At 44.8% G+C, this 144,179-nt stretch overlaps 2 protein-coding genes across 10 annotated transcripts; one reads left to right on the top strand and one right to left on the bottom strand.

The window, feature by feature from the left end:
* Nucleotides 1-28,148: 28,148 nt before the first annotated feature.
* On the bottom strand, nucleotides 28,149-84,883 carry SURF6 (surfeit 6). Of its 3 annotated transcripts, none has more exons than XM_069241814.1 (5): nucleotides 84,767-84,883; nucleotides 76,311-76,419; nucleotides 65,319-65,480; nucleotides 39,862-39,947; nucleotides 28,149-29,242 (listed from the first exon to the last, which is right to left on the bottom strand). In XM_069241814.1, the coding sequence occupies exons 2-5, from the start codon at nucleotides 76,402-76,404 to the stop codon at nucleotides 28,544-28,546; spliced, it is 1,041 nt and encodes a 346-aa protein (XP_069097915.1). In that variant the 5' UTR covers nucleotides 76,405-76,419; nucleotides 84,767-84,883; the 3' UTR covers nucleotides 28,149-28,543. The 3 variants fall into 3 exon arrangements, with proteins under 3 accessions (XP_069097915.1, XP_069097917.1, XP_069097914.1); XM_069241816.1 differs by having other exon boundaries at nucleotides 84,738-84,850; XM_069241813.1 differs by lacking the exon at nucleotides 84,767-84,883 and adding an exon at nucleotides 84,330-84,475.
* A 99-nt stretch (nucleotides 84,884-84,982) lies between these two features.
* Nucleotides 84,983-138,109, top strand: MED22 (mediator complex subunit 22). Of its 7 annotated transcripts, none has more exons than XM_069241809.1 (6): nucleotides 85,052-85,105; nucleotides 90,551-90,630; nucleotides 115,834-115,977; nucleotides 118,662-118,742; nucleotides 118,928-119,136; nucleotides 135,824-138,109. In XM_069241809.1, exons 3-6 carry the CDS (start codon nucleotides 115,855-115,857, stop codon nucleotides 136,008-136,010), a joined length of 600 nt encoding a protein of 199 aa, XP_069097910.1. In that variant the 5' UTR covers nucleotides 85,052-85,105; nucleotides 90,551-90,630; nucleotides 115,834-115,854; the 3' UTR covers nucleotides 136,011-138,109. The 7 variants fall into 7 exon arrangements, with proteins under 7 accessions (XP_069097909.1, XP_069097913.1, XP_069097907.1 ...); XM_069241807.1 differs by having other exon boundaries at nucleotides 85,052-85,145; XM_069241808.1 differs by lacking the exon at nucleotides 90,551-90,630 and having other exon boundaries at nucleotides 84,983-85,105.
* The last annotated feature ends 6,070 nt before the right edge of the window (nucleotides 138,110-144,179 follow it).

Genomic DNA, 144,179 nt, shown 5'->3' with positions numbered 1-144,179 from the left:
GTGCAGAGTTCAAAGTGGTGCCCAAAACACATAGGCTAGAATGGAGAGAAGGGGGTGCCCCGGTTCCGGTCTGCTTGCAGGTAAGTACCCGCGTCTTCGGAGGGCAGACCAGAGGGGTTTTGTAGGGCACCGGGGGGGACACAAGCCCACACAGAAATTTCACCTTCAGCAGCGCGGGGGCGGCCGGGTGCAGTGTAGAAACAAGCGTCGGGTTCGCAATGTTAGTCTATGAGAGATCTCGGGATCTCTTCAGCGCTGCAGGCAGGCAATGGGGGGGGTCCTCGGGGAAACCTCCACTTGGGCAAGGGAGAGGGACTCCTGGGGGTAACTTCTCCAGTGAAAGTCCGGTCCTTCAGGTCCTAGGGGCTGCGGGTGCAGGGTCTCTCCCAGGCGTCGGGACTTTGGATTCAAAAGAGTCGCGGTCAGGGGAAGCCTCGGGATTCCCTCTGCAGGCGGCGCTGTGGGGGCTCAGGGGGGACAGGTTTTGGTACTCACAGTATCAGAGTAGTCCTGGGGTCCCTCCTGAGGTGTTGGGTCTCCACCAGCCGAGTCGGGGTCGCCGGGTGCAGTGTTGCAAGTCTCACGCTTCTTGCGGGGAGCTTGCAGGGTTCTTTCAAAGCTGCTGGAAACAAAGTTGCAGCCTTTCTTGGAGCAGGTCCGCTGTCCTCGGGAGTTTCTTGTCTTTTCGAAGCAGGGGCAGTCCTCAGAGGATGTCGAGGTCGCTGGTCCCTTTGGAAGGCGTCGCTGGAGCAGGATCTTTGGAAGGCAGGAGACAGGCCGGTGAGTTTCTGGAGCCAAGGCAGTTGTCGTCTTCTGGTCTTCCTCTGCAGGGGTTTTTCAGCTAGGCAGTCCTTCTTCTTGTAGTTGCAGGAATCTAATTTTCTAGGGTTCAGGGTAGCCCTTAAATACTAAATTTAAGGGCGTGTTTAGGTCTGGGGGGTTAGTAGCCAATGGCTACTAGCCCTGAGGGTGGGTACACCCTCTTTGTGCCTCCTCCCAAGGGGAGGGGGTCACAATCCTAACCCTATTGGGGGAATCCTCCATCTGCAAGATGGAGGATTTCTAAAAGTCAGAGTCACCTCAGCTCAGGACACCTTAGGGGCTGTCCTGACTGGCCAGTGACTCCTCCTTGTTGCTTTCTTTGTTCCCTCCAGCCTTGCCGCCAAAAGTGGGGGCCGTGGCCGGAGGGGGCGGGCAACTCCACTAAGCTGGAGTGCCCTGCTGGGCTGTGACAAAGGGGTGAGCCTTTGAGGCTCACCGCCAGGTGTTACAGCTCCTGCCTGGGGGAGGTGTTAGCATCTCCACCCAGTGCAGGCTTTGTTACTGGCCTCAGAGTGACAAAGGCACTCTCCCCATGGGGCCAGCAACATGTCTCTGGTGTGGCAGGCTGCTGGAACTAGTCAGCCTACACAGACAGTCGGTTAAGTTTCAGGGGGCACCTCTAAGGTGCCCTCTGTGGTGTATTTTACAATAAAATGTACACTGGCATCAGTGTGCATTTATTGTGCTGAGAAGTTTGATACCAAACTTCCCAGTTTTCAGTGTAGCCATTATGGTGTTGTGGAGTTCGTGTTTGACAGACTCCCAGACCATATACTCTTAAGGCTACCCTGCACTTACAATGTCTAAGGTTTTGTTTAGACACTGTAGGGGTACCATGCTCATGCACTGGTACCCTCACCTATGGTATAGTGCACCCTGCCTTAGGGCTGTAAGGCCTGCTAGAGGGGTGTCTTACCTATACTGCATAGGCAGTGAGAGGCTGGCATGGCACCCTGAGGGGAGTGCCATGTCGACTTACTCGTTTTGTCCTCACTAGCACACACAAGCTGGCAAGCAGTGTGTCTGTGCTGAGTGAGAGGTCTCCAGGGTGGCATAAGACATGCTGCAGCCCTTAGAGACCTTCCTTGGCATCAGGGCCCTTGGTACTAGAAGTACCAGTTACAAGGGACTTATCTGGATGCCAGGGTCTGCCAATTGTGGATACAAAAGTACAGGTTAGGGAAAGAACACTGGTGCTGGGGCCTGGTTAGCAGGCCTCAGCACACTTTCAATTGTAAACATAGCATCAGCAAAGGCAAAAAGTCAGGGGGCAACCATGCTAAGGAGGCATTTCCTTACACAACCCCCCCCCCCCAAACGAAAGAGGATGAGACTAACCTTTCCCAAGAGAGTCTTCATTTTCTAAGTGGAAGAACCTGGAAAGGCCATCTGCATTGGCATGGGCAGTCCCAGGTCTGTGTTCCACTATAAAGTCCATTCCCTGTAGGGAGATGGACCACCTCAACAGTTTAGGATTTTCACCTTTCATTTGCATCAGCCATTTGAGAGGTCTGTGGTCAGTTTGAACTAGGAAGTGAGTCCCAAAGAGGTATGGTCTCAGCTTCTTCAGGGACCAAACCACAGCAAAGGCCTCCCTCTCAATGGCACTCCAACGCTGCTCCCTGGGGAGTAACCTCCTGCTAATGAAAGCAACAGGCTGGTCAAGGCCATCATCATTTGTTTGGGACAAAACTGCCCCTATCCCATGTTCAGAGGCATCAGTCTGCACAATGAACTGCTTAGAATAATCTGGAGCTTTTAGAACTGGTGCTGAGCACATTGCTTGTTTCAGGGTGTCAAAGGCCTGTTGGCATTCCACAGTCCAGTTCACTTTCTTGGGCATTTTCTTGGAGGTGAGTCCAGTGAGGGCTGTCACAATGGATCCATATCCCTTCACAAACCTCCTGTAATACCCAGTCAAGCCAAGGAATGCCCTGACTTGAGTCTGGGTTTTTGGAGCTACCCAGTCCAGAATAGTCTGGATCTTGGGTTGGAGTGGCTGAACTTGGCCTCCACCTACAAGGTGGCCCAAGTAAACCACAGTTCCCTGCCCTATCTGGCATTTGGATGCCTTGATAGAGAGGCCTGCAGATTGCAGAGCCTTCAAAACCTTCTTCAGGTGGACCAGGTGATCCTGCCAGGTGGAGCTAAAGACAGCAATATCATCAAGATAAGCTGTGCTAAAGGACTCCAAGCCAGCAAGGACTTGATTCACCAACCTTTGGAAGGTGGCAGGGGCATTCTTTAAACCAAAGGGCATAACAGTAAACTGATAATGCCCATCAGGTGTGGAGAATGCTGTTTTCTCTTTTGCTCCAGGTGCCATTTTTATTTGCCAGTACCCTGCTGTCAAGTCAAAGGTACTTAAGAATTTGGCAGCACCTAATTTATCTATGAGCTCATCAGCTCTTGGAATTGGATGAGCATCTGTCTTGGTGACAGAATTGAGCCCTCTGTAGTCCACACAAAACCTCATCTCTTTCTTTCCATCTTTGGTGTGAGGTTTGGGGACTAAGACCACTGGGCTAGCCCAGGGGCTGTCAGAGCGCTCAATTACTCCCAATTCCAGCATCTTGTGGACTTCCACCTTGATGCTTTCCTTAACATGGTCAGATTGTCTAAAGATTTTGTTCTTGACAGGCATGCTGTCTCCTGTGTCCACATCATGGGTACACAGGTGTGTCTGACCAGGGGTTAAGGAGAAGAGTTCAGGAAACTGTTGTAGGACTCTCCTACAATCAGCTTGCTGTTGGCCAGAGAGGGTGTCTGAGTAGATCACTCCATCTACTGTGCCATCTTTTGGGTCTGATGACAGAAGATCAGGGAGAGGTTCACTCTCTGCCTCCTGATCCTCATCTGTTACCATCAACAGATTCACATCAGCCCTGTCATGGAAGAGCTTAAGGCGGTTCACATGGATCACCCTCTTGGGGCTCCTGCTTGTGCCCAGGTCTACCAGGTAGGTGACCTGACTCTTCCTTTCTAGTACTGGGTAAGGGCCACTCCATTTGTCCTGGAGTGCCCTGGGAGCCACAGGCTCCAGAACCCAGACTTTCTGCCCTGGTTGGAACTCAACCAGTGCAGCCTTTTGGTCATACCAAAACTTCTGGAGCTGTTGGCTGGCCTCAAGGTTTTTGGTTGCCTTTTCCATGTACTCTGCCATTCTAGAGCGAAGGCCAAGTACATAGTCCACTATGTCTTGTTTAGGCTCATGGAGAGGTCTCTCCCAGCCTTCTTTAACAAGAGCAAGTGGTCCCCTTACAGGATGACCGAACAGAAGTTCAAAGGGTGAGAATCCCACTCCCTTCTGTGGCACCTCTCTGTAAGCGAAAAGCAGACATGGCAAGAGGACATCCCATCTCTTTTTGAGTTTTTCTGGGAGCCCCATGATCATGCCCTTTAATGTCTTGTTGAATCTCTCAACTAAGCCATTAGTTTGTGGATGGTAAGGTGTAGTGAATTTATAAGTCACTCCACACTCATTCCACATATGTTTCAGGTATGCTGACATGAAGTTGGTACCTCTGTCAGATACCACCTCCTTAGGGAAACCCACTCTGGTAAAGATACCAATGAGGGCCTTGGCTACTGCAGGGGCAGTAGTCGACCTAAGGGGAATAGCTTCAGGATACCTGGTAGCATGATCCACTACTACCAGGATATACATATTTCCTGAGGCTGTGGGAGGTTCCAGTGGACCAACTATGTCCACACCCACTCTTTCAAAGGGGACCCCCACCACTGGAAGTGGAATGAGGGGGGCCTTTGGGTGCCCACCTGTCTCACCACTGGCTTGACAGGTGGGGCAGGAGAGGCAAAACTCCTTAACCATGTTGGACATATTGGGCCAGTAGAAGTGGTTGACTAACCTCTCCCACGTCTTGGTTTGTCCCAAATGTCCAGCAAGGGGAATGTCATGGGCCAATGTTAGGATGAACTCTCTGAACAGCTGAGGCACTACCACTCTCCTAGTGGCACCAGGTTTGGGGTCTCTGGCCTCAGTGTACAGGAGTCCATCTTCCCAATAGACCCTATGTGTTCCACTTTTCTTGCCCTTGGACTCTTCAGCAGCTTGCTGCCTAAGGCCTTCAAGAGAGGGACAGGTTTCTTGTCCCTTACACAGCTCCTCCCTTGAGGGTCCCCCTGGGCCTAAGAGCTCAACCTGATAAGGTTCAAGCTCCAAAGGCTCAGTTCCCTCAGAGGGCAGAACTTCTTCCTGAGAAGAGAGGTTCCCTTTCTTTTGCTGTGTTGCAGTTGGTTTCCCAACTGACTTTCCTGTTCTCTTGGTAGGCTGGGCCATTCTTCCAGACTCCAGCTCTACTTGTTCACCCTGTGCCTTGCATTGTGCTCTTGTTTTCACACACACCAGTTCAGGGATACCCAGCATTGCTGCATGGGTTTTTAGTTCTACCTCAGCCCATGCGGAGGACTCCAGGTCATTTCCAAGCAGACAGTCCACTGGGATATTTGAGGAGACCACCACCTGTTTCAGGCCATTGACCCCTCCCCATTCTAAAGTAACCATTGCCATGGGATGTACTTTTCTCTGATTGTCAGCGTTGGTGACTGTGTAAGTTTTTCCAGTCAGGTATTGGCCAGGGGAAACCAGTTTCTCTGTCACCATGGTGACACTGGCACCTGTATCCCTCAGGCCCTCTATTCTAGTCCCATTAATTAAGAGTTGCTGTCTGTATTTTTGCATGTTAGGCGGCCAGACAGCTAGTGTGGCTAAATCCACCCCACCCTCAGAAACTAGAGTAGCTTCAGTGTGGACCCTGATTTGCTCTGGGCACACTGTTGATCCCACTTGGAGACTAGCCATACCAGTGTTACCTGGATGGGAGTTTGGAGTGGAACCTTTCTTGGGACAGGCCTTGTCTCCAGTTTGGTGTCCATGCTGTTTACAGCTATGACACCAGGCCTTTTTGGGATCAAAGTTTTTACCCTTGTACCCATTGTTTTGTGAAGAGGCTCTGGGCCCACCCTCCTGTGCAGGTTTTTGGGGGCCTGTAGAAGACTCTTTACTATTTTTAGTTTTGGTTGTCTCATCACCCTTCCCCTGGGGAGTCTTTGTGACCCCTTTCTTTTGGTCACCCCCTGTTGAAGTCTTGGACACCCTTGTCTTGACCCAATGGTCCGCCTTCTTTCCCAATTCTTGGGGAGAAATTGGTCCTAGGTCTACCAGATGCTGATGCAGTTTATCATTGAAACAATTACTTAACAGGTGTTCTTTCACAAATAAATTGTACAGCCCATCATAATTACTTACACCACTGCCTTGAATCCAACCATCTAGTGTTTTCACTGAGTAGTCTACAAAGTCAACCCAGGTCTGGCTCGAGGATTTTTGAGCCCCCCTGAATCTAATCCTATACTCCTCAGTGGAGAATCCAAAGCCCTCAATCAGGGTACCCTTCATGAGGTCATAAGATTCTGCATCTTGTCCAGAGAGTGTGAGGAGTCTATCCCTACACTTTCCTGTGAACATTTCCCAAAGGAGAGCACCCCAGTGAGATCTGTTCACTTTTCTGGTTACACAAGCCCTCTCAAAAGCTGTGAACCATTTGGTGATGTCATCACCATCTTCATATTTAGTTACAATCCCTTTAGGGATTTTCAACATGTCAGGAGAATCTCTGACCCTATTTATGTTGCTGCCACCATTGATGGGTCCTAGGCCCATCTCTTGTCTTTCCCTCTCTATGGCTAGGATCTGTCTTTCCAAAGCCAATCTTTTGGCCATCCTGGCTAACTGGATGTCCTCTTCACTGGGGCTATCCTCAGTGATTTCAGAGGTGTTGGTCTCTCCTGTGAGGGAACCAGCATCTCTGACTATTATTTTTGGAGTCAGGGTTTGAGGGACCCTGTTCTCCCTAGATAGGACTGGTAGGGGGGAATTTTCCTCCAAGTCACTATCCTCTTCCTCTGAGTTGCCACCCTCAGAGGGGTTGGCCTTTTCAAACTCTGCCAAAAGTTCCTGGAGCTGTATTTTGGTAGGTTTGGGGCCCATTGTTATTTTCTTTATTTTACAGAGTGACCTTAGCTCCCTCATCTTAAGATGGAGGTAAGGTGTGGTGTCGAGTTCCACCACAGTCACATCTGTGCTAGACATTTTGCTTCTAAAAGTTGGAATACTTTTTAAGAATCTACAACTAGTTCTAGGTTCTAATTCAAACTTTTACAAACTTTTAAACTCTAAAAGAAATGCTAAACAGGATCTAACACAAGGCCCTAGCAGGTCTTTTAAGAATTTAGAAAACTTTTCAAATTGCAAAAATCTATTTCTAATGACAATTTTGGAATTTGTCGTGTGATCAGGTATTGGCTGAGTAGTCCAGCAAATGCAAAGTCTTGTACCCCACCGCTGATCCACCAATGTAGGAAGTTGGCTCTGTATGTGCTATTTCAAAGTAAGGAATAGCATGCACAGAGTCCAAGGGTTCCCCTTAGAGGTAAAATAGTGGTAAAAATAGATAATACTAATGCTCTATTTTGTGGTAGTGTGGTCGAGCAGTAGGCTTATCCAAGGAGTAGTGTTAAGCATTTGTTGTACATACACATAGACAATAAATGAGGTACACACACTCAGAGACAAATCCAGCCAATAGGTTTTGTATAGAAAAATATCTTTTCTTAGTTTATTTTAAGAACCACAGGTTCAAATTCTACATGTAATATCTCATTCGAAAGGTATTGCAGGTAAGTACTTTAGGAACTTCAAATCATAAAAATTGCATGTATACTTTTCAAGTTATTGACAAATAGCTGTTTTAAAAGTGGACACTTAGTGCAATTTTCACAGTTCCTGGGGGAGGTAAGTTTTTGTTAGTTTTACCAGGTAAGTACGACACTTACAGGGTTCAGTTCTTGGTCCAAGGTAGCCCACCGTTGGGGGTTCAGAGCAACCCCAAAGTCACCACACCAGCAGCTCAGGGCCGGTCAGGTGCAGAGTTCAAAGTGGTGCCCAAAACACATAGGCTAGAATGGAGAGAAGGGGGTGCCCCGGGTCCGGTCTGCTTGCAGGTAAGTACCCGCGTCTTCGGAGGGCAGACCAGAGGGGTTTTGTAGGGCACCGGGGGGGACACAAGCCCACACAGAAATTTCACCTTCAGCAGCGCGGGGGCGGCCGGGTGCAGTGTAGAAACAAGTGTCGGGTTCGCAATGTTAGTCTATGAGAGATCTCGGGATCTCTTCAGCGCTGCAGGCAGGCAAGGGGGGGGTTCCTCGGGGAAACCTCCACTTGGGCAAGGGAGAGGGACTCCTGGGGGTCACTTCTCCAGTGAAAGTCCGGTCCTTCAGGTCCTAGGGGCTGCGGGTGCAGGGTCTCTCCCAGGCGTCGGGACTTTGGATTCAAAAGAGTCGCGGTCAGGGGAAGCCTCGGGATTCCCTCTGCAGGCGGCGCTGTGGGGGATCAGGGGGGACAGGTTTTGGTACTCACAGTATCAGAGTAGTCCTGGGGTCCCTCCTGAGGTGTTGGGTCTCCACCAGCCGAGTCGGGGTCGCCGGGTGCAGTGTTGCAAGTCTCACGCTTCTTGCGGGGAGCTTGCAGGGTTCTTTGAAAGCTGCTGGAAACAAAGTTGCAGCCTTTCTTGGAGCAGGTCCGCTGTCCTCGGGAGTTTCTTGTCTTTTCGAAGCAGGGGCAGTCCTCAGAGGATGTCGAGGTCGCTGGTCCCTTTGGAAGGCGTCGCTGGAGCAGGATCTTTGGAAGGCAGGAGACAGGCCGGTGAGTTTCTGGAGCCAAGGCAGTTGTCGTCTTCTGGTCTTCCTCTGCAGGGGTTTTTCAGCTAGGCAGTCCTTCTTCTTGTAGTTGCAGGAATCTAATTTTCTAGGGTTCAGGGTAGCCCTTAAATACTAAATTTAAGGGCGTGTTTAGGTCTGGGGGGTTAGTAGCCAATGGCTACTAGCCCTGAGGGTGGGTACACCCTCTTTGTGCCTCCTCCCAAGGGGAGGGGGTCACAATCCTAACCCTATTGGGGGAATCCTCCATCTGCAAGATGGAGGATTTCTAAAAGTCAGAGTCACCTCAGCTCAGGACACCTTAGGGGCTGTCCTGACTGGCCAGTGACTCCTCCTTGTTGCTTTCTTTGTTCCCTCCAGCCTTGCCGCCAAAAGTGGGGGCCGTGGCCGGAGGGGGCGGGCAACTCCACTAAGCTGGAGTGCCCTGCTGGGCTGTGACAAAGGGGTAAGCCTTTGAGGCTCACCGCCAGGTGTTACAGCTCCTGCCTGGGGGAGGTGTTAGCATCTCCACCCAGTGCAGGCTTTGTTACTGGCCTCAGAGTGACAAAGGCACTCTCCCCATGGGGCCAGCAACATGTCTCTGGTGTGGCAGGCTGCTGGAACTAGTCAGCCTACACAGACAGTCGGTTAAGTTTCAGGGGGCACCTCTAAGGTGCCCTCTGTGGTGTATTTTACAATAAAATGTACACTGGCATCAGTGTGCATTTATTGTGCTGAGAAGTTTGATACCAAACTTCCCAGTTTTCAGTGTAGCCATTATGGTGTTGTGGAGTTCGTGTTTGACAGACTCCCAGACCATATACTCTTATGGCTACCCTGCACTTACAATGTCTAAGGTTTTGTTTAGACACTGTAGGGGTACCATGCTCATGCACTGGTACCCTCACCTATGGTATAGTGCACCCTGCCTTAGGGCTGTAAGGCCTGCTAGAGGGGTGTCTTACCTATACTGCATAGGCAGTGAGAGGCTGGCATGGCACCCTGAGGGGAGTGCCATGTCGACTTACTCGTTTTGTCCTCACTAGCACACACAAGCTGGCAAGCAGTGTGTCTGTGCTGAGTGAGAGGTCTCCAGGGTGGCATAAGACATGCTGCAGCCCTTAGAGACCTTCCTTGGCATCAGGGCCCTTGGTACTAGAAGTACCAGTTACAAGGGACTTATCTGGATGCCAGGGTCTGCCAATTGTGGATACAAAAGTACAGGTTAGGGAAAGAACACTGGTGCTGGGGCCTGGTTAGCAGGCCTCAGCACACTTTCAATTGTAAACATAGCATCAGCAAAGGCAAAAAGTCAGGGGGCAACCATGCTAAGGAGGCATTTCCTTACACCTAGTGATTATAAACTAGAGGCTACCAAGGTGCCAGTTCTGATGTGTAAATTAGGCCTGGGTGAAACTGTAATCGTGCCAGAGTAATAGGAGTAATTTTGCATTACTCTTTTGACACAGAATTGCTGAAACGTATGCTTTTATACCTGTGCACATAATTATGAGAAATTTAGCACAAAATTCCTACTGCAGGAGCACACGATACACAAATTTAGTGCAAGTGAGCGACTGCTGCTGTTCGTGTTCTGTTGCATTGTCTTAGCACAAAATGCATCCTTTGGTCCATTTTGAACACAAGGTTGCAATGTACATTAAGAAAAAAGGCGCTAAATGCTGGGTTACGCTCCATGCATAATTTTCTGAAAGTTTGCGTAATAAGGCGAGTTACGTCCACCCCAGTGCAAATCTATAAAGGTGCACAGTGATATACAAAACAGTGCTGCTACCTGATGATTGGGGCCTAAGACGCACTCGTCCAAGGGTAGAATTTGTGAATTTGCTGGGTCAATGGTGGCAGTAGTCAAGTCCGTCAGATATCATAATTACGTTCCATATCTGAGGACAAACAAGTCAAGCCTGAGGACATGTTCTAAGTAACTTTGTTACCAACCACGATTTGATTGGAATCAATACACAGGTCTCGTGGATGGAGACAACCCAAGCCAGCTTGGTATTGGTAAGGTGCACCTATAACTAATTGTACTCTTTAATATAGAGTACAAGAATATCGTGGCACAAAAAGTTTGTGGACAAAATGTTGAGAGACACTGACGTACACTACCATAAGAGACCACATCGACCAAGTATAAGGAGGTAACAAAAGCGCTGCCTGAACATGAGGGTCAAAAGTTGCAGAAGACCTGATGAGGGGGGGAGCTCCCCTGCTGAGGATTGTCTCCCTGTATATGTCTTTTTATCTTTACTCTACTAATGAGCCGTGATCCAGCTCCACTGGTCATGAAGTGTAGATACGTGGTCATCCTTCTTGACTAGAAATGGCTTTGTCTATAAGATATGGGTTTTAGATGATTACACATGAGTAAAGGTAAACATATGGTTGGAAATTTTCAGATGTAGATTTACAGCTAACTATGGCCATAGCTATCGACAGAGAAGAAAGAGCAGAGGCACCAGGTCCCAAAGATATAAAGAGGCCATTGTAACTCAAATATGGTTGTTGGTCTCCTCCCAAACCAGGGGCTAGCAGGGGGGGTCACTTGGATTGACTGAATTAGAGCCCATGGTATCCTTACTATGCCACAATCTGTCCCGCCTGAAGCCTGAATCTCTTCCTAAATGCAATTCAGCAGCTCCAGGAAGAGATTCAAGTCTAGTACCAGGAGCAAGTGTTCCTACCTCTTCACATGAGGGGCTGGGGAAATGTAAAACTCATAAGACCATGATGGCAGAAAATAGGCATACATTTGCTAAAAGTAGTTTTATATAGTCTAGGAGCACATCAATATGAATTGAAAAGGGCAGGCATCATTGAGGTATCTAATACAGGCTTAACAAACACTGCTCCTGGAAGCACATTAATAGGCCCATAACCTGGGCTCTGCCCTTTTCTCATTGTGCTGCAAGATGTTGGACTTGCCAGACACCAGCTACAATTCTTTGGTAGGGCATTGTTTGTGCAGGTGTGCATGCTTGGGAAATGCTTTTTTTAATGCCATGTCTTTCGCTGTATGTACAGAGTAGCGCAAGATGAGCTGTTTTTTTAAATAATCAACAACATACATATTTATAATTTTCCAAGTATGTGCATCTGTTAAGTTTTCATGTCATTTGAATAGTTGTCTGCAGTGTATGGAGCTATTTGAATATGTTCACATTCATTTTAATATTTTTTCACATTTTATAGCTCTGGCCTTAACAAGGCCTTTTGATTTTATTATAATTAACTATATGATATACTTACTTATAGAGGTGTTCAGCCAGTCCTCTTCTTTCACCAGGCTGTTGTTGTGTCATTCAGGTTTTTGTTCCGCCTTCTACAGTACGCAGCATGGGGCAATGCGTCAGCCCACTTCAGCCATTGGCTAATGTCACTGTGAGTGACGGCATTCTGCACTTTCACAAAGAGCACATCCACCCTCAAAGTACTTCCCTTCAGTGCCAAAGACTATTATGACAATATGTGCTTTTTACATATTTTCACTTTTAACCATTTGTTAAATTACATTTTATATTGGGGAGGGACCAGCAGCTCCCTCCAAAAACATGGCAACACTGAACAAGCATTGACAAAGCCAAACAGCCGGCAGCCAACGCATACCTATTAGCTTTGCCACTGCTCGTTGTAATGTGATGGGTATGGGTATCTGTAACAACTTATCCTTTTCCATTTTTTTTTTAATGTTTTTATTTTTTTTGTGTTGGGATTTGTTCTGGTAGTGTTACCCCATGCTTCCAGTGATCTCAATGTGATTCCCCTGCAGTGCATTTACTGAACTGTAACTGACTTACTCTTTGGTAGGTGTATTTTTGAATTTGCATGTCCTGATTGACTGTCTCTATCCTTCTCCCACTCTGCAGTAGAAATTCCACATTTTTCAGCCACTCCCTCATTGACATAAAAAAAAGAATCCACCTATGTGTGCTCAGTTGTCCGCACTCTTGGCAGAGAACTTCACAAATGCTGGATAGGACAGATGTAGTTAAATACGTGAAATAGCACTGCAGGAGTATGGTTTCAAATACTCAAGAATGCCTTTTATGAACTGGCCTCATTTTTTTGTTTATTTTATTAGCCAGTTTTGATGTGCTCAGAGTCATTCTGGCTGGTAGAATATCACCTAAAGAGCTCCTCCTCTCATCTACCAAAAGCAAAGCTCATGGTGAAATTAGGAAGACTCCCTGAACGCTGAAACATGGTTTGGTTGTGATAACACACTTAAGTACACTATAGAAATGAGAACAGACCTTGAGATACTTCAAACACTTCTCTATCACCAACCTAAGCTTGAACTCATCCGTTGCCATGCCATCTCAATGTCCAACATGAAGACCCATCTAAATTTCAATGTACTTCTGGAAGACCATGTGAACACTCAAGTTCCACAAACAAATGGGACAGCAAAGAGGAGAAGCCAAACCCCTAATGACCTAACGCTAATAAAGAACAAGGTGCAACATGGTGACCGCTCACCACATATGCCAATGCTAATACCATAACACGCATCGCCTGGGCAGTCGATCGTAGCTCACGCAGACTGACACTCTTACATTCATAGAAGGCAAAACTGCTAGAGGTCATGTCCATCACCCAGTACCGTACCAGGCACAACAATGAACTACCCATCACTACCTAAATAGGCAGGGAGTAACTACAGAGATCTGTCACATGCACTGGCCAACGGAGGACATTGATTTAGTCCACTAGTGCAGGTCTGAACAAGCTAGATGCTATGACCAATTCTTGACACCTCACAATGACAATTAGATATGGGATAATATTAACAAAGTCCAACCCAGCAGATCTCTCCACCATTTCCCTCTCCAACCAATACCTGCTCAGGACGATACACTTTGAATAAAACTACCAATGGACAACCAAATGGAGTAATCGGCTAAGTGGACAATTACCATAATAAGGACCTAAAATGCACGTGCAAAACTCCTCCAAGCTGCTAGCTTACTGAAAACCATAAAATTGCGTGCCTCTCTCTCACACTTCTTCATTCATCACACAGCTAAGTGCTGAGCTCCATAACCCTATAAACACACACTTGTGTACATCAGGCATGGCATAAGTACACTTCCCACCCAGGATCAAAAACAAAGACAGCCCCATCCAACCGCACACCATACATATTGTAGCACGCTGTCCATGTAAGCAGGCACTCCGGCGACCACCATACAGATATGTAAGCAATAGGTAAATATTGAAATACAATAGCAACAACATCAATAAAAGTTGAATACTTTTGAAGCATTCAACGTTCAGCATATCTGACCCTGTTATGCTACACTCCACATGCCCTGCCAACAACCTCCTCTTTGATAAAATATATAAATTAAAAAAATAAAGACAACCTAAAAGCACATCATCAGCATTAAGCCTGATTCCGTGCACCTCATATAGAAGTGGAAGTCCAGCAACTACTTGAAACTCAATCCACCTAAGCAAAATTACTCATCTAGTTCAACCCTGCCTCAGCAACATGAACCTGGAAGGATTCAGACACTTACTTTGACCCATCTCGCTTAGATTAACCCTGGACATTAACCTCACCGTCATGGAACACATTGCTCAGAAAACTAGGGCAGTCTGGTACTAGCACTCTCAACTAGCAAGAGAGAAAAGAATCCTTCCAGACAATGACTGCAAAACTGCCATTCAAGCTCTTGTGTTCTTGCATCTGGATGGTGGCAACATCCAGTCTCACATCCTCCCAGATCCCACATTGGTACCCAAAGGGCACCATACATGCCACAGCATGCCTCACCAAAGACCTAAAGGTCTATCACCCCGCTGTAATAGGCCTCTTCTGGTTCCCCGTGCCAGCTCACATGATCTTCCAACCACACTGCATCATTTACAAAATAATCATGAACAGCCCTGGCCTGTATCATCTTCCCAGTGACTCTTCACTTGGGATCATTGAACAGTATGGCACTCTTGCAGTAGCACACATGAAGCCTTGCGTGAGGTACAGTTGTGATACAAAAGGCCATCAGCACTAGAAGAATTACTGTTCCTTCTGACATGATGCGATGATTGGGCTGAAAAAGAGGTAGCAGCTACTGAAAGGCTGCCATTCTATGCTGGCAGGGATAAGCGTTCCCTGTAATTGTATCTTACAAGAAGCCCAAAAAGGGTTGGATCTCCTGAGGCTCTAGGTGAGACATGATGGCATTTATGGTAAACCCCAGGCCGTGGAACAGGGAAACTACTGTGTGTATGGGCCAGACACTGTAGCCTCTGCTACTTTGATCAGTCAATTGTCAAGGTAGGGGAAGATGTGAATGCCCCTCCCCCTTTACAAATGCGCAGCCACCATTGCCAGGCACTTCGTGAACACCCTTAGATCCATGGTGACCCCAGTAGAAAGTACTTTGAATTGGTAGCAAGTACTATGAATTGGTAGTGTTGTCCACTTATCACAAAGTGAAGGTACTGGCAATAAGAAGGGTAGATAGGTATGTGGAAGTAGGCGTCCTTGGGCTCAAGCACTGTCATGTAATCACCCTGTTGGAGGAGGATGACATTCTGCCAGGTTGTCATGTGAAAATATTCTGCTAGAAGGAAGGTGGTTAGGAGGCTTGAAGTAGCGATTCATTTGTGGGATGAAAACACAGACCCAGTCAACATCGCTTCTTTAAAGTTGCATGGGCACTTTCACTATTGCGCCAATTTGGTGGAGAGCCTGCGTTTTTCCTGAAGGAGGGTAAGGGTTTCCGTACTGAGAGCATGTGTACAAGTTGATATGTCTGGAGGGGTTGTGTGCAGTTCAGTTATAGCTGTGTTGGACCACCTGTCGAACCCACCGGTCAGATGCTGTATCCTCACTCCAAACAGGTGACGTGTGATCAGGGGGAGTCAGTGTCTGGAGGTCGCAGGTACTTTATTGGAACCACCTTTGGCTGATCCTTGTTGTCACTTTACTCCCTCTCAGCTTGTTGATGGTAGTAGTGCTGCTGCCTCCGACAGGAATGCAGCTCTTCAGGTGAGGTTGCTTTTGCTCCCCCAGGGGCTGCTGTGTATGAAAGGAGCCTGTGTGCCGTGGTTTGCAGCACCTGCATAGATTTTGCTGTTCCCATATCTTTACTTTTTTTCCAGCTTCTCATTGACCTGTTGCTCAAAGGAGTGATTCCCCATCAAACGGGAGATAGAAGAGATGCTTGAATATGGAAATACAGAGCCTGGAGGTGGCACCTGAGGATGATGCTTGCGTCGATGCCTCAAGAAGCTGTGTTAGCAGCATCAAAAACACAGCAAATACTGGTGTTATAGAAGCTATATCTTTCACCCACCCTCCCCTTTTTATATACTTCAGGGAGATGTTTAAATAATTCCTGCATTTCTCCCCACTGAGCCCTGTCATACCTGGAAAGGAGTGCCAATGAATCTGCAATGACCAGTGTGTTGCTGTCCTAACTGCTACCCCCCCACCCCTTGCCCACCGCATCAATCTTGTGGTTATCCTTGTTGGGCCGAGGAGCATCGTCAGTGGCAATGGCGCGCTTGTGGGCATGGGGTGACCACTAAAGAGAAGGGATCACATCGATTACAATCATCCCACGGGTCATCGCTTGGGCCTGCACTCCTGTACCGGAGCGCTGGTCACAGGAGTCCAAGGGCCCACAAAGATGATGGTCCTGGGTAAGAATGTGGGTAACCCTCTAGCGACTGTGTTGGGGAACAGAGGAGTATTGCCATGGTGGAAGGGGTGAGGTGGTAGTGGTGGAGGCAGTATAGGGCTTTGTGGAGGACTAGTGGCATTGATTTTTCCCTTCTTTGGTGCTGGCTATGGGGAGGGAGACTTCAAAGAAGGTTTTGCCGTAAAGAACTGTCTCCTCTTTTTAGGGAAGGGGTTCTTGAAGTACAGGTAGAGACTTCTTTGCCAAGATCTTGCCCATAACAAGATGAATGAGCAGGCGCTTCTGCCTGGCATCAAGTTCTTGCTGCACTCTTTCGGGGTTTGAAGCCTCCACATCTTCTAATCCGATTGTCTACAAAGGCCTCAAAAGTACAGGGTTGAGGAAAGGTTCCGCGACTATGGAGACTGGTGCCCAGGAGGAGTATTTGTTGCTTGCTTTTAGTGAGACCCACGACGCTCAGCAGCCCGGGTGTAGCTTGGGCTCAGCAGCCTACAGGGTTCACGCCCTTGGGTGTTGGCTTGCTCAGCTTCTAAGCCTTTTGCCACTGCTGAGCTGAGCCTAAAGGCAACGGGGACCCTTGGGCTGACTTATGTTTGCGTCCTTGCTCTGGGCTCGACCTCCACAGGAGTGCTGCTCTGTTTGGGCATGGGACTTCTTTTGAGGCCCTAGCTTGGTGGTATGGCCTTGTGGCCTGATTTCATACTCACTCCTCTGGGCGTGGTCTTGGAGCGAGGGCCGCTTGTCTTTGGAGTCTTACATCTCCTCGTGCTCCGATGCACTGGAACATACTGTTTCCGGGCTCAGTACAGTCTGTGCAGCCAGGAGACCAGATGGGCCAGCATCTTGCTGTTCATAGGCGCTGAGAGGATCTTCGTTGGTATATCATTCAATATACCCAGTGCCGTTCCCTTTGGTATCTAAGTGTTTTTTTTTTTTTTGTTTTTTTTTTTTGGCTCGGAAGGCAAATTCACAATGAACAGGAGCTATCGTAAAAATAAAATACATTTTAAAAGATTGACAAGTCGCACATTGTTCACCAACATTTATTTGCAATTGATGCAAAGGCAATTTTGAAAAGGTGTCCATTGCACAACCCATGTGTGATCAGCATAATCTAGCAATGGAAGACTGGAGACCATTCTCAGCCCCGGATGCACTGATCAACCGTTTTCGGTGCTGCGGAAGGTAGTCACACATCCGTACCCAAGAACGGTGTCCATGTGCAATGTACAGCAGGAGGAGGAGGAGTCACGCCAAATCTCGTGACTCAAAAATGTCCACAAAGCAAAACAACTGACAAATGGTCAATCCCACCACTAGATGACAGGAGTATGCTAAGCATGCGTTTCTAAAGCCACACGTCTTCCTTCTCTAGTCTTGGATCTGCCCAGGTTTACACTCTGCTTCACTCCTGCATCTTAAATTCCATTGGTTCACGAAAAGAAAGTTTCTATTTCAGGAAAGATACTGACTGTAATATATCGAACTATCACAATTCTCTACACTTTCTGCCTGACTCTCCGACATACTTACAGGGCAACCTCATCCCATTATTTCAAAGAAAGCAGCTCTTGAGTACATATCAATCAACCAGGGCATCTTGCCAGATTCCTTCTGGACAAGGCAGATGGCCCACTTCTAAAGAAAGGCACCATTTTCCTGAAAAACCTCAAACGCGGGGCGGAGCTAGCCTGCGGCAAGATGGTCGTCACCGAGTGAGGCTCTGCCGGACTTAGGGCTATTTTTTACAATTATCCTGGCGGAACGGCGTTAGGAGCGCTCCCCACGGCCGGGAGACTTGAAGGTTGGGGCGGTGCCTTCGCCCGCCCCGTATATCCGGCTAGCTGCGGTTCAGTGGGCCGGTGACGTGGAGGAGGGCCTGGCCGGCGTCTGGCCTGCAGGTGAAGCGGCACGCTCGGCTCGGGCGGACGGCCGCGCTACCACAGGCGCGCTGGGGAGGGGCCCTGTGCCCCCGCTGGCGCGAGATGTGAAGGGGCGCTGCTGGGGGGCCGATCGGCTGTCTAATCTGGCCGCGGCCCCACGACCTTGTAGCCCCGGGCCTCTGGTGCTCTGTGGCCTCGTGGCTGCTTGGTAGCGTGGCCTGGGGGAGTGAGGCCTGTCCTGCCTTGGAGTCGGCGGGAGTGACTGTGCCAGCTTGACGGCGACCGGCGGGGGCCCTCTTGGCGGCGGTGCCTTTCGAGTGTAGGGGCCCCCAGGATTTGGTAGCTGAGAGGCCCTCCTGTGTGGCGGGGGAGGGCCCAGCCTTGGGTCCTGGGGCCGGGTGGCCTTGCCTTGGGCCTTCTGGCAGTGGGCCCCTCCTGTGGGGGCCCAACAGAATGTTTCACCAGCCGGGTCGGGCCGGGGGGGGGAGCCTTTTGGTGATTGGGGGGCCCTTTCGGACCACTTTTACAGCTTGCTGATCCGTTGGCTGTGGCAGGAGACTTCTCGACGTTTGTTTTTGGATCTCAAGAGTAGTTTGTCTGGAAAGATGCCAAGTTGGACCACTTGACGGAGCAGATGGACCGCATAAGGGCCCGGGTGGATGAGCACGATGCTCGCTTTAAGCAGCTTGAATCGCGTACCTCAGAGATGGAGGATCAGCGGCATGGTGAAAGAGAACGCTTGTTGCAGATGGAGCGGGTGCTGGAGGTCATAAGGAATAAAAATGAAGTTTTGGAGGTGCGGTCCCAGCGCAACATCATCAGGATGATTGGCCTTTCAGAGTCCATGGACATAGGCAGGATGGAAGACTTCATGGAGAAAATGCTTGCTGACTTGTTTCTTGGTAAGATTTCTCAAATGCTGGTGGTGGAGAGGGCTCATAGATCGTTGGGCCCCAGGCCTTCTCCCGGGACTCCGCGACCTGTCATTTTTCGCCTCCTGATTTATCGCGACAGAGACACTGTGCTGCAGCTGGCTAGAGAAAGACGCCCAGTGATCTACAGAAATACAGAGCTGCACTTTTTTACAGATTGCACTCTGAGTGTGCAGGCCGCACGTATGGTGTTCCTGCCAATCAAGCGTTCTTTAAGCTTGACTGCAGCTCGTTTTTCTCTTATCTATCCAGCTAAGCTCCGGCTCCAGCACAGCTGCACACTTCATTTCTTTACGGATCCAAAACTGGCAGCCAAGTTTGTTAAGACGCTTCCTTGGCGGTCTTTGGCTGAGGAATCGGGAGATCCTGGCTCAGAGCAGGCGAACCTTAGTGTAGGAAGTTGGCTCTGTATGTACTATTTCAAAGTAAGAAATAGCATACACAGAGTCCAAGGGTTCCCCTTAGAGGTAAGATAGTGGCAAAAATGCTCTATTTTGTGGTAGTGTGGTCAAGCAGTAGGCTTATCAGAGGGTAGTGTTAAGCATTTGTTGTACACACACAGGCAATAAATGAGGAACACACACTCAGACAATTCCAGGCCAATAGGTTTTTATATAGAAAAATATATTTTCTTAGTTTATTTTAAGAACCACAGGTTCAAGATTTACAGACAATACTTTAAATGAAATGTACTTCACTTAGGAACTTTGAATTAGCAAAATATCATATACAGTTTTCACACAAATGGCAATAAGCTATTTTAAAACTAGACAGTGCAATTTTCAACAGTTCCTGGGGGAGGTAAGTATTTGTTAGTTTTGCAGGTAAGTAAACCACCTACAGGGTTCAAAGTTGAGTCCAAGGTAGCCCACCGTTGGGGGTTCAGAGCAACCCCAAAGTTACCACTCCAGCTGCTCAGGGCTGGTCAGGTGCAGAGGTCAAAGTGGTGCCCAAACCGCATAGGCTTCAATGGAGAAGGGGGTGCCCCGGTTCCAGTCTGCCAGCAGGTAAGTACCCACTTCTTCGGAGGGCAGACCAGGGGGGGTTTTGTAGGGCACCAGGGGGGACACAAGTCAGCACAAAAAGTACACCCTCAGCGGCACGGGGGGCGGCCGGGTGCAGTGTGCAAACAGGCATCAGGTTTGCAATGTAGTCCAATGGGAGACCTAGGGGTCTCTTCATCGATGCAGGCAGGCATGGGGGTCTCCTCGGGGTAGCCACCACCTGAGCAAGGGAGAGGGCCACCTGGGGGTCGCTCCTGCACTGGAGATTGGATCCTTCAGGTCCTGGGGGCTGCGGCTGCAGTGTCCTCACCAGGCGTCGGGTTCTTAGAGACAGGCAGTCGCAGTCAAGGGGAGCCTCTGGATACCCTCTGCAGGCGTCGCTGTGGGCGCTCAACTCTGGCTAGTCACGGGCTCGCAGTCGCCGGGGAGTCCTCCCTATAGTGTTGGTTCTCCACAAGTCGAGCCGGGGGCGTCGGGTGCAGAGTGCCAAGTCTCACGCTTCCGGCGGGAAACGTGGGGTTTTCAAAAGTTGCTTCTTTGTTGCAAAGTTGCAGTCTTTGTGGAACAGAGCCGCTGTCCTCGGGAGTTCTTGGTCCCTTTAGATGCAGGGTAGTCCTCTGAGGCTTCAGAGGTCAGTGGACCCTGTGGAACGCGCCGCTGCAGCAGTTCTCTTGAAGTGGGGAGACAGGCCGGTAGAGCTGGGGGCCAAAGCAGTTGGTGTCTCTGTCTTCTCTGCAGGTTTTTCAGCTCAGCAGTCCTTCATCTTAGGTTGCAGGAATCTCGTTTCCTAGGTTCTGGGGAGCCCCTAAATACTGAATTTAGGGGTGTGTTTAGATCTGGGAGGGCAGTAGCCAATGGCTACTGTCCTTAAGGGTGGCAACACCCTCTGTGTGCCTCCTCCCTGTGGGGAGGGGGGCACATCCCTAATCCTATTGGGGGAATCTTCCAAAATCAAGATGGAGGATTTCTAAAGGCAGGGGTCACCTCAGCTCAGGACACCTTAGGGGCTGTCCTGACTGGTGGGTGAGTTCTCCTTGTTTTTCTCATTATCTCCTCTGGACTTGCCACCAAAAGTGGGGGCTGTGTCCAGGGGGCGGGCATCTCCACTAGCTGGAGTGCCCTGGGGCATTGTAATACGAAGTCTGAGCCTTTGAGGCTCACTGCTAGGTGTTACAGTTCCTGCAGGGGGGAGGTGTGAAGCACCTCCACCCAGAGCAGGCTTTTGTTTCTGTCCTCAGAGAGCACAAAGGCCCTCACCACATGGGGTCAGAAACTCGTCTCTCAGCAGCAGGCTGGCACAGACCAGTCAGTCCTGCACTGAACAATTGGGTAAAATACAGGGGGCATCTCTAAGATGCCCTCTGTGTGCATTTTTTAATAAATCCAACACTGGCATCAGTGTGGGTTTATTATTCTGAGAGGTTTGATACCAAACTTCCCAGTATTCAGTGTAGCCATTATGGAGCTGTGGAGTTCGTTTTTGACAGACTCCCAGACCATATACTCTTATGGCTATCCTGCACTTACAATGTCTAAGGTTTTGCTTAGACACTGTAGGGGCATAGTGATCATGCACCTATGCCCTCACCTGTGGTATAGTGCACCCTGCCTTAGGGCTGTAAGGCCTGCTAGAGGAGTGACTTACCTATGCCACAGGCAGTGTGAGGTTGGCATGGCACCCTGAGGGGAGTGCCATGTCGACAGTCATTTTCTCCCCACCAGCACACACAAGCTGGCAAGCAGTGTGTCTGTGCTGAGTGAGGGGTCCCTAGGGTGGCATAAGACATGCTGCAGCCCTTAGAGACCTTCCCTGGCATCAGGGCCCTTGGTACCAGGGGTACCAGTTACAAGGGACTTACCTGGGTGCCAGGGTTGTGCCAAATGTGGAGACAATGGTACATTTTAGGTGAAAGAACACTGGTGCTGGGGCCTGGTTAGCAGGGTCCCAGCACACTTCTCAGTCAAGTCAGTATCAGGCAAAAAGCGGGCGGTAATTGCAACAGGGAGCCATTTCCTTACACTTAGTGACACTGATTGACTCCCTTTGGAGCCAAGACGCTGTTTGGCCCTGATTCCTGTCAGGCGCTATTGTTGTGGTGGATGTGGTTCCCTTTTTAAGTGCTGCTGTGTCGGTATACCTGTTTCTTTAGCCCTTTGTCCTTTCCAGCCCGTCTGTACTTCTGATGGGCTGGGTGGCTAGGCTTACGACCCCTGGATGAGTCCTGTTGTTATGCTGTGGGTTTCTGATTTCCTCTGTTGGGGGGAGGAGGAGGGGTTTCTGCTCTTACCCATTTGGGGTGTCTGCATGTGTGGGTCTGTATTCCAGTTTGTTGTTTCTGTGATGTTTGGACTTCTTATTACTGTTCTTATGTGACGAAAAAGACTGGTTGGCGGCGGCGGCGGGTGGCTCTGTGGCGGGACGAATGGAAGTGCTGTAGTGACGAGGCTGGGGACAATGACGGCGGTTAGCTGCCTTACCTGGAATGTGCGTGGCTTGAATGACCAGCGTAAGGTGCGGCTCATGTCCGCTTATATTCAGCGTCATCACATAGATGTGTGTATGCTTCAGGAGACCCATTTGGAGGCGTCCACGTTGAATCGGCTGAAGGCTGGGTGGATTGGTGAGTGTCATGGAGCGGTGTACTCGAGGTACGCTAGAGGGGTGGTGATCTTGTTGCCTAACGGGCTGCAATGGCAAAAGCATTGTGCGATTGTGGATCCGAATGGGCGTTACGTGTTGTTGAGTGGGACACTGCTGGACAGGCCCTGTCGGCTGGTGTCGGTATATGGCCCTAATGTCGATGCCCCTGGATTCTTCTGCGAGATGTGGCGCCTGGTTGACTTGATCGGGAGTGGGGCTGTGATATGGGGGGGGGGGGAAGAAGACTTCAATGTGGTTCTAGATCCTGAGAGAGACCAGGAGTTTGTCTAGACCTCGACATTCTGCTGCTGCCACCTTAATGACTGTAATGAGCGATGGTGCTTTAGTTGACCTATGGAGGGCAAAGCATGGTGATCAGAGAGAGGGCACATGTGTCAACTATGTGCATAATAGCTGGTCTCATATAGATTGCTGGCTGGGAACTAGGGATGTGGATGCAATCGGTGGAGAATCTGGCCCAGACCCTCTCGGACCACTCCCCAGTTGCGCTGCGGTTGTCGATACCTGGGACCCCGGGTGCTGCGTTTGCTTGGCGTCTGCCGCAGGGAGCTCTTCGGGATGCGGTGTTCAGCGAGGAGATTCGTGAGGCCATCCTACATTTTTTCACTGACAATCACGGGTTCGTTATCTCGGCCGGAACGCTCTGGGAGGCTTTCAAGGTGGTTATTCGACAAGTGTGCCTCTCTAAGCAGCATGGTGTGCTTCATGCTTTGCGTCGAGAATTAACCGAGCTAGAATCGCAGATTGTGGAGCTGGAAGCGAAACTGGCGGCGGACTGGGTTGGTGAGACGCTGGTGGCTTTACAAGATGCTGTCTCTCGATATGAGGAGGCCTCCCAGCGGGAGGTGTGTTTCTTGGGGAAATATGCTAAAGCCCGGTGTTACGGGGAGGGAGGGAGAGCAGGTCGAACACTGGCGAATATGCTACGCAAACCCTGGGCAAGTGGATATGTCACCGAAATAGACGGGCAGGGGGGTGAGCGGGTGGCTGGAACGGAAGGTGTCATGAAGGTCTTTCCGAGATATTTTGAGGACCTGTATTCGGCCCCCGCCGAGCTGAATCTCAATGCGGCGCAAGCTTATTTTTCAGAGATTAGCCTGTTTTGGTTCGATGATGCACACCGAGCTTACTTTGATGAGCCCTTCTCGGTTAAGGCGGTAATCAGCGGATTGCCCGGGGACAAGTCTCCGGGATTATGCGGCTTGACCCCTGCTTTTTATAAAGAGTATTCTGATATTTTGGCCCCCTATCTACTGGAGGTCTTTGCCGAGGCGCTGGAGGCTGGATCTCTACCTGCTTCCCCGCGGGAGGCGTTGATCGTTACGCTCTTTAGGCCGGGAAAGGATCCCTGTAGCTTCGATTCGTACCGCCCGCTCTCCATGATCAACGTAGATAATACAATTTTGGCTAAGTTAATTGCGCTATGTCTGCAGCCATTGAGGTCGCGACTGGTGCTCCCAGATCAGTCTGGTTTTGTGCCGGAACAGTCGACGACACATAATTTGCGTACATTCTTTGCGGTGCTGGGTGGCCTCACGGCGGAAGATGAGGCTGCTGCAGTGTTTTTAGACGCAACAAAAGTGTTTGACTCTTTGGCCTGGTCATATCTATTTGCATTGCTGGGCAGGGTGGGCATGAGTGCCCGATTTATAAGGCTGATTCGCTTGTTGTACACAAATCCGGTTGCAAGGCTGCGGCTGAATGGCTGTGTCTCTGGCCCCTTCCCGGTGGCCTCGTCAGGGGTGCCCTCTATTCCCGCTGCTTTTTCCTATTGCGATGGAACCGCTGGCGGCTTTCTTGCGGCAGCATCATAATCACAGAGGGCTGCAGTTCAGGCAGCATCCGTTCTTAATTTCGATGTATGCTGACGATATCGCGTTGTATGTGCGGGAGCCGAGTAGGAACCTTGATGTTTTGCTTACTGAGGTTGTCCGCTTCGGTGCCTTCTCTGGCATAATGATGAACTGGTCTAAATCGGTCGTGCTTCCCCTCACTGGTGGCACTGCGCAATCCAGTCACTTTATCCCATTGTATGGGCGGATGGCCCGGTCCGCTATCTGGGAGTTTGGCTGCGATGCAGAAACCCTTTGGCTTGCCAATTATGGCAAGTTAGTAGCCTGGTTGGAGGACAGGCTTGAGGTGTGGCGCAAGCTGGCGCTTTTGCTTATTGGGAGCATTGGTATTGCTAAAATGGTCATGCTGCCAAAATTTCTGTATCTTTTTTGTTAATCTCCCGTTGGTGCTTACCATGAGCTTCTTGCGGAGGCTTAGATCAGCTTTGGTTCGGCTGGTGTGGGTGGGCGTTTGGGCAGCCCAGGATTGCCTGGAAGAAGTGGATACTGTTGCGTGTACTTCTGGGGAGTGGGTGGCTTTGCTACGCCGGTCGGGATGAGTGAACCCTTTGCCTCTGCGTTGCCGGTGCTGGATGTTGCGGATGAGAGGATGTCTTGTGACGCACGATTGCAAGGTTTTCTTGTTGCCTCTGAGTTGTCACTGCTGGGGGAGGCGCTGAGTGCTGGAGCTGATAATGCGTTGCATCGGCTATATGTGTTGTATGTGCATGCGATGCTCCGTGCGCGATTTGCTGGCCTCCCGATAATGCCTAAGACCGGTCAGGCGCTTGAGCTGCTGTGGGGCGCGCAGTCACTGCGTAGGCTTATTGCCAGACTGTATGGGTGCTTGCAGGTGCAGCGGAGGGCGGTGGTTGAGGCAGCTAAGGCTAAACGGGAGATGGATGTTGGGGAGGAGATCTCTGAGGCTATGTGGAGAAGCTGTTGCGCACATATGAGAACACTGTTGCCTAACTATAGACTGCGGCTCATACACTTTAAATTCTTACATCATTTATATTACACCCCTCGCGGTTTGTGTGCTATGGGGCTGCGTAATGATGCATGCTGCAAATGTTGCCATGCGCCGGACGCTGATTTTTTGCACCTGGCGTGCTGCTTTTGCTGGCAAAGAGAAGAGTGGCGATGTGCTGGGGATGGGGTAGGGCCCTATGTGGGTCTGATTGGTTGCATGATGCTGCGTTCTGCCAGGAGCAGCTGTCAACTTTCAGGGAGCTGGCCCCTGCGTGCTCTCGCCCTAGACATATCTGGGCACCTTTTCATTCCTTTTTGGAGTCTCATAGCTGAATTGAGAGGGCCTCGGCTACATATGAGTGGCTATGCACATGGTCAGTTAGATTGGTTGTTGTCCCCCTGCAAGCGCTGTGTGTGCTGTCTGATTGAGGTTCCTGCTACATTAGTCTGCTCTGCCGCCTCCATTATTACATTGTTGCGGCTGTTGTTGAGTTTTTATACCATGGAAAGCTCCAGCATTCAGATTTCTTCTAGAGGTGTGCTACATAAGCTGGGCTGAGTGCGGTCTGACGAAAAGCATTTATGACCCTGTAACCAGCAATGGGAGATGTTGAGGATACCCATAGATCCAGAAATTCAGGTCTACAAAAGCATCAACATGGTCTGTTTTAAGCATAAACATTATTAATCCTAGATTAGAAACACACAAACGAAATGAAACCCAACAGGAAGGATAATAGCTTTGGATAGCCGGGAACCTCCTGAGTTGGAAATAAAGTTTGGGACCTATAGAAGGTAAGCCAAAGACTACCCTTTTATAACTATTTCCGTCTTGGAATAAAATCTCTCTATAATACCATCAGATGGTTCCACTGCAGACCCGAGTCCCACCCCTCCCCCAAAACAGGCTTGTGAATGACCATCAAGCTCTGGTCTTATGGTGTTGGCATGAAGACCTTGCTCTGCATACGAGACAACGCCGGCATATCTGCAAAGCATTGATCTGGCGGCTGCAAGAGACTGAGGAAATACACCTGGATCATCCCTCCAAAGCCTCAGGAACCATCTCCTACATCACTTTCAAGATGAGCTGCATCGCCTTCAAGGCTACACCAACTCCTTGTGCACCAAATAAGCACCTTCTATCCTTGGAACAGTATTTCAATGATTCAATAATCTGTTGTGCTGTTCCATATCCTCTCTTGAATCGCACCCCAGATAATACACCCATCTTAGATAGAACCTGCAGCTGACCGAGCCACTGTTCCGACAGGATGAAACCGATCTGGAGATCTGATGCTGCATTTGTGCCACCACAGGGACAAACTCAGGTCAGGCTGCCATCAAAGAGGGGTCCGCATAATTGTAAATGACTGTAACCTATAAACATCCTCAAAGACGAATGAACAATGACTCCACCTGTATACTCAGGGTGCTGTGGGCCCTTCCAGTGCACCCACTATGGCTACAAATGGATGTACTGTAAGACTATTTTATACAGAGGAAATACTGACAGACTGATCAAGCATCAATGCTGCAGGCGATGGCGGTGGTAATGGTGGAATTACGCAGAGGATTTCAATAGAGCATCAGGAGTTGGGACACAAGTTCCCATTAATGAACTAGATTGTCAGACACTGAATCCCTCATACTGTGTACATTGACCACTGGGTACATGGTCTAATCATCTCATCTAGCATCTAATAAAGAACACGAAGAAGGCGCTTGCATAGTGCTTTTCCACCATGTGTCAACGAACAGCAGACAACAAGCCTTTCACCAGTTGATCTAATGGACAAACATAGGACAACTTATACCTCTGTTCAATCATGTCTTCATTTGCTAAGCCAACAAAGCGCAAAACAGGTACCTACATATGGCATTATTACTACACGGCTACAATGAAATGCGGTGCATGTTTCAGACATGCACAATAATGTAAAATGTGGTTAAAACACTGCGATAAAGAAACTCACAAGCCCACTGCACTGTGGAAAAGTCATCTCATGCATAGTGACATTCAGTTAGCGTTTTGTTTTGCTATTCCTTTGGTTGCCTTTCAGTTTATTTTTTTTGTTTTTCTGATTCCTCAGGTTTAGTTTTCAATGTGAGTACATCTTTTATTCACAAAGGACAGTCTTGGTTTTTACTACAGTTCTATCACTGATGCCAAGGTTTGCAACATAGTGCTTCTAAGTCCAGACTGGCTCCAAGCAGCCTCTCAAAATCAGAAATTATTTTATAGCGGTCTGAGCTCTGCCTGTGCAAACTATACAGGGAAGTGAATCATTTAAAACATTTTTTAACAAGGTGTTCCCCCAAAAAATTAAAACATTTTATTCCCTCCACCTTCCCATTCCATCTCCATCTCCATCTCCATCTCCATCATCTTCTTCTTCTTCTTCTTCTTCTTCTTCTTCTTCCCCTACACTCCTTCTGCTCCTTCCTTTCTTCTCACTACTTTCTTCCAATTCTCTGCTTTCCTGTTTCTCTCCCTAAACACTAAGTTCATTTACATAAAAAGAAACATATTAGTTGAACACAACCTGCCAGGCCTACAATGGGTACACAAGGACCTGGAACGCAAAAAGTTACACATCTTTGAACATGAAGAGTAAATGTGCACTGAATAAATAGACAAACTGCAAGTTTGAAGTGGAAACTATTTTTACAAAATTAATCACTCTTTGTTCATGAAGGAACATCAACAATATCAGGGCGATAGGCTTAAAAAAACTCATGCGGTTGGAAGATCCTTAAGGCATTTGATGGTTTAGAACTAAAAAGAAGCACCTCAACTCCTGTTCAATTTAGATTTTGTAGCTTTGCTCATTCAAAGGCCTTCCTCGCCAACAGAGGAGACCTGGTCCAACAAGAGCAGGTGCAAGTGTTAACAGAGGAGAACTTGTCCAACAAGAGCAGGTCTTAACTCACGCAAAGGTGGTACGAGTGTTAACAGAGGTTGCGCTCACAAGACTTTAGTCTTCATGCAGATGCCAGACCCCTGATGAGCATACTGTGTGCTGCAGGCAGACGCCTCTGGTTCATTTGACAGACGCCTTCTTGAGGTCTTCGGGCAGAACTCGACCCTTCTTGCGAGCCCGCTCCTTCTTCTTCTCCACCTTCGCTTTGTTCCTTTTCTGAATGTTCCGGCGCCTCTTGTCCTGCCGCTGTTGCATCTTGGACGTTGTGTACTCAGTCCTTTTCTCCCACTGTTTCTTACGCTGAAGCTTGTGCTTCTCCTTTCGCTTTAAGGCCGCCTTCAGCAAAACCTCGTTGTCCTTAATCTTGATCCCTTCTGCCTTGTACAGGACATTGGTCCATTTCATTTTGGTTTCCAGTACCTGGGCTTTCTTCTCATCCTTCTCCTTCAGCTCTTCCAGTTTGTTTTTGCGGGCCTCTAATCGGTCGAGGAGCTGCTTGTAGTTCCTGCCAGTCAACGGAGTAAGGTTTCCCTTCAGGTTCTGTTTCTTCTTCTCCCTCTTCTGCTCGGGGCCTTTGCTCAGCTCATCTTCAGGGATTTCCACCTTGTTGAAGACCATGGTGGACGTATCTGTAGTTTGAGCAGTGGCCTTCTGAGCTGGCAACACAGGGTTGGCCAGCGCACCTTGGGCCTGCTCGTCTTCTACTTCTTTCTCCTTTTTCTTGAGCTCCTTTCTCTTTCTTTTCTTCCGTTCTCGCTCTTGCTTCCTGCGTTGACGCTTCTTTTCCCGCTCTTCTTGAGATCTTCCTTTTGAGGAGCCCTAGATGGAACGGAGAGAAAAAAAAAAAAGAGCACGTTTTAAAGTATTCTAGAATTATAAAGAAACCATACCAGGGGAAAAAAAATGCAGCCAGGAAGCATTGCTCTCAAGCGTGGCCGGATATCACCCCAATTCCAGTGGTATTGGCTATTACCTTTGTCCCAGGGATTACTTGTTGTGCCTAAACAACAAGTATTTGGACCCTCCCAATAATCCTTCATCTCCTCCTAACCCAAAGCCCCTCCCTTGCTCCTAGAAATAAAGTTCTAGTAGTGATAAACAAACGACCATTACTCCACCCTTGACTACAGAGGATCCCGTCTTGAAAAGGTAGCCACATCAGATAAATACTTCTTTGCTCCACAATCTTTTTACAGAAACAATTACATCATCTCAAAAAGTTAACAGATTGTGAAGTGACCAAATGGATCGCTCATCATGGTAATTGCAAACCGGAATCATATTTTAATAAGCCATGCTGTGTTCATGACATCATGAACACAGCATCACTCAGGCGCATGCACTCTATTTTCAGATTATTAATTCAGGAGGTGGTCTGTTTCCTTTCGCTTCAGAGTACTACGGAAACCAAGAAGCAGACATGAAAAAAGTCCACTTTTTAGGGTTCCCTTGGCATGAATAGTGAACAGTTGCAGTTGTATAGAGGTGTTGGAAGAGGAATGTAAAAATTAGGGTCTGAAAACCTGGCATCAGCCACATGAGGAAAGATATCACTTTAAGAGTATTAAAAAGCATTTGGCCACTGCGGCGCAGACGTTCTGGACCACAGCACTTGCAACTGAGGATCAGAAAAGAACTAGAGCACATACTGCACTTGCCTCAATGACAGAAAGAGCGTAAACTGTGAAACCCTCAAAGAATAGAAGAAATAGATATTTTTGCAGTGTGCGCAAAAGTAAACTAGGGGAAGATCAGCTAAGATCAACTCCAGACTGATTAGGAAATTATGGGGGTCAGTCCGCCGCCGTGCCAAAGTAACCCCGTCGAAAGACCTCTCCGCGGTCAAAAGACCGCGGGGGTCATTTTGACTTTCCCGCTGGGCCGGCGGGCGACCGCCAAAAGATCGCCCGCCGGCCCAGCGGGAAAGGCCCTGCAACAATGAAGCCGGCTCCGAATGGAGCCGGCGGAGTTGCAGGGGTGCGACGGGTGCAGTTGCACCCGTCGCGATTTTCACTGTCTGCAATGCAGACAGTGAAAATCTTAATGGGGCCCTGTTAGGGGGCCCCTGCACTGCCCATGCCACTGGCATGGGCAGTGCAGGGGCCCCACGACACCCGTTCCCGCCATCCTCACCGCCAGAAACAGGATGGCAGGAAGGGGGTCGGAATCCTCATGGCTTCCCCCAGCCGGGGGAAAATCCGGCGGAAAAGCGCCGGACCCGGCTGAAGCCGCGGTCGGAATACAAGATGAAGCACCGCCAGCCTGTTGGCGGTGCTTCACCGCCCTCCACCCTGGAGGTCATAGACCGCCAGGGTCAGAATGAGGCCCTCTATGTCCAAAGCAAAGATGTAACTTTCTTTTCAGTCTCCATCTTCCAGTTTAAACTAACAGTTCTATCACAGACTCACATGCTATGCTACAAAAGGGACATTTGTATGTTTCATTTGAAAGTCTTAAAGGCAAACATTTTCCAGTTCTTATTCAGCTAAAAGCTGTCTGTTCTTGAAAGACCTTTATTGGGCTATATCAAAAACTTATTATGTGCTGAGTGCAAGCCCAATGTTTGCTAATGGTTGGCTGTCATGTCACTCATTTGTCTGCTTCTCATTCAATGGCCTTGTCCGGGCTGGCATCTGAGGCAGGAGTACTTAGCATGACAGAAACAGCGATGTCTCCTCTCCTGGAAGCGCATAAATCTACTCCTTGGACTGCTGCTGAATGGCATTTGTTTCAGTTCCGACTCCTGTGTAAAGTAAATTAGGGTTGGTTGGTGATTTCCTGTAAATTCTGACCATTCCTTAAGTCATTTAAATTATTTTCAGAGTTTCCTCCTGAAGGGAGAGGGTGCAGCAGCATAATGGCCTGAGCTGCAGACTTCAGAGCTGGGGGAACCAGGTTCAATTCTCGGCGTCGACTCATTATCCTGTGATTCTGGGCAATGTAGGGAAAAAAGGGAAAATATTGCACGGTCTTTAGGCATCTGTCCGTAGCTTGTGGTGCTGCTGATCCACGTGCTCTGCGTACTCTTGCCATCTAATGCTGGCTTTGGACTTTACAGCTTCTTTTATCTTTGAGGAGAAGAAGTTTTGAGACATGGCATCTCCTTAGTCCACAATATGCAGGGGCACTCACTCCACTCTACATTGTTTTCCGTTCAGAGGGTGAAAGGATAAGGCGAAGCATACAGTAAGATGTCCTGCGTGCATTATAAGAAGTCAAAGTAGTAAAATGTGAGCAAGTAAAACATGCCATCACTGTCGGCTTTCGTGGAGGACGGTGGATGCACGTGGCTCTACAGCACTACACGCTATGAACAGAAGACACATGCTCAACCTCAACAGTAGAGCTTCCTCCTAAGCAGTGGCTAAAGGGCAGACGATGCATATGTTCAGAATAATGTTCTTAGCACTGTTTGGCCAATCACAGCCTGTTGAAGGACTACAATGTCCACACAGTATTGATTGGTAAATGTGTGATGTTTACCAGGTAGCTGCCTTGCCGATGTTTACTAATTGAATGTTACCTAGGTCACTCCTGTATTGTGTGTACAGTGTGCCGTGGGAGGTACAGTGAGTACATGTTTAGTTTTGGCATAGCAAGTTTGGATACATTTGATTATCCATCTTGCAAAGCCCTCCTTCAACATGGTGTTACGTTTGTGGGGTTTACCCAAAGCTACAAAGAGCAAGTTATGTTTGCGGACTTAGTTCTATCAATATAATACAAGTGCTTGTGTGATATCTAAGGTGCCCTTTGCGCTCCGAATAAGAGTATGCAAGGAATAGGGGACACTCAATGGTTAATGGGAAAAGGTGACACTACATTGGGCCAGAACTTTAAATTAATTCCAAAAAGACAACCCTGTCACTGTGTTCATGAATGAAGTGTTACTAAATGACAAGTATTTGTACCCCGCTATTCCCCTGCTTGAGGTTAGGTCCACTACAAAGGCTACTTTCGAGGAAAGAAAATGTAGGATGCAAAAGTAGAGGGGTTTGAAAAGCAGACTCTTAAGCCTTGTGAGAACTTTGCTAAGGTTCCACACCAGTGCTAGGGGTGTTCTTGGGGGTACTACCCCTTAAAGTCCCCTCCCCGCGGCCCATACACACCTTAATCACAGGAATCCTGAAAAGAGGCGAGTGTTCCCCAAGTGGAAACTAACAGAAGTCCTGCTCTGACATCTTAAGATGTGAAAGTCACAGATGATGCCTTTAACCCTGACTTTAAAGGGTCTAGTTTCTCTGTGATGCAGCAGTGGACAAATCTCTTCCACTTTGTTGCATAACGTGTGCGCAGTCACAATATGGTCCTACATTTGTTACAGAGGTGTAGGTAACTAGACTCTTAAGACCTCAGGAGGCAGCTATCTTGGTTGTGCTACATGGAATCTGGGTGCCTGATTTGGCCATGATGTTGTGATCAGGTCTGACCTGATTGACAGCTTCCCACAAAGACTGATGGACATCTCCAGAAGCCCAAAGTACCAGGGTTGTCTGGCCCAAGTAAGGGCAACTAGGATGAGGGTCATGGACACCTGCCTCAACTTCCTCACCACGTACTGGATGAGAAGGAGAGGAGGAATAGCATAAGCAAATATCCCAGACAAGTTAATCTATAGTGCCTTGCCCATGGACTGTGGGTACCTGGTGCTTAAGAGAAGGAATTTTGTGTATAGTATGATCGCAAAAAGGTTGAAAGCTGGAGTTTCCCACTGTCTGAAGTACCAGAGTAGGACTTGGGGATGGAGTGCTAATTGCTGATCCATCATGCTGAAAAGATCTGCAAAGGGGTTGCCCACCTACAGCAAGTGTTCTGCTAAAAGGCATAACTTGTTGTGGATTACCATTTTATTTTGTGATATTGCCTTGTGCGCCCTAAGTGGCTAGGGTATGCCCAGAAGTGAGTCCCTTGCTTGCTGCACCACTGGATTCAAGCTAGCCTGGCTGATGAAGAATGATACTCTGAAACCGGTCCCAGAATGCTTGAATCCTGTCCATGGAAGACCTGGCTTGGCAGTCCAGGTTGGACTGCTCCCATTGGAAGCAGGGTTATGACTGATTTGCATAGAGCTGGGTCCAAACTGGGGTGATGTGGCAAGCAAAATAACAATGGATTAAACCCAGATCTGTGACTGAGGGTGAGCGTTTGAAAAGTTTCAACACTCCGTCCATCATTTTATTTTATTTTGTAATATTGCCGTGTGGATTATCTAGTGCCAGATCTCTCTTGGGTAAAGCAAACAGGTGGGAGGAGTGAATACCCAGTTTCTGTCTGTAATACATGGATGTCATGTTGGCTCTCTTAATCATGACCATTATGCCCTAAATAACTCTGTAGAAGGCTCTGAGGGCTAAGCAGATGGCCAGCAGCCATAAGGAGTTAATGTTGATGAGGAGACACTGATAAAAGGGGTTCAAGTACCTGCAGTGTCATGCTGCCGAGATGCGTGCCAGACCAAGTGATGCGTCGATGGAGATGGTGACCTCTGGAAGTGGGTGCAAGAAAGTCCTTCCAAGCATTCTGCTGTTGCTCTTCCACCTTTGCAAAAAGTGCTGCATATCAGCCTTTATCAACAACAGCTCTTCCCAATGAGAACATAAGACTCTATTGAAGAGGGAGCATGATGAATCTGTAGTGAGACAATTGCTATGCAGGATGCCATCGTACACATGAGCCTCCTTCTAGTGCTTACAGTTAGTTGACTAGTGGACTGGAAATGAGGCAGCAACTGCTGGCATGCCAACACCCTCTAGTGGTTGGGTTATGCTTTCCCTGTGACAGCGTTTAACATAGACCTCATGAAGGGCAAGCCTTGTTGGGGTCAGAGTTGTGAAGCAGCTGTTTGAGTGTGTGATAATCGGGTGGAAGGTTTCCCATTTTACCAATATATGTGAATCAATATTAGTTTATCTGTGTTTGAATTCACACATGTATCATCATGAGTTACTGTAAATTAAACAATCATTATGTGTCTTATTGTGTTTTTCTGGCTTAAGCAAACTAGGCCTCAAATATTCCTTGTCTCCATCTTTGTAAAAACAGCAGACAAACCATGATGCTCATTCTGTGATTATATTTTCTTGCTCAACACCACATTCAGCAAGATGTGCACTGTTTACATTTTGTTTACACTGTTCTCAGAGAACTTGCTGGGGGAAGCATTTTGGTGCTTTCCAAGGCACTTCCTACTCACAGTATACAAATTACTGAATCTGGGGGTGACCCAGAGTGCTTGGGTCACTAGTAGGGATGCTGCCCATTTTTCTACTGAATTGCTGTACATTCGAGATAAGGTCTATATGTCCTGCTCTTGCTTAACATTACGTTATAGACTTCACTGTAAATGACCCATGTATTCTAACGAGATTACTGCTGTGGTTAAATTTTTCCTATTCTGTGTATTCCACTTTACAATTGTAATAAACCTTTATGCTTTCATCTACATTTCTGATCTCCCTTTTTGAGTTAGTCCTCACTTATTGACTGTATTTTAAAATGCTGTTTGAATCTTGTCCCAAGGGACACATTACCTCACAGACTTTGAGGTTAACACGTCCCCGACTCTGCATATTTTGGGGGTGTCACTGTATACAGATTATCTAACTGATAGCAGGCCACAGGGTTTGTTGTCTGCTGCTGCTCCTGGTCAGTCAGTCATTAAGGTATGGGAAGACAGAGACCGCCTCTGTGAAGATGATTGGCCACCACTACTAGGCATTCCATTAAAGACCCCGAAGCCACAGTGAATCCGTAAGGGTAGAATTCTGAATTTGTAGTATCATACACTTACCTCGAACCAAAGGTACTGGTGACCTATGGGGCGAATGACGATATGGAAGAAGGAAGTAGGAATATTTGAGGTCTAATGCTGTCATGTAGTCCCCTTGGCAAAACAGCGGGATGACATTTTGCAAGGCTGCCATGAAAATGCTCTGCCTTTTCCCCAATGGAAGGAAGACACAAGCTGTATTGCACCCTTTAGGAGAAGAACTTCAACTACTTCTTAGAGGAGAGTAAAGTAGTTTTTGATGATTGGTGTGGTGCTATGATGGAGGGGCAGTGCGAAATTCTAAGCAATAACCATGGTGAACTGATGCTAAAATCCATTGGTGTGAGGTGATTTTCTCCTAGCAAGAGTGGTAATCCTTTAGTCTTCATCCTGACAGCTGTTGAGTGATCTGGCAACGGTGAGTTAGTGTTAGGAAGCAGAGGCTACTATGTTAGATAGACTCCTTTACCCTGTCCTATGAAGTCCCAGGGTGGTTGCCAACTAAAGTTAACCCTCGGAGTGGCAGTCTGCAGTGTGCCCGTTGACTTCACAATCTTGGTGTCTGTCTTGTGTGGGTTAAGCCTGCGTGAGCATGCCATAGCGCAATAGCTGCCTGCAAGACTTACTTTCAATAACAGGCTTGGAGCCTGCCCATTGCTTACCATTTGTTGACTTCAGTATCACTCTTTTTTGCTGACTCCTAGTTGGCCAGCGCAGGCAAAACATCACTTCTGTTCCTTTCTATGGAGCATGGACCAGGTTCAGGTTGATTCCACTTACTTAGTGCCGTCCGTCATTTGTCTTCTGATCGAGGCACTACTTCTCTTGCCCCCCCCCCCCCCATTCCCTTTGCAGAATGCTCCACACCTCCCCACCGGCCCCCGTTTTTGTTTTAAATATTTTGCACAGCAGCTATTAAACCGTCAACGCTGGCTGCGTCATAGCACTTTTTTTTCTTGTTTCTTCTGATATCCGAGTAAGAAAAAAAAATAGCCAGTGCCTGGTGAGCTTGGCTTTTTGGTAGCAAAGCTTGCATTTTCCTTCTACCAAACCCAGATTGCAAGTAATAGATTGCAAAAAAGGGGAAACTGAATACTAATCCACAGTTGAAAAAACACCTTGCTAACAATGGTTGTTAGTGCAGAAGACCTGATCTCACAAGTTTCCCTGGTTCATGCATGAGTACATCATCCACTCAATATTTTTCTTTACATTCTGAATCACATCTCTGACTGACTGGAGTGTCCAAAAATTCTTGATCTAGGATAAGTCCGAAACCAGTCTCTGAATATCTAAAGGCTTACAATCTCCTCCAAAAGTAACAAATTGCACCTTAGTGGTCCATAAAACAGATGCAAAATACATAGCATGCTCACATTTGTGTCAATATGTGTGTATATCATCTCTGCAATATGTTTGCATTGCATTTTGGGACTTGTAGGCCTGACCTATAATGCTGTAAATGGGACTATACTCTCTAGAAAGCAAAGCAAAACACCTGGAGTGGGAAAGCTAATCACGCATGTGAACGGAAATGTCTTTTTGCATGTTCACCCCCATATTTTTGGACTGATGCTGCTGGTTTTTCAACTCAGAGTACACTAAGGCCCGCTAACCAGACCTTAGTGCCCGTGTTCTGACCCTTTACATGTCGGACTGGATACACGTAATTGGCAAGGAATTACTTATAAGTCCCTGGTATATGATACGCAAAGCATGTAAGGCAGAGTGTATACTGTGTGACAAAGTAATAAATGGCCTCCAGCCTGCCACCGTCAGTTCGACTTTCCGATGCACACCAATGCCAAAGCCACCATATCCCTTAACACTATATACAAGTGTACCCTAAGGAAGGCCTAGCGCCCTGTGGCAAGCAGCTGCATTTTGTTAGGCAAGACGTATTTTTAGTATGTTTTAACAGCAACACTTCCAAATTGTTGCTTTGCTGTGGATAAAGCTAGTAGCCCCATTGGCTAACAGAGAGCTACCGGTTGGTACCCCAACCTGGCTAACTTCTGAATGGGACTACCTACCTAGGTCATGTAATGTATCAAATAAATTGTGGCATTAAACCTAACTTAATGCCCAGGTCGAATTTATTGTCACTACTAAATGTAAGCAACTTTTAGAAAGTTGCCACTCTGTACTCCACCTAGCCCAGCGACCTCACAAAGGCCCTGGAACACAGACAGCTTTCTGACCACCTGGGGAGATGTGTGAATGACTCCCCAGCACAGGAACAAAAGCAGTTGCCACAGAGTGAGGCGTCACCTCTTCCCCCAGGATAGCCACTCGGGGTAACAGCCAAAAAGGTGGGCTTCAAAGGTGAAGCCGTCTTTGTGAGGGAAGTAGCGGGGTCAAAGAGGGAAAACTTGCCCAAAACCAGTTCTACTGTGGGAATGTAGCCCTCTGGCAGCCACAGTTCTAGGGTGAGCTACCAAGCTCCTACAGACTGAGGAAGGGCCGTGCCATCAAGGAAGGGGCAACAGTGTGGCACTGTGGGATAGCCAGGAGCCACACATCACTGGAACTTCATCACTAGGTAGGAGGGGACCCAGTAGCCCACTGGCTTGTGACGGCATGGTCCCCTCAGGGCTCTTTCCTGGAATAAATTGGGTACCTCTGGCACTCTGACCCTCAGATCAAGCTGGAATCAGAGAGAGGACCAAAGGAGGACTTCCCAGCTGCCCTTGGACCCACACAAACCAAGGCTGCACCGCTAGAAGGACTGCACCGATCGCACTTCGGGTTATCAAAGTTTGGACTGTGTCTGTGTCCCTTGGCTCTGGGAGAAGTTGATTCCCAGCCCCAACCTACAGCAGTACACCACAACCAGAGCATCTTTTGAGCATCTTTTGCTTGCATGCCTCAGCATCAGGACCACTCCATTGACATCTATTGTGGTTCTCCTGTAAAGTTTGGATTTTGCTTTAAAAAAAATTTTTTTTAAAACACTGTGGTGGCCAGGTCATGTCAGATTTGCATATTGCTGGGTCCAAACTGAGACAGCATGGTGGGAGAAAAACAATGGATTGGGATGTGGCCTGAGCAACTGCCAGTGGCTGAGATTAATTCAAGCTTTCCATCCATCCCCTTGTATTTAAAAAAATATATATATTTGCCACTCTAAGTGCACCCGAACGCCCAGAAGTGGGTTCCGGGCTCCCTGTACCACTGGAAAGCTATCCCTGGTTGAAGAGACTAACTAAAACCAGGAGCTGGACTATTCCCACGAGGAGCAGGGTCAAGACTAATTTGCATATGGCTGGATCCAAACTGAGATCGGATGGTGGGCAAAAGAAAATGACAGACTGGCATGTGGCCCTGAACGCTGCCAGTGCCCGAGATTAATTCACGCATTCTATCCATCACCTTGTTGTTTTCTGCATTTGCTGTCCTAAGTGTGCCGGGTATGCCAAGACGTGGGTCCCGGGCTCATTATGTCCCATGGAACCAAGCTATGCCTGGCTGAAGAGCCCTAACTAGGGTGAAAACAGTGCTAGGCTGCTTGTGTTCTGCTTCAGGGAGGACCTGGCCTCGCAGTTTGGACTGGACTGTTCCCATGCACAGCACGGTCAAGACTGATTTGCATGTGGCTGGTGCCAAACTGAGGTGGCATAGTGGGAAAAAAAACAATAGATTGTAGTTGCTAGTGGTTGAGATGAATTTAAACATTCGATCCATCACCTCGCTGTTTTTGATTAAGTAAACGAGCCTCACTGGTCCCAAGATAGTATATGTGAGTGTACTGCACAATAAGACCTCACAGCCAAATCATTTGGTACACCCAAACCCTCACCCATTATAGAATGTCCCTTTGTTGGAGGCCTTCTGCGACAGCTACTTTAAGGTTGAGAAATCAGGGACATGTAATATTTTCATAGTGCCTACCCTGCTTAGAGGGGGCCAGCAGAAATTCAGTTTGTTTGCTAGTGCTGAGTGGACAGTGTGGGGGAGGTCAAGGAGAATGCTGCTTTTGTAACACTAGGCACAGAATGTTCCTAGTTTAGCCAGCCCAGACTCAGAGAATGACAGGTGAGCGGGTACAAGAAATGGAGAAAAAGGTTAAGGGATGCCTGCTTCGGCAAGGCGGAACCAAAACCAGCAATTAATCTTCCCCTCCCACCTCAAGATTTGTTTTAATTTTTAATTATTTTAATTGTAATTATGAAAACATTTACAGTAGGGTCCCATTCTTTCAGCTTCTTTTCTAAACAACAAAGCAAAATAGTACAGCTCAATCAGATGAGATGGGAAAGAGGATATGAAGTCAGCAGGATGGTGTATAACAAATGTGATGGGAGCACATTGTACTGGCATGGCATGCTGCTGTAGGCCAGTTTGCACCGAGTCCATACAAGGTGTTCAAGCAATATCGATGAAGGCCAGGTAGGAAGGAAACTGGGATGATGAGTTTTTATTTGTAGAGAGTTGTAGTCTCCAGTTCTAAAAGCAGTGAATCCTTGTGTAGCCGTAGTTTGGAATCCAAAGTATGTTTGGCTGGCGGTCTCCAGACCTATGTCACATGTTCTCCATGTCTATACTGACATGCATTTGGAACTTCAGTTTCTTCAAAGCCTTCAACCCACAACTGGACATGAAGAGCCATTCATCCTGCTACAATGAGATTTTCAGCATCAGAAGAAATTAAATCCAAGGAAACGCTTACCTGTCCCCGTGATTCCTCTATTTTCTCATGCAGCCTTTTACGTAGGATGTCGACAGCAAAAAATGAACTGGTGTCCATCCTCCTGCCTGGACGAGAAGACAACAGTGGCATGTTACCAGCAGTTCTTTCAGGAGTACAATGGTTTTGAGCATTGAACACAGGGAGGAATATCTGCAAGGACAATTTATAGAGTAAATTTCCAATGAGACCAATGTGTACTTATCAGACAAAATACCACTGTGTTCAAAGACGCAGTGTTACCTGAATTAACTAGATCCTAATCCTTCTAATCTGAATATGTCTGAACTGTCTGGAAAACATATTGTACAACGCTGTTTCCACCTTCCTACCCACCCCTTTTATTTAAAGATAACCACTCAGGCAGATAAGATATGGATTCAGCTCAACTGTCCTGAACAGCTGCCAAGCAAGTCAATGTAGTGACATTTGGTACCAAATGGATATATGCCCTACATGGAATGAAAACAAACATTTAATCGTTAGAAAACTGCCCAGCACAACATAATGTAACTGGAAAGCCAGTAAGTCTAACAGAAATTACTCAATTTTGGATAATAACCATGTGCATTTAAGCAAGTAGAAACATAACAATTTAAATTATTTACATATTGTAGGTAGGTCACAAGCAGTATGCACATATATATGTATGCTTTCGATAGGTAACCAAGAGAATATAACACAAAGCACATTTAGCTGAAGTAGAATGCATTCTGCTGTATCAATCGCGTAAATCACCAGGCTTGATTTTGGGCCTACTCCAATAATCAAACAGCTGCAAACAATATTTTAGATGTTCAATAAATGAATTCTCAATCAATCTGAATTTATAGAGCGCACTACTCACCCATAAGGGTCTCAAGGCACTGTAGGGGGTCGGCCTTTGTGCTTCAGTCGAAGAGCCAGGTCTTCAGGACCTTCCTGAATTGAGGCAACAATGGCGACGAGGCAAGGTGTTCCAGCTCTTTTCCGCGAGGAAGGAGAAGGATCTTCCTCCATTCATTGTATTCCGTATGCGGGGTACGGTGGCTAGTGCCCGTTGAGCAGAGAGGTCAGGCGGGGGAGTGGAAGGTGATGCGGTGGTTGAAGTAGGTGGGTCCTAGATTGTGGGGAGCCTTGTATGCGTGGACAAGAGTTTGAAGTTGATCCTTTTCTCGATGGGAAGCCAGTGGAGGTCTCTTAGGTGTCTGGTGATGTGTTCGTGGCAGGGGACATCCAGGGTGAGTCTGACTGTGGGGTTGTCGATGTGCTGAAATTTCTTCAGGTGCTTCTGGGTGGTGCCGGCATAGAGGGCGTTGCCATAGTAGAGTCTGCTGGTGACCAGGGTGTGGGTTACTGTTTTGCGTAACTAATTCTAGGCGGCTGATGTATTACAGAGGCAGCAACATCACCTGTGTTTATAGTTAGGTCAGTCTCCATTAAAACACATTTTTTAATTTCTTAATAACTTGAAGCTGTTTGATAATCATCATGGTAAGCTCTGTGCCGGTCCACCAGGTGTGGGGCAAAAATAAGGGGGCTGGAGGAGCACTTAGGAGTCCTAAAATTTCCAGTACCTATTTTAGCTCCTACAGGAGTTTCTGCTCCTTGATGCATAAATAATGTCTGAATAGAACACTAAGCATGGCATAAAAGGACAACTTCAACGCATGCAGTGCCTTTGCTTCCTCTGGAGTAAAAGTATTATGTAGTTTAAGAGATTAGTGTTTAAAACGTGTACAGCTAAATTGTAGAGATATCTGGACCGTAAATCCAATAATCCATGGAAGGTTTGAAAATCCAGCTAAAAATTGAAGTCATACCAATAGACAAGGGAGCTTTTCCTCCTGTTGTGCATTCTGAATGTGTGATTTTAGCTGCAGTTTTATAAATCCCATGTGTTCCGAGGGGCTGGACATCAAAGAATAATCTCTATTGTTGCTGTCATTACCCACACTTCGTTTTGTGTTGATTTGCAAACCCCGTGTCTAACTCACAGACTGAGGACCATCTTGAACCTCAGGACTGATGGATCTAGCACAGAAATCATGAATCCTGAAATGAAACAAATACTGAGTGCATTAGAGCAGCAGTTGGCTGAATGCCACAAGTGAGGGTTGGCAACAGACGGCATCTTGGAAGTATGGCCTGGTCGCAACATCTATGTGCATAACGAAGGGGTGTCTAAACTGATACTAATGCTCAGTGAGAAAGTCCAGCCTGAACAGGAGTTTCTTGTGGTGATTAACTGACATCTCTAAGAGCACTGAATACCAGCACTGTCTAGTACAGGTTGGTGCCACAAGAACGAGGGTTATTGAACCGGCCTCATCTTCACTATACACAGGGTGAGATGGAGAGGCAGAAAGGCATAGGAAAACATCTGTGACCTGTTCATCCATAGTGTATTGCCCACTGACTTTGGGGGCAGGTACCTGGAGAAGCAGTTTCAGCATTTTGCATTTTCAGAAGTGGCAAAGAAGTCTATTCTCAGAATTCTCCCCCACTGAAATTACTTGTGATGGGTGGGGTTCCTACTTGTGGACTTGTTGGTGCAATCTGCAAAGTTGTTCTCCAATCCTGGCAAATGATCCAACAACAGGTGAATGTTGCGGAGGTCCTCCTGAGCTAGACCAGACAGCTGAGGGGAGAGGGTCCCCCTGTTTCTTGACACAGAACATGGCTGTCATGTTGTACATCTTAATTAGCAATGTTTTCCCCTGAACACGGGTGAGGAATGCTTTCAAGGCTAGTCTGATGGCTAGATGCTCCAGGTACTTTATGTGGTATCCCTGGTGCTGAGGGGTTCAGATGCCTTAGTCATCTTGCAGAGGTGAGTTTCCCACACCATGAGACATGCATTGGTGTTGAAAGGTGGGGGTGAGGAGGTTGGCAGGCCCTTGCTAAAACAAGAGCCTGTTGTGGTTTTACTAAAGCAAAGAGTGCTGAGCACTGGTTGTTACTAATCCTAAATCCTCACAATGACATCCTGCCTGTGCCCATTACCTTGGGAGACCTAGAATCTGGTGCAATCACTAAGCATTAATCCATCCTCATCAACAGCTGCATCACAGTTCGAGCAGTGATGGAACAGTGTCTGAAAAGGAGGGAGCAGCTCTTTAAATGCCATCATCCTATGTTTGTTGGGGTATGCGTTTCCTGTTACAGCATTTAAAACAGAGCTGAGGAAGGGCTGGAGCTGTTGCAGCTGAGGGTACAACTTTTTTGCACAGATGGCGAAACCAGGGCTGTGAAGTATGGACACTGCTGCTTGAGCTTGGCACTGCTGTTTGCCGCTGCTCTTAATCAGTCAGTAGTCGAAGTATGGAAAGACAGGCATGGCGATTGTGCGCAGGTATGCTGCTACCAGTTAGGCACTTTGTAAACACACTTGGAGCTGTAGTGACTCCGAAAGGTAACACCTTGAACTGGTGGTGTCATCCACTTACCATGTACTGAAAGTAACAGTGATGCACTTGGTGAATTGGGATGTGACAGTATGTGCCTTTCAGATACAAAACTGATATGAAATCGGCTTGGAGTAGTAGCGGGATGTCCTCCCAGGGAACATCCCCTTTCTGGAGCCAGAAGGGCTCTCTTCATAGGGTTTTTGTGGGGAATAAGGTCTGCCAGGCTCGGAGTACATATTCTGTGGGTCAGTGGCAGGATGGAGCGGGGCAGAGGTGTTGGAAGTGTAGGTGGCAATAGTGGGAACAGTATAGGGCGAGACTCTTTTGGTATTTGGTAGCCTGTAAGGGCTCAGACATGGTTCCTCCTAGAAGGCCAGCAAGCTTTTCAGTGTAGTCTGAACAAGTTTTGAAACCGGAGGCTTACCAAGAGTTTTGGCTGTGTCTGGTTGGCTGAGAAACAAATTTTTCTTTGCATCCAGGGCCTCTGATAGCTTCTTGAAGATTGACTCCTCTGTAATGTCTGACTTTGGTGTCAAGGTGCATCTGCACCGGCTTTGATGGCGGTTGTAGAGGAGCTTTCACCAGCTGTTTCAGCTTAGAGTGTGGCTTTTTGGAGCCTCCAGGCCGAGGTGGTGTTGGAGCATTGCACGGATCGATGTCTTTGGTTCAGTCTTTGGAGGCATAAAGCCAGCCCCTCAGTTCTGAGACGTCCCAGTTGGCGGATAGAAACCCACAGATTTGTGTTTGCAGCTTGACTCAGGGCTCATTGCCAGATTACCGTGGGAGTGGAACTCTGCCTCAATCGACAGGCGCATGGAGTCAACCTGGGTTTTGGCCCCAAGGCTGATGTGTTGCACCACTCGCTCAAGATCTCAACCTCTTCTATGATGTCAGTACTCCTGTGGAAGATGGCTTTTGGACCCCCGTCTGCTTGACCTGCCAGAATGCGGGCACATGCCATATCTTTGGCTCAAAAAAGTCAGGCATCTCAGACAAGGCTCGTCTGTGCATCCTTTGGCCCACCTTCTCTCCCCTCCAGTATCTCAGGATTTTCTACTTACAGTGGATGGTGATGTGGGATTCACAGGAAGTTTCGACACGGTCTGGGGAGGCAGACGTTGCAGACCTTGTTTTGGTCGCTTCTGGGGCAGGTGCGAGCTTCAAAATGTGTTGGCGAGGATTCAAGACCAGTTGAGGATGACAGCCTGGGGCTTCGAAATGAACCGATTTGTGAATGTCAGATCTGAAGTCCTGGTGTCACGGAAACAAGCTTTTGTCTGAGCAGTAGCACTATTTTCATTGTGCGGTTTAGAAGGTGAGCCAATGGAACTGAAAAAGAACCACCACTGTGTTCATGTCAATTCCGGATTAGCATTTCTGAATGTCCGAGCCCAATGGCAGAAGAAAATCTGTGGGGGAGACCGTGTCCTGTGCATTATGGACCGAGAGTGGAGTCACAACAGGTCTTTTGGCTCAGACTGCTTCAAAGGAAAACAAGTTGCAAAAGTCTGGGCACGTGCATTTACAGCCAAACATGATAGACAGACAGACAGACGGGCATTATACAACGGGTAACTGTAAGATGGGTCTATATTGCAATTGAGGTGTTCTGGTGAAATTTACAAACCACAAAACTTAAAGTCAAGAGGTGTATTAACGTCACCCGAGAGCCTAACTGGCAAAATAGGTCCAAATTACATATTACACGTGATGTACATGATTTATGAACTGATTTTACTACACTTCAGTACCATTTTCAACATTTGAGCATCATGTGTTTTGTATTAATTGAAGGCCATATACTGCAAATATATTGGTCTATGTTTAGGGAAATGTATGGTTTTGTCGAGTACAATGTGGTTATATTTTAAGTGTGCTTCATGCAACAATGTGTAGTTTCATAAATCACATTTTAAATGCAAAACAACCCGTAGGGAAATGAAAAACATGCATTGTAAATGTGTTTTTCTTTTGTAGAACATTGACACTGTGGACAGATATAAAGAAAGAAAATAAAGTGGAGTAGAGATAACGTTTTGCTGACACTAATCTACGTTTATGAGGTTTGCTTCCACACACGGGGGAGGATTCAGTGGTAGAAGCTCACATCAGGGACGAGCCTGCAAGGGTCAGCATCTCAGGGGGGGGAGGGAGGGATGGTCAGAAAACATTGTTTTCCCACATTAATTCCCATAGGAAATTTTAGGACATATAAAAACAGCTGAACAGAATTACACCAGAGTTGGCAGGTAGGTAGCATGTTACTCAAAGTGTGCTTTTTATATCATGGTGTAAATTAATTCCACTGTTTTTTTTAGAAATTCCAAGTCTAAGGAGGTGCTTGTGGTGAGCTTCAAAGGGTTAACAACTAGGTATAGCAGTCCCTGTGCTCGCTGCTGTGAAGCATCACTTTACACAAAGCTCTATGTAACCAGAAGGACGACTGGGGACACTTGAAAGAAAACAACCCTCAGCTGGATCTGCACAGGAGCTACAGAATGTACTCTAAGGAGCTGTCTGCAGGAATGAACAGTACACAAGGCGGCCACTCCAGAAGAAAAGTCTCTTACTGCATTATTCACTTTTACAGATCATTTTACAGAAATAAGCACTTTTTAACTCTGAATAGTTGAATGAAAGTACATGCTCTGCTTAACTGTTTTCCTTCTCTATTTTGTGTGTGTGCTCAGATTTTATGTTGAGTGGCACCCTGTGACGTCGTGATGGATCATTACAGTTTAGTAAGTGCTGTAATAATGATAACTTGAGTTTTTTTTTTGTTTTTTTTAAGTAGAGCGGTGCTGAATACATGCAAAGTCTGTTCTGGGCCCTAGGTTGTTTGAACCCCACCTGGGTGCCCGACTGAAAGAACAAGCAGCTGTGAGAGGTGATGCAGCATGCCGGGGGACTCTCAGCTGCTTTTCCTGGCATTGTCCCGCCTGGTAGAGCTGGGCTGTGGTTCAGGCCTGCAAGAAGCTAAGACGGCCCATGGTACAGCAAGGAAGTAATGCCTCCCCCCAGCAAGCAGCAACCAGCAATCCACGGTCACGGCCTGAAGGGCATGTGGAGGATTCGCTGTGCACTGCCAGCCTGGCAGGGCTGAGCTGCAGGTGCCACGTGTGAAGTGGTGAGGTGGCACAGGGGGGAATGAGGAAGTGACATCTCCACTATTCATGCTGCAGCCTGTGAGCACCTGGTGGGCACTGATGGGCTCTGGCATCACCAGGTGGCCTGACGGCCTAAACAAGACTTCTCTTCATGATCCCCCCTGCAGCGTTGAGACAGCACGACCCTACAGGACGAAGATGTGGCGGGAGTGCCAGACCCTCTAGTGAGACTGGGGAGGCTCTGCATACCTTTGGGCTCTGTTGGAGCAGCAGCACATGTGGTGGGTACTGAGGTGGATGACCTCCACCCCTGTGCCACGATCTGACATCTCATCTTCCCTCCCAAGACCTCTGGAAGGGAATCCATGATGACCCCAGAGGATGTTCTGTGTGTGGCAGCTACCAAAGCAGTACCAATTGGCTGTCCATTTTTTAGCACTATTGCCGCAACAATACCACAGGGTGCAGTCACTGGGCCATCATAAACTGGGGGTGAAATGATAAAGGACCAGATACCACCCCTCTCACCCTGAAACGGCCATACTTTGACAAGTCTGCTAAGCTGGTGTCCACCACAGGCTGTAATGCTGGTGAGGAGGAAACTAGGTGAATAGGAGAGGGGGGAGTGCAGAAGTCACATATGGCGACCATCGTACAAGCTACTGAGAGCACCAGACAAGTCCTGGAGATACGGACAGGCGAAGAGGGTTACAATGTGATCCTACTACAACAGAACCAGCGAAACAGTGGACAGAGTCGCAGAGGGTAGGATCTCGGAAACTGAAGATTCTGTGCGACCTAAAATCAAACTACCTCCAATAACTCCTCATGAACTTAGTCAAAGATGCGGAGGGTAGATCCCACAGGAATTATGTCCACCTGGTGGGGTTCCATGAAGCCGCAGAAGGTCCTAGACCTGAACATTTCCTCCTACAGTAGTTACCTTCATGGGTACATAGAGTACGATCCCATAGATAACTGTGTCATCGGCAAAGACTCCCAGGACTAACCACAGCCAATCCTGGCCCTGGGCTCGCCGTGGGGGTGTATACACAGGATACCTGACTTAATCAGTGGACTGGGGGCAGGAGGTTTTTCTAATCCCACTTCAGATCATGTGGCACTAGTCCGCTATCCAGCACTCCTAATTGCTTGGACATAGTCGGAGGTGTGTCTAATGATGGAGGACCGCCCAAGAGATGGCCATTCTGGGAGGTGAAGATGTGTAGCGTAGAGTTGTAGAGGGTGCTCAGCCTTGCTTTCACCCATGGTAGGTATGTAATGCACCAAGGCTCAGGCCGGGGATGATGAAGCTGGGTACGGAAACCATGCATCTCCTAATTGCGTGTTGGCTCATGTTGTGAACAACTGTGATGTAACTAAGCAGGAATGGTTTTTGGAAGTTGAAGATGTGTGGTTCCTTTGAGGATCCCAGCCCAATTGGTAAGGCCTCCGAAAGGTATCTAGTAGCAGGTTCTTCAGGCTTTAATAGTGGAGGGTGGGCAAGGAGGCATTATAATCTTGTTGTCTTTATGTAATTGTATTATGTTCTCTCTCTTTCTCTTTATATGGGATTGTTTGATGAACCTCATGGCTTATTGAATTACACACCTAAGACTGCAGACAGAACACAGTTAATGCAGGAGGAGAGAATCACCTAGCTGGTCCCTAAGGAGCTGAGTTTTCATGCTGTGACCCCTCAATGTGAATGGACTTTTTGCAACACAGCTATCATGGTGCATATCTTTGGTGGGAGCTAGTGTCCCTCCTGGTCAACAAATTCAGTCACAATCAACACCCAGTGGTCCAGCAGGCACAGGTGCACCTTTTGGCCATCTATGAATTGTCCTTCGGATGATCGTCATCCAGTAGTGGCAAAACGTCCGTAGTGGCTAACAGAAAGGCGATTTGGCCTCTTTCAGTTTTAGTGTCTCCAGTGCCATTCTTCCAGGTTAGCCAACTGACCCTTGGAGTCTCTACTTCGGGTTGGGGGATCAGCTTTTTTCCCCAAGCCAGGCACATAGAACAGAGTCCGAAGTCTGCTATCCCACAGTGCAGCAGGTGTAGTTGCCCCAGATTCGCAGCCTCTCTGTGTGCTTCCAACGAGTGCAAAGTGGGCTTCCTGTCCTCCTTGCAAGTCCAGCAAGTACTGAGGATCAACGTGCCAGGGGTGCCATATTTATCCCAGGAATGTGGTCTGCGGGGACCACCAGGTCACTAGGCAATGGGCTACTGAGTCCCCTCATACGTAGTGATGCATGTCCTGTAATGTGTTGCATCTAGCTATCCAAGAGTCGTATTCTTGCTCGCTTCAAAAGGGCACAACCCTTCCTCTGTCAGCAGTAAGGTAGCCCACCTTAGGTGTGGCTACCTGAGGGCAATACGCCCACCGTAAAACCGGTTTGGGAGAGGGTTTCACCTCTTTGGCCCTGTCTCCATGCTGTCTACAGGAATAAAATGCATCCTGCTCAGGGGTGTTGGTCTAGAGGGGGCATCAAAGGCGGCCTCCCTTTGAAGCATGCCTATGGGCTAAGCTCGCAAGTGGCCATCCTGGCAATGGAAGTGACACCTTACTGCTGCAGCACTGCCTTTGTTCCTGAGCCTGGGAGTCATTCACACATCTCCCCAGGCAGTCAGAAAGCGGTCTGTGTGTGTATGCCTTTGTGGGGCTGCTGGACAAGCAAAGCACAATGGTAACTTTCTAAAAGTTGCCTGCCTTTAACAGTGACATTAATTTCGACCTAGGCATCAGGTTGCATTTAATGCCACGGTTAATTTGATACCTTACATGACCCAGTTTGGTAATCCCAGTCACAAGTTAGCCAGGTTGGGATGCCACTTGGCAACTCTGTAAAAGCAAATGGGGTGACCAGCTTTACCTACAGCAAAATAATTTGTGACAAGATACAGTTCCCTGACATAAGACTCACATATAACGTTAAGGGATGGGGTGGCTTTGCCATTGAATTCAATGGCAAGGTCTAACTACCAGTGAAAACACTGTCCTTTTAGTCTGCAGTGGCAGCCTTGGAGCCATTTTGTACCTTGTCACATGAACGGTGGCACACACCGTACTGCAGACCTGAATGGAGACACTGTCTGCCTGGGATACGATATACTAGGGACTTATAAGTAAGTTGGTTCTTGCCAATTGGGTGTATCCAATTCGACATTCAATTTTTATAAGGTTAAAACACTGGCACTGAAGTCTGCTTAGCAGGCTTTGGCAGCTAATATTCCAAATTGACACAAAACGCTGGGGAGAGAAACCTGCAAAAAGCCGGTTTCCTTACAGGAAATAAGGCCTCGAAAATGCTGCACTGGCTATGTAGCAATACAGAGTCTCAGGCACGTCAATATAATTAGGGGAACGGAAAGTCAACTGGTAGTAATGGAGGAACAAGTGATCCAGGAGTTTACCACCCACTGCACACCTCAATACCCCTCTTGGGATTGTGGGTCAGGCTGGCTAGGGAAATCCTGCTGTGGACAGAGACTGTGTTGCAAGAAACTGCCGCCTTGATGGGTTTTCAAGGATGGGACAGAATCAGTATCTCTAGATCAGGAAATGTCATGTCTTATATTCACATGTGCTCATTTTTAAATATTCAAGATAGCCACGATCCGCACCAACAACAATCTGCAGCTTCACCATGCTCTGCATTGGTATAAAGATCTCACTGACCTCCCGGGCTTCAACGCACTTGAAGCAAGGCTCCTAATGTGAGACTTGGAACAGAAGAAAAAAATGTGATCTCTGTATCGCATCTTGATCGTTAACACACCTGACAACTTTGATTAACTCAGATGAGTTTGTGAGAGAGCTGTGGGTCAGATCACAGATGAGGAATGGGAGGAGGCTTAAATGGTTCTCAGAAAAATTTTCACAGCCGCCCAGTTCAGCTAAAGTTCCTCCACAGAGCCTACATCACCCTCCTCAAACTCTGGTGATTCAGGAAGATTCCATCCCCACTGCCTAAGATGCGGGAAGGGCCCTGGTAACTTTCTCTACAATACATGGTTGTGGCAGTGACAGTGTACTGGCCTCGCTTGGAGGGGTGTTGGGCTGTCCTCCAGACTCTCATCCCAAACTGATTTTCCTGCACATAATAATGGACCTGGATGCCAACAGATTTAAAGCACTCCTATTCCATATATGTGCCCCAGTGGTTAAAAGAGAGATCACTAAAGAATGGAAGAATGAATGCTTAGGGTGACAGATGGCCCCACAGGAGCATCCGATTTTCCACCTTAGGGTGCTCTCGGAAGATTGTGACGTGGGGATCCCTACCCAAGACACTCACATCAGCACCTGCACTCCATGCACACAAAGGCCCAGATTTACAAAGGTTTTGCATCAGGTCTGAGTTTCATTTTTAGCACAAAATCCTTTTTGGGATTTACAAACCAAAGCAAATTGGTATTTGCATTGGTTTGTAAGAAAAAGTAAAAAACAAACACAGAAACAGGAGTAAATCACAGTAAGTTTTCTAGAACACACAAGAAGTCATGTTAGAAGATTATGCAAGAACCAGAAGAGACTGCAAGACACCAATGATGGATTCCTGGACCTAAAGTCCTGTGGAAGAAGGGGACCAAGTCCAAGAAGCACTGAATAATCCAGGGACCCTGCTAACCCAGATGAAAGTGCAAAAGAAGAACTACCGGTGAAGAACAGTCAGTACTGCACCCAAGAAGACTGATGCGGGTTCCTGATTGGTGCAGATGATGTCCCATGCCGGATGGAAGATTGCAGTCTGGTTTGTGTCACTGGATTCCGCCAACAAGCCTTGGCACTTGAAAAGATCGCAGTTAATGGAAAATGGCGCTGCCTGGGACCAGGAGGGACCTCGTGACCTCTACCCAGGAGGGGGTGACAGGGCTCTCAGCAACTCAGAGCCCTCAGAAGACCAGGCAGCGTGCACAGGAGTCCCACAGCATGGGGACAAAGAAGGTGCAAATGGAGGTCCATGCTGCACGACCCAAAGGGATCCCACGCCGCCACAGAACCACTCAGGAAGCTGTGCGTCACAGGAAGGAGTGCTGGTGGCCGGAGCTGTGCTGTGCATGAAGAACTTTGTGGAAGGTAGCACACAAGCCTTGGCAACAGCAAACCATGTGGTGCACGGGGGTACTGTCTTGCGTGAGGAGGCAAACTCTTACCTCCACCAAAGCTGGACCTTAGGACTGCTGGGACAACTTTAGTCCACCACCCGTGTTGCTGGATCCATGCCCTTCGTCAGGAGAGTGGACCCACACCACCAGTCGTCGCTGCAGAGGGGTGCCTGCTGAAGTAGGGAAGTGACTCTTTCACTTCAAGAGAGATTCCTTTGTCCTTCTGGTGCAGGCTGAAGACAGGCAGTCCTCAGAGGATGCACAACCTGGAAACAGTTGCAGTTGCTGGCAGGAGCTGAAAATACAACATTGCAGAAGTTGTCTTTACTTCTTTGTTGCTGTTTGTAGAGTTCCTGGAGGGTCCAGCTGTAGCTTCGTCGGTAGATGGTCAAGTAAAGGATGCAGAGGATTCCTGCTGGAGTCTTGCAATCCGAATCTGAGGAAACACCCAGGGGAGAGACCCTAAATAGCCCTGAGAGGGGGATTGGTCACCACCTTGGAATCCACGGTGGCAAAACCCAGGGACACTCTGGAGGAGCTCTGGGCACCACACCTGGGGTGGTGATGGACAGGGGAGTGGTCACTTTCCTTTCCTTGGTCCAGTTTCGTGCCAGAGCAGGGACTGGGGGGGTCCCTGAACCAGTGTAGACTGGATTATGCAAGGAGGGCACCATCTGTGTCCTTCAAAGCATTTCCAGAGGCTCTGGGAGGCTACCTCTCCCTTGCCTGTAACACCTACTTCGAAAGAGAGAGGGTGTAACACCCCTCTCCCAAAGGAAATGCTTTGTTCTGCCTTCCTGGGCTTCAGCTGCTCAAGCAACAGGAAGGCAGAAACCTGTCTGTGAGGTGGCAGAAGCTGGGGCTGCCTGGAAAACCTCAGAAGGCTGGTATGGCGGTACTGGGGGTCCAGTGTGGAGCCCCCAGAGTGCATGGAATTGTAAAACCAATACTAGAATCAGTATTGGGGTGCAATTCACAGATGTTATATACCTTACATGGCCATATTCAGAGTTACAACTGTGAAGCTGGACATAGGTATTGACCAATGTCTAGTGCACAGGTAAAATGGCGTCTCCGCACTCACGAAGTCCAGGAAAATGGTCCTGGACAATGTGGGAGCACCTCTACTAGTGCAGGAGTGCCCTCACACACAGGTACTTTGCACCCAGCCTTCAGGGTTGAAAGGCCTGACATATAGGTGACTTATAAGTGACCTGGTGCAGTATAAAGGGCTGTGAAATGGTGCATGCACCATTTCACACAGGCTGCAATGGCAGTCCTGTAGAAGCCTTTGCATGGGCTCCCTATGGGTGGCAAAAGTAATACTGCAGCCCAGAGGGATCCCCTGGAACCCAAATGCCCTGGGTACCCAAGTACCATATACCAGGACTTATAGGGGGGACCAGTATGCCAATTTGGGATGAAATACTGGGTTACCAGTATGTAGTCACAAATTTGAGAGGAGAGAGAGCATAAGCACTCGGGTCCTGGTTAGCAGGATCCCAGTGACACATTCAAACACACTGGCATCAGGCAGAAATTGGGGGTACCATGCCAAAAAGAAGGTACTTTCCTACATCTACCCAACTGGAGTACTTTCTACTGGCTAATTAGTAAGTGTTACCTTGTTCGGTTAATTATAGTGCTTCTCCTACACTGCAGGTGTGTAAATGACGACGTGGAAATATCTCTGGGAGCGCAGAGGAGCCTCAAGGCCCGCACCGCACCAGTTGGCTCCCGACTCCTGCTTGAAATAGCAGCTCCCTGCTTCTGGGACTGTTTTCATTTGTTTCCCTGCACACATTTGCATGCAGGGAGCTCTGTTTTATTTTTGAGTGCAATGTAGGTAATAATGCAGAGTGTGTGTTGAAGGAGGGGGTCACTGTGGAAGTGAAAGGACTTTAGGCATTTAGATGGTTGTGGAGTGAAGCAGCCAATGTTCTCATTAGATACCCCAGTAATGACACTCCCTGCCACTCTAGTGTCATTCACTCTCTTCGCTGATGCTCCATGCCTTCTAACACACTCTGCCCTTCTCCAGACACTCCCTGCCCATCTCCGGACACTCTATCCCTGCCTCTCTCCCATTACCATAGGCTTATCTTCTTACTCTCTCTGTCCCTATCCTGACACTCCACTTCCTCTAATGACCATACATGCCATCATGACAATCGATAAACCCTTATATAGTTTAACACTCTCCACTCTCTCCCCTTTTAGTGGCACTCCATGTCCCACTAGTGACACTTCTTCCCCAGCTAGTGACACTCTCTGACCCTCTGGTTTAACACTGTCTCTCCCTCTAGTGAATCACTGTGCCCCTCTAGTGACACGTTCTCACCCTCTAGTGACACTCTGACCTAGTTCAACACTGCCTGACCCTCTAGTGACACTGCACGTCTCGTTCCCTGCTCCTCTGATGACACTTCGTACCCTTCTATTGATACTCCATGCTTTCTCATGCTCCCTGCTCCTCTGACGTCCCTCCCTGTCCCTCTAGTGACATTACTTGTCCCTCTAGTGCAGTGGTCTCCAAACATTGGAATGCTGCGACCCCCCCACCCCCAAGTTGGAATATAAAAATCCTTGCCCCCCTTTCAGAATTTTTCATAATTATTTTATAAAGATGGCGATGTTTAAATGTCTAGCCCTATTTAAACATTGCAGTTAAGTACTGTTACCTTTTTAAAAATGCAATAACATGATTCTGCTTAAAACAAAGGCCTGTTATCTGTATAATGCTTCTTTTGGCCAGAGTCTAGCGCACCCCCTCCCCTAGGATCACTTGGGCCCGCCCCCCAGTTTGAAGACCTCTGCTCTAGTGACATTCCCTGACCCTCTAGTGAAACTCCTTGACCCTCTATTGAAACTCCCTGTAGTGACACTCCCTGACCCTCAAGTGACACTCTATGACCCTCGTTTGACACTCCTTGTACCACAAGGACGCTCCATGCCTTCTGACGCTTCCTGCTCCACTGATGACACTCCCTGGCCCTCTAGTGACACTCCCTGGCCCTCTAGTGACACTCCCTGGCCCTCTAGTGACACTCCCTGGCCCTCTAGTGACACTCCCTGGCCCTCTAGTGACACTCCCTGGCCCTCTAGTGACACTCCCTGGCCCTCTAGTGACACTCCCTGGCCCTCTAGTGACACTCCCTGGCCCTCTAGTGACACTCCCTGGCCCTCTAGTGACACTCCCTGGCCCTCTAGTGACACTCCCTGGCCCTCTAGTGACACTCCCTGGCCCTCTAGTGACACTCCCTGGCCCTCTAGTGACACTTCATTTCTTTTTGCACTACCTGGTCATCTCCTGAGAGTTCATCCCTACACGCCTGACACCCCAGGCTCCCCCTTCTGAAGCTGCCCTATTTGTTCTTAAACTACCTCTCCTCTGACACCCTAAACCTCTCCATTGAACCATGCATCTTATATATGCTGTGCATTCTCCTCAGACTCTCCCCTTTCCTCTGACACGCCAAACATCTCTATTGAACCCTTGCAACTGATCTATAATGTACCCACTCCCGTCTCTTCTGACACTCCAAGCCTCTCTCCGTTAAGTCCTTGCATCTTGTATATGCTGTATCCTCTTCTGACTTTCCCCTCTCCTGAAATTTCGAGCATCTCTTCATTGAACCCCTGCATCGTATATATGCTGTACCCTCTCCTCTGATACACCTTTCTTCTGACACACCAAGCCTCTCCATTTAACTCTTGCATCTTATATATGCTGTAGACTCTCCTCTGACTCCCCCCTCACACTGCATGCTTATCCTCACTGAACCCCTGAATCTCATAGATGCTATACCTTCTCCTCTGACTCTCCCCTCTTGTCTGACACTCCAAGCCTCTCCATTGAACCCTTGCATCTTATGTATGCTGTTCCCTCTCTTCTGACACTCCATGCCTCTCTCTGTTGAACCCTTGCATCTTATGTATGCTGTACCCTCTCTTCTGACACTCCATGCCTCTCTCTGTTGAACCCTTGCATCTTATATATACTGTACCCTCTCCTGACTCTCCCCTCTCTATTGACACTCCAAGCTTCTCTTTAACCCATGCGTCTTGTATATGATTTACTCTATCCTCTGACTCTGCAAGCCTTTCTCCAATTAACCCTTGCATCTTGTATATGCTGTACCTTCTCTTACCCTCCCCTCTCTTGACACTCCAGGCCTCTCAGTTGAACCCTTGCATCTTATATATACTGCACCCTCTCCTGACTCTCTTCTGACACTCCAAGCTTCTCTTCATGTAACCCCTGCATCTTATATATGATTTACTCTCTCCTCTGACTCTCAAAGCCTTTCCCCAATTAACCCATGCATCCTATATATGCTATACACTCTCCTCTGACTAACCTCTCACACTCCATGCCTCTCCTCACTGAACCCCTGCATCTTATATATGCTGTACCTTCTCTGGCTTTCCCCTCTCCTCTGACACTCAACACCTTTCTCAATTGAACCCTCGCATTTTATATATGATGTACCCTCTCCTCTGACTTCCCTCTCTTCTGACACTCCAAGCCTCTCTCCTGAACTCTTGAATCTTATATATATTGCACCTTCTCCTCTGACTTTCCTTTCCTGACACCCCAAGCCCCTCTCCATTGAACCGTTCCATCTTATATATACACTGTACATTCTCCTCTGACTCTTCTCCTCTCCTTTGACACTCCAAGCCTATGTCCATTGAACTCTTCCATCTAATAAGTGCTGTACCCTCTCCCCTCTCTCCCACCTCTTCTGACACTCCAAGCCTCTGTCCATTGAAACCTTGCACCTTATATATGCTGTACGCTCTCCTCCGACAATTCAGGGTCATGGTTCTTTTATAGCTTGAACTCCACTGCCTGGCCTTCTGTTGACTCCAGCACCTCCCTTATAACATGTACAATGTCTGGCTCATCCACCAACACCCACCACACCCTTATGACGTACCCATCTGTGATGTCACTCCTCTAGTGCTGGATATCTTGTCCCCCTCCTTCCTCTGTGATGTCACTCCTGCAGGGCCATATACCCTGCTTCCCTTCATCTTCTGCATATCCTGTCTGCATATTCTGCCCACTGCCTTCCTCTGTGATGTCACCCTCCCAGGCCTGTATATTCTGTCCACCTCTTTCCTCTGTGATGTCACTCCCCCAGGTCTGCATAGCTAGCTCCCTGCCTTCCTCTGTGTTGTCCCTCCTCCACCCCTGCATATCCTGTCCCCCTCCTTCCTCTGCGATGTCGCTCCCTCAGGCCTGTATATCATGTCACCCTCCTTTGTGAGGTCACTCCCCCTGCATATCCTGACCCCTGCCTTCCTGTGTGATGTCACTCCCTCAGCCCTGTATATCCTGGCCCCTGCCTTCCTCTGTGATGTGACTCTCCCAGGTCTGCATATTCTGTACCCCTGCTTCCTCTGTGATGTCACTCCTCCAGGGCTGTATATAAGCCCCCTCCTTCCTGTGTGATATCACTCTTCCAGGGCTGTATATCTTGACCCCTGCGTTCCTCAGTGATATTACTCCTCCAGGCCTGCATATCCGGTCACCGTCCTTTGTGATGTCACTCCCTCAGGCTTATATATTCAGAGAGAGGCTGTGAAATATCCAGTGTTGGGCATTGAGGGATGCAGGCTGCAGTAGGGCTTCGGTGAACAGAACACCCTCATTCTTAGTGCCGATTCTCCTACCCTCTGGGAGAGGTAGGCAGAGGCTCACCCGTGCCTCTTGCTGCCCTCTCGCTCTCTGGCCCTTCTGGGCTTCAGCTTGCATCCTGATATGCCGCAATACGTTGGGGGTCCCGGAGGGGGCCTCCCAGCGTACGCCTGAGTCCTTGGGTTATGAATGGTGTGAGTGAGCCTCATTTTCCAAAGACACTCTTTTTAAAGAAGAGCCATATGAGGGCATCAAATTTAGGGGGTTCGTGGCCCCAGCGTGAATGGTGTGAGTGGACAGTAGCGGGGGTCAGAACCTTGACGTGGTGCTACTGCTCACTGGTTGTAACACAACTGGTGCTAATCTGACCCGTTGTCTGCATAGAGTGCAAGTGCTGCTATGAGTGTCCTAGGTGGGGATCCCCACGTCCTCTGTAGGCACCTGGAGGTGGAACATCAGATGCCTCAGACCACCCGTCGCACTGGTTGGGACAGAACTGGTGCTAATCTGGCTTTCTGTGTCCATGCTGTGCAGGTGCTGATGTCCGTGTCATGGGTGGGGATCCCCATGACAAGCTCTTCCACAGGCACCTGGAGGTCGAAGTTCAGATTCCACCATGGGGCCACTTTTCGCACTGGTTGTAACTCAACTAGTGCTAATCTGACTTTTTGTGTACATTTAGAGCAGGTGGTGATGGCAGTGTCCTAGGTGAGGATCACAACAACACTCTTCCATAGGCACCTGGAGGTGGAGCTTCAGCTGCCCCATGGGGTCACTAGTCACACTGGTTGTAAAACAGCTGGTGCTAATCTCACCTTTCTGCCTAGGTTTGTAACCTGTCCCACAATGCAGGGCGGCATCCAAAGTTGCTGCGCTGCGTTACGTGACGGAGCGAGCATGGCAGAGCCATAGCTACAGAGTTATTCTCCTCTCGCACTCTCTACCTAGCGCTGGCATACAATTAGGCTGACACTTTGCACTATAGTGCAAAGATGTCTACGTCATATCTAGCATAGGTTTTGTTCTAGAAGGGTTCCCTTCTCAAAATACCCTGCTTAGATTAACTTTAGAACTTTAGAAACGTAATGCAAACAAACACGAATCTCTGCTTTTACTTTGCGGCAAGGAGCTGGTCCATGGATGGTACATGGGTGTTCCCGTGCAACCACGTGTTTTTTGCCGCAAAACTACTAGCAAAAGTAGACAATATTTTGCACCAAAAATTAACTCCACTTGAAAGCAGCAGTTATCAAGCATTTGTAATGCAATGGGTCTCACATTTGCTCGAGTTAGAGCAATTAGCACTGCAGATTCCTATCTTTACTTTTCTCGCCAAATACATAAAAAATGGAAAGCAAAACAGTTGACATAAGCAAACCAATTGTAAGTGCCACGGCCGCCTTGAGCGTGAGCGCGAAGGAGACACACAAAAGGAAAAAGAAGTTCACTACCAGTCAAATGTATCAGGAAAAAGTGCAATTATTCATGTAACAAGGTCGTTGTCCAAGGCGTTAACAAAACTGCTCAAAGGAGGGACAAACAAAGGATTTACCAATGATAAAGGATTTTTGAAAGGCAAGTTCATGAACGAGCGATAGTGATGGGTGGGCGTGGTTAAAAGCCCACAGATAGATTACATGTCAGAGCAAAAGGTTTTATTTCTCCAAACTTTTCCCACTTTGCATGTGCTGCACTGTACTGTACCACACACATCCAAAATGGGTAAAGTTCTGGATAGTTCAGTCCTGCATGACTTTACATCCTATACCAGGACTAAAGTAAATATTTAGTCATCCCTGGTTTAAGTTAGGTTTCTGATCAGCAACTTCACCTCTACTTTGAGCATTTTGGACCCAGAAGTAGTTCATGCATCAGTTTTGTGGGTGATAGACACTGACCTGTTTTGGTATGTGTAGTAAATTGCCACCGTTGGTATGGTTACCCCCCACTTTTTGCCTAGTGCTGCTAACCAGGCCCCAGCTCCAGTGCTCTTTCCCTAAAAACTATACCTTTGTATCCACAATTGGCACAACCCTGGCACACAGTTAAGTCCCCTGTAAAAGGTACCCATGGTACCAAGGGCCCTGTGGCCAGGGAAGGTTTCCAAGGGCTGTAGCATGTATTATGCCTCCCTAAGGGATCCCTCACCAAGCGCATACACACTGTCTTGCAGCTTGTATGTGCTGAGGAGGAGAAAAAGACAAAGTCAACATGGCACCCCTCTCAGGGTGCCATGCTGTAGTAAAAATAGATGTGTTTGACCACTGACTTTGTGTTGTACCACTTTGCATATTATTTGTTCAGTGTTCACCAGTTGCAGATTACATTTTTTATTCATTTTAGTTGCCTATTGGCTTTAACGTGGCGTTAGACGTTGCAGTTGAGCTGTGTTTTTCCACATGGTAAACTAAGCTTGTTTCTTCGTATTTTTTCCTCACCAAACACAAACAGTTCATGATAAGAGAGCACACATTTTTTGTTTTCTTCAGTGCAGGGAACAGGTCAGCCTTGGAAGGAGAGCCTTGAAAGCCTGAATATTTCCATCTGAGAGCAGGGGGCCTTCTCGAAGGTTATGTTGTGGTTCACCTCTCCACGACACCTGCAGAGGGAATCTCAAGGACTCCCCCTCTCAACTGCGAAGCTCTGGACTAAGATATCCAATGCCTAAGAACACACTGCACCCGTAGCCCCCAGGCCTTAGAAAAAACGACTCCTGGTGCCTCTACATACAGCAGGCAGTCCTCCTGCCATTCCGACCGGTGGTGTGCCCAAGACACCCTCCTGGACCTCGCCTGCAGCCTCTGAGTGACCCCCAGGGTCTGCTCATAGACTAGCATTGAAAACCTGACGTCCTGTTTGCACCCTGCACCGGACCGCCCCTGTGCAGCTGAGGGTGTGTGTCTGGTGCCTACTTGTGGCCCCTTCAGTGCTCCTCTAATGCCCCCTGGTCTCCCCTCCGAGTTGCGGGTACTTACCTGCAGGCAGACTGGATTCCGAGGACCCCTTGTCTCCATAGGATCCCACGTTAAAAATGCTCATCTTTTACCTCTGCACCCAGCCGGCCACGTGTTGCTGGTGGTGGGTGTTTGGGGTTAACTTGAATCCCAACTAGTGGACTTCCTAAAACCCGGAGACTGAAACTGTAAGTGTTGTACTTACCTGTAAAACAATCTAACTATTCTTCCCCCCAGGAACTGTATGATAATTGCACTGTCCCCATTTTTAAAACAGATTATTGCCAATGTTTCAAGAACTGTATAACCTATCAATTTCAAACAAAGTACTGTTGATACATGTTTGAAAAACAGATCATTTGAAGTACTTACCTGCAACTTGAATCTTGTGGTTCTAAAAATAAATTAAGAAAATATATATTTTTGCAATATAAAAACCATTGGTCTGGAGCTAAGTCATTGAGTGTGTGCTTCTTCTATTGTTTGTGTGTGTACAACAAATGCTTTGCACTACCCTCTGATAAGCCTAACTACCCGACCACACTACCACAAAAGAGAGCATTAGTATTATCTACTTTAGCCTCTGCTAAGCCTCTGGGGAACCCCTTGACTCTGTGCACACTATATCTCAATTTGATATAGTATATATACAGAATCAGCTTCCTACATTGGTGGATCAGAGGTGTGGTCTACGACTTTGCATTTGCTGGGCTACTCAGCCAATACCTGATCACGCGACTAAATTCCAAAATTGCCTTTAGAAAACTGATTTTTTAATCTGATTATTTTTTTTTTTACAATTTTTAAAGTCCTGCTAGGGCCTCGGTTAAGTCCACTTAGCATCTCTTTTTTAGATTTAAAAGTTATTTTTAAGTTAGGATTTAGTACTAGAAGTAGTTTTTTTAGTCTCTAAAAAGTAATTCCAACTTTTAGTAAGATAATGAGCAGCTCGGAGGAAATAGTGGTGGAACTCAACCTCACTCCTTACTTCCATTTAGGGATGGGAGAGTTAAGGTCCCTCTGTAAGCTGAAAAAGATCAGAACAGGTTGAAACCCTACCAAGGTAAAGCTCCAGGAGCTCTTGGCAGAGTACACCAGGGACCACCCTGCTGAGGAGAAAGAACTCCACTCAGACAGGGAAGATGCTAGAGATGAGGAGGATGACCTCCCCGCTCCTCACCTAACTAGGGAGGCCAGGGCCCCCAGACCCCTGTCTCCAAGGACAGAACTCACTGGATCTGGATCTTCCACAGGGGAGTCCAGCTCCCCTGGGAACACTGAGGGCAGCCTCAATAAAGAGGACATCCTTTTAGCAAGGACGGACAAGAGATTAGCTTTGGAGCAACAACTCCCAGCTATAGAAAAGGAGAGAGCAGAAATGGGCTTAACACCCATTAATGGTGGCAGCAATATAAATAGGGTCAGATAGAATACTGATATCCTAAAAATCCCAAAAGAAATTGTCTCAAAATATGATGAAGGTGATGATATCACCAAGTGGTTCACAGCTTTTGAGAGGGCTTGTGCAACCAGAAAGGTAAACATATCTCACCAGGGAGCTCTCCTTTGGGAACTGTTCACTGGTAAGTATAGGGATAGACTCCTCAAACTCTCTGGTAAAGATGCAGAATCCTGTGCCCACAAGGTGGCTTCCCTGGTTGCAGGCTTTGGATTCTCCACTGAGGAGTACAGGATTAGGTTCAGGGGGCTCACAAAGCCTCGAGACATACCTGGGTTGATTTTGTTGACTACTCAGTGAAAACACTAGATGGTTGGATAACTGGCAGTTGAGTGCATGACTATGATGGGCTTTATAATATTTTTTATGAAGGAACACCTGTTAAGTAACTGCTTCAATGATAAGTTGCATCAACATCTGGTAGATCTAGCTCCAATTTCTCCTCAACAATTGGGAAAGACAGACAGACCACTGGGTCAAGACTAGGGTGACTAAGACCTCCACAGGGGGTGACCAAAAGAAAGGTGTCACAAGGCCTCCCCAGGGGAAGGGTGGTGAAACACCTAAGGACAAAAACAAAAAGTCTTCTCAAGGGCCCCAAAACTCTGCTCAGGAGGGTGGGCCCAAGCCTCTTCACAGTCCACAAATGGGTACAAGGGTAAAAACGTTAATCCCAAGAAGGCCCGATGTCACAACTGTAAGCAGCATAGACACCAAACTGGAGAGATGGCCTGTCCCAAGAAAAATCCCACTACTCCAATTAGTACTGGAATAGCCAGTCTCCAGGTGGGATTAACAGTATGCCCAGAGCAAATGAGGGTTCACAATGAAGCTACTCTAGTCTCTGAGGGTGGGATGGATATAGCCACACTGGCTGCCTGGCAGCCTAACATGCACAAATACAGGCATCAATGGGACAAAGGTAGAATCCCTGAGGGATGCAGGTGCCAGTGTCAGAGTCTGCTTCCTACAGCATGGAATGGCTGGCTGCATGCTAGGCCTTCCACAGGCGACAGCGGTGTACAAGGACTGTGTGATTTGTCCTGCAGCTGCTGAAAGGAGTAACAGCATCTATATGATTTTATCAGCTAGACGTCGCTCACTCACTGAGCAGTCCATCCATGCATTAGTGCTTTAACACTGGTCAGCTGTAGGATGTTAGACTAGATTTCGGCTGCACGGAAGAATTTGATCAAAACACCTAAGATGAAGACATGGCTGCACAAATACTTTAAATAATATCTCGGCATAGACTTTCGTATTCTGTTAGACCTTGAAAAAAATATGTTCCCTATGTTTGGGGTTAATAATATGATAAACGGAAGAACTGCAGCAAAATATATTGCCACTAAATTAAAAAATTGTGCCACTAAATTTGCTAACCTATGCCACAATATCCACGTCTGTCCAGTAGCAGGCCCCTTCCTTTAGTATATAGCTCATTGGGGGCACACTCCCAAATAACAGGGAAATCACTGGATGACACCTTTAAAACCGTTGAACGGGACTATTGGCTTTGAGATCTCTTTTTTGGTCTTAACTAGAGCGCAAGAGGCCATGGGCTGGTCTGTGGTGTTGGAAGGAATCAATCAGTTGAAGGGTCAAAGGCAGAATTTCAAAAGCTAATACAACTTTGAAAAAGCAAACCAAAAATGGGGATGCTGTCTTGAGAAGCTATGCTTAACCACACAGGTCAGCCCTGTTGCGCAGCCTTTAAGGCAACTTGCGTATAATTCAAAGAATCCCTTCCTTTTCTCCTGTGGGCTTGGGCCACAGCCCTTTGTTGGTTTCAAGAACAACTAAGAGATTCACTTGTTGATTCCCGGAGAGAGAAGAATCACAGGCATCGTCTGCCACTTTATAAATGATCATGAACTGTATCTCAGGGCATCCGACCCTGATCAGTGACCCAAAACAAATATGCACTCTAGAAACACTTAGAAATACATAGCTAGGTGCACGTATTTGAAGCACACGTTCTTTATTATTCAATTTGATATTTTAGATTTGTACTTAATACTACATACAGCACTTCTTGTAGAAGTACCTTGTTTTCAAATAAATGTATTTTAAATAAGTACCTATTTCTAGTTATATCAGTTTCACTGTATGCATGGCTATGACAATCAACACTTACGATTAAACTACTTAAGCACAGCACGATACCCTGGCGATGATACTTGCCAACTGTTACGGTTCTGGAAATGCATAAAATACCCAACGATTTGGTACCAGAAACTGCTAGAGAGTTTGGTCCCTTCTTGCTAGGTTATTCAACACTAACTGGAGGCAAATCTTTCTGTGCCCCAGTCAGCAGTTGTCTAGGATGAGCTGTCTCAAGATGTGTTAATGTGATAAGAGTCAAAACAGCATAGTGACATTTACCACTGCCACAGTGGATCCGTCCTCTTACTTAATTTCAAAGGGTGGTCTGATATCCCTTGTCATGTGTTAGGCATACACGTATGTAATGACACAGTGGATCTGTCCTCTGACTGTAATGCAGGGCTGGAAAAATCTACTGACCACTTGCTATGGCGAGTTTTATTTTATGAGGTCGAGCTATTTTTAGATTCCACGCGACCCTTCTGCCGAGTGGAAAAAGAACAGGTGTTCTGTTCAGTCAGAAACTGAATTAGCCATTAAGATGCAATTAAATCTTATTCTTGTCACATTTGCTCTGTGTTTAGAGGTCAAAAGTCAGTTTGTCTTCTTGAAATGCAAATACTTTTCCCTGTGACTGCAGAGTTCCGGGATTTTGTAAGGTGAACTGTCTGACCTATGTGAAATGAAAGGCTTTGGGTATCAGGTTTTTCCTAACACACAACATCTATATAACTAAGTCAACTTTACAAACATTTCAAAATATGTTTGGGTAGCTGTGAAAGACCTTTTTTTTTTTTTTTTTTACTTCTGTGTGATGAAAAAAATATTTTAATAGTATGAAAAAAAAAGTCAGACCGCTATTTGGTAATGTGGAAATGATAAATGTTTTCTGAAACCCAATTTCACTGATTATTGTTAATACACTATATCGTTTTATTAGTGAAGCTGCAAGTTAGCGGGAAGGTTTTTGGACATTTCTTGGAAATGTACGGTCTGTAAATAACAGTGTGCTAACACATCATGCTTTAGTAATATATTTATTAAAAGTGAGTGTTTAAATATAAACTGAGAAACACTTCTGCCCTGATAGGTGGCAAAGCTATTAGTAAACTAAGAGGCAAGTCATGCATGGATCATGTGTACCATATATGTGGGCTAGATTTATTATACATGGAACAAACGTTTAGTGTATTTAATCAAACAAGAGGACTTTTTTTTTTACAGCAGAAATGCTGAACTCACTTATTTGAAGGTGCACTCGTGTGAGAATGAAGAAAAAGGAGACTGTAAGGTACAATATTTGCTTAGGATCACAAAATAATTTAAGACCCGTTTCCAGGTCAAGTACATTACAGTTAGGTCGAGTAGATTTATCAAGCTACTGAACCTGCAGTTCTAGTAACATTTTTATGATTTTTCGAGGCGTGTAATGTCACAGGGTGGTCTGACATTTCTTGACATGTGTTTGGCATACACGTATGTAATGACACAGAGGAGATTTCATGGAAATGAGCTACTAGGAAAAATGGTAAAAAGCATAATAGAAGTACAATGTAACCTGGTTATTTTTGGAAGACGCTTACTCTTTTCTGCATATGTGCCCATGAGGTTTAAAGCCCAATGACATGCATAGAAGATACAGCCCTGCAAGGTTTTACTCACCTGTCACATCTGTCAGCATCTTGTTCTGTTCTTCTGCTGTGCTCTGCCTGGCAACTTTAGAAGCTGGCTGAATTCCTGCCAACCGGTTGCTCCCAGCTCTCTTTCGGGGCTTCTTTTTTTTCTTGGCTTTTAGAGATTCATCAGGCCCTCTCGATTTAAAACCTGCAACATTGAACAATGAACAAAGTTCAAAACCCCGAAGCAGTACCTCATGCCATTATAAGTTTTTGACGTACTAAGAAACAGCTAAGACAGGCAATAACGTTTCGCAAACCCCTAAGATCAACAGTTGTAATTACGAGTATTTCACCCTATTGCATTAACTGACTACAATGAGCAGTGCAATAAACTACTATCAAATAAAAGTAAATACTCATGATGAGAACACATTTAATTTGATTGTAAGGAACTTGGGAGTAACCCTCAAGAAAGCATAAGGAAATGCAAAATGTTCTTATTTTTTAAAACTAGTTTTATTGGGTTTTTTTCATGCATGAATACGCATAAAAAAAAGCATTCCAGTAAACAATGATAGTCATGGTCATCACAAAGGAACAGAATGAATACAAATTCAAAAATGATATTGCAAATGAGTGAGCAGCTATACATTACTGTTCAGCGTAAACACTTCTCAACCAAACAACCAACAATTAGGGTGGGAAGAGGGCCTGTGTATATATATATATATATCTCAGTACAAGGGTATTGGGTATAGTGCCCACCAAACGTTGTGGATTACCTATGGAATCCTGGTTAGAGTAGATTGCGACCAGTCCGTTTGGGGGAGCAGGGAGGGTGCTATATCCAGATTACAAAAAAAGGGGAGAGCGAAGCAAGGTAACAATGTGCCACGGAAGGATAGCGATTGATTCAAGGGGGCCTATCATCATTAGAAAGGGGGAGCTTATGTTTGTATACAAGTCGGTCCCAAAGGTCAACAATCGGGACACGTCTAAGGCCCTGTTTCTCTTCCCTGCACAAGGATGTTTTCTCTGTAAGTGCCTAGCACTGTAATTCAGTGTGCCAAGACAGAATCGTGTTGGAGGAAACGGGATGGCCAAGGGCTGCCACCATCTAATAATAGCTCTCTCTCAGTGGCAATGAGAGCCGGATCTACAAAGCGACTGATCACCTATCCCCCCCCCCCCCCCCCCCCCCGAAGCATCACACAGCTCCAGAGCATGTGTGTGAGTGAGGTCCACTGGTGTGCCATGAAAAAAGGGAAAGAATCTCTGGAGCTTCAGTGTTGTAACGTAAGCTCTATGGACAACATGGATCTACCCAAGTTTAAATCTAACATTACAGCTGATCTTAGTGGGATACTCAAAAATATAGCCTGCCAATCCTCGTCACTCAAAATGTGTTGCAGATCAATATCCCAGAATTGCCTGAGGAGCAGGAGCAGGAGCATCATCCCATCATATGCCCGGACCACTCTATAAAGCCAGGTGATTCATCTCTTCCATGACCTATTGTGTGGAGTGTTAGTAACACAACGTGCACAGGGGGCTTCATGTGTGTCACCCACCAGGCTGTCTATATTACATCGCATATCCACCATGTATGAGGAACCCACCTCTCGGCAAGTCAAATCGCTCCAAGGTCTGGAAATCCATAAAGGCTCCGTCCTCAAACATACCACCCATCACGGCCAGGCCCACATGTTCCCAAGAGTTTTGTTCACATGCGGAGAGAGTCTTGCAGTGCGAGCCCTAACAAAGGAATAGCAGCTGCATAAAATGGTGTAGACTTTGTATATCCAATAGTGTTAAGCAATAAAGTAAGCGCAACACTGAGCAGCAGGGATGAGACTGTGAGCCTCTACAAGAGGGCACAAGGGTGGTAAGTCAGTGCCCAGGACCGAAATTGGGTTGTTATGGAACACAGTGATGTTCAGCCAGCCGGTAAGCAGGCCACTGTAACTACGCACCATAGCAATAAGTACGAAAGTCGGTGCTCTGAGGCCTCCTTTATCGATAGGGAGTTTCGACCTGGCTGAGGCAATTTGACGACGGTATGTGTCCCTAAACCGGGTCAGGTAACAGTGTACCTAACGCCCTAAAGATTTTTGCAGGGACTGCGACAGGGAGGTTAAAGTGGGAGAGTAAGGGAGGAATAATCACGATTCAAATGAGGGCTGACCGGCTCACAGTAGATAGGGGTACAGTAATTCATTACACCAACTGAGATTAGTGATCGTATATCATCCCCAGGTTAGGTCTTTCTAGGAATGGAATATTTTAATACCCAGCTATCGAAATGAATGGGTGTCCATATTAATCAGTCTACCCGGGGGAGGTGCATTTGGACACAGAAGAGAAATAAAGATTTTGCTAGGATTTACCATGAACTAGGGAAGCCCGTAAAAGTGCCCTGAATAGTGACTATGGGTGTGAGGTCAAGTTCGGCAGAGCAAAGTTACAGCAGCCTTTCAGTGGCATATTAAGCGATGATACCCCGTGTCCTCATTGCGACTGCCATGACTTCCAGCGCTACTACAAACGAGAAGGGAGAACGCGCACCCCTACCTTGTGCCCTGGAGATACTATACCATCAGAAATATCATGCGCCATCTTTACTATGGCCGTAGGTAGGGTATTTAGCAGTCTTATCCAGGTTAACATTTCTGGGGGACCCAGTCCAAACTTCTCAAGCACCCCAAACTTGTACTCCCAGCTCAGGGTATCAAACACCTCTTCGGGTCAATGTGCAAAATGTTATCAAGGACGCGCCCAATACTATGATGGTCACAGAACAATCTACACAATAAATAATAGCTTGTATTTATGTAACAGTTTTGATGTTTAACTGAACTACAATATCAGGTTTTCCAATAAGCAGCTCTCAATTTATTGTCCTCGAATGGCTGAAAGACTGAGTGGGAAGTAGTGAAAATTGCAAATGTTACCTGCAGACCACACACTGTCAGCAGCGAGCAATTAACCACTGTTCCCTGCTACAGATTATCATAGTCCAGTAGAAATAAGGAAAATATTTCAGTTTGATTTTTAATACATATGCTGGCCATCATACTGGAAGAAAAGTTGCATTTTCTATTTTTAACTTTCATAGAAAAAAAACTTTGCTCTCCTCTACTACAAAAACATTGAATAGTACCTTTTCTTGATGTCAAATCACTTTGGTACTTTCTGCGATATTTTGGACCGGCTTCTAATGCTTAATCAGATATGAACTTATGTAGAACAGGGCTCTGCGAATCTGAAACAAAATGCCAGATGCTGAAGTTGGCTCCCTGAAAAAGAATGTCAGAATGGGAAAGGTGCTTATGGGTGAATCTGCTGATCGCAAGGCAGTCGAATTACCTGACCCCAAGGCAGTCAGAAAGTGACCTGAAGGAGGACAGTTTTTGGCTACTAAAGAAAAAAATACAATTTCTGTTTCTTTTACGGTATTTATGGATCCAAATACAGATTTGCAAATGGTAGATCCATACTTTTGTTTTGAAAACGTTCTTTTGATTTTAAATGCTGAAAAGTTGAAAACCACAAAATATTCATAGTGAGGCTATGCTTGGCAAAGACATTTAGTAAAGATATATCTAAATAGGTAGCTAGGCAGAGAGCGCGAGAGAGAGACAGGCAGATACAGAGAGAGCCAGACAAGGAGATAGACAGGATTCCTAACAGGTAATCATGTAATAAACTCCTATATTATGATCTAGGGCTTCTTGTGAAATCATACCACAAGGCAGAGTTACATTTCACCATCTCCCTCAAAGGTCTATCAGAACATATAATACATGTTACTCTTTATGTAGTTTTTATATTACAGATCTATTTTGGTGCAGCTATCATAAAAGCTATCTTTTTTTCGAACAGTGAGATTCTGGATGATACAGTATGTAGTAAAAAAGGGAAGGAATGATGTAGTTAAGAGTAGAGGAGCTACAGAAACCAGGATGTGCTCTGTTAGAAGTACATTTAGGTGGTCATTAGGGCCGCAGTGGCATTCTGACTGCTGCCAAAGCGGTGGTCCAACCAATTTGGCAGAGGTCAGACGCCACATTATGACCATGGAGGCTGGGCCACGGTCGGATCGCCAGTTTCCCTCCACTGGAGGTGCTAATTCAGCGGGGCAGCGCTGTATTCAACGCCGCGCTAGGAATTACGACCCCCCTCTCCGCCAGATTTTACATGGTGCTTGCACCGCCATGTAAACACTGGCGGAGACGGGGTGCAGTGGCCCCCATGGACAGCCCTGTTGTGGTTTTCACTGCATTAGTGAACAGCGCAACAGGTGCTGTTGCAGCCTACGCAATTAAAATTCGCCATTAATGTTGTGGTTTGTTCCTGCTGGGCCAGTGGGTGGAAACACCGTTTCTGCCCGCTGACCGAGCGGGGAACTCCTAATTTGGCCCACAGGAAGGCAGCCGCACTGGCGGCAACCTGACCCCTGGAGTTTGGCTGGCAGACGGGTGGCCTTTTCCACCTGCCAAACTCTTAACGAGGACCTTAGTCTGTAGAAGTCAGAGATGTTTGAAGCCGTTACCAACAAAGCAGAGTTAACAATGGCATAGATCGCAAGCAGGAAGTTCAGGTTTTACTTGGCTTTCATGAAGAAGTTGCTAATTAAACCTAAATAAAAATGGGTAATGCAGAAGCCCTTTTATGTTGCTTGGGTGGTGTCAATATTTAAATGGACTGTCGCTCTTAAAAGCTCTGAACTAGTTACAGTAGTCTATCAAGCTAAAATTACAGCACAGACTACTGAATTTATTTCCTCTGGTAGAAAAGGAAGAATTGTCCTCAACATCTTTAGGAAGTGAAAACAGGAGGACCTATTTGATCTAATTAATTTGATTTCAGGTGGTGAGAGACAGGTCTGCCTGTCCCCTTAGGTTTCTGATGCTTCCTTTGGAGTTGGAGGTTCCCCTAGTTTATCTGGCCACCATTTCAGAGTTCACATAAAAGATGCACCCTCAAAAGGTGTAACCTCTGATTTCTCACTGTGCAATTTTACCAAGAGGAGCTTCATTTAAACGGCTATGGCAACCATACAATCTAGGGGGAGAGTCCTAATCTCTGTTGGTTCTCTCTTAGAAGCTTAAAAAGGATTCCACTAATTTCAATGCGAAGTCAGTAACATAAAATTGATAAAAAATTATGCACAGCTTACACTGCACTAAAGTCGACTAGAATTAGGGCAGCGCTTTCACCCTTTCCCAGCAACATTCTGATGTTAACAGATACTGCTAGCAGGACTGCCCCCATTCCGTGTAAGGGATGGATGCCCATTTGCATTTTATCCAACAGTTCATTTGTTTCCACTTAAGTTGACAATACAGCATTAATTATATTTTCCAGCACCTTTGCTAGGTAAGGTAAAAATAGAGACAGGACGGTAGTTGCTTAGGGCCATATGTACGAACACTTTTTCCCATAGACACAGAATGGGTAAAAACCTTTGTTACATCTGGCCCTTAGTTCCTTAGGCACTGCTGTAGACTTTTGTCGCATCTAATTCTTTCGTGTGTAGAGCGGACCTAAATCCAAGAACTGAACTAGCTGGCCTATTTTCTCATGCCCATTTTGCCAGTTCTTTCAGCCAACTATTGTTAAGTGCCCTCTCGAGGTGTAATGTTTTAACTTTTGACCAATATCTAGCAGACTGCTCTCCCCTATCCTTTACCTTTCAAGTGATCGTCCCTTCTATATCCTCAGTGCGGAATGGGATTCCCGTGGGATCTCTCCTGGGGAGAGCTATAGGTTGAGCTGTTTGTTATAACCTGTGTGGTGTGAATAGCCCATCTAATGTATGTCACAACTGATGTGTAGTTCCTTTCACTAATTATGACATCTCTATGGAACTAAAATATTTGATTAGTGTTCTGACCTCTGCGGTCTCTTCTAATTCTAACAATTAGTTAAAATCACCGTGCACCACTGATTTTCAATATTGCTCAAAACTTATATGCATCATAGGAAATAGTTTAAGTCATCTCATCTAGAAACTCCGTGGTGTTCAATAAATTAGTATACTGTTTGCCGACACAGAAATAAGAAACATGATCACCTAACATTTGTAGATTCTTAGGTCTTCTCTAAACCTCCAACATAGCTGCCTCTTCTATATTTCTTTAAATTGCAACCTCTGTGGATAGCCGTTAGGTCTGCAACTGAAGAATCCTTCAGCCAAGACTCCGTAACCTTTGAGAGGGCCTGGTGATATAATCACAGAGTATAATGGCAAAGGCTTGGGGGCTGCACTGGCCGGTTTATATACTAAGTGGATGAAAGGTAATCAAGCTGAGACAGGACCTTCTACAGAATAAAATGTGTTTTTCACAGGAATTATGTACTTTTTCGGCATAATATTTCATGGTCATGAAAAACTGCTGTTGGTGCAATTAAAACACCTAAACATTCATTTAAAAACAGTTTGAACAATTAAAGAGCCTAAACACTATTTAAAAAAAAAAAAAAGTTCAATGTCTTAGTTCGGAAACAATACCTAATTACAATTAGCTGGACAAACCACAACTCTCCTCAATGCACTGATCATGACCTCACATATCAAAGATGACATGTCAACTAACTTCATCAATGACAATGTTATTACATATCATCTCGACGTTGACATGATCAGTGAAAGCACTTTGGCTACACAATAGCTTTATTTGCATATGTGTTATTTACTGATGCTGTGTATTGTATACTGTGATTACTACATACTTTACCTTATATTAAGCCAGTGGGCCGACCACTAATGTCAATGTAACGCGCTGTGCAGAGCTTACACTCCGTGGTGTGGGGGGGGGGTTGCGCACAGGGCCTGGCTTTTGGCCCGGTCCTGTGTGTACTTAACCTCTCGCACAAACAGAAAAGGCCGTACACAATGAGGATTCATTGCAATTCGTCATTGAAGACATGGCACTGCACTGAATGCCAGAACAGAAATAACCTACTGAACGGCATGTGCTGTGCACATCGAACACGTACAGCAATGATTGTTCTTCATCCAGGCCCTGCACTGAGCAATGATAAGCAGATAAATATGAGCACATGCCCTTCACCCTGCCACAGCGTGGGTTAAGAATAAGACCAGGCTCTTGTCCAGGCTCTGCACCGAGCCCCATGTAGATACAGGACCCATTCCCCTGACCAAACTAGGCTTTTATGTCATCATCTTTTCCTGCAGAACAGAAAAAGAACCCCATGCTGATGGCATCAACAAGCTGATATAATAAGTCATCAAGGATGTCATTGGTGGTACATGAGGTTGTGAGGAGTGCACTCCGAGTGAGTTACAGTTTACTCAGATAAGTATAACTGTAGAATGTCGGTGGTGGTGTTGAGGTTTTGTTTCATACGGTCACCGTGTTTTTTCCTTTCAGAAAATCTGAGGCATGGTTTCAAAACTACATTAATGTCTTAACAGCAAAAGGTACAATAAACCCTCCATAAAAGTATTTTCAGAGAATTAATTTTGATACTATTCAACATCCAACTACCGTGTTTTCATAGCTCATTATTTCAATGCACCGTGCAGCCAAGCTTCACTGCACAGGTCCTACAGCCAGGATCTGCAACCAATCATGAATGTGCCAGGCTCTGCAGCCAACCATCAGTATATGCCTGACTGCAGGGTCAGATCTGTGATCAGACCACCCACTGACCTCCAGTGCGCCCAACACACACTGGACACAGCCTTAGGCCATGCATCCACAGTGAGTTCTGGCCACTAACCCAACTCATCATGAGCACCACCATGCTTTATGCACAGCTTCCAGTTTTGCCCAGCAGCGTTGTGGAGCCTGTGGCTAACCCACCATAAAACCAATCCGCAATGCACAATACCTCCAGTTGTACAGAAAGGAGGTTGGTCACAGCTCTACCCCCACACAATTACACCAACAGCTCATGTCCAGGCCAGGCTCTACAGCAGCTCCCATCCCACTGAATTAAAGGCCTTGCACAACACGCTGTGTGTGCAGGACCTGCACTCAACCTGTGTGCACAGTGCTCAATGCACACAGGATGGAGACCCCAAACACCATAACACAAAAATTGAGCTTTTTGTTTATTTTGGTGACAGTACCGGGCCCTCTGGGACACCCGGCATTCTCCAGGGTCAGCAGATACTCCCACTTATGTCACTCTGGACACGTTCTTAAAGGGCACAGACTTTAGTGCCTAGCTTCACACAATGACTGCTGCAACAAAACGTTACTACTAATCAATCGGATCATTTTAAAATTTAAATTCAGGTCCACTTACTGACAATGAATTAAAGGTGCACATATATAAAAGTTAGTCTAATTTATCAATATGAAAAGTTGCTCTGAGCTACAGCAAAAACAGAAAGACAGAATTACACCAAACTAGAAATTGACTCAGATGAGCCTTTGCTTGGCTTAGTTTAAACCCGTACAGCTGCAGATGGACTTTAAAGGGTTAAATTAAAGAGTGATCTTAAACACTGATTCGTGGATCTTCTGTGGATTCATTAATTGTGAATGATCCATAAATCCTTTGCGTGAAAAAAAAAAGCACTGACAACCCAAAATTTCCCACCTGTGAAACCTACTTGTTTTGCCAATGCTTGTTTTTATTCCAATATGTTGGTCAAGAATATACATGCACCACAACCATCTTCAAATGCCTTTTTGTGCCTTCAGAAAAATCATTACACAATGGTCACAGGGCATACACAGGTGTGGGGCCATCTTAGTATTATTAATATTATAGCAAAAGAAAATTATTCCAAGATGGCCACCTTGCCTGTGCACTCATGTGCAGCTGCCATCTTCACACTATATTTTTAGTTTACTGTTAAAAGATGGTCAACTTCCATTTTGGAACATTAACTTAAAAAATAAAGTGTGTGAAGGATTCCACACTAATGGGGTCAAGTGAATAGCCCAGAAAAAGTGTGCATCTTTGGCACCCTAAATTAAAAATACGGGGAGCAGCAGAGGTGGGGACTGCTGGTGAAGAATACATTTGAAATAGCAAGTGTCCTATAGCAGTTTGCAGCTGCAAAGGGCCTCACAATTAAAAGTAAAGAAACAAAGTAAAGAAATGGGGAAGCAAAAGAGGCCAGCAATGGACTTCTGTGAACTGCTGAAAGAAAAATGAAAGCTGGTACCTCACATCAGCAGCAAAAGGATAAAACTCATCCAAAGAACAGCAAGACAGAAATGCTTCATGGGCTGGACAAACAAGAAAAGAGAGGAAGGCTATTGAATCAGGAACAGGGTGTAAAGAAACCACACGTGTATAGCCTCACCTAAACCTTTGGCAGTAAAAACTGACTACTGGTTCATGGTCACTTTCAAATACCACTGGAGAGCCCATATTAAATTAGCCAATAGGTTCTAAATTGTTTTGCACAGCTTCAATAATTGTTTCTCTCCAGATCACCTCATTAATTATACTGCATGGCGACCTGAATTCACAGCAATACCTATTTTTACTTCACCTCCAAAACTCAAGTCACAAATGTTTTTTGTTTCACTATTCTCAATAGCTTCTACTTTTTCTTCATCAACGAAACAGTCATATTCACAATTTTTCTCTGAGTCTCTAGACTTTTCTTGTTCTACACTGACAATTTAACTTTAGAATTGTGTTTGGATTGCTCATCTATAAGTATAATAACGTCCAACAATTCAGCCCTATAACTCCACACGTAGAAATTATTTGAGTTTGGTGGGTTGAGTATTTGCTATGGGCTAGATGATCTTGGCTACCACACCTATAGCACTGATTACACAACTCACAACTTGTTGAACTAGTATCCATATTTCTCTTATTATCCTTAGTAAGCTTGTTATAATTCTTATGCTTCCTGGCCCACTTCTTACTGTATTTAATCTCTGGCTACAACACTACTTTCATCTTCCTCTTAATTCATTGTTTTGCACAATAGCAATACCAACTTCTAGGGAGGATTTCCCATTAATTCACAGAAGATCTTGAACAGATAATAGTGTCAGCAAACACCAGGCAAACGTGTTACAAGCAGCAACAGTGATTGATGGAAGGGCATTAGAAAGCCCCAGGAAGAGACCCTTCGAGAGTGAAACAGCTGTAAATGGCATACTCCCAGAGAAAGCAGTAATCAGATATGCTTCCAAGGTTGCATGAGTTACTGACATGGAAGGAGAGGAATACAAGGAGAAGTTTTGCTGCTGTACCATGAAAGAAAAGGTATCCTCTCCTGCAATCGCTGTTCAACATAACAGACGTGCATATGAACCTAACTTCTTTTTTTCCCAGTTCAGAAGATTTTACTGAAACTTTTTTAGCAGATGAATACAATGGGGGGGTGGTGACCTGGAATACATTATTATAGTGATAATGAGTGGAGACTTTATAATGACATAGCAGTGCTTGATTTGTAAAAGAAAGAATGCCGGTGCCCAAAGCTCTGCTCAGATACCTGCGGTCAGCGCTATTAAATGTTGGTTCGCCAAATACCAAGGTTGGTAGTCTTAAAGCCACCTCATGCCCCTTTAATTCACTACCTAAAACTTCCTGCCCATTTATTTCCCTCTTGCAGGTTCCTACTTTCTTCGTGATGTTATTTCCATTTTTCTTTTCCACCGTCTTTCTCAGTTGTGCGTTTTTCCCTCTCTTGTTCTCAGAAAAATTAAGTGCCATTACCCAAAAGTAAGTTCCAGTGGCCTCCATCGGCTAAAAGTAAGCATTGAGTAGCACTGAGGTACAGAAGGATTGCATAATTAGGTAACTGTGAGGAATAGGTGTGATAATATATATGCTCTAGAGCAGAGGCAGGTTCAAGAAATTTCCAAGACTGAAGGTCACTGAGAAGACACTGCCCCCCCCTCCCCCGGGGTGGGGGGAGGAGGGAAGAAGAGGAAAAGGGGAAAGGGTAGAGATAAGAAAGGATAAACCTTTTAAATGGAATTAATCCAATATGGTATTCCAGCTCCAAAAAGAAAATATAATCAAGGACATGTCAGTAAATCTACAGTTAAACAACAGAAAATGTATTATTGAACCGTACCTGGTAATTTCCTCCTGGGTTCTTGATTCTGGTTGGCACACACCCTCTTGGCCAGGTTCTGGATGTACGAGTCTTTGGCTATAATAGCAGCCATTTCTTAAGCAGCTCCCTTTAAAAGAGAAAATAAACTGATCAATAACTCACAAAGTTTCTTAACAATAAAGAGGTTGTCCTGCCCCTTTATCAAAGCTGTAAAGTCTGGTAGAAAAGGTCAACAATTACAAGACTTAATAGTTCATATTAGAAAGAGAAAAGGTAGTTACGGAAAAACTTCAACCAGAAATGCTTATTTGCTAGTGTACCATCCTATTTTTCACAAATGGTCATAACTTTAGAATACCTGGTACTTTCCAGATTGGCAAGGCGATTGAGCCAAGGGCAGTAACATATTTTGATTGCACGAAGACATTAAGGCCCTCATTAGGAGTGTGGCACATTCGCATGAAAGACCGCCACGCCTGTCTTCCACTCGCCTGTTCTATTAAGAGTTGCTTGCTGGGCTGGCCGGTGGAAACAGCGTTTCAGCCCGCCAGCCCAGTGGGGAACAGGGCCATAACATTGACACCGGCTCATAACAGAGCCGGCAGCAATGTGATGGTGTGTTGGGTGCGACACAACCCGCTGCGCTTTTCACTGCCCGTAATTCGGGCAGTGAAAAGTGCGATGGGGCTGTCCATGGGAGACCCTGTACTGCCTATGCCAAGTGCAAGGGCCCCCGGCACCCCCTTTCCGCCAGCCTTTGCATGGCGGGGCTGCCACCTGGTATATTTATACCACTTTATACACATAAATATGGAAAACATGGCAATAGCAAACTACGTTTTATCTAATAAGGCAAATCAGTTGCTCAAACATGAAGGATACATTTACTGTAAGGAGAGGCAACAGTGCCACCTAGGAACCAAAAAATGCCATCAATGAACGCAGATCCAAACATACACAATTACATATTAAATGAATCTCTAATGTTTCCCGACAGTTGTTTATGCTAACAATAAATGCATTCCACTGAAACTGCGAAAGTAAAATGTAAAGAAAACCTTAGAATTGAAGAAAGGCACACTGAATAAGTAGTAGCAAACAGCTAATGTCATTGATGCCAATTGAGTTATATTCGGTCGACCCCCATTACACAACATATGCACACTTGCTGCTACACTACATCCTAAATACCAGGCTATGCTGAATGCGGTGCTCTTTCTTGATGCAAAGAAACTTTTTGATTCTTTAGAATGACCATACATTCTTCAGGTACTGTGGTGAAGTGGACAGGGGATGCCTCCTATCACTAATGGGTCTATTATACTTGGCCCCCACTCCACAGGTACGTATGAACAGGCATCTATTAGAATCACTGGAAGTGGAGCTACAGGCAGGGATGCCCCCTATCAAATCTCAGTTTGGCAAGGGAGCCACTGACCCATCGGCTAAGAACAGCCCATGGGCATATAAGGATTTATTTAAGAGGCCAGCCGCTGACAGTGTCCCTATATGTCTATGACATACCTATATATGCCCAGAATCCTGTGATGAATAGACTCCTGATGCCTATCAGATTTGGAGTCTTCTCTGAATGCCAAATAAACTGAGATCAATCAGAACTTTCTGTTAACAGAGTACAGGAGAGCTAGAATATGACTACACCATACCATAGCTGTCATGTTATGGTATGGCCTGGCGTATAGTATGGTATGGACTGTCGTTTTATAGTACGTATGGCATGGCTTGGCATTGTATGGTATGATCCGGTATGGCATGGCTTGGTTGGTCACTGTATAGCATGGTATGGCTTGATATTGCATAGTATGGTAAAGCCTATCATTCTATAGTATGGCCCGTCATTTTATAGTGTAATATGAACTGTTATAGTATGGTATTGCCTGTCAGTGTATAGTATGGTATGTCAATTTATACTACGGTATGGCCGATCAATGTATACTATGATATAGACTGTTGTATAGCATGTTAAGATACAGTATGGACTGTCATTGTATAGCATAGTACTGTGTGGCTTGTCACTGTATAATATTGTGTGGGATAGTCTGGCCTTTCATTGCACAGCATGGTATTGTTTGGCTCGTCATTGTAAACTATGGCATAGAATGTCCTCTCATCTTATGTTCTGTAATTTTATAGTATGGTTTGGCCTGTCCCTGTGTAGTCTAGAACATTGTTACATGTGCACGCAAATTACTTCATCTGTACAAGAAGGGATCCCATATCACAGCTTACAACTGACTTATGGCATTAGTCGCAGCTTATTAACACGTTTGTACAATCAAGAATCAAATTTTGATCTAGTTTTCTCTTTTGTTCCATTAAACAGCATTTGACAGCACTGCAAAAGCTAGAAACAGATACAGTAGGTGGGTTCTTTGAACCTACATTAAAGTTTGGCACAGCATGCACGCACAGGAATGATCTAACAAGTCTACGTATACAAGTAGAAAAGGAGTTCATTAATCAAGTTGATGGTAGAAGGAAAGCAGTAAAAGAAAAGACAGACAAGGGCATAGTATAGTTTTACACAATTACAAAAAGAAAGCTGCTTATAACACGCCTAATACACAAGGACGCTAAGCTTTAGATTGACAGCACGCAGGGAAGCTTTGTATATATAGGCCGCAATCAAAAACTGACAATAAGTTTGTAGGAACGAGTGAATAGAGACATGTTTTTTTGTGTAGGAATGTATGGGATTTTATGGTAAATGTACAAATATAGGCTTCCAAGAAGTAACCGGTGTGACTACAGTATAAATCAGACTCCAAGCTTCCTCACCTCCACGAAGCTGATGGTGATGTGTAATATGTACATGAAAATGAAAAGCGTGCCTCATTCAACAAAAAGTGCGTACATGGAGTAGTGTGCCATTGTATTTGTTTTGAACAAAGTACAGTAAAGGATATTGTTGCTTTCATAAATTAATGACTGGTGAATATCATTTGTACAGTATTAGTTTGATATGTATTTACTGAATTCCTAAAATAATGCCAATGCATTAGAAACTATACTTTTATCTACATAAAAGCAAAGAAACCTATAGTTTCAAATGCATTGGCAAACATATGTTAATTAGCCATCCCCTGACTACTTAATGCATTGCAATGCCATATTTATGCTCAACTGCATGCCAATCAGAAAATTGCAACAATACATGCAACCATGAGGTCACAGAACGTGCCACAGAAAATTACCTGTTCCTTGGCACATCATTCAGCCTGCCTTTAATCACTTTGTTCTGTATTGCTGCTTAACTCCAGTGGTCCTGGGTTGTGATAACTTGAAACTGCTTAATCCAAGCTTATGTCCCATGACCAGTGGTCTAGATGTTTTTCTGTTGCTCACCAAAACCATAGACTGTCTGGTAATAGGGGTTCACACAGATTGGTAAAACCTGATTTAAACTTGTGGGGTTCATTTGTTCTTACCCTTGAGCCAGGAGGGTGACTGCATACAGGCACACCCATTGTAAACTAATGAAAAATATTATTTAAGGGCCCCAATCTCTTCCAGTTCCATGTGACTTACGTGAGCAGTACCTGGGTACATAAGAAGTGAAATACACAGTTGTGGATGCCCACAAATATATGCAACCATCTACATGCTGTAGGGTGTGTGACAGTGTTTAGTATTATAAAGTATTTTCACTATTTGCGGTCTGTCCTCCTATACAGATCCCCGCTTCACTTCTCGCTCCTAAAAAAAATACTGGAAAGCCAAGTGCGTTACTCTGGGTTTGAAATCACAGCCACTAAATGGTACAACGAGGTCTCTGTGGTTGCCTCTTCTGCACCAAGCAAGTTCCTCAGGCCAGTGACATGAGAGAAGCAACATTTGTACAATAGTGAACAAAGCTGCATACCTTACACAACAAGATGGCATAGCTGCCTATCCCCCTGCCAGAGAAGTCAGGATCTATCAACAGCATTAGACTGGCCACAGTACAAAGCAGACAAAAGCTAATTCTGCTGTAGGCTGGTCACCAGAGAGCTGTGGCACACCTGAAATAAATGCAGTTAATATTGGATGCACAGCATTCTACATTCGGCCATAAGGTTGAAACTCGATCTGTTTGAGGAGCTAAAAAAAAAAAGAGATTTGCCTAACGCTGGAAATGGCACTCTCTAAAAAAGTCTAAAAGGTCACCCCCAAACATTTTGCCTTCCACCTCTTTTTTGATTATTTTTCTTGTTGGCCTTAGGACTGTGCACTTTACCACTGCTACGGTACCCGGGCTCTCTCCCTTAAACATGATTTGATTGGCATATGACTGACTGGCATATTTATTATACATGTAAGTCCCTTGTAGAGTGGTATACCATATAACTAGGGTCTATAAATGATATGCTACCAGTGGGCCTGCGGCATGTATTGTGCCATCCACTCCACTTAAATCACCCCTTAAAACGTGTACAAGGCCTGCCATTGCAACCTGAAGGCAGTGTCCCACTGCCATGTCGACTTGGCATTTAAAACCCTACGTCTTGCAGGTGCACTGTGTCCCTCAAGCGCAAATTGGCTCATCAGCATGTGGGCCAACAAGTACAATTTAATAAATATATTTAATTCCCACTTGCTATTTTGGTCAGAGGACCTACTGCCATTAGCTGCTTACGCCATTGACCTGTAATAAGAGTATTAGTGTGATAAAGTACAAGGTATAGTGCACCCCACATGCCTTCTCAACTGCATCTGTGACCGGTCCTTAAACTAAAACAAGAGATCACATATTTAGCATAGCCTAAGAGCGGTCATGTGTCACACCTTCAACAAGTTATTTTAAGTCAACAAGACCGAGAAAAGGTGAAACTACGATATTGAGACTGGAGCTTGGCGACTATATTAGCTAAGAAATGTTGTGACTGGATGACCATGTCACAGATGATAAGATGTCTTTTGGGACCTGTGCAGCACTGCCTTGCCGTGAATTAAAGCCACTGCACAGCTACTAGCCAGAGTTAAACTCCTTGTAATAAAAGTGACCTTACACATCATGTGTTGTGGTAGGATCCCTCAAGCATAGAAAACATTTTTCATGAATGAGATGCCCTGTTTGCAGTCCAATGGTTTCTTAAGATGTGTAAATAAATGGGAGTTACATATTTAAAGTTCCTTTGGTCAGATAGCCTCATTCCTTGAGAATATCCTTGTTTATGGGTTTTTTAATGCAGTTGTGCGATACTTCAAGGGAAAAAAAACTGTTTAGATCCACTTGCAATATACTGGAAGAAAAATAAATTATCAGCCAATCACTCTAAAATGAACATTATGGTCTGCTAGGGCCAGACTCACCAAGACTTCCAGTAAATATAAATTTGTCATGGAAGAAGGACATTTGGAGCAAGTATCAAGCTCAAAGTACTTGGGCTTCCTTTAAACCTTACTAGTCTAAAAGAAAGCTCCATGCCCGTGATCACAAGCTTCAAAAAACTGGTATAAAAGATATGTGGTCCAGATGTCTCAGACTTTTGCAAAGTAACTGACGTCACGTCAAAGTCAACCCTAACTTACGACTTACTAATATTTAAAGACTGTACTGCAACATGACTGGACAAAGCTCAGACCCGATGTTATACCTTCCAGGTGACTCTCTGCCATCCCAAACAGTATTGGAATGTAGCCTATAAAACCAGTCATGTTGAGGCCTTGGTTCCTGAGCTACTACATCAAACTAAAGTTGGCTCCTAAAGGATCCCTTAAAGAACAGATTTAGCTAACTGTTCAAGATCACAAGCTCCAATTGGAATCCTGTGTGAAGAGCTCAATAGATCTTGAGGACACGCAGAGCATCATGGAACAAAATGTTAACAAATTCTAGCCAAAAAGGCAAACATAGTACCGAGAGAAGAGGACAGGCAAGAATTTGTCTCATATGGGTCTATGTGTGCTTCGTTATCAAGGTCTAGGGAAAGCCTCATAAACTGGGCTTCAAAAAATGTATTTACAAGGCTCAGATGCAGGTTAATATCGTTAAAAGCATACAACTGTTGGCACCTAAAAGGCTGTTTTGACAATAACTGTTGCCTGTGCAATTTTTAACAGGAATCTTTGAAGCACATTGTTTTCCTTTGCCCTTGCGTAAAAAGCTTAAGGTGCTACTGGTTAAAGCCAATATCCCGCTGTCTGGAATATACCATTGCAATGAGGCTATCACCTCTTGCTTGAGCAGCGTTGATACGCAGCTCTCAGGGAAGCTATCAAGTTACGGAACCCAAGTCTATCGGATAGCTAGAGGGGAAGTCTGCATGCCGCCAGGTGAATCTGGCCTAGAAATAGCACCTTTGGTGTCGGTCTGTCGTCATTTGCACCCGCACCATGCACTTTACTGTTGGGCGCCTTAAACCAGACGTGACTGCACAGCGCACTTTAATCCGCGGCCGGCAGCTCGGTTATAACACTCCGGCCATCACCAGTGGGGATCCGGCAGGGTAAGCTCTTGTCAGCACCAAAGCCCTTTTTATGTTTGCAGGTGGGAGCCATCCTGGCGCTCAACACCCACGTATAGCGAATCTACATAAACCCACATGTGATACACTCGCATGTCACTGAACAGGGTACCTAATCCGTTTGGGTTTAAGACTGATGTCGCTGTACTTCGCATTTTATCTATCGTTCCGTATCCCCATCACGACACCTTGACCAGGACAAGTGGGGATTAGGCATCTTCAGCCAGGATGAGGGCGTGACAGGCCCCTTGACTTTGAAAAGGGCACAGGTTGAACCTGGTGTGCGGCGCAAGCATGATACTGCGCATTGCACTTTAAAAAGGGTTATATTTTAGTCCACACTGAAAGAAGCTAAGGGTAAAATTCCCTTTGCTGTTGCAATCAGTAATTTCTGATTCGGACGGGCAGTTGTTTCCTGACGGAAGCTTTCAGACTACTCATTTGGTTTAGACAGTATTCCACCTGTTCCCACGCAGTTTATGGTGTTTTATCTCAGCGACACGTCAGATCAAGTAAGGCTTTTATTGGAGAGCCAGCTCCGGTGTCGTGGTTGACTCTAGATTCAAATGGTACCTCAAGTGTACTGGTTTTAATAGTTCTACGGTGTTACTTCTCCAACTTTTTTCTTTTGAATACTTTCTTCAACTAGTCATTTTGTTAGATTTTGGGATTATTTCAAAACGCGGCGCGTTTGATGCCTCAATCTGAATGTTGTCGAGACGTAATGACCAAGAACTTGTATGATGTATTGAACTGGCTGACGAATGCCAAGAACTACTTACCTGTGATCTGAACGTCCCTTCTCCGTTTTAACTAGTCCTTTTGTGTTCAATTTTGCGAACTGTTCTGGTTTTAATCAACTACAAAAAGTACAAATGTATCCGTCTTGTTTAGGGTTGTATTGAGGTATGTGAAGATGTGCCATGGAAAGGCTGCCAGGCGGCTGTGCCGGACTAGCTGCCTTTAATCGTTGATTAACAAGAAGCAGTTTGCATTCTGAGACTTTTCGCTGCACCTTTCCCGAGAACGGACACGCCAGTGAAGTACGGCTGGCTGCACTAGGAGCATCACTGAAGATAAACACGTTTCCAGGGATGCGACATTCCCTACAGCTTCGCACCAGAAGCCTCTCCCGGGCCCCAAGGCCCAGGAGGGTAACGTGCGCTCGGTCACCCAGACTGCAGAGCTGCGGTGCTGTCACGTGCACCTTCGAGCCCTCCCGTCCCACAACAGCCCCAGCGCGCCGCGTTCGGGGGGGTGCAGGCGAGCGGCCTGGCGCAAGCACTACAGAGTACTTCAGAGTAACTGCTACACCACAGCATCGCGTTTGATACGGGAGTACATGAAATGTACCCAGTTTCACGGACGCTAAGACCCTCCAGAAGGCGGCAGCTGTAAGGCACTGAAATGTCGCAGAAAAGGACTTGCTGGCTGAGGCCAGGAGGTGCGCGAGCTCCACGTGCAGCCCCGACACCGCTGCACAGAGGCCGCCCCGTGGCGGCCCCTCCCACACGGCATCGTGGTCAGCATTCTCCACCGCAGACCCGCACTCTGCCAGCGGTCACCGTACCTTGGGAGCGAGTCCTGGCGATGCTTTCTACCTCCTGTTAGTCAACGGGGGCCGCCATGACAGTCACAGTGTCGCTCCCAGGAGCGCACGCGCGAGCGCCATCTTGGGACGGAAGAATTTTAGAGACGTACCGGTCGTCAAACGAAAATGCCACTTCCCTGAAAATACACGCGGCGGCCATTTTACGTACGTATCTTCAGTGGATACTATACACAAGAAAACGCAAGCGCTTTAAAATCATATCCATTTATTTTTGACCAAACTTGCTTATATTATTGACCTTTAAAAATATGTAAGTTGAATAAATATAATACAGTTGAAAAATACGTATTAGTCTCTCCTTTAAACATATCTGTACCGAATGAGAACGCAGCATTTCAAAAACCATATATTTTTGCTGGTTAGTACCTCGTTTCTTGATCAGCCCTTTCTTTTACCTGAAGGAAAAATCCTGCCAGTCAGATATGGTCGCTGCGTTCAGTAACAGCTGTGTGCATTTTCATCAACTACCTGACAAATCCAGAACGAGGCTTGCATCGCAAACCTCACATTGCACTACAGGAATCGCCCTACCAGGCAGTTGAACCCAAAACGTCACTATTCTTCGTGATTGACGCAGAGCTGCAGCCAATAGGTGCTAAGCCCAGAGTCCTGTCCAATCACGGTGCAGTCGGAGGCGGGGATTGGGCTACGGTCGAGGGTGGCCGCTTCCTGTCGCCGCCGCCGGGGGGTGGGTTTGAAAGAGAAGGCTCGGGCAGCGGGGGCCGCAGCCGAGGGTAAGCGCTCCGCGCCCGACTTGTTCGTTTCTAATTACAGGTAGGCGAGCCAAGGGTCTTGTTCGATCTTAGAGCACGAGCCGAGGCCTGACAATAAGTGCTATTAAAACCATACAACAGTCGTCACGGAAAATGTCCAGATTAAACGGAGTGAATTTCTTTAACATATTGACACTAATAGGCGCATTACCCCACTGCACGGGAAGTACTTATTAAAAGTGATAGTTTTGCGCAACTAGTGGTCTGAACTCAGTCGTATTTGAAAGTGCTTTCAGACGCAGTAATGAAGACCGAGAGATTTGGTGAAATGAAACATTTGTCTAAGGTCACACAATCTAAGTGGGGATGCCGCGATTTATCCAGATATTCTGGTTTCCCTTTGTACAAATCAGCGGGAAATGGGTAACTGTTTGCCGTCCCTTATGTTAAGGCTTCGTTTTCACCCCTTAGTTTATAAATATTTCAAATACAGGGTGAACTCCGCGGCCAAGCACTTTACGTGAGCACCAGTTGCATTACACGGGATCCAGTGAATGGAAATATGAAATGACTTGTCCAGAATCACAGTATGTTGAGCTGAAGCTGAGATTCAAACCTGGTTCCGCAGTCTGCAGCTCTAACCGTAGCACCACATTCTGGGTAGAGTGAGGATGGCAGGTAGAAACCATATGAAACAGGTGTGTGGAATTTAGTAAAAATATCTACTTGTCCATGGGACATATTGCTTCTTAAATCTACTTGTCCAGTAAAAAAAAGTCTATTTGTTCCTTTGGTGCCATATAACAAACAGTGTAGCGGCAAATTATGGCTGCAATCTCATGCATGAGCTCTGATAATAGCCTCTGATTGTTTCAGGGCTACTACTATAGTAGGGCTTGAATACTTGCGATTTCAATCCTGATTATCGCAATTTCCTTATTTTACTACATTTCCGCAGATCTACATACTGGGCCTGGAGGAAGCAGTAAACAATAGTTCCAGGGCTGGAATGACTTTGAGTCTGCAAACCTACTAACTTGCATGTTTTAAGGATTGTCACAAGCTGTTCTTTAATCTTTTCCCATGATGAGAAAGGTTGGACATTTACTCCTGACAAGGACAGAAGTAAAAGTTCTTCCAAGGTTTGGAAAAAAGTGGTTGGAGGGAGAGGGAACTTCCAAACGCTCAGTAGATTTTTACATAAGCAAATCTACACATGCATATTTGCTTGTGCTAAGATACAGTTCACAATTATTTTTTAGGAATACGCTTTCCTGGTCTACTTCTGTAAGTTCTTTTGAATTCATGAAAGCCACTAATTCAAAGACAAATGCCATGGGTGCATGTTTGTGACTTTAAGAATTGGGTCCTTATTTAGGTCTAGTGTTAACAAAGACATTTTGTTTTTTTTTAACTTCTACTTCTCTATCGGCTGGCTTTACTCTGAGTGATCGCATTCTACTCTTCCCCAAGGAGCATATTGGCACACAAACTAGTTTTGCTCAGTGCCAGGAACCACTGTGGCAATTAGTGACGTAACAACACTTTAGGCGCCCCCCCTTTGGAGAGAACATGGAGGGCCCTTCCTTCCAAGCTCATTCAGGACAGGTGCTGTTTTGAGGAGACTCCCTGTAGAGGGGCCGCAGGGTCTTTGTTAACTAACTGTGTGCTTTTTGAGACCAACATTTTTTTTGCCAGTGTTTGTTACAATGGTGAAGGCCTGGCAGCTCCCACAACAATAAAGTGTTACAAAAGCCATGTCAAACAAGACACTCATTGACAAAACCAAAAGACGCACAAAAATGACTGATCGTTGGCTTTGCCAGTGCTTGTTTATGGTCATGCTTCCCATAATCTTTTCCATTAGGGATACTTTTTGGAAATACTAGCATGCATCAACACATTTTACTAGATGACAAGATTTTCTTTGTCACTTCTTTTACTCCATCACCATCAAGATTCTTTAAATACTTAATGATTTTCTCATCATTTACTTCTTCCTGAGCATCTATGAAGTCATTGAAAGTCTTGATCCATGTGGTATATCTGGCACCAATATTCTGCTTTTTGGCTGTATCGAATGATGGCAGACATTTTAGAAATGCAGCTGCTGTGTTCCTGTGCACCTCTTCGTACTGCCATTGGGAATGTGCACTGTTCAGACAGGGCTCATTGTGCACCTGAATGCACGCTTTCTGGAAGTACCAGATTCATATTTGAGCTCAGGTTGTCTTTCACTCAGCGGTCTTGTGGCAACCTCTTCACCTATGGTGGTCCATGCATTTTGTGTTTTTTGCCTACTCTAACCACAAGGCCTCATTCAGGCTGGAGTGGATCTTGCACTCCACCCACGCCTACTGCTGGCTTCTTTGCACCGACTTGGAGCGCACAAGTAATTTGCTATATCCTTGCAAACTCTCAGGGAGAGCAGTTTTGTTTCATTGGGACACGTATACCACCTTAGATTCAAGTTGTCTCATCCTTCCTAGCCCGGGAGCATGCACAAGAACATGCCACACACAGAGTTCGTAGGTAACAACTTTATCAGCGTACTGTGTTCAAACTAACTTCTCATTTTCTCATAACCGTTAATAACCACACCTTAACACCTCCTAAATGATTATGTAATTTTTTCATTGAGGCCACCACAATAATAAATAAAGATAACCATAATAATGTTCAATAACCCATTCATGGGATCAGCCTCATATTTGGTCACCTTCTTGGTGGCTACTTTAGCTTGCCCCTACCGCATAGCCCAGTCACTTAAAAAAAAAAAAGCTGGATTTCATATTTGACCCATCTCATTCCAGCAGTTAGATTGAGTCAATAGATTACGCTGTTTTTAAACTTATTTTTAGTTTTGATATTTGTAGTCCTTCCAAAATTCAATCCACAACTTCAATCACTAGAGAGTGTTACTGTTGCCATTATTCTGTATCTTCTTGATTATGTCAGTTCACTATGCCTCGGTCTCCTTCGGCTATTTCAACAGTTGTCGTCTTGTGGTCTAGAATACAGCATTTCAGCTGGTACTGATTCTTCCCCCTTATACATCCAACTCAGAGTACCTTAAACCACTGCATTGTAAAATGAGCGATTTTCAACGAACTTTGCATTTGTTTCTGGGTCATTCACAATACCGGGCTCATTGATATCAAAAATAAATTTTAACTATGCCTGCCACTGTGATTATCTTACACTCTTCAGCCAGTCTTCTGTCTTGGGGGTAAATTTTGGAACTCTCTTTCCTCTGAGCTATATCATTTCGATCTATCATTCCCTATCAAGAAACATTTTAGCTTTGGATTTTAATAGCTTCTTTAACTTTTTCTCTCTCTTTGCAGTTACATTGTGACTTAGCACCAGAATGCCCCCAGGCTCACTCTATAAGGCTATCATCACCAGTGTCCATAAAATGTCAGCACATTGGTCAATTCCTCTTCCTGGTGTGAGGCAACTTTAGCAACTTCCTGCTTGAACTTGTTTCATATCATCTCCTAAAAAAATGAAATTCCTTATTACAAAAAATAATCATGTTAACCAATAATGCAAATCTTGGGGGAAATGATATCTAAACAAACATAATAGTCCAAATTCAATAAGCAAAACATTGTTGTGACCATCAATAAAGAGATGATTATTATGATCCTCAGTCCTGAGTATATAGTGGGGCAATACTCTTCCTCTGTGTCCTTTTAATAGAATTTAAAATTTCAGATGAGAAAGCGAGGAAATTGTGTATTGTATGGTTGGACCAAATGTGAGGCTTATGATTAGTTAAAGCTTAGGTTCTGCCATGAAAGGAAATGTTTAACTTAGTACTTTATGAATATTGAGTCATTAGACTGGTCTGCTGCTTCATTATCAGATCTACACTTACACCTGACAGTACCGCTTTAATTGCAATGTCTCCCTTGGCTGAATATGCAGAAACCTTGTTGATATCTATATCATTTCAGACACTTAACCATTCCACCCAAAGAGGCAAAGCTGTTGTTGAAAGTGGTACAAAATGTTTCACATATGAAATTAAAACTAGCTTAGAGTCTGTGCTCTAAATTGTGTCCTCATATATTCATTTAAACAATTAACAAAGCATAGCCTTGCGTTGTCTGAGAAAGTTGGATAAACAATAGACCTAGTTGCTGTCTTCACCATCTGAGCTATTGTTAAGGTCACATCCTCTGGGTTACATTGAGACTGCCCTTCAAATGTAATACTTTCACATCTGAAACTCTCTTACTTGATAGTAGACTGAGAGGCATGACAAATTTTGTGAAAAGTTGTTTGCAACTTAAATCCGAATTGGCAGACTAGTTTTGTTAAAATCTGAGAACTACAGTAACATCAGATAAGGTCAAAAACGTTGGTTCAGGAGGGAAAGACATGAAAGTACCCTTCAGTAACTTCCAAATGAATGAATATTTTAACACCTGATGACTTGCTATTTGAACACATCCATCTGAAATAGAATTAAATGAATTTGTCTGGTAGGTTAAGCCAGAACTCGCTAATGCGGCTAGGAAATTCACCAACTGGACTCCATAAGCCTCAAACATGTCGAATCTCCAAGGGGTCAAAACCCCTTTCATAGCACCTACAGGTCCACCTGATCCAGGCAGACCTGTAATGTTTTTGGTGCCAGCAACACAGGATTGCAAGATGAACTTGGAAGACTTTCTTGAAAGTTCTGTGAGACCAGTCATAGTTGCTTGGATATCACTGTAGAATTTACCCGACCCAGGGGGTTCATCATTTGCTGAGGACTCTGAGGAAACCGAATCAGAGTGATCGCTAACTTCATGTGTGTTGGAAACCATGGTACTTTAGGACACCACGGTGTCATTTTGTACCAACTCCTTTTTGTTAATGCCTTGCCTAAATTAAAACTCTGGAGCATTATAAATGGAGGGATTGCATAATGTTTCACACTAGGCTAGTCCTGCAGTAGCTCTCTATTTTTTAAAATATTTTATTTATTTATTTTTACAGCTTCTCCATCCAATCTGTAGGAACAGAGTAGCTGGAATTCCATCTGCTGACCTGTTTCGAAGATTTATTTTGAGGCAATAATGATAACTCCTAAACTCTGTAAGAGCTTTATCATGAATGACACCTGCTGTCTGGGAAGCTCCAGGTCTGAGATAGTAGCATCATACAGTCCAGATAAATAATAATGCGAAAACCCAGCACTCCGCCTCGACCACCAGTTACATCAACTGGTAAAGCTCTAGAGCAGTGGTATTCAAACTTATTAATGCTGCGCCTCCCCAGTGGGGAAAAAAGAAATCATCAGCCCCCCCTCAGAATTTTTCATAATCATTCTATTACGTTGGTAATGTTTAAATATGTCTGGACTTATTCATACATTGCAGTCAAGTTCTGTTACCTTTTTACAAATGTAATAAACATTTTCTTCTTCAAACAAAGCACTATTATCTGCATAATCTTTCTTTCGTACAGAGCCTGGAGCCCCCCCGGGATCACTTGAGGCTCCCCCAGTTTGAAGACCCCTGCTCTAGAGGGATGACTAAAGGCCAGAGGTTGGAGCTGTAAATTCACATAGGCATGCATGCCTTCAGTTCGAATGTTGGAAACTTGCAGTGAGGTGAAAAAATTGCTATGGTCAGCGAAATATCTTTGAGCTCCATGTGGTCAAACCAGTTGCCTTATCTCAAAACCTATTTCGGAAGTGGGATGGACTTCATGTTGAAAAGCCTGTAAAGGATAAAACATTGAGTTCTTTCAAGTGTTTAACCAGTCAAAATCCCTTGCCTTTTTTCTCAACCAATAAACTGTTGCTAATGTACTCATTTAGCTGTGAGAAGCAGGGCACAATAACTTGTTTCCGCAATAAAGTCTGCACTTTGGAATCTGTCAGTGAGTTCATTTGAGATGAACAAAACTTGTGTGATGATAAATGTGGGGATCTACTGGTGTCTGGTAGAACTCTAAATGAAAACTTTGGACCACAGTGTCTAAAGTCAAATTTAACCAAACATGCAGACACTGTGCTGTTCTGCCTCCTAAAATTATCATTTCCAGTGAAATAAGATCCACCCATAATTTCTTATTGGTAGTTGCTGATGTCTCAGTAACCAGAACTGGCGTGACTCCTACTGCATTGCGGGCCTTGAAAAAAATCATAAAAATGTTACTAGACCTGCAGGCTGAGTAACTTAAATAATCTACTCGACCTAACTGTAATGTACTTGACCTGTAAACTGGTCTCAAATTGTGCGATCATTGGCAAATATTATATTTTACAGAGTCGCCTTTTTCTTCATTCTTACAGGAATTAACATACCTTCAAATATGTGAGTTCAGCATTTCTGCTGTAAAAACTCTTTTGTTTGATTAAGTAGTCTGTTTTGATGCATGTGTAATAAGAATTTAACCCACTAATAGGGTACACATGATCCTTGACTTGCCTCTCAGTTTACTAATAGCATTGCCATCGGGGCAGGAGTGTTTCCCAGTTCATGTTTAAATACTCACTTTTAATAAATATATTATTAAAGCATAATGTGGTAATGCACTGCCATTTACAGGCAGTAAAATTCCAAGAAATGACTATTCTGTGGTGCCACTGTGCAACTGGTCAGAAATCTTCCCACTACACTCCAACTTTACTGATAAAGCTATATGGTATATTAACAATAATGTATGAACATTGGGTTTCAGAAAACATTTATCATTTGCACATTACCATGTAAAGTGTTCGGATTTGTTTTTCATCTTATTAAAATATTTTTTCTTCATACAGAATTTCAAAAATGGGTTTTCACAACTACTGAAATATATTTTGAAACAGTAATACAGCTGACGTATTAGCTATTTAAATGTGTTTTAGGAAAAATCTGATATCCTACAACCTTTCATTTCACACTTTGTAAAGCAGGTCAGACAGGTCACTTCACAAAATCCTGTAACTCTGCAGTCAGGGAAGGAAAAGTAATTGTAAACTTGATTCTGACTTCTGTTTCAGAACACAGAGTAAATGTGACAAGATAAAAACAAGATTTAAAAGCATCTTTATTGCACCTTCACTTTCTGACTGAACAGAACACCTGTTCTTTGTCCTAAATATAGCTCAACCCGATAAAACCTGACTCGCCATAGTGAGTGGGCAAGTAAAGTAAGGGCAAGAAAGTTGCAAATGAGCTCTAGCCAATTCATCTTCTGCTGTACAGTTGTTGAGGGACAAACTTATGAGTGCCCTCTGCCAGAACAGGCAAGGTCCCCAAGGTCAAGGTTACAGTTTTTCTCGATGAGGTCAGCACCTTATCCAAACCAGATCTCATTGATGAAGGAGATTAAAAATAGCAAGACCTCTGTTAACAAAGCCATTTCCCATAATATCAAATCTGCTAACATCTGGTCTAGTCTGATCAGGACCTCTGAGATGAAAAGGAGCAATTTACAAAGCTCAGCAGACATATGACCTGCTGGTTCCACCATGTTAGATGTCATGTCGACCATTGATTTACTCTCCTCGGTTAACAGGTCCAGAAATGTCAAAATGTTTATCCTGTAAACCACACCATGTGGGTCTAACCCTGTTTTAGGGTCCTTAGAAAACGTACCTTAGAAGGTGGCCATATGAATGCTTTACCTCAGAAGTCCTGGCCACTTTCCTGGCTAACGAGGGATGAAGCATTCTGTTTTAAGGCAACTCTGCACTCCTTTTTTAAAATGGGCTGCCTTAACATCATCTGGATATGAACTGAATTATGTCATCCAGTTGGAAAATATCGGGTATATAGTATAATTGGGGGTGGGGGAGTATGGGGGAGGAGGCAGCATGCCTTCCAGGTGAGTGTTCAAAACTTTTGAGTCTGAGAAACATTACTCGCTGAGATCTGTGGCTGTCTTCACATTTCTTTTGCACACAAAGCCAGGGTCTCTGCTCATCCACATGCGATTCAATAAAGGCATCAGACTGGTTGTCTGCGTCTTCATCCCCTTGGTGGTCACTGTCCTCTCAGACTGGAGACAGCACCTCCTCAGATCGTCGGGCGTGGGGGGGGGGGAGGGGGAGGAGCAATTAGTGAGCCTTTTCTTATATAGTCTGGGTCATAGTCCAGAAAGAATCTATGTGCTTAGTGACTGCCTCATGAAGCTGATGGTTTGTCTTTAGCCCGTAGCTTCTTACTGGGGACCCTTCCTTGATAATCGTGGTCAGGGAGCACACTCTGCCTGTGGTTTTTATCTTAAACTTCAAAAAGAAGAATTGCAGGGCGTGATTTTAAATGAGATCTATTTACCATCACCTTCACCCACTCTGAACTGCAGAGTCAATCAATTGGGACAGATTGTCCTGCAGACCAAAAGCAGCCATTTGTTCCTTCTGGGTAGGAGCTACCCAATTTCCAGCTGCTACATACCATTCTGGAAGGGCCAGATTATTAGTCCAGATTATGCCCTGCAAAATTCAACTGTAAGCCTGCATGTTTTAATACCTTTATGTTATGGTGGCATAGTGCAACCCCTCTCCCAGCAGAGAGTGAGATTAGATGGGGAGACCTGATTGAAGGATTGATGTACTAGACTCTATTGCAGTAACGGCTACATCATGCTCAATCAATCTTATAGTCCCCTAGAGACGCACTCCGAGAAGGGAGGGGTGTAACTCTACCATGCAGAGCATACAGGCATGGTCACATAGATGGTGCAGATCGTGTACGAAAGAGCCTAAAATGGCAGGCATAGAACTGGAAAGGGACTATGGCACACCTGTTCCCCATGGAGTCCGCAATACTTGTGTGCATGAGACTGGACGGAGAAACCAGAGAAAACCTGAAACAGAAAAGTCAATGTCTAAAATACCCCATCAAACCAAACCAGGATGCGTTGGCTATAAATATATAAGCAAATGTGACAAAGATAAAGAGAGCACTTATCTGAGCTGCAGAGCAGCAAAAGAAGAGGAAGTGATGATGTCACACTATCATTTTATGGGAACTGGTAAGGGGATTGTTGTCATGGATTCATGTTCTGTACAGAGTTATTGGATGTTGTCATTTTGTATTGTATGCCTAACATAGAATGCCTTCATTGTGAATAAACAGATCAAAATCCAGGCAGTCACTGCAATGAGGTCACAACAGTATACATTACATTGTATTGCACCATTTATATAGCGCTTACTACCCTGATGTGGGACCCTGAAGCTCTTGTTGCCATGGATTGCGCCCTACACCATGTAGGGTGTGCTGGTGGAAGAGTATTGTCTTTGTTTTGATCCTGTGTAGGACATGTTTTCATGTCATGCATGAAGACCACTGACGTTCGCTTATCGCGTTATGGGACGCAGTGCTTAGCAGTGTGATGGATGAGGAAGTGTAAGAGTTAGCCCAGTTATTGGTTTTCACTAAGCTGGCAACTTTGAGCTGCTCTGCAGGTCTCTAACGTTATTTCTTATTTTCATAGCCCACTGACCTAGTGTTGTCACTGGATTGTCCATTCTGAAATATCTTATTTAAATTGTATGGTCCTGAGCAAGCGTAGGTTGGAGGGAGACATAAGAGAAATGCTGGGACGAACTTTCTTACTATCATGCCAGATCTGATTGCCATTGTGAGCTTTCAAAACCAGTAATAGTATGTAGCTAGTTGGGCCCCGCAGTGGTGAACTAAAGTCAAGTCCCCTAATGGCCAGCAGCATGCAGCAGATCTCTTCAGTTAATCCAGGCCTATTCAGTTGGGAACGCATGGTTTAATGCCGTAAACTGGTATGGTAATGAGTGATGGACATGGCCCATAACAGTTTTGTCTTATGTGACTATGTCAAACAGTATTTATTTATTAAGTTCATTCGGTCTAGAAATCTAGTCCATTTAAAATAATAATAACAATCATACTTAAAAAAAGGATGTAGTAAAAACATGATAGCAATGTAAAACCAATAGACGTCAAAACAGTGTAACAATAAGAACAACAAAACATTTCATCAAATATATAAATACAATAAAATAAAACATGAATAGATATAGTAAAAAAGGGGACAGAGCTAAAAACTAAAATATAAGACTTTTTGTCTGGAGGACCAGTATGCACCACCAAAAGATAAAAAAGACAAAAGATAGTCTGATTGGACTAAAAGAAGACATTATCAGAGTACCAATCAAAGAAAACAACAGGAAAACTATATGAGAAGGCTATATGAGCTTGTGCAGTCTTGGTAGTCATAAGGAGGGCAACAAATTCATAATGGAAATTTCCAACTAAAAACAATACAAAAAGGATAAAAAGAGAACATTAAAATCCTTCTAAAAACAAGTATAGAAATGGCTCAGGAGCCTTTGGGTGCAATGAACTTGCGACGGATGTACCAGGCCTCCGATAAATATTTGGTAACTGGAATGGCAACCCTGGGAGAAAAATCATGCGTACAGATTCTAATGGCTGTTACTCTGTCCTGAAATGACATGTTTTTACAGAGGGGAATAATCCACCTCTTTCTTGGTGTCTTGTACAAAGGGCAGAAGAATAATACATGCTCTGATGTTTCTTTACAATGTTGACAGAAGATACACCTATCATTTGTAGCGATGTTAGATGGCCAATGGGCCGTGAAACCATTGGTAGGCAATGTGCCATATCTTAACTGCAGGTATAGAGCACGGGCATACGGAGGGATAGGGAGGTTCAGGAAAATCTCAGCCCAGGGTTCATGCTTAATTTGGAGAAAATCCATTGTTAACCTACCCGCCCTCTTTTGGTGCAGGGAATCTTCGTTAACTTTCTCCCAATATCTGTTCGTAACAAATCTCCTAGCCTTGTCAGGGATTTGATCCGGGTGATTCCAATAGTGGGGAAGACCCATTTTGTCCCAGGCAATTTTCATCTCTTTCAGCCAAGGGATTCTCTCCAATGCCTTAGGGGCGGCTATCAACTCTCTTATAGCCAGCCTATATGGTTCTAGTTCAGCAGATTTCCATAGACGAATCCAGTAGGAAAGGGGTCTTAAGCCCGCTATGGTTTTAATGCCATTTAAACCAAGATCAAGCCTTAAAGGGGTCATTGGAGTGCCCGTACCTAGCCTGAACACCTGCCTAAGGAAGATATTTTCCTTAGTTTGCAGAATGTCCAGGTTTTTATGGGACCCCCAAAGTTCCGCTCCATATAGGGCTGCTGCTCTGATTTGAACATTATAAATCTCCGCAAGAATGTTCAGAGGGGGCCTCGGTGCCTTTCTAGATCTGCGGACTAAGGCCCCACCTCTTTGGCTTATGATCAGAGCCCCTTTGTCAATGGCTGCCTTCCATTTGCCTGATGTAGATAATCTGAAACCCAAATAATCAAACTCTTCAACTTTCTCCAATGGGATCGAATTCATCTCAATATTAGAACGCAGTCGTTTTTTCGAGGTAGTGAATATCATAAATTTAGTTTTCTTAATGTTTACATCTAAACCATAATCACTACAGTAAGCACAGAACTGGTTAATTAGGTGTTGAATTCCCATTGGCGATTTTGATAGTAGGATCGTATCATCTGCATAAAGCAGGCAGGGGATTTTTTTCCCACCTAGTTTTGGAGAATCATTTATGCAGTTCTCTAGGTAGTGGATGCAATTTTTAATGTAGAGCAGAAAAAGAGTAGGTGCCAAAACACAACCTTGTCTAACTCCTTTTTTGATAGCTACAGGGTCAGTCAGCTCGCCCCCTTGTCCACACCTGATTTGGGCAAAGGTATTTTGGTGCAACTGGGCTATGAGTTTCAGGAGGCCAAATGGCACTCCCATGTTTAATAATGTTGACCACAGCAGATTCCTGGGGATCAGGTCAAATGCGGCTCTTAGGTCTATAAAGACCACATAAAGGTTACCCCCCCCCCCCCCAGGTCGACATTCTTCCATTTTATTGACATAAATCTTAGAGCTTGGTCAACTGTGCTCACAGCGGGTCTGAAACCCGCTTGTAAATCAGAAAGGGCTTCAGACTCAATAATCCATTCCTCAAGGTGGGACAGAAGATGTTTCGCATAAATTTTTTGGAAGTTATCGAGGAGACTAATTGGACGGTAGTTAGCCGGAATGTTTGGATTTCCTTTTTTGAAGATCGGTACAATTTCTGCCCCTTTCCAAGTAGATGGAACTGGAGCGCCTGCTGCAATAGTATTGCAGATAAAATTGAGGTAGGGAGCCCATATATCAGGTCTAGATTTATATAGATCACCTGGAATTTTATCTGGGCCAGGAGCCTTCCCCCATTTCAGGGAGTCTATTGCAGCTCTAGTTTCGGAAAGAGAAAAATAAATTGGAATGATCTATTGGTTTGTTGAATCATTGGGGGGCCACGGAGAAACTTCTGGTGGACCTCCATAAAGTTGCCCAAAATGCTCTACCCAAGTTGCTGAGAGGATTGTAGAGCCAGGCGCGGCTGGAGAGTCACTGTCATTATCAGCTATTAGTTTCCAAAACTTGGAAGTATTATTAGATGAGGCTGAAACCAGGATAGTGGCCCATCTGGCCTCCTCCCAACTTCTGCGTGCCTTTGAGCATTCCTTCTTATAAGCGGCCCTGGCTATTCTCAGCGTCGCAGCATGGCCTTCTTTAATTGCATCCAGGAGAGCTAGTTGTGCTGTTCTGCAGGAATTATTGAACCAAGGGGCATTGTGTTTTTTATTGGAGTTGTTAACAGTCTCTTTTGTAAAAAATTGTTTTAAAGATTGGAACAGATCAGTGTGGGCTGTAAGAAGGCTATCGCCCTCCTCGGACTCATCTAACCGGATCATACACTCCATATGATTCGCAAGCAAGCTGTAGATAGATGCTAAATGTTTAGGGGAGGAGATAACAGATTCCCATTTTAGATTGCGTCTATTATTGGTTAGGGCCAGTTGGGACACATTGGACCTAGAGTGAGGCACTATAAACGAAGGAAAAAGACCTCTGGTTGATAGAATCAGGGGGTCGTGGTCGCTCACAGGCTGCTCATCTACCCTCATATCTACCATGTAACACCAAAGACGGATATCAAGAAGTATGTAGTCAATGCGACTGCTATGTTCTCCGCGCCTAAAAGTGGGTCGCAAAATAGCATCCGAGTGTGAGCGGCCATTACAGGCTCGGAGGCCATGAGCTAGTGCGATGTCAGCCAAAAAGCGTGCAGATTTGTTCAATCTTGGTTTTTTGTTGGAGACTAACTGGGGGATGCCCCAATGGGCATCCTCTTCTTTACAGATTCCTTGGGCTAAAGGATTAGGTTCGAAGGTAACATTAAAATCTCCTCCAATTAAAACAAAAGAGGGGGAATTACTTTTAAGAACATAGTCCAAGTTTGACAGAACGTCAGACTCAAAGTGGGGACTCACATTCCTGTTATAGATATTAATTAAAAGGAGGGGTTTTTCTTCAGAAATCATTAACAATAGGGCTTGCAAGTCCGGGCAACCAGTGTCTAATTCTTCTATCTTGCACCTGAGAGAAATATTTAGCCACACGAGCAACCCTCCCGAAGGTCTCCCAGAAGATGACTTACGGGCCGGAACCCAAAAGCTTTTAAAACCGAGTCTATATTTGGGTTCTAATGCCCATGTTTCTTGAAAGAGACAAATCAAGTGATCATCAATAAGGTTACCCCAACCTGGGCTGTGTAATTTGCTTTCCAATCCAGCTATATTCCAGCTGAGCACCTTATCGAGATCCTCTGGGCATGAGGACCCAACCTTGTTCTGGGCATATAGAATACTAGGGGAGGGACTGTTAAGGACCATGATGCTTCCCTCGGGTGGATTAAGATCAGAAGATTTCTCACTCTGAGTCTTTGAAACCTCGCTGGGTGTATCCTCAATAGTGTTTGGATTTGATGGGTTGGCCATGCAGATGTGACCCAAGGTATAGGGAGCGTTTGACTGGTTAGAAATGCATTCCTCAGATGCTTGGCATATTAAACTATTGGGTGAACCCGGGACAACAAAATCGGCCGAGATGTTAAGACCAATAGGGCAAATGGACTTAGCTTCGCAGTTAGCCAATACCGCATCCTGAAAGGCATCTCCTAGTCAGTCTGCCTCGGAGAGAGAGGATAGAGGACGTCTAGAACCAATTACGGGGGTAGGCAGTGTGTGAGTAGCCGAGCCGGCCCCGTGTAATGGTGGTGATTGAGTACTCCAGGACGACATAGAAGGAGGATAGAACACTTGTAACCTGCAAAGAGAAGTTTTGCCAGTTGTAGGGTAAAGTCTGTTGGCATTTAAAGAAAGTCGTTGGACAAGATCGGGAGAATTAAAATTAATGACGATACAATCCCCAAACCCGATCTTCGCTAGAGGGCCCACCCACCCTACCCTTCTCACCATCAATATTGAAGATGACATGGAAAAAGCAAACCCCGCATTCACGTGCAACCAGTGGATAACCTTATTTTTGAGTTTGGTGAAGGATTCGGAAAAATGAGGTTTGAGTTCAGGAACATTTGATATAATAAGAACATAAGGACATGATTCAGGTGGTAGATGAAGCACTTTGGGTTCTTGAGAGTCCCTACTCTTATTCTTCTTCTGGTATGCTGGCTGTGAGGATTCCCTAAAGGGGGGGCCGTCTCCTGAATTAGTTGCTGGATTGTTCCAAGAGGCGGTTCCTTTTAATAAGGGAGCTAAAGCCATATGGGGTTTGTTCGTCAGGATGCTGGGGGTTTTAGCAGAACTAGGCCAAACGTGATTTAGAATAGGAGGAAAAGTTTTGGGAATTTGGCCTGTGTGACTAATGGCAACAGTAGAGTCATGATTAGGATGAATTTCTACAGGTAAAGAAATTGTTGGTAGCTGACTGCTCGTAAGACTTTCAAGTTTGTCCTCAATTATTTGAAGACGGTTGGAGATAGGAAGAAGTAGTTTAGAGAGCTCATCTCTTATGAGATCCCTAATAAACTCGTTTGCATGGGAGTTATTGGTATTGTGTAAGGAGATTGATGCCATTTCATTAATAGAAGATTGGGCCAGATTAGAGGGGCTCAAGGTTCTAGATCGTTTATTTTTGAGGACAGGTTCCCTACGCTTCCTTTTCCCTTTAGTATTAGATTCAGTTAAAGTAAGGGAACCTTCTATTGGGGGACACTGGACCAATGAAGTTGGTGCGGCACAAATGGCAGGTGCAATTGGAGTATCATCTTGGATCTCTTGAGGAATTTTGGACGGAAAAGGGGAATGGATGATCGGGACAGACTGGAGCTCTAGTCGCGGGTGGGGCTGTGAGACTGGGCTATCATGGGCTGAGCTAATGGATGCAGAAGGAGGGGCAGCAAGACGACGTTGCACTAGTTCTATTTCTCTTTCAAGTTCCCCAACGGCCTTTTGTAAAAAGCCGTCCAGGGTTTGGTTAGAGTGCAATTTCCCGTCCAACCCCCCCCCGCGTCGTCGACCCATTTTGCTAAGAACCAGGGGCCTTGAATTTAGTGGGAGAATCAAGTAAAATCACAGCGGGGCGAGCAAAGGCAGGTTAATATTGGAAATTGACCACTAAGTAGAGGCCTAGAGCTTTGGGGGAAAGCTACCCCACCACAGTGTGAATAGACTTGGGTTTGTCCTTCGGGCAGTCCAATGGAAAGTGGTTATCTGGGACCACAGTTTAAGGTAAATGTCAGGGGGGTGGCCCTGCCCTGCCTCTTCCTGGCAATGACGGGCAAGGACGGGCCCGCCCTTGGCCCGGGCGCGTCCCGCGGAGCGGGAGCGCTTACGTGAATTTAAAGGGCTCCTGCCCTGATTGAATGCAGCACACAGCTGCTGCCCACCTCCTCCTCCGCCTCAGGAAAGTTCCAGCGCGTCCCGCGGAGCGGGAGCGCTTACGTGAATTTAAAGGGCTCCTGCCCTGATTGAATGCAGCACACAGCTGCTGCCCACCTCCTCCTCCGCCTCAGGAAAGTTCCAGCGCGTCCCGCGGAGCGGGAGCGCTTACGTGAATTTAAAGGGCTCCTGCCCTGATTGAATGCAGCACACAGCTGCTGCCCACCTCCTCCTCCGCCTCAGGAAAGTTCCAGCGCGTCCCGCGGAGCGGGAGCGCTTACGTGAATTTAAAGGGCTCCTGCCCTGATTGAATGCAGCACACAGCTGCTGCCCACCTCCTCCTCCGCCTCAGGAAAGTTCCAGCGCGTCCCGCGGAGCGGGAGCGCTTACGTGAATTTAAAGGGCTCCTGCCCTGATTGAATGCAGCACACAGCTGCTGCCCACCTCCTCTTCCGCCTCAGGAAAGTTCCAGCGCGTCCCCAAACAGTATAAGGAAACTATTCTGAAATTAGCATTGTTGTGAGACAGGAGGATTATATATTGTATTGTAATTGTATTAATATTGCACTAACTACCCCTGGAGAGGTATTGCAGCACTTTACGCCGGACAGCACACTGCTCCGGAACCCAGGATTAGTACTTTTTTGTCGGTTAGTGAGATTAGTCTTGTGCTGTGAAAGAAACAATGCCATATACTTCAGCTTCTACGTAGTAGATTAAATTAATAGGAGCTGGTTGTGATCTGAGGCATATGAATTCTTGCGTTGATTGGCGATATTAATGGATGAGCTACAGGAGTTAGGTATTGGTAAGTTACATAAGTGTGACCTTTAAAGGAGAAGTGATCATTGAAATTGGGTGTGAGCAATTTTTTAGGGATACAACAATAAAGATTAAGGCAAACATGCATGTGACTTCAAGTATACTGTGCTCAGAGAGGAGGCATGCAGAAGTCGAAACGAAGGAGAGAGTCATTGGAAGGTAAAATGAGTGTTGAGAAATGGATGTTTTAAGTCAGTCAGTTTTTCTTGCAGGGTTTGTGCAATATTGTGAATGCTTTGTGAGACAGCTTGGAAACATGTAGAAATAAATCACATTATTTGCATGTGTTGCAATATCCTTTTGGTCCATGAGAACATTACTGTGTGCACATACTACAATCACCTATGGATAAATGGAATTGAAATAACTATGGCTTCATTTTTCCATAAAATCCATTGGAAAGAAAACAGTTGCTGACCAAAGTGGTTAACAACTGCTGTGATGTTACTCTTCTGAAGCTTTTACTTCCCCTTCGTTCCATCATCTCACATGGGCTTCAAGAGACCAGACTGCAACAGTAGAATGGCAGCTGGCCATCTCACTGCCTCTATCAAAAAATAAGGGGATTCGGAGGGTTATGAGGTCCAGTGTATGTCCTCCAATAACGGTTATTTATAATGTGATACACTGTTCCTAGAAAGCAAGGAAACGACAGGGAGAGCCAAAAAGGATCCCATAAAGTAGGAGCAAGAGTTGATTTATGAACCTGATTACCATGATGATCTTCACCTTAGATGTATATCAATGACAACTGCCTGCAATCTGTTTTACACAATACTCTTTTTTAGATCAACGACTAATCACTTATTGGTTTCCTCTCCTATATAAACTTTTCTCCCCACTTTCTTGGTGACGCATATACGAGGGTATAATTATATACATGATATCCGGAGTGAGATTAGTTTTTTCATGACTTGACATTCGGTTTTTGTCTTTTGTTCCTTTACCTGCTAACTAGAGCCTTGGGGACCAGGTATATGGTCCGCGTTATCCCATGAAGCCCTGTCTCAGTGTAGGAGGGTAAGCATATTTCGTTCACCACACCAACACGGGTGTATGAATGTTTATCACAAATCACCGTGTGCCACACACATTGAATGCCCACACATTCAAGTGCTACTCTTGATATGTTGAGTTGGACTTTTGTTAATTTTATATTCTTTCTTAAAAACCTCTATACTTTTATAGGGCGACGAATAGGAACGAAAGACTGGGTCATAATGGACTCATGTAAGTGACTGGTGATAATTATACTCCTCCCCTTTCTGATTATCAGTTGACAGAGGCAAGAGTCACTCTAGTTTATTTGTAGAGAAGCATCATGTCTTGTAACTAGGTCCTGAAGAAGCGTCGCTGGATCCTGTGGGACCTCATAGACGCGAAACATGTCGACCCATTGTTGAGGTGGGTCTTGTAATACCTTGACTTCCTCGTTATGTATAATACAGTCTGAGAGTAGTCGAGCATTATATCGACTCTACCCTCCTGTTTACCGTTTTAATCTTGTCCAAGACCCCACATTAATAAAAGGTAACTTTGAGTAGGGTTCTTGAGCCAATTTTAATTTTTCCATCTTAGTTTTTGCTCTCTCTTTCTCCTTTCCCCTTCACCGATTTGTGGGAAAGGCTGGCATCATCAAAAAGATCTCCGGCAAAGAGCCCCCCTAAAGGGTGGTGCCCGCCAGACATTGCAGCCAGTCTGGCGAGGAGCTGGTCCAATGATGAAGCATGACACCTAACTAGGTGTGTGAGGACTCTTGCTCCTACTTAATGGGATCCTTTTTGACTCTCCCTGTCGTTTCCTTGCTTTCTAGGAACAGCATCTCACTGCCTCTCCTTAGTCTCCACAGACCTGAGGGAGATGGGAGAATGCTGACTGCACTGTCCCTTTGTTGGCTGCTTTCTCCCTTGTCAGCGCAGGTCTCTGCAGACTATTGCTGAAGGAAAATGAAGTCACGCTGACAAGCTGCTCTCATATAACTGGTGTCAGCGTGTTGCTAGCTCTCCACTCTCAATGTGAGAGCGGAAGCACAGGTTTGGAATGGGTACAGGTGTGATGGTGCGCAGGGATTGGTGTGTTGGGATGTCCTGGTATAATGTTTTTCAATTTGTGGAGGGTGGGCGTAACTTGAGGGTGGATGAGGTGGGTGGCATAAACACGGGGATTTTAAACCCCCCTTACTCTTTACTCCTCTGACTCTGATTTGCATATATGTTGCAAGTAGAAACAGGTGATTTTGGGTGGTGGGATGGTGTAAACAACATAAAATTATGGAAGTGTAAAATGTGAATATCGTGGATATTTTTCACCTTGGGGTTCTGAGAGGCATCATAGACAACTCAAGCTTGTTGTCTACTTGATGTAACTCGAACATCCTAGTGAAAAACATTCCTGTTATTCACAGGTGCCCATCTATAACTGTATATGTTAGGCACTTTGGTACTCAGCTGCTATGTTAATAAAGTGCAAAAAATGAGGCATAGTCCTCGCACATGTGAACTACTTTATTGTGTGTTATAATGATTTTTAGGGTCGAGCCTGGGAGTGCATGCGCTAGCGAGAGACTGTTGTGTTCAGTAAAGGGCTCGGAGCCTGCCTGTCACTCACCATTTGTTGGTTTGCATGGCATTCTTCTTTACAGCCTTGTAATTCATCAAGGCACGCCTGCCATCATTTCCGTTTCTCTTTGTGGAGCAGGGATCAAGCACTAATTGATTCAACTTAATTAGTGCCCGTCCGCTGCTCCCGGTGTGATCGAGGTACTATTTGTTATTTTTAACTTTTAGTGCCACGCAAACAGAAGGCTTGTAACTGGCAATAACGTGCATAGCTGGACAAATATGATTGCAACATTTTTAACTTTTTTATTTTGCCAAGTCATCTTTTCTCAGTTTCCATGCATGTTTTCTTTTGTTTTTTGTTCGTGGGTGCTGTCGTCAAAAGATGACAATTAACTTTTTCTAAATATGCTTGCTATAAGATTGTAGCGGAGTAATGCTTGTCAGTGGTCTCAACCAAGCAATATGTGTTTATTTTATATAGAATCCGTGTATCTTGGTAAAATAATTTAACCCTAAAGACATGCATTATGTTCTGCAATAATTGTACAGACTAATTTAATACACAAGTGTATTTCACATTGTATTTTGCCTAGATTATATACCCTTTTTGTTTTTAGTAGAGCAGTGTACACCTTGTGAGTTCAGTTGAGACATTTAGCAATGGTAAGGATTTTTCTATTGAGCATCCATTAAACATCACAGTGAACAATGTTATTGTTTTTTTATACACAGATAGGCATTTAGTACAGTTCTGTTGTGATACACTTGGGTGCCTGGATGACTTTGCGATTTTTGTATCTCAGTATTTGTTACTGACTGTATTATTTAATGCTTAAGATTGCTAGCCACCATAAGGCTGGCATAGAGATATGTACCACCTTCCCTCCATGCTCCTTCCTGGAAAGCTCTTGGACAGAGAATACCAAAGATGAAGGATACTAGGGTGAGTCAATTGGACCAGGAGCCCCATCAGACTGCTGTCTGTTTGCAATATTGTCTACTTTAGAGGATAGTTTTGTGATTCTATGTGCTCCTTTGATTCAAGTCATCATGTGATGCCAAGTTTCCTTGACTTAAATATAGGTCCCAATAGAGCTGATCAGACACTTTTTTGACTCCAGTGTCCCTCACGGTTGTCGCCATCTTAGCCACTGTTCCGATGTGCAACCATTGATGAACCAACAAACACTCTTAGAATATTTCTCTTGACTTCTTGAATCTAGACAGGATCCCACACTTTACAGTTTGGTTTTGTTTCGTTTTTTCAATACAATAGGTTTATTTGCACAGACCCAATAACCACCATGAAAATAATCGTTTTTCATACTTTTCCTCCAGTTTGTCAACTGTTTGTGACTTGCTGTGTTTGATTTATTATCTGCAAATCCCTTACCTTTTCCCATGAAATTCTTACCACCTCCTTTTTGGCTGACTTAATTCAAACAGGACTCTACTATGAGCTAACATCTCTGTATCATCTGCTCATCAAGACATTATACATATTAAATTAAAACACACAAAACCTATATGTACTAATACCATTTCATTTGCTGAGAAGAGTATGCTTAGTGGGCTTTCTCACTCATGATCCTTTTTCACTCACACAAAGATTGTTCTTCAGGATATTTCATGCTTATCCCAATACCACCTTTCATAATAGATTATGGAATGTTGTTCCTGTTTTCTTTGGGGAATCTGCAACTTTTTTGTGTTAAACATTTGTGTTTTTGTGTGTTCATACATGGCATTTGTGTGCATTATGTTATAGCATTGAAAGCACACTATTCTGGTGGTAACTTCATTACCACTGGTAATCCTTCATCGTTATTGGCCAGCCTCTAAATGCATCTCAGAATGCAGTGCAGGAAATTTGTACTGGATTTACAGGCAACATTTGAATTAGGTGTTTGGTGGTTCACACATCTATGACTGAAAATAATTATTCACAATTTTCAGATCTCCTTAAAATTGTTAATAAGTAGGATGTAACATGATGATATAGTATGAGTATTCACCTGATTAGGGGGGACAAATCTGGAACCTTTTTGTATTTGACCTTTCAAGATACACTAATAAAACACTTAAATTGATGCATATCATTTGATGCTGTCGTAAGGGCCCTTGTATCTCCATGGGACTGCTGGATTGGGGGCGGCAGCACCCCTGATTGTAGGCAAGTGAGTCACTCCATCAACAGGTGGCAACTGTCGGCCCAACCCTCCTGGCTCTCTAACAGCACCTAACCAAAACATGAACAGTAAAGTAGATTTCTGACGGCCTACCTCATGGATTCTTAAACCCTTTTCAGGGATTCGCGGTGCAACAAGTCTTATCCTTTTCTCTAGTTGGAAAAAAGTCTCTTATACACAAACAGGCAAGAAAGAAGCTGGAGGAAAGTTTTGAATATATTTATTTAATAAACTTATTGAAAAGATTGCAATCTTTGATAAATATGAGCTTTAATGACAAGAGACAGAATCGGGATTGTGAGCAGAAGTGATGTAAATATGAACAACCCCCAACATATTGCAATAAACATGAATACACATAATGCTTCCCTACAGCATATTGTCTAACCTAAAAGAGAGCAAGGTATGATTAGCCTAATCTCCCCAAGCCATGTCCATGCGAAGCGCCCCAACCCCTGTTACCTTGGCACAAGATCAGCCTCCAGTTCCCAAATCAGGCGATTTAGAGACGCAAAGGCTCTGGCCTGCTGCAAAATGTTGTGCAGTGTAGATGGATTCTCCTGGATGGCACCCCCTCTAATGACCTTGGTATCAGAGTGTTTATAGAGACCCATGTTATTGTTTGTACAGACATCCTGTCGTGGGTATGTGCCTAAGCATTATAATGTGTGTGCAGACTTGGATCGTCAGTACCATAACAAAATGTGCCCGACATTCTTTCATTTATGAAATTAAAGGACATGATGACAATCCTAATATGTGCATTACTGGTAATGACGCTTTTACAGAATGGCAACTGATTATAATGTAAAACATTTCTTAGAAAATGCAAGGACTGCAAGTACAGTTTAAAAGAAATAAGATGAAAATAAAACCGAGCATATTAACTAACTAAAAGGGCACAGGCCTGCAAGCCAAGGCTAAACTAAACTCCTGTACCCGGGCAAACTAAAATAGATCCAGACAACACATTTTATATATTTACTATCTTTGTGGTTAACTCTAAAGTCATTCTGTTTATACTTAATGCAGTTTTAAATGCACATTGTGAATTGACTTTTCTTTTTCATTTGAGTCATGTAATCTTATAATGCAGCATATAGTTTACAGTGCACAAAGTAAGTAATTTGTGCAGTTCAGATACATTGGACATTAATTTCTTTTTGGTGCATTTTTTTTATATTTGAAATATTTACAAGAATTACCCTTTTAAATGATGTTGGTTATGCTTAATTTTGTTCACCTTTTATTCTTCTAGTGAATTGCTGATGGTAAAGGGATGACATTTTGAATTATTTACACATTACTATTTACTTATTTGTTAAGGACTTGCATATAAACATGCAGCAGTGTGTGTGTGTGTATGTGTGTGTGTGTATATATATATATATATAATTCAAAATGTCACTTACCCAGTGTGCATCTGTTCGTGGCACGTTCCGCTGCAGATTCACATGCTGTGCATATACTTCTGCCATCTAGTGTTGGGCTCGGAGTGTTACAAGTTGTTTTTTTTCGAAGAAGTGTTTTCGAGTCACGAGATCGAGTGACTCCTCCTCTTCGGCTCCATTGCACATGGGCATCGACTCCATGTTAGATTGTTTTCCAGCAGAGGGTGAGGTAGGAGTGATAGAGTAAAAAGGATAGAGATGTCCATGCTAATGGAATGTTAAATATATATATATATATATATATATATACACATATGTACAAATGTTGTTAACTTAAACGACTACAGGCTACCGAGGAGGTGGGTTGGTGCATGTTAATCTGCAGCGGAACATGCCACGAACAGATGTACACTGGGTAAGTGACATTTTCCGTTCGGTGGCATGTGTAGCTGCAGATACACATGCTGTGCATAGACTACAAAGCAGTTAGTCCTCCCATAAAAGCGATGGTTAGCCTGTAGGAGTTGAAGTTGTTTGAAATAATGTTCTGAGTACAGCTTGACCTACTGTGACTTGCTGTGTTGCTAAAACCTCTACACAATATTGTTTAGTAAATGTATGTGGTGTTGACCAAGTAGCTGCTTTACATATTTCAGCCATTGGTATGTTTCCTAGAAAAGCCATTGTAGCACCTTTCTTCCTTGTGGAATGTGCTTTAGGAGTCACTAAGAATTGTGTTTTGGCTTTAACGTAGCATGTTTGGATGCATCTTACTATCCATCTTGCTAATCCTTGTTTTGAAATGGGGTTACCAGTATGAGGTTTTTGAAAAGCTACAAACAGTGGTTTAGTTTTCCTGAATGGTCTCGTTCTATCTATATAGTACATTAGTGCTCTTTTAATGTCTAATGTATGTAGAGCTCTTTCTGCCACAGAATCTGGCTGTGGGAAGAAGACTGGTAGTTCCACTGTTTGATTGATATGAAAAGGTGATACCACTTTTGGAAGAAATTTATGTTTGTGTGCTTGTATGAACGGTTCTTCAATATTGAAAGCTTGAATTTCACTGACTCTACACAATGATGTAATTGCAACTAGGAAGGCAACCTTCCATGTTAAGAATTGCATTTGACATGAATGCATAGGTTCAAATGGTGGGCCCTTAAGTCACGTAAGCACTATGATTAAATTCCAAGAAGGAAATGGAGGTGTTCTGGGTGGAATGATGCGTTTTAAGCCTTCCGTGAAGGCTTTAATTACAGGAACTCTAAACAAAGAGCTGTGCTGAACATTTTGCAAATATGCTGAAATTGCAGTAAGATTTATTTTTATGGAAGAAAATGCTAAATTTGATTTTTGTAAATGAAGTAAATAGCATACAATATCTTGTATTGATGCTGTAAGAGGGGCAATCTGTTTAGATTGACAATAATATACAAATCCTTTCCATTTGTTAGCATAGCTTTGTCTAGTAGTAGTTTGTTTTGCTTGTTTAATCACCTCCATACATTCTGATGGTAGTTGTAAATACCCAGGCTCTGACCTCAGGAGCGAAATCGCCAGATTGAGTGTGTTGGGATTTGGGTGTCTGATCTGTTGTTTGTTTTGTGTCAACAGGTCTGGTCTGTTTGGTAGTTTGGAGTGTGGTACTACTGAAAGGTCTAATAATGTTGTGTACCACGGTTGATGAGCCGACTTGGCGCTATGAGTATCATAATGAGTGTGTTTTGACACAATTTATTGACTACAAATGGAATGAGTGGGAGAGGGGGAAAAGCGTAAGCAAATATCCCTGACCAATTGATCCATAGAGCATTTCCCTTGGATAGGGGATGTGGGTGCCTGGATCCAAAGTTTTGGCATTTTGCGTTTTCCGTTGTGGCAAACAGATCTATGTTTGGTGTTCCCCATTGTCGAAAGTATTTTTTAAGTACTTGAGGCTGAATTTCCCACTCATGTGTTTGTTGATGATTTCTGCTGAGGACATCTGCTAGTTGGTTGTGTATCCCTGGAATGTTTTGTGCTACCAGGTGAATTTGGTTGTGTATGGCCCATTTCCAAATTGTTTGAGCTAGGAGGGAGAGTTGGGACGAATGATTCACTCCTTGCTTGTTTAGGTAATACATGGTGGTCATGTTTTCTGTTTTGATTAGGACATTCTTTTGTTTTAGAAGAGGTTGAAAAGGTTTGAGTGCTAGGGAGACAGCTAACAGCTCCAAGTGATTTATGTGTAGCTGTTTGTGTTGGGCATTCCATTGTCCTTGGATGTTGTGATTGTTGAGGTGAGCTCCCCAGCTAATCATAGATTCATCTGTTGTAATTATGGTATGAGGCCCATTGTCTTAAAAAGGCCGCCCCTTGCTTAGATTTGTGGAATTCCACCACTGAAGGGACAAGTATGTTTGGTGGTCTATCAACACTAGATCTTGAAGTTGACCATGTGCCTGTGACCATTGTTGTGCAAGGCACTGTTCTATGGGGCGCATGTTTAGTCTTGCATGTGGGACGATTGCGATACATGATGCCATCATCCCTAATAATTTCATGACAAATCTGACAGTGTGCTCTTGACCTGTGTGTATCTGTGTTATTATATTTTGGAATGCTCGTATTATTTGCGTATTTGGACTTGCTAGCACTTTTTGAGTATTTAGAATTGCACCTAAATATTGTTGTATTTGCGCAGGTTGTAGTTGCGATTTTTGGTAATTTATTGAGAACCCTAGCGTGTGCAGCGTTTGTTTTACGTAATGCACATGGTTTTGACATTGCGTATGACTGTTTGATTTTATCAGCCAATCGTCTAGATATGGAAAGACATGTATATGTTGTCTTCTTAGAAAGGCTGCGACTACTGCTAGGCACTTTGTGAAAACCCCTGGAGCTGTTGTTATTCCTAAGGGTAACACTTTGAACTGATAGTGCTTTCCTTGAATGACAAACCTGAAATATTTTCTGTGTGCCGCGCTGATGGGTATATGAAAATACGTATCTTTGAGGTCTAATGTTGCCATGAAATCGTGTTTTTGGAGTAGTGGGATAACTTCCTGGAGAGTTACCATGTGAAAGTGTTCTGACAGGATGTAAGGATCGAGGGTCCTGAGATCTAATATTGGCCTTAGGGTGCCATCCTTTTTGGGAATCAGGAAGTACAGTGAGTAAACTCCTGTCCCTACTTGATTTTGTGGCACTGGTTCTATTGCTTGTTTGAGTGATAGAGATTTGACTTCTTCCTGTAACAGACTGATGTGTTCTGTGGAAAGTTTGTGTGGTTTTGGTGGAACGTTTGGAGGAGTTTGTATCAATTCTAGGCAATAACCATTGCGGATAATTGATAGTACCCAATTGTCTGTGGTAATGTTTTGCCAATTGTTGTGGAACATTTGTAGCATTCCTCCCACAGGGGAGGTGTGGCGTGGAGGGGAATGAAACAAGTCACTGTTTAGTGTGTTGTGAGGCTTGTTTAGGTGTTTGATATTTCCCTCTACCTTTGGGGTACTGCCCTCTATGTGTGCTCTTAAAACCACCTTGTTGGATGCCTCTGCAGTTTGAGCCCTTAATCCACCTCTAAACTCAGGTTTCTGAAAGGATCCCCTGTATTGTGTAGTGTATAGTGCACCCATGGCTTTTGCGGTGTCTGAATCCTTAGCAATTTTTCAATTGCAGTGTCAACTTCTGGGCCAAAACGTTGTTTTTTATTGAACAACATATTCAACACTGCTTGTTGGATTTCGGGTTTGAACCCCGAGGACCTGAGCCATGCATGCCTCCTGATTGTTACAGCAGTGCTGACGCTCCTGGCAGCTGTCTGCTGAGTCTGGGGCAGACCTAATCTGATTATTGGTGATGGCTTGCCCTTCCTCCACTATCTGCTGTGCCCTCTTTTTATGTTCCTTGGGGAGATGCTGAATTATATCTTTCATCTCATCACAATGGGCCCTGTCCTATCTAGCCAGCAATGCCTGTAAGTTGGCTATTCTCCATTGGTTGGCTCCCTGGGATGCCACTCTTTCCTGCAGCATTAAATTTCCTATTCTCTTTGTCTGGTGGGGTGCTTCACCTGACGACTGTGAGTTTGCCCTCTTCGTGGCAGCGCTTACCACTACTGAGCCTGGAGGTAGTTACTGAGTTATATAGACAGGATCAGAGGGAGGTGGCTTGTATTTTTTTTCTACTCTAGGAGTTATTATTCTTGCTTTGACAGGCTCACTAAATATTTGATCAGCCTGTTTTAGCATTCCCGGGAGCATAGGGAGTGACTGGTATGTTGTATGCATTGAGGAAAGTATATTGCACAAAAAATCGTCCTCCAACAGTTCAGTGTGCATGGTGACGTGACGCTGATATGCTGCAGCCCTAGCTAGTACTTGATTGTACCCTGTACTATCCTCAGGTGGTGAAGGCTTAGAGGGATAGCAGTCTGGGTCGTTGTCGGGGATGGGATATGGATCATAAAGATCCCATTGGTCTACATTAACTTGTTGCGAGTCAAACAAATGTGATGGTGACTGCATTGGTGTAGGACTGGTAGGAGGAGAGATATTCAGGTGTGGAGAGTGAGGAGGAGAATGAGGAGGAGACAATTGAGGAGGCGGTGGTCTCTCCTTTGGCTTTGGCACTTTAGCTGGAGGCTGTGTAGTGTCCAATTCCTTCTGAAAGGCTAATTTCCTCTTAGGTTTTAAAGGAGATGCTGTTAATATTCTGCCAGTTTCTTTGTGGATATGAATCCTGGCTTGCCTTTCGTCCATCATTTCAAGTATTAGCTGTACTTGAGTGTCCTCCTCAGAAGTCTTATGGCTTTCTTTGAGTGTCTTAGAAAGTCCATTCTCCTCAGTGTAACCTGGTCTTTCCGGCTCCGAAGCTGGCTTCTTCGTTATCGAAAAAGACGGTGTTGTGGATGGCCTCGGCTCCGTAAGTGATTTTCAAAATTTAGACTCTGAAGAGTGGTGTTTGCTCGAGTCGGACACGGAGCCTTTCGTCGACTCTGATGGTTTCGGAGAGTGGCCTTTTTCAGTGCCGAACTGGCAGTTTGGTCACCGGGTGTCTTCTTTCAGGTCGAGCCATGGCCTTCCGGCAGTGGCGTACCCAAGGCCTTTATATTTTGGTCTTTGGGATGGTACAGGGACAGGCGTACTCACGTGTTGTCCTGCTGTGACCGGTCTGTCTTCCTCGGATTCTGGTCGGAGTCGGACCTCGAATGGAGACTGCTGTTTGCATGATCTCTTCCTCTTCGACGTCGAGATGTTCACAGCTTTTGAACGCCATCTCAAGCCTTTTTTGCTTTTCTGTCCTGAAGTGTCTTTTTTGATCTAAAGGATCGGCAGGCCTCGCAATTTTCTTCTTGACGATCTGGGGGAAGGCAGAGATTACAGACATGGTGTTGTTTTTTTTAAGGGAATTTGGCGTGGCACCGAGGACAGAATCGGAATGGAGTCCGAACCATTAGGCTTCCACGCGGTCGGCCCGACCAGGCCAGAGTTGGGCGCGCTCGCTCGAAGGGCGAGTAGAGATGTCTGTTCCAACGATACTGAAGTGTCGATAGAAGATGTAACGCGATCGATACAATATCGACGAAAAATGAAGCGTTTTCAAAGTTTTCCGATTCAAACTATCGGAGCGAAAGGAAACCCGTCCGAACCCGACGGCGGAAAGAAAACAATCTATCTTGGAGTCGATGCCCATGTGCAATGGAGCCAAAGAGGAGGAGTCACTCGATCCCGTGACTCTAAAACACTTCTTCGAAGAAAAACAACTTGTAACACTCCGAGCCTAACACTAGATGGCAGAAGTATATGCACAGCATGTGTATCTGCAACTACACATGCCATCGAACATACATATATATATATATATATATATATATATATATATATATACATATACATAATTTAAGTAATTTGTGCAATATGAAGTGAGCACTCCAGTTCCCTTTGTTATGAATTACAGTTGCTTCATTGCTTTGCCAGGTAAATTGATTTGCTGTTTGGTTGAGATAATCACCAAACATTTGAGGACTTTGCCAGTCCCATGGTTGCTTTTTCATCATCCATTGATGCTCCTGTTATACTTAACAAGGAATCAACCAGTTCTGAGTTTGCTACTTGTGTTTTTTTAGTTATGAGACACACTTCCCTAATATCCAGACACGACTGGATGGAAATTGTGTAATGCATAAATAAGTAGACGTCGTTGGGTACAGTTTTCTTGTTACATTACCCATATAAACAGATACCTTTTTAATATGAAGGATTGTCATAATTACTTTAATTTATCATGTTCATTTTACAAACCTGAATGTATTTTGTTTAATTGGTTTATGGTGAACTGATATGAAAAGCACTTTAAAAAAAATATTTGTGTGTGTGTGTAAAAAAAAAATATATATATATATAACACTCAAAAAACAAAGGTTAAGTAACTTTATAGATGGGTGTCATAAAAAAAACTGTTTTTGTTCTTACTTAAAACTTAAAAATTCACTGAAAAAATAAAGGTTGAAGTTATAATTAGGTAAATATGTCAGTGACAACATTAACATTTTGAACTTTAAAAATTCAGAAATTCAAGGTTATAGTTAGCAGCGTTTATTATAATTTGTGCCCCGCCATGCACTGCTTATGACCTCACATACTACACCACTCATGACATGTTTTATGACATCTCAAATGACATCATTGATGACATTATCCAAGTTGTTTTTTACACAGTTGTCTATAAATAGACATGGCATTAGAGCTAGGAATGTAAGTGCAGAATAGTTAAGAATAATATGACGCATCATTACTGCTACCTTACGTACAACCCCATAGGTGCAGCAAGCTTGTTTTATATGCAACATTAACCCTATACCATACACTTCATGGGTAGTTGAGTTCATATTGACTATCAACCACAGGTAAAAGGAGTAACCTCTACACGTCCTGTGTCCAGACACCCAGCAGGCTGCCAACCCTACGCTGTGTACAGCCTTTGGTGTGCATGGTGTAGGGTTGACCTTTGGATCTGGAGACCCCATCCCCCAAGAACCAAAACTTACTTATTAAGTGAAGGGGAACATGTGCCCCTCGCCCTGAGCCTTCTTGGGCCTCCAGTGTCCAAATTGAAGGGAAGAGTGCATGCAGCTCTCCCACCCCCCAGTAGCTTTAATAGGCCCCTGGGACCACAGCCCCTGGGGCTAAATACAATATAAAAGGGTAGCAGCCAGGCAGCCCACTCCCTCAGCCTTCTTGGGAACTGGAGGCCCAACCTCAGGACCATTATCTAAGGGATTGGGCGTTCAGCCAGCCTCCTTCCCTGAGCCCTAATAGGCCCTTATGGCTCCATAATGCGGCACCTAATATAATAAAATGGGAAGGGGGCGTGTGGCCCACTCCCTGTGCCTTATTAGATCTCATGGACCCCATCCACTGGGGCTGTGCAGTTTTTAAAAGGTTTAAGAGGCTGTGCGAAAATTTCCATATTGTTTAATATTAGAAATGGGGGTGTTTGGGCACTGTAACTCAACATTTGAATTCAGTGGACATGGGTAGAAAATACTTTTGGGAATGTATTTGAAGACCCAAAAAGATCTGACTTTGGGTTTTCCAAAATTCGCAAAGGCCCCCTTCCATACCCGACTCTGAGAACTGTCAATTTCATGCCTGCTACTTTGCTTATTATTGCAGATAACACATCCACCTCGCTGATCTTTCACAGTTGAAGTGTTGTCTTCAAGTCTACATACATGCGAACCCTGTAAATTGGAACCTTTCATTTGCATGAACCAATGACACTTTTCTACACCTGCCAGGTGCATGCGAGAAATATGTTGTGATTCGGACCCAGAATGAGCATGTGTTAGACTCAGCAATGAGAAAAGCTGTACATTGTGGACATGTAGCTATGTATAGACTAAAATACAAAAGTGATTGATAAGCTGTGAGTGCTGTGAAGGCTGCTGGGCAATGTGTCTAGAGAAAGAAAACTGTAAATGTGTTTATTACATTTTTTTAAAACTCTGCAGTTTTTGAGGACAGGCTTCTAGTTGAGATCCCTTTTTCTTTCCTCCCTACCTAGAGTTGAAACCTTTTGTGTAAAATGTCACAGCAGCGAGTGTTGCCTCAGAGCAAGGAGACTCTTCTTCAGTCTTACAACAAGAGGCTAAAGGATGACATCAAATCCATCATGGACAACTTCACAGAGATCATCAAGACAGCAAAGGTTTGTTTTTTGGGCAAGAGAGCAGCACCATGCAGTGCAGACATGATCACTTCATTAATGAATTTACCCTATTGTATTGTTTGAGGTTTCTTACACATAACCAAAACCAATGGTGTCTAGAAAAATGTGTGTCAATTAAAGGTCACACATTCATTAAGTAGAAACTGCCAAATGTGTTTCCCATAAGCAACCTCAGATATCGGGTATTAGAATGAGGATTTAGAAGGTAAGCTTCTTAACTCTTATGGTTTCTACTCTCGTCGAGAAGCCTTCACAGTGTGGTAGACCTTAGCAAAATTCGAGTGACTGGCTGGACAGTATGTGACGTGTGAGGTTGGTGCACTGTATGGTGTGTAAAGGTGGAGACACAAGAAATGATAGTCTCGTTTCCTTCTAGCTTGCACTCCTGAGTGGCATGCTGGAATGTTTATCCCTGTTACCGATTATGTTAGCTTAAGTCTCCCCGGGCATTCCAAGCTCCCCATTCGGTCTGTGCCCCTTAAACTGCTAAAAATGTTTTTTCACTTTTTCTCTGTCTGCTTATGTCGGTGAAAGTAAATCAAGTTGCGTTTGCGTTCTGCACATCTACAGATTTATTCTTTTTTTGTTCTTTTGTAGAAAGCAAGGTAGCAAGAAGCATTTTTTAGAAAGCCTGTAGAGTGCACCCTTTTGTAATTCATACAAACCCTTTCCCTCAAAGATACAGAAGACTAGTGCGAGGCGCCTGAAAAACGTTGCTTGAAGGCTGGGTCTGCTCAGAGAAGGGGCCAGGACTGTGGTCTTCATAGCCAGTGCACCTTAGGGTACCCCTCGTGGTACCTTTTCTGAGTCTATCACTGACCGTTCTGAATCTATTTACTTTTTTATTTGTCTCACTAGTGTCTACTGGGAGGCACGTGTATTTCTGTTCTGAAATTTGCACTGTGCAGACATTTCAGAATATATCAGCATTAGGAGCACACAAATAAAGCACATTTTTTTTAATTCTGATTTGTGGTGGAAATAAATATTTTAGTAGTATTAATCCACTATGTGATGACATTTCAACAAATTATGGTTTGTGTGTAAAACTGTATGTCTCTGCAAATGTAATGGTCGATTAAACTGAAAATGTGTTGTCTGTAATGACAGTGCGCTACCACACCAAGCATACTTCACTCTACTGTGCACCACTCCACTCTGCTGTGCACCACTCCACTCTGCTGTGCACCACTCCACTCTGCTGTGCACCACTCCACTCTGCATCACTGCAGTCAACTCTGCACTACTTCCCTCCCTTCCACGGCACTTCACTCAATGCCTCTCTGCTCTATTGTGCAGTACTCTAAATTATGCCAGTGCACTCTACGCCACTCCAGTGTAGGCCTCCCAACTCTGAACCACTCCACTCTGAACCACTCCACTCTATGCCACTCCATGCCACACTACCCTGCAACACTTCACTCTATGCCAATTCACTGTACTCTGTACTACTCCACTCTGCACCACTGCACTCCACACCACTTTACTCCATTTTACTCTACCCTGTATCACGCCACCCTTGCAATGCGCGCCACTACACTCTTTGCCACTCTACTCTACTCAGAAACAATCCACTCTACGCCACTTTAATCTGTGCCTCTCTACTGCACCGCTTCTTTCTCCACACTTCTCTGCACCACTCTACTCTGCCACTGCACTCTATGCTACTATACTCTAAACCACTGCACTCTGTTACTGCACTGTACGCCAATCTAATCTGCACCACTGCACTCTGCCACTATACTCTACAACACTCTAATATAAGCCACTGCACTTTACGTTACACCATTGCACTCTGCTGCTGCCGTGTACGCCACTCTATTCTACTCTGCACAGCTGTACTCAGTGGCATTATACTCTGCACCACTCTATCCTGCGTTACTCTACACCACTGCCCTCTGACATTACACTGCACCACTGCACTCTACACCACTGCACTCAATGCCACTATTTTTTGCAGCACTCTGCTCTCACTGCACCCTACATCACTCAACTCTACACCATGGCACTCTGCGACACTGCACTCTATGCCCATCTATTCTACTCTACACCACTGTACTTTGTCATTCTACTCTGCACCACACCACAACATTGCACTCTGACACTCTACTCTGCACCACTCTACCCTGTGCTACTCTGTTCTATGCCACTACACTCTGCACACTCTACACCGCTACATTCTACACTGCGCTCAACGCCATTGTACTCTATGGCACTGCACTCTATGCCACTCTCCTGTGCACCACTGCACTCTACACCACTGCATTCTATACCACTCTAGTCTACTCTGCACCACTGCATTCTACAACACTGCAACACTCCACGACACTCCATGCCACTGTGTGCTACTTCATGCCACTCTCCTCTATGCCCCAAACTTCTAGCCATGCTCAGCAGCAGCCACACTGGTATACAACATGGCTAAAACACATTGGCAAAGCCTATATTTTTTGTATAGTCAAGAACTATTTGCTTTGCCAATGCTTGTTTATATTTGTATAGTCTCCGCATTTATTTACTCTGGGCACTGCTATAAACCTGATCGCAAGCATATGTACCTGTCCTGTTGCAAGCATGGTTTCAACATCAAGGAAATGTGGATTTTGTTTTGAAAAGATAGAAAATTGATTCACTGAGGTGGGATTTAAAATTCGATCTTGCAGGTTGAAGACGAAACTCAAGTCTCTAGATCAACCCAGGGGGAGCAAGACACCTATGAAATGCATGTGCGAGCTGCGAACATTGTAAGTACCGGAGTGCAGGAAGTGTCTGTGTAGCACTCTGTCCATTGTGCATGGGGTTTCAGAAGGTTCTTCCTCACTGTGCTGGAAGGGATAGACAAATGATGCCTGCAACTCCTTCATCTCACTGTGCAATCTCCCTCTCTTTCTACCAAGTCTAAGTTACAGAACAGTCCTATCTCCGACAGGTGAGAGCTGGCGAATCCCTGATGAAGTTAGTGTCCGACCTGAAGCAGTTCCTCATCCTCAACGACTTCCCGTCGGTGAACGAAGCCATCAGCCAGCGGAACCAGCAGCTGCGCAGCCTGCAGGAGGAGTGCGACAAGAAACTGATTGCGCTCCGCGACGAGATCTCCATCGACCTCTACGAGCTTGAAGAGGAATATTATTCTTCCAGGTACAAATAGGTGCCCGGATGGTGTCTTTGTGGGGACAAGTACCGTGGCATGAGAAAAAAGAACAGGAATTCACACCCCGAGTTGCCAGAGACCCTTGAGCCAGTGGGTCCTTTGACGAGCTTCTTGGCTGCGAGCACAGCACCTTTGCCTTGATTGCACAATGAGATGTCTCTCCTGTGGTCTGCAAAACCTGATATTGCCACTTGAGTCAATCTATGCAGTTCTAATTGCACCTGGTTTCTTCTCCAGATGTTAATTATTCTATGTTTGGTGGATTCCATTGGGGTTTAAAATATCTAAATAGATACATATATTCTATTTAATAATGATATATGCTATACCACAGTAGCCATAGATAACTATAGGTATATAAATCAATACACGACAGATATGTAGTGAGTAATTTAAAACACAATGGAGAAACTGGCAAGGAGAATAACCTGCACAGCAGATCAAGTTCATGAGGTCCATTTGGGGGCAGACTAGTTTCTGTAACTCGCTTTTCAGCGAATTGTGCTACGTAGTCTAGAATTCCTTCCTGGATCAAACATTTGGGGATGCTTATTATGCACGACATACATCCGCACTGCAGTGCTTGTAGAGCAGGGGACGCCAGCCTTCTCAGTAACGAGAGCTACTTGTGTTCAGTTAAGATTATCCTGGGTTACTAATATTTTTAGTGTTGTAATAGTGACCACAACAGACGGGATTACATTAGTGGCCACCCTGTGCAATATCACCAGCAGTGATCACCGCAGAGCGTCAGGAGGGTTCCCAGCAATAATGTAATAAGAAAAAGGTTTTGAAATATCTTTACATGGATAATATCTAATAGCCATAGATGATGTGTTTCTGACGCTGAGGTAATATTAGTAATGTCTCCACAATGCCACATGATTGTTCACTCAAATATCAGTTTAAAAAATATTTTAGAAATTCAGCTTTTTTCTCCAAACATCATCTTATGAGTTCTGAAAATACACACATTCAAATTTTGATAAACTTATATTAATTAATGTAGTAGGCTCGGCTGCACACAGGATAGCTACTTATAGCCTGGGAGCTTGGAGAAGCTCACAAGCAACTCGTTTCAGAAGCTGCTGTAGAATTTGAAAAATGCATGGTAGGCTTACAATGATGCTCTCTCCCAGAGAAGTTAGTGGTGAGATGAACTGGTATTTCGATTCTGGTTTAGATATTTTTGTTAAAATGTTGCATTGTGAGGCAGCATCATTAATTTAAAAAAAAAAAAGAGGCACGTGAAAAGTTTTGGAGAACTCATTAGATGTGATTGGTAGCATCCTTGGTTTTTAAGGTAACCACAGAATAGGTCATATTAGTGGCCTGTAGAGGAAAATGCATTTTGATTGCATAATATTCCTCCATTTATAAGGAAAAGGTACACTTTTTGATGGGACCACTGCAATACTGGTAACCGCTGGGTGATACTGAACTGTGACTCACAGCAGAAATGTATCTTCAGGATGGTGAAAGTCAAGTAACATTCTAAGAAACCTTATAGATCATTGAAAGCTTGTAAATTACAGCAGTACTTTTCTTTTTTAATAATCCTATATTCCCCCTTTATTTGCTCCTAGGTGGGAGTACTAATGAAAGTGTGAACGTGTTACTTCTCCATCCTACTTTGAACATTTCAGTGTTTACCGGTGCAGAGTGTTCAGCTGTCCCCAGTATGTTCATTTTAAACTTTGATGCCTTGTTTTAGCCTAAGACACCTAAGATACTTTCCTCCAACTCCACAGGGTACTTCCACAGGTGCCAGCATGTGCTTCTTTGGAAAGGTTCCATTCTTAACATCCATTGCCCACTGTGTAATCTTAAATGTGTCCCCTGATAGACCTCTCAGTCACAATCTCTGCGCAGAATATGAGACCAGGTGCACGTTCCCCAAAATCTTCCTTTTTAGACAATTCATTCTTGATGGGCGATTCTGCCTTTAACTGCTTTACTGAGTTAACTGTGGTTTTCAGTACTAAAATATTCAAAACAGTTCATGGGCCTGAAGCACTGCTCACAGACATTTTGAATTCGAAGGTTGACAGATGTCGTATTCTCTGCCAATTTTCTAAAAGTAGGTACTCCTGATGCAGTGTCTTGGTTTTATCGTCTATAACTTCCTTACAGAATGCTAGGATTAAAGTGTCTTCCATCACAACATATCACTGTTAGATTCACGAGAAACAGGAAAGAATTATGACAGACCCGGTTTCAAGATTAATTTAAATTAGATTTTCAGAAACTTCTGTCCAATATTTTAGAATCTGATCTTCTGTCTGCAATTTGTCAATTTCATGCAATTCTCACTAGAACTGGTGCCCCTGAAGTCACATTTAAAGACTTGATTGTCCATGTTAGAAATTCTTGGAAGTCACAGACTTAAGGTCATTGAAAATAGTGGTCCGTAACCTGGAAAGATTATGGAGGAATTGCTTTTCTTTGGAAGGTAAGTATTTATATAATTTTAAACAGCAAGAATACTCTACTACAGTAAAAACATCTAAAAGTACTATTCCTTTACTTAGATTGTGCACTCCTACAATATGTCTAAAGAACTTTTTCCATCCGCTTTCGACTTCTTCAGCCCCAAAGTGCTGCATACCCTGTTACATCCCTCACAGGAGCTGTGCAGTATTTTTCCTCTTTCTTTTGACAAAATGTGGTGTCTATTCATTCAGCCATTGATGCAGAATAAATCCTTTGTACGCCGGCTACTTGTCAGCAGGAATTGGGTGTGCCACAGGGCTTCATCTCACCATTGCTGTTTAATACATCCATTCAACTAGTTGCCTGTCTTCTGTGTTTTCTTTGTGTTTGATTCTGTATGTATGCAGAAAACATGTAGCTAATGTTTGGGCTGGTGCATCACTGCAAACGTACACTATCACAATGTGGGCCAGTCTGCCCTGCCACTTGCTCGTCTGCACTCTGTTGGTGGATAAAAGAATTTCTAGCATTCACGTCAAGAATGTTTCAATTCTATTAAGGACACTTGAGACGAGGATTGCGCTTCTCTTTCTTTACTTTATTTTTTCAGCAGCCAATAAAACGAAAGTTCAAAAAACACTACATTTCTCATGAACATGACATCGTCACATGAGTGACAGTAGAGACATACCCCTATTTAAACTGATAGAAACACTCCAGCCTCCTCTTTCTTTGCACAAGCCAATAAACAGATGACAGTCTCAAACCCTGCAATGACAGGATTAACCAACAGAACAGATAATTTGAAAGTCCAGCAGCTTGGCTACTTCAGATCCAGGGCACTGACGACCTCTGACCGCCATTGCAGACTGGAAAACCTTTGACGAGCATGAGCGAGGAAAATTAATTCCCGGATTTCCAGCTAAAGGATCATTATCAGGTTCATTTGTCATCATTCCCTAAGGAAGAAACCGTGGTAAAGCTGTAAACACTGGTCCGGAAAACCAGAAGAATTACCAGTATCCAATCATCAGAGAGGGAGGACAAAACATTCAAAAGGATAACATCTGCATCCTGTAAATACATCATGAATGACAGTCAACGAAAAAGAATACTCCACATAAAAAGTACAAGTATAAATGTGGGTGGGATAATCCTCACCTCCGTGTCCTTAATAGAATTGAAAAATTATTGACGCAAATGCTAGAAATTCTGTCTGGACCAGAGGCTCCGATTAAGCTAGTTTAAAGCTGAGCCACCATAACTAAAGCGATAGCCACAATAGGTTCATAATAAAACAATTTAAACGTGGACTCTGACAACCAGTCTGCTGACTTTAGAATGTAATCTAGTTGGTAATCCAAGGAAAAAGACTAGATGCCATGGCTCCTCTTGCAGAATGAGCGCCAAATTTGGAGTTATCAATACCTGTTTCATTTAAAAGCCATCACATCCATCTGGCTAGAGTAGCTGATGTAACTGGACTAAAAGGTTTTTGTAATGAAATTAACAATTGTCCACCCATGTCAGTACGAAACACCTCAGTACTCACCTTATACGCTTTCAAACACTGTACCACACACAGTTTGGAATTATTTGGAAAGCTAGGATAGGAAACTGACTTAGAATTACATTTGGTAGCCGAGAGATGGAAAAAGTCACTCCTGGAGAAAAAAAAAACTCTACCTGCCAAGTTTAGAGCACTTTCGCCGATACTTGCTCACAAGAAATTAAGCACAGTAAGTTTAGCTGACAGCTGCTTTCTAGATTGATCCTTATTTGCAGGTCCCATAAAGTAGAATATCTCGGTTGACGAGGATTGTTCAAACGAATATCTCTCAAAAGCTTACATATAATGTGGAGTTCACCAACAGGCTTACCATCAGTGGGCAAGTGACCCACTGAGATGGCAGATCTTTTGTTCACTGACATGTAGGCCGTTCTTGAGGCATCCAAAGATGACAAAAAATGTAAGATAAAACTACAATCTGCTGAAGAGGGATCTGCTTCCTGTTCACTGCACCAACTACACCAGCGCTTCCAGGCGGAACCAGGCCATCAAGATGAAGTCATTATATTCCTGCGAGAGTCCTGGGACACTCCGTCTTTCACAGAAATTCTCCACGCTACTAGAGAGGAGTCCTGATGAGATGAGGATGAGGAAGGCCCATGGAATCTAGAAGGAAAGTCCACTGAGACGGAATCAGAATGGGACAGACACAACTCATTTACCAGGATAACTGGAAACCAAGCTTGTGCTCTCCAAAGAGGAGTCACTAGAATCAACTCGGCTCTCTGGTGCCAAGATTGCACCTAGACCCTGGGGATCATCATGAACGGAGGAAAGGCATAACCACGGAATGGGGACAAATCCTGATCGAATGCATTGGTTGCTATGGCTTTCTACTCCAGTCGCCAACTAAAAACGTTCGCCAGATGTCGGTTGAGATGTGAAGCAAATAGGTCTATTGAGCAAGAGCAACAAACACGCTGGAGAATATTAAAGACTCTCAGATGCAGTCTCCAATTACTGGAATCTCGAAGATGCAGAGACTGCTAATCTGGCACAGTGTTGTTCTGACCCGGGAGGTACTCTGCTACTACTGAGATCCGGTGTTGAAGGCAAAAATGCCAGAAATCTTTGGAAATTTCTCCCAGTATGCAGGACTTCGTCCTGCCCAGATTGTTGACATACCTCACTGCGGAAATGTTGCCCATCCGAAGGAGGATGCAACAATTTGTCTTTTCTGGGGAGAGGCTCCAAATTGCAAAGTTCGCCAGAAGCTGCAAGCAATTCATAGGGCATCTGACTCAATCTCCGGAGAGGACCCAGAAATCTCTCTGCCATTCCAGGTTTCCATAAGTTCTAGTCACCAGTGCATCTCTGTCTTTGCTTCCTCCAATAGAGGAATCTCTTTCAAATATCTGAGACCCTTTGGGGGGTGGGAAATTTGAGTAGTTGGAGAGCCCGTTAATGAAGGGAGCCTGGAAATATGGCCTATATTGATGAGGCTTATAGGCCCACCGTATGGGCTATCGATCTCAACAATACAGACTGTTTGCACAACATCGATCTCAATTCTTTCTTGATGTTGCAAACCTTCTGAGGGGGAAGAATTAGTTGGGACAGGAGGGAGTCCACCTGGAACCCTAAAAAAAATCTGAGGGTTTACAATAAATCCCAGATCCTGGAGAAGAGAAATCATACATTCCATGTGGGTAAGAATCAACAGGGGACCTTTTGCCATAATGATGATGATGATGTTTAGATAAATTGACTGACGAACACTCTTCACTTGAAGGGACGCTTCTGTAGGGCACAGCACCTTTGTGAAACACCACAGGGCTGATGATAGACCAAAGGGAACAACTTTGTACTCAAAGCTATGTCCCTGCCAAAGAAAGTGAAGAATTCACAGATGGGGCAGAAAGATAGGAATGGTCAAATAAGCATCTTTCAAATCTATTCGGGCCATCCACTCCCCCTCCCGTGAGTTGTCCTTGAACAAATGGATGCCCTCTATTTTGGATGACTATAAATTACCCAACCGTTGAATTCTTTAAGATTCAGAACCAAATGGGATCCGCCTTCCTTCTTTTCTACCAGAAAAATGCAACTGAGGAAACCTTTTGGGCGAGGGAGAGACTCTGTCTCCCTTGTGTAGAGCTCTCACTTCTGAGGAGATGAACTCCTGATCTTGTAGGGCAAAAATACACTGTGGGAGGGGGAACAAGTTAAACTGGGGAGTTGTAAAATCCCAACTTGTAACCCTGTACTGCCTGCAGAACCTAAGTGTCTTGAGTTATCTTCTGCCAGTTGTGTAGAAACAACAGAGCTCTGTCCCCCATCAGTACTGATATTCAAATTAGGCCCCCCTGTAGAACTGGACTCCTGAAATGAGGCTTGAGCGCCTCTAAATCTTTCTTTATGGAATTGGTTCCTTACCTGCACGTGATCGGGATGGTTAGAATGTGGAAGAGTCTAGTCCTCAAATCCTCCTCTATTTTGCTTTTTAGTAGCCTCTTTCAGTACCCTGGGGGAAATTGCAGTCAAAGGCTTGCCTTCTGAAGCATTCGGCCCTGCCAAAAAGTGGATAGAGAACCTTTTGGATGGAGCCCTGAGCTTTATCCAGGTTACCATAGACTACCGCAGACTTAGAAAGGTCTTTGAGGAAGGGGGGTTCCAAAGAGTAAGCTCTGTGCGTAGGGGCCCAATTCTGACGTAGCTAGATATGTCCGTTTGGGGTCCATTTGTATTAGAATTGAGAAATTTTGTTCGATATAGCACAGTTTGCGTTCCCCAGAAAGCAAAAAGCACTTTGAGCCCAGCAGACCAGGACATTCAAATCAATGGGGGCACCAGATGCTTTGGCATTTCTAATATCTTTGTCAACGGACCAGAGAAATCCAGCAACTTGTCTTGGCATCCTCGTCAAGCACAATCAATGCCCTTTTTAAAGAGAATTTTTTCAAGTACATCACCAGATTGGGGTCCATTTCAGGGGTCTCTGTGACTGTGCTAGGAAGGTCAGGTTTGGGGCACTCTGATCTCAGCCGAGATCTGGCATCTTTCTGAGACCCTTGGCTGATCTGCACGTATTCTGCTAATTTGTTAGGTGGGGTTCATATGGTGGATTTACGATAGATGATGTCCTCTGGTTCGAAGGTGAGGACTTTGGGAGGGTGTTGGGGCACTTGGGAGAGGTGCGTCATCCTTTTGCGCTTGCAAAGGCGTGGATCGATATCGTGCGCAGATAAGAGAAGAGGAGGATCACTCTGAAACATCCTGAGGAGTCGGTTTTGGGGTGTTAAGTGAGGCGCTATAATCGTGATCCTTAGCCAGCGACCTCACCAACTTCTCAAAGTCAGTCACACAGGAGTTCCTGTCAACGTTGGTGCCCGGATTGTTCTGGGAGCTGAGGGGGTCTTCCCCTCTGCGTAAAGCAGTGGGTGAGGATCCAGCCTTGCTGGTAAAGAAATCCATAGGAATGTTGTTTTTAAGGGGTTGAATGGTCTTAACTAAGGCTAAATTCACGGAGTGTCGTACTCCAGCATCCAATGCATAGACCAAGTCTTGTTCAAGAGGCACCTCAGGGTCATCATAATAGTAACTTTCCCCAGATTCTTCCTCGTATTCAGCAATTGTTAATGGAGAAAGTGGCACAGAAAGGTTGTGCATGGGCAGTGCGAGTCACAGAGTAGGGCTCAATAGAGATGGCAGTTATTTATTGTCTTTGTAATGGGGAGGTCATTTACACAGGCAAATTCATCCAGGCAGGTGGCAACAAAAAAAAAACAGTAAGGTTTTAAATTGCTTAGAGTGAATTTAGGGCGTGGAGGGAGACCTGCAGCAAAATCTAGGTAAAGCCTAATAAATATTACTTCAAACCTGGGCTATTGACCTCAGGGAGTAGGCAGAGAGAAAAACAAGGCTTGGGGGAGCAAGAGACTGAAAGACGCATCTCTCTGTGTTCAAGCTGAGAGTAAACGTGCTGGGAGAAAGCCTTGTGCGTGTGCGTGAGCCCCCAAGTGACAGTAACAGAAAGAGGATAGCGCGGCAGAATGACGCATTTCCTCACTCTCCTTAATCCCGCTCCACAAATACAAAAGTTAATGAAGCGGGTGGGCACCTCCTAGGGAGGGTAAATGCTCCCTCAAATATGTGGGCCGGCGTTGCGCATCTGAAAAGGCAAAGTTAACATCTAAGGCAGGACGACAGCAAGATTACGTGTTCAGTGCGAACAGTATATGTAATTCTGGCGTGCAGATAAAACAGTGGAACAATTACAAAGAATGGATTACGGGAACATACATAATCAAAGGTCACACTTAACTGACTGCGAAGCAGCAAAGAAAGAGGAAGCTGGAGCATCTCGAGCAGTGTGTATAGGGCTAGGTATCTATGGTTACTCATGTGACGATGTCATGTTCATGAGACATGTAGTGTTTTTTTAACATTTGTTTGATTGGCTGCTGAAAAAATAAAGTAAAGAAAGAGAAGCATTATCAGAGCCTCGGGTCCTGACATAGAATTTCATTGTACCGAATACATCTAAAATGGAATTCTTTTAAGAGACACACTTTATATTCTTTGAAGTACTATCAATTTACCTTTGATTGTGGGGACAAACCTGTCTTCTACTTTAAAATATACCCACAACATGGGCATCCTTTTCAATAGCAAGCTTTCATTTGACCCCATGCATCACCTGTAGCCTGTTCCTGTTATTGGATGTTAAAGGACTTGTCTGCATCCTTGCCTATCTTGATTTGCATTTTCACATTCAATGCCAAAGCCCAGTGAAGAGTAGACTATGGAACTAGCATGTATCTTAGCACTGCTGAAAAAGAGTTTGACAACCTTTACTATATTACAGAGTGCAAAAGCTCGACTGGTCAGAAAAAGTGAGATACTATCTTTCACGATTTCTGCAAGCTCCACTGATTCTCATTTCACAAATGATTCCATTTTCAACCTATAACAATAATGCACAAGGAAATCACTCACACACACACTTTTCTTGCCATCGAAATTAAATGGAACATTGCATTACAATTTCATTGCACATTCTCTTTATGCAAAAGTGTCACACCAGACCTTTGCTTTTGTAGCATTTATGCTATGGAGTTCTCTGCTTCTACTTCATTCCTAGTTTTGTCTTTACTTTTAGGAGGCAGCTTTAAACCTGTTTTTTTGCCGTTTAATTTATTTATGCTTTTGTGTAGGTTAGTTTCTTATGGTCTACCAAAAACAATTCAAATTAGAACAGAAGATCAAGAGTTGATCATTAACAAAAATAAGCTTCCCAAACAAATTATAGGCCACAGCTCTCCAGGCATTGAAAACTGGAAACTGCAGTGTAGCAAATGTATTAAAAAATATATAGTCATCTTGAATTAACTTCGACTCTGCATTTGAAGTGTTCTACCCAGTGAGCTGTGCTCAAACTAGATGCTGACGATTCAAATGATTAAGGGAAGATGCTGATGCAAGGTGTCAGAATAAATCAGTAGAAGGTATTGAGCTACGTCACAGCGGTTCAAAGTGTATCATATCTTCAGAAAGAGTTGTTCTGGTTGTTCCCAATCTTAAAGCCAGATCCTGAAGGCCCTTACCACTTGATAAACAGATCCAGGGCCTCCATAGGACAGCTGGTCTGCTGGGCTGTGTCTGCATTCAGCAGATCCTGTGATTCCTGCAGGATTCGGATTCCTCAGTCCCTTGGAGACAGGGTAGGCGGGCTAGTTCTTGGTGCACAGCTCCTTCTGTCCTTTCAGGCATTTAGATGTTTCTGAGTAGCATTTGGCCTGCCAGGGATACTTGAGAGGTGCAGGCAATGGGTTCCATTATCTAATCACCCAAAATTACCGCACCAACCTATATCGGCCTTATCAGCAATATGATGCATTTCTTAGAGGCCCTTGTGCTACTAGGATTAATTATGGCAGGAGCTATGTTTCCTATAGCAGAAGCCTAAACTCTGGTCTGCTTATCACGAGTCCCAGAAGAACAAAGGGATCTGTAAGTCTGCCACATCTTCAAGCTCAAGTAATGTGCAGGTGGGGACGGTGAGTCTCTTACCTAAATGGAACAGGAGGAAGGGGAAAGCTCAGTATTTACCCTAAACCACAACTTACGGATCCCATTACCTCTGCTTTTCATAGGTGTTTAACTTTAGTGAACGCTCCTGGGCGAGGCCAGTACTTCACGTTTTTGTGTTTTATAATTAAGTTCCCTTTCATTGGTCAGTAATATGAATTCCACTGAAAATAAAGTAACTCCTATTTTTTTCATAATTTATTATCCAATAAGTATATCAACAAGTATTTCTAAATTCAGGCTCTATAGAGAGAAATACAAAAACACGGGTCAAATTCTAACCACTGCCACCAACACAGAAAGGATAATACTGTCACCTTCACTATGTGTTATATTTAGCACATGTGGGTGCTATAACTTTCACAGAGGTGTCTAATTCTATGGCATTTTCCCTATGCAAGACAACTAGTCCATAACTGTTACATTGATAAATAATAACCACAAATAAGCAAACTAACCAGAAATAACCAGGCTATTGTTAGTCTACCATTAACTTGTAGTGTAAGAGTTAGGAGTATTTTCCGACCTCTCAAAATGTTACAGACCGGTCCCATATTATGGGGGCTGTTTTGAGAGGCATGGAGATTTGCAAGATTAATCGATGTGTGTGTCTCGGGGACTTAATTCAGATAAGAATCCAAAAACACAACATTAATTCAGAATCCTGCTGTCTAATAAAAGCGTAAAACTATGCAAAACATGCAGAACAGTGCAATTAGTCACAGTCCTCCTGGCAGTACAGCACATGTCCTTGGTGACATCCAATGTTCGTCCTTTCTGCTGTTCTGTACCATTGGCCCTTTTGGTTGAGTTGGGTGAAGTATGACCTTAATGCTGCTATATCAAAATCATTATCTTCCCTTCATTGCATGCTATGTGCATCTGCTCACCAAATTGTTTGTTTATTTGATCTTTGTACTGTTGGACATGCACTCAGTTTGATACTTGCAGTTACACCACGAGAGCACTAATTATGTGTTGTGGCTGCAAAACAGTTTATCTAGTGATCTGTAATTGGAATGATTTACTTTAGTAAGGAAACATCAACCTTAAATTGCAACCCAGCCTTTGTAACACCTTTTGGATTTTGTCGCAGACAGTTTTTGTTCCTTTGCCCTGGGTGTTCACATATGTTAAATGGAATGTCTAGAAACTGCATCATTGCTGTGGAAGCAAACGCATGGATTCCTACACCATACAGATAATAACCAAAATAAAAAACAGTCCAACAAGTTTGTGCCATAGGTTCTTTATGCTTATCACAAAGGGTTGCTTTAATACAAAGTTAGGTTCTGCTCCGTTCCCAGCTTTCTGATAATCGGAGGACGGTGCATTGCACTGTGCCCTTTACTCCAGCAAGTACGTCTTGGCCTTAATGTTTGTACAGTTCTGTGCACTGATGACGAACTGCTTGTCCTACCCTAGGTTGTCTCTTGAGAGGGTTACTCCTACTTGTAAGCAGTAGGATAGGCTAAGGCAGCTCTGTGTGGCTGGTGCAGCCACTAGAATGTATCTCTGTATACCCATGTGTCAAATATAAAGTCTTGTATTACACTTCTTACATAGACGGCCTTGGTTCTTCTCCCTGTAGTGAGACCCGCACATTACTTTTCTACAGCTGCAGTGCAGTGTTGAAAGCACTCACTAATCAAACTCAGGCGCACTAACCTGGCCTGTGCTGCTTTTGTAAATCAGGTGCCCTGTACTGCTTTTGTAAATCAGGCGCACTAACCTGCCTTGTGCTGCTTTTGTAAATCAGGCGCACTAACCTGCCTTGTGCTGCTTTTGGAACTCAGGCGCACTAACCTGCCCTGTGCCGCTTTTGGAACTCAGGCGCACTAACCTGCCCTGTGCCGCTTTTGGAACTCAGGCGCACTAACCTGCCCTGTGCCGCTTTTGGAACTCAGGCGCACTAACCTGCCCTGTGCTGCTTTTGGAACTCAGGCGCACTAACATATGCCCTGTGCTGCTTTTGGAACTCAGGCGCACTAACATGCCCTGTGCTGCTTTTGTAAATCAGGCGCACTAACCTGCCCTGTGCTGCTTTTGGAACTCAAGCGCACTAACCTGCCCTGTGCTGCTTTTGTAATTCAAGCGCACTAACCTGCCCTGTGCTGCTTTTGGAAATCAAGCGCACTAACCTGCCCTGTGCTGCTTTTGGAAATCAGGCGCACTAACCTGCCCTGTGCCGCTTTTGGAACTCAGGCGCACTAACCTGCCCTGTGCCGCTTTTGGAACTCAGGCGCACTAACCTGCCCTGTGCCGCTTTTGGAAATCAGGCACACTAACATGCCCTGTGCTGCTTTTGTAAATCGGGCGCACTAACCTGCCCTGTGCTGTTTTGTAAATCGGGCGCACTAACCTGCCCTGTGCTGCTTTTGTAAATCGGGCGCACTAACCTGCCCTGTGCTGCTTTTGTAAATCGGGCGCACTAACCTGCCCTGTGCTGCTTTTGTAAATCAGGCGCACTAACCTGCCCTGTGCTGCTTTTGTAAATCAGGCGCACTAACCTGCCCTGTGCTGCTTTTGTAAATCAGGCGCACTAACCTGCCCTGTGCTGCTTTTGTAAATCAGGCGCCCTAACCTGCCTTGTGCTGCTTTTGTAAATCAGGCGCCCTAACCTGCCCTGTGCTGCTTTTGTAAACGTTTACTGCTGCGCTTTCAGCTCCAGTAGCGAGATCCGCCGGTTATTACGTGTTTTTCGCAATAGCACTGGCATCAGTGTGTAAAGATCATGGGGGCTCCCTGTCACCTAAACCTGAGCCCAGTGTCATTGAAGGCCCTTCATCCAAGTGTAAAACTCGCACCCGGGTGGGGTCACAATGTCCCTTGCTCGTTGTGCTGACTGCCACCACAAGTCAGCAGTGGGTGGCCCAGGATCGGTGGGGTGCACCCACAGGCCCGGTTTTAATGAGGTCTTTTCGGTGAGAATGCAGCACACTTGGAAATGGTTCTGGTGTACCATGGGATGTTCACGAAGCATTAAAATAATGCGGTATCGCTGGCACAGTGATTAGGTGAGTTACGCGCTCGCCGCAGCTGGGGTATTCCGCGCGTCACGTTTGAATGGTGGCAGGGCCACGGCTGCCTCATATCATTCTGAGGTCCATAACTAAGCATCATTAGTGGACTAAGTGTAACTCCTCTTATTTAAAGGGCCTGTTAATGGCATGATGTGGTATTTAGCGACCATATTTAGTAAGTTATTGCTATAATTATTTGTACTTTTGTAGATATCAGATTCTCTTCACCCTCTTGCAAATGCAACTAGAATTACATCAGAGTCGAGATGCTTGACCTCCCTCCTCTAGCCATGTGGCGAATAAATACGTTTTCTAATAACAGTATCCCTTCGAACTCCTAGATCCTCTGCAGGTCTGAGGCAGTTGCAAGCACTTTTATGTGTGGTCCTTTTCCATGTTTTGATAAGGAATTTAATTTGTCTGTGGATGATGGAAATTATATTTTTAAAGGTTGTCGTTGGTGCTTAGTTTCAGTAATCTATTCATTTACATTGACAAATATTGTACGACTTATCTATGCAATAAAATAAAAACAATATTACCGGTATGACTGGCTCTCCCTAATCCACTTCTGAAATATTGGTAGTGCTGGGGAGCAGTCAGTTGCATGACTGCAACGGTGCCATCCCAAGTGTGATCATTTCCTTCGGTTTGGGTTTATTAGCAAACACCACTTCGGACGCAGAGAGACTTTGAAACCCACTGTTGTAGTAGAAAAGGCAACAGTATGAGTTTCAGAAGGAATGATGTTTCTGGCCGAATGTTTTATGACATGGTGTAACTTGAGAGCATTCCTGTCACCTGTTAGAACCTGCTTCCATAGGGGAGCTGTTGTGGGTTAGAGCTGCCATGCCAGTGTTATCATTTGCAGGATTGGGGGGAGTGGGGGGTTAAGCGGTCACATGCCAGTATCTCTGCAGAGAAGTAGGTGGGGTACTTCTTATTCTGTCACTTGGGGAGATCCATACCTGAAAGGCTGGACTCAGTCTCACACCCAGCTGCTCTCTGAAAGGCTGGCTGGGTGGAGCCGAGACAGGTAGTGTATGCTATTCTTTCCTTTGGGATGGGGACTATCATTTAAGTCCCATACACCCCCATGCATCTGACTATTTCACTCCTACAGTGCTGCATCACCTCATAAGTAAGTATGCAATAACTTTGGCAGATTTTTCAAAAGAAATCTGTACCCACAATATATATTTTAATCTTACTATATGATAAGAAGATGGAGTAAAGGCTGTCTTCTAACTTTATTAAGTTACTAATCTGCGGGGGTAGTTGATTTATTTTTAAGCTTATAAATACATTATTAAAGTGTTGACTGCAGTTTGTGGGCTTCTCTACAACACTCCTGTTTATGGCAGCAAGTGTGTTGTCCGTAGTTGTTCGCATGTGGTGCAGTTTGGCAGGGAAAGGACAAGTGTTCTGTGTTTCAGGGTCATACTATGCCTCAAATGAGGGGTGTAAGTACAAGACCCTCATAAGTCACAAACTATTCTTGCACAGTTGAGACAGGAGCTGCTGTTTGGCATCAGAACTTCATTAAACACAATTGTTCCAACATAGCTGCACACTTGGGGACCCGTCAGCTTCCAATGAATCACAAAAGTGGGGTCACATTTGTGATCCGTTTCAAGTAGATAGGGCCTGAACATCGATGCCCAGATGGACAGGTATGTGCATCAGTGATATATCACTAACACCATCCCCTCCCTCTCTCGCTGCTCATGAATAGTAGGCCCTGCGGCCTAAAACCAGGTGCAGCACAACATTACTCATCCCTACACCTCCTGCTGTGCAGAGCATCAAAATGTACTGGTGCAAACCCCCTGCAACATAGTCACTGCTCCCTCATACACTGCAAGGCCCTCATCAAAGTCTGGACCTGAGTTTGTTTATCCAGATAACACCAGCCCTCTCCATGCGATTACTTAAGGCATGAACTGTGGCAGACCTGACATCCTCCCACCGCGCCTGCCCTCTCTCTCTCGCCGGTACAAGTTTGTGGGAGGTTTGTCCTAAAACCATGTTTACAGCTTACGCAATGGAGCCCTTCCTGCATATCGTACTACGGCTGAGTGAAGCTGGAACACAGACTTTTCCCCCTCCTTTTTTGTGTTTGTTAATCAATTTTGACTGGCTTGTTTCTAACACAGTATTTATTAATGCATCATTTCAAATAAAGTCAATAGTAAATGGTACGCATAGTTAGGACTTGTGTTATTTGGAAATGTTTTGGTGCTGCTCAATCTGGTCTATGAATTGTCTTGCCACCAGTTTTTGTTTTGTGGTTGTTTCTCACTCCCATTTTTTGAACTGCTTTTCTTTTTTTACCTCTGCCCTGTGATCTTTACTTTATCTGCTCTTCCACCTCTTTCTGGCACCTTCGCCCACCGCCTCATGCTCAGGTGTACTCTGCTGTTAATTGTTAAGAAGAGGCATTAGATTTGTGAGTTTGAGTTAAGAGCAGGTACATATTTGGTACTTTTAAGGGCACAGATCATGTTGTGATTCCAGAAGTGTGAGAAGTCCTTACATTACCCTGGCTGCAGCTTTGTACAAACCACATAGACACTGGCAGTGGGAGGCTATCAGCCCTTCCAGAAGGTGGTGAATACTCCTTACCCACTAAGGCTTCCACCAAAGGTGACACTTGCAACAGCAACATGTAACCTTTCGGCCTGGTTGATTCCAAATTCTCTTATAGCCAGATAGGCATGTTTGTATGCCATGTGTGCTGTACAGGAACATATCTTCACCCACTCAGTTTCTGTCGGGGTAAGCATGATCCTTCTGTCTCCCTAGAATCCATCATCCTAACTCCATGAACTTCTTAAATTCTTACTCCCAACTCAGCGTCCAGCAGAGCTCTCAGTTCACAGCAGCTTTCTTAGTATGCTGTTCAAGTATAATCTCTGCAACAACAATGTTGCCTGTACAAATTTAGATGAGTAAAATATAAATTCCAATATTGTGAACATTCACTTAACATTCATGCTCCATGCATGCCACTGTGCCATACTGAGAGATTTAAAAAGGAGTGACCCGCCCCACCAACTTGTACTTCTGTCTCCCCTTCCGCCCTGTCCCTCAGTATGCAAGGACTGAGTTTGCAAAGGGAACTCAGCCAACTTCTAGAATGATTGGCACCCACTTATCACCAAGATTTCCAAATGAACTTCTATATTTTCATAGGTCACTATTAAACACATATGCACATTATTCCATAAGTTGCCTTCAAAGTTATGATCTTAAAACAAAAGCCCAAGCTCCAAGGTTTAAATCCTTTCCCAGTTTGTGCTAGATTAGAAGTAAATTTCATAACTTTCCATGTTTGTGCCCTTTCGGTCTTGTTCAGAGCATTGGCATAACTGGTTGGCGATACGGATGTGTTTAATTGGCAGCTTGTAACATACTGCTTCTGCAGCCATTTCATTGGTTGCATTGCTTTGGTATAATGATTGTGTTGCTTTTCTTGCAGGACAACTAGTCACTTTCTTAACGCTTTGCTTCTGTCTTGCTTTTTTCTTCCCTTTTTTCTTTTGGTTGCTTTCTTATTGGCTGGCCCTTGCTTTGTGTCTTTCCTACGTGGGTGGGTTTATATTCTGGTAAGTACAGCCTATGCATCACCAACGACCTGCCGCTGTGTGAGGTGTACTGGAGCCAGGACAGCACATCTTCGTCTCCGATGAGGTCTAGCCCTCCACTGGTGGCGCCAGCTGAACAGAGTGGCATCGCACCTCACTGCCCATCCCCACCGAACCCCCACCTCAATGGCCATCATCACTCCATGGACCATATGTAAAGAGAAGGTGCACCCCTGTTCCAACACCTGTCTTCCAGGACAGCAAAGCTACAAGAATGGAGCCGAAAGAATAGACCAGAGAGGACCATTGATGCTGTATCTTTGTGCATTTTAATCCCTATCGGAAGAATGATATTGTTTTCTGGTTAAAACCTAGTTCTGCTGAAAGTGTATCACTTTGTGAAAGTTTTCCTTTGGGGCCAACCCAGGTTTATTTAAAATGTGAAATACTTTTTCTACCATATGGTTAATTACTAATTCATTACCATATATTTAATTTTCAGTTTTTGTAAAATATTTAGATTTCTTTTTAATGGTAAAACATTTTTGACCCTGATAGATAATCATTCTTTGCTGCTGGAGTGTTGGCAGATCCAGGAGTGACAGTTTTCAGGTTCTTGCAGTCATGTCCGTGTCATATCCCAGGCTTGATGTCACAGTAGGATGTTGACTGGTGTCAGGTTCTTACACTGATGTCAAAGTCTCATGTCAATTTCTTACTGTGATGCTACAGTCCGATGCCTGGTTCCTGCAGGGCTGTGCTTTTTCTGCAGCGCGTCAGTGCCCGAAGACCTCTTCTGCATTGAAGCTAGAGTTTGGCAATTTGTTCCTTGAGTGATGTCACATCCTGTAGTGATGTCACTCTTTGGACTCTATTGTCTGCTTGCTGCATTGATGTCCAGTATGATGCACAGTAATATCACGGGTTACTGCAGTGGATTCATTGTAACTCCTGGTTCCTGCAGGTGGGTTGTAGTCTCCAATGAATCTCTCCACCTGGCAATGGTGGCCAGTGAGAACTCTGAATCTGAAGCCCACCCCAAGATGTCTGCATGTTTAAATCTTTTGGGACTTTAATGTGTTTTAATTTAAAACACAAAATACCATTCTTGAATGGAATAAAATACAGTGATAATGGTAAACAAACAGCTAAGGGAGGGAGAGGTTGATGACGGGGATGGACATTCGCTCTCTCTTACAATCATTTTAAACTACCAACATTGTACCTTTATTTTATGTTGTCAGAAACAGTCAGAGCAGAAACCTAGTTACACACACAAATTAGCTTTACCTAACAGTCCACTTAGAGGATGATCATGCCAGTATATGTTGAATTTTAGTACTTGGATTCTTGCTGACATGTTATGTATGAAGCTGCTCACCAGACCATGCTGAGAATTTAAACTCACAGACACTGGGCCTTTGCTACTGCTGTGGTGCTATCAATGGTCCAGCTGTGGTGAGGATTCATGGCATCAGCCTCTACAGCCCTTTCCACTAAGGTGCTGCAGATGGTCCCTAACATCAGGCCCCAGCATGCTGAATGTTCATCAGTACTGCTGATGTGGCTGTTTCCTTTTCAAGCTCTTTGGCTGATACTACTGGTTCGCAGACTTCTCTTCTTAATTTTCGAGAACCAAAGCTAGTTTACTAATTTGACAATTTTTTATTGTGAATTAAACTTTGTATTCCATTCCAAATACAGAGACAAGTTTCCACTCGCAACATCCTGCTGGATTAAGTGCAATAGTCCTAGCGCTTTTCACTGTCAAGCGATTACAGAAAAGAGTTCCAAATGAAGTATGCAGTCAAATTAATTGTTGGATAATTCCTCCAGTAGGACAAGTTGAATTAATATCATGTATTTTCGATAATGGAAACATTATTTGTTGAAATACACCTTCAGACAACACCTAATTGGCAACATTAGGGAAACGGCATTGAAAACTCTGAACATATCTGGTGACCAAAAATATGCAGAACTTGGGTAATCCAAACAGTTTTTGTTTTATTTTGACATAGCATGTTACCTCTTCCATCTGCATTGACCATGCAGTATTTCTAAAGTGTGTCCTAAAAAGTAGTTTTCTCATCTTGTAATGCAAAATGCATTCTTTTGATCATTACAAAAAATTGTAATACAATAGAATTAAAATTAAAGCCAATTAGGTAGTTATTTTGAAGAAAAAAAACTGTGACTGACCAAATATCCAAGCTAATGTTACAAATAGTGTTGTTCATAATGTTTTTTTACAGGCTCCTTATGTGTTTTTTCATGTTAAGTATAGCAAACTGCAGAATAAAGTGGAGTTTTGGTATATCTTGTTAAATACTATTTTATCCAAAAAGGTGATGGGGCATGCGAGCTGGAGGAATAGGCTGTTCTTGGACACGAAGTTAAGGGACATAGGCTATCGGGGCGCGGGGGGGAGAAAATGAATCTGACTTTTCTTACTGTTAAACTTTCTATTTTTGCACCCAAAAGCTCCTTCCAAGTGTTTGTATTTAAAAACCTTTTTCTAAGCATGCCCCTTGTGCCGTCTATCATTTAGTAAACTACATTTATCTTTTGCAACAGGAAGTGTCATGAGAGGAAAGTTGCATATTCTTATTTCTGAGTAGTAGAAGAAACTGAAGATTTCTGTCACTAAGAACTTTGTGCTGTAATTGATCACACACTGCCCCTTGTCCTTCCCCTGATGTAATTTCCTTTTCAGGTCAACCGTAAGAGTAAGGCCTCTTGTATACTTTTAGTATACTTCTGTGGGCTTAAAGCCATTTCATTTGTTAGTTTCAGTGTCATTTAAAAATCCTTGCTTGCTAGTGCTCAGTCATGCCTCTTTGTCGCTCCTTTTTAGGTCCAGCGTAAGCATTCAACCTTATGTATACTTTTAGTTTACTTTTTATGGCTTAAAGTGATTTCATTTGTTAGTTGCAGTGTCCTTTAAAAATTCTTGCTCGCTAGCTGTCAGTGCTGCCTTTTTCTCTCTCCTTTTTCTGTTTCAGAGCATTGATCAACTATTGTATAATTCCACTTTGGTTTCTTTATCTGTTGCTGTGATGGACTACTTTTGTCATTTCTTGGTTGGTAACTTTTCATTGTGGGTGTTTTAGGCTGGTAGCTGCCTGCATCTTATTGCAGCATTGCGTGCCTCCCACTTCGCCCTATGTCGCTGACATGTGTTTTGGCTTTATTTCAGTGTTGTCCCCGTTTACATCAGGCTCCTAAAATAAGCTTATTTTCCAAAAGAAACACCCGGTGCCTAAACATTTAGCTTACTGCTCACAAAAGCCACAATATGCCCTTTCTGTAGCTAAACCTAGAAGCAATGATGTGAAACTTGCAGAGCCTCATCTGGAGTCTATCTCCAGGCCCCCTCCTTGCCAGCCCTTAGAGACATCCGCACACAGGGCGTTGCTTATCTCCTTTATTGGGGCCATAAACCTTGTCAGGCTGCTCTGCTATTGTTAACTTCATTAGAGCTTTGTTGAAATGTGAGGCAAAAGTGCTTGCAAGACTTTTCATTCTGTTAACAATAGCCCCCAAAGACCACCAAAACACGGCAGGAAAAGACGAAATTATGAGGCAGAGTTGAGCAATTTATATGGCAAGACAATTCCAATTCTGAATTTAAATGCCAATAGCTCTAACTCAAGAAAATGCAACACCTATTGCATTGCAAATGCTTGTTCTCTTTGGGAGCATTGGCTAACTACCATATAATTACATTTTGTCCTGCTTATCTATTCTTTGAGGGTCTTTTATTTTCCTTTGTTTCCTGCTTGTGTTCGACAAAGCTTCCCTTTTCATTTCCACAGCATTCTTGCTCTTAGCTAACATAACCATGTAGTTCCTGCTTACATTGGACATGCTTTACTTAATCTAGTATTCTCTGAGTGTTTGCTTTTTTCAGCCAGCATAATACTCTTGTCTCCCCTCCCCTGTAACCTCAAGGCACAGCGTAAAACTTTTCACATAAGGGGCGCCGGGCTTCATTTTTCAGCACAGTGCCCGACTGTCATTGGAGATGTGTTCAATTCACGATTGCACGGTGCAGTACCTTATGTGGCCAAATGAGGTCTCAAGCGACACCTAGGGACAGCCTGTGGCTCTGCACCCTTTCCCTGCTTTGTGCATTTTGGAATGCTGAATGTTGCAGGTTTTTTTCAGCCAGCATATTAGAAGTGTAAAAGCGTTAACATAACCATGTTGTTCCCGCTTACATTTCACATGCTTTACTTAATCTTGCATTCTCTATGAGTGTTTGCTTTTTCCTGGATGTTGTTACTTACTATTTTTTTCTCAGCCAGCATATTGTCTTCCCCTCCTTTATAGCCTTTTTCCCATTTTCTGGTTCTCTAGCGTTGCAATGTTATACGAATGGCATAGCGCTATGTAAATATCATCACTCCACAGCATACAAAAAAAAAAGTTTTAAAAAAAGGGCATTTCAACGCCTAGAGCTCTAACTTTCACAAAAGAACGGTAAGGAATGTCAATTTTATTTCTGGAAATAAGTGTTGCCTCGTTCCGATTTGTCACTATTAGGAGGCTGAAAATGTTGATATTGATTAGGAGAGTGGTGGTGATGGTTGAGACTTGTAGCTAAGTTAATGCAAGAACCTTGTCAGAGAAAGAGAAGACAGTAGAAAAATAACATACACTATTCCCTTTTAAGTCTTGAAGAGTAAAGAATATTCCAAGTCTGACAAAGGAAATTAAAATGGAAAAACATGTCCTGTGAAAAAAGGAACTACGAGCAGCCTGGAAGCGATTTGCAACTGCAGGGCTCTTGTAAAAATGAAGATATATGTTAGCACGAGGAGCGGATAGCAGGTGGAACACGATAACCAACATCTGAATGACCTGGAATCACTTTGCAACAGTCGGGCCCAAATTATTTATGTGTATATATATATGTCCAATGGCATGTGTAGCTGCAGATACAGATGCTATGCATATTCTGCTATCTAGTGTTGGGCTCGGAGTGTTACAAGTTGTTTTTCTTCGAAGAAGTATTTTCGAGTCACGGGATCGAGTGGTGACTCCTCTTCGGCTCCATTGCGCATGGGCATCGACTCCATGTTAGATTGTTTTCTTTCCGCCATCGGGTCCGGACATGTTTCTTTTCGCTCCGATAGTTCAAGTCGGAAAAGTTCTACAACTTACTAATTCTCGTTGGTATTGTTTCAATCTCGTACCATCTCTCATCGACACTTCGGTACCGTCGGGTCAAACATCTTTACTCGCTCTTCGGAGCGCCCGCGCCCAACTCGGGCTTGGTCGGGCCGACTGCTTGGAAGCCTCATGGACCGGACCCCATTCCGCTTTAGTCCTCAGTGCCACGCCAAATTTCCCTACACAGACCAACATCTCAAGTGTAATCTCTGTCTCCCCCCAGACCATTGGGAAGAAAATTGTGAGGCCTGCAGTTCCTTCCGTTTGAAGAAAACTCTCCGAGACAGAAGAGCACGAAGACTCGAGATGGCGTCGAAGAGCACCGAACGTCTTGATGTCGAGAAAGAGGAGATTATGCACACCGCAGTCTCCGTCCGAGGGTCTGACTCCGAGCAGGAGTCCGAGGAGGACAGACCGGTCACAGGGCAGGATAGCACGTGAGTACGCCTGCCCCAGTCCCAGCCAAGCCCAAACATAAGGTCTTGGGAACGCCACTGCCGGAAAGCCATGGCTCGACCCGTAAAAAGACCTTCGGTGACCAACCAACAACTTTGGCACCGAAGAAGGCCACGTCACCAAAGCCTTCGGACACGAGCCGAAGCACTGCCTCCAAAACTATCAAACATCGAGCCTTTGAGTCGAAACCTCGAAAATCGCTTTCGGAGCCAAGGCCAACATCCAGCTTCGGAGCCAAAAAGGTCAGTTTATACAGAGGAACATGGACTTTCAAAAGTACTTAAAGAAAGCCATAGAATTTCGGAGGAACACACACAGATGGAAGATATAGATGAAAGGCAAGCCAGAATTCATATTCACAAGGAAACTGGCAAAATTATAACTGCACCTCCTCTGAAGCCTAAGGAAGCTGGCCTTTCAGGAACAATTGGACAATGCTCAGCCACCAGCTAAAGTGTCAAAGACTAAACAAAAATCTCCACCTCCACAATTTTCTACTCCTCAGTCTCTTCATTCTCTTCACCTGCTTGTCTCTCCACCTACTACTCCCACACCTGTACAATCTCCTGTACATTCTTTTGATTCACAAGACAATGTGGATCCATGGGATCTGTATGATCCAGATCCCATTCCTGATAACAGCCCAGACTGCAATCCCTCCAAACCATCACCACCGGAGGATAGCACTGGGTATACTCAGGTTTTAGCTAGGGCGGCATCCTACCACAATGTCGCCATGCACACTGAGCCCTTAGAGGATGAGTTTCTTTTTAACACATTATCCTCTACACACACTACCTATCAGTCCCTTCCAATGCTTCCAGGCATGTTAAAGCATGCACACGAAATATTTCAAGAGCCAGTCAAGGCTAGGATAATTACTCCCAGAGTGGAGAAAAAGTATAAACCACCTCCCTCTGATGCAGCATTCATTACACAACAACTGCCTCCTGATTCTGTAGTTGTAAGCGCGGCCAGAAAGAGAGCCAACTCCCAGTCATCTGGGGATGCACCCCACCAGACAAGGAGAGCAGAAGATTTGATGCTGCGGGCAAAAGGGTAGCATCGCAAGCAGCCAACCAATGGAGGATAGCCAACTCCCAAGCACTATTGGCTAGATATGATAGGGCCCACTGGGATGAGATGAAGGATATCATACAACATCTCCCCAAAGACCAACAAAAAAGGGCAAAACAAATAGTTGAGGAAGGGCATGCTATTACCAATAACCAAATCAGGTAAGCCCTAGATTCTGCAGACACAGCAGCTAGAACAAGTAATACTGCTGTTACTATACGGAGACACGCATGGCTTAGGTCTTCAGGGTTTAAGCCTGAAATTCAACAGGCAGTCCTTAATATGACGTTTAATCAAAAACAGCTTTTTGGCCCCAAAGGAGATACGGCTATTGAGAAAATGAAAAAAGACTCGGACACCCCTAAAGCCATGGGTGCTTTGTATACAACGCAATATAGGGGGTCCTTTCGGAAACCTCAATACAGAGGTGGATTTAGAACACAAACCCCTGAGGCATCCTCCTCACAATTAAAGTCAACCTACCAACCTCAATACCAAGGAGGTGAGTTTAAAGGTAATTACAGAGGCCAATACCCCATAGGCAGGGGAAAATATCAATCAATCTACCAAGCCTCACAGCAGCCAAAACAGTGACTTACTCCATCTCTTCCCAACTCACACCTCACTTGTGGGGGGAAGACTGCAGAGGTTCCACAACAATTGGCTACCCATTACAACAGACAACTGGGTATTATCTATTATCCGCAATGGCTGTTGCGTAGAATTGGCACAAATTCCCCCAAATATTCCACCAAAACCACACAATCTCTCCACCCAACATATCTCAATGTTGCAAGAAGAAGTAAGATCTCTATTACTCAAACAAGCGATAGAGCTTGTGCCACATGATCAAATAGGAACAGGGGTTTACTCACTCCCAAAAAAGACAGAACTTTGAGACCAATATTAGCTCTCAGAACTCTCAATCTGTACATACTGTCAGAAAACTTTCACATGGTAACACTGCAGGATGAGGTCCCACTGCTACAGCATCAAGATTTCATGGCAACATTTGACCTCAAGGATGCGTATTTTCACATACCCATCCATCTAGCGCACAGAAAATACCTCAGTTTGTAATTCAGGGAAAACATTACCAGTTCAAAGTGTTACCCTTCGGGATAACAGCTCCCAGAGTATTCACAAAATGCCTGGCAGTAGTAGCTGCCTACCTAAGAAGACAACACATTCATGTCTTCCCATATCTCGACGATTGGCTAATAAAATCCAACAGTCATACACAGTGTCAAAACCATACACATTATGTAATACAAACCCTACACACCCTAGGGTTCTCCATAAACTACCAAAAATCCCACCTACAACCTGCGCACATTCAACAGTATTTAGGAGCCACACTAAATACACAAACAGCACTTGCAAGCCCAAGTCCACAAAGAGTGCAAGCATTTCACAATGTATTGGCACAAATACAGCCAGGCCAACAGCACACTGTCAAATTCGTAATGAAACTGTTGGGCATGATGGCATCATGCATCGCCATTGTCCCACATGCAAGATTACGCATGCGGCCCTTACAACAGTGTCTTGCACAGCAATGGTCACAGGCACAGGGTCAACTTCACGATCTAATGTTGATAGACCGCCAAACATGCATATCACTTCGGTAGTGGAATTCCACAAATCTAAACAAAGAGCGGCCTTTTCAAGACCCT

Source organism: Pleurodeles waltl, chromosome 6, assembly GCF_031143425.1.
Source record: "Pleurodeles waltl isolate 20211129_DDA chromosome 6, aPleWal1.hap1.20221129, whole genome shotgun sequence".
Classification (NCBI taxonomy): Eukaryota; Metazoa; Chordata; class Amphibia; order Caudata; family Salamandridae; genus Pleurodeles; species Pleurodeles waltl.
The sequence above is the reverse complement of the archived record's forward strand: the minus strand, read 5'-3'. Positions and strand labels throughout refer to the sequence as shown.

Bases quoted from the DNA above. Each gene is read 5' to 3' on its own strand.
- SURF6 (XM_069241814.1), bottom strand. From the start codon at position 76,404: ATGGCTGCTATTATAGCCAAAGACTCGTACATCCAGAACCTGGCCAAG. The intron at 39,948-65,318 runs GTGAGTAAAACC...CTTCTCGTCCAG, and splicing joins GATGCTGACAGATGTGACAG to GCAGGAGGATGGACACCAGT. The intron at 29,243-39,861 runs GTAAGCGTTTCC...CGTTCCATCTAG, and splicing joins TAGAGGAATCACGGGGACAG to GGCTCCTCAAAAGGAAGATC.
- MED22 (XM_069241808.1), top strand. From the start codon at position 115,855: ATGTCACAGCAGCGAGTGTTGCCTCAGAGCAAGGAGACTCTTCTTCAG. The intron at 115,978-118,661 runs GTTTGTTTTTTG...TCGATCTTGCAG, and splicing joins AGATCATCAAGACAGCAAAG to GTTGAAGACGAAACTCAAGT. The intron at 118,743-118,927 runs GTAAGTACCGGA...TATCTCCGACAG, and splicing joins ATGTGCGAGCTGCGAACATT to GTGAGAGCTGGCGAATCCCT.